The sequence below is a fragment of the Haemaphysalis longicornis genome, unplaced genomic scaffold (genome assembly GCF_048455015.1).
Source record: "Haemaphysalis longicornis isolate Haplotype H1 unplaced genomic scaffold, Haemaphysalis longicornis Haplotype H1 scaffold_6, whole genome shotgun sequence".
Lineage (NCBI taxonomy): Eukaryota > Metazoa > Arthropoda > Arachnida > Ixodida > Ixodidae > Haemaphysalis > Haemaphysalis longicornis.
Genome location: NW_027526407.1, coordinates 147,240,320 through 147,384,498, shown reverse-complemented (window position 1 = coordinate 147,384,498; position 144,179 = coordinate 147,240,320). Strand labels below are relative to the sequence as shown.

At 46.8% G+C, this 144,179-nt stretch overlaps 1 protein-coding gene across 1 annotated transcript; it reads left to right on the top strand.

The window, feature by feature from the left end:
* The first annotated feature begins 40,245 nt into the window (after window positions 1–40,245).
* Window positions 40,246–109,428, top strand: LOC144141978 (uncharacterized). Its single transcript, XM_077673408.1, has 5 exons — window positions 40,246–40,935; window positions 50,994–51,381; window positions 92,228–92,511; window positions 106,376–106,521; window positions 108,819–109,428. Exons 2-5 carry the CDS (start codon window positions 51,007–51,009, stop codon window positions 109,250–109,252), a joined length of 1,239 nt encoding a protein of 412 aa, XP_077529534.1. The 5' UTR covers window positions 40,246–40,935; window positions 50,994–51,006; the 3' UTR covers window positions 109,253–109,428.
* Window positions 109,429–144,179: the final 34,751 nt, after the last annotated feature.

Sequence of the window (144,179 nt, the reverse complement as noted above, 5' to 3'; positions counted from 1 at the left end):
CGACGGCAGCATCATGTGGCGAACCTTGTGGACTCACATCGGAGTGACGTTTAGAGCCCGTTTTCTGACTTGAGGCGTTGTTATGAGTGTTGGACAATGTGGCCCCACTAGAGTTCAAGGGGCGTCCAGTCTTTAGGCGGGTAAGTGTGGGAATCGTGGAGAACCGCTACCCGCGATCCTAAGCCGGCGCTCACTTCGGGGTGAGACGCGATGCGCTGAAACCGGTCCTGCACTCCACTGGTTTGTCGGGGACCACAGATGGCACCACGAGCTCGTGCGCTGCGTAGGCGCGCTGGCTGTGCGAACATGTGCGTGCGGAAGACAGAGAGAGAGAGTCGGATTGGGGGTCTCGTCTGGGTGACTTCGGCGGAACAGCACGGCGGCAGCGGACCATGTATCTCAGGTGGGAACTGCTGTTGTCGCGCGCCGTGAGTACCTGCTTGCCACTCTCGATCACGACCAGGATGGCGTGATTCGTGAACACCGCCGAGCTTCGTGGTCGCATGCTTTCGGAGTTCACATATTAACGGCTGTGCTTCGGCCAGGGGTGTTCCTCAGGGTTCCATTCTGGGTCCTCTACTTTTCTTGTTATTTATTAATGATTTGCCTAGTGTGCTTCAAAGCTCTAAATGTCTGTTATATGCTGATGATACTACTATATTTACGTCCAGCAGCAATCCGATCGCACTTCAAAATGCACTAAACACAGACCTTATCAGCATTCACCAGTGGTGCTTGAATAATCAACTGCAAATGAATGCTACAAAAACAACATTTATGGCATTTTATTCCCCACAGAAAACGGTTACCTTGCCTCTTTCGGTTGTAATAAATTATCACATAATACCTGCTTCTGATAGCACTCGGTTTCTAGGCGTCATCTTGGATAAACATATGAAGTTTCATGCTCATGCCCAGTATCTTCTTAAAAGGTTTCTTTCGGTATTCATGTCATTCTGAAAGCACGGCCATACTTTCCACAACATGTTATCCTGTCACTATACTATTCTTATATTCACAGCCATCTTTCGTATTGCTTATCAACTTGGGGAAACACGTACAACACACATCTAGATAATCTACTAGTCCTCCAAAACCAATCCATGGGGCTAATGACTTTCAGTTCCTACCTTTGTCGCTCCATCCCCCTAAACGTTGACTTAAACATACATCCCCTTAATAAATTATTTACTTTAAAGTTATCAGTCATCATGTTTCGCCTTCCTCATCACGACGTGCGCATAGAAAGTTTCCCCCCTGAATTTTTTAATCATAATAATAGAACTCGGTTCTCTGCGCGTGAGAATTTCCATCTACACAAAGCTAGCACAACCTACGGGAAAATGACTGCTAAATTTGCTGGTGTCTCCTTGTGGAACTCAATTCCTCCTGAAACTAAACAATCTTTCACGACCAGCTCATTTTGCCGACGAAACAAAAAATACCTAATTACTGAACTAACTAGACCATGTTAGATTTAGGTGTAATTAGGAAATTGAAATTGGTTCATACTTTTTTTTACTTTCTGCTTGTTTCCCACTGCTTTGTTGAACTGTACGTCATATAAGTAATAACAGTGTCGCTGCTCCTATAGTGTAATTGGAGATGTACACAACCTGTAAAGAAAACGTAGTTTTATATATGGTTTAGTCCTGCTCTTCTAATTATTGCAGACTTGTTCTTTATCTTCTTTAGGTTTTGAAAATTGAGTAAAGTGTTTTCGTTCCCTTTGTTCACGCTACACATTGTATTTAGAACTTTGTCATAACTCCCATTGTCTGCTGCATATTATGCATCATCTTATCCATAATGGGTTAGGAGGTCCCCGCGACAGTTCTTACTTTGGACCTCCACATGTACTCTGCTTATCTGTTCATTTATATGTATGCCTACCGTTCAATAAACTTCAAACTTCAACTTCACGGAAAAAGAAGTATTTCAGGAGGGCAATCTGTTGGGCTGGGACAGCGCGGCCAGGCGGCGCGTTAATGTCACTGTCTGGCTAGGAGGAAATGCTGCTTCCGGAGCAGCATAATAGATGTCGCGTCAAGTGCGTTGCCATAGTTTACATGTTCTTTTACGGACGCGACGCAGAAAATTCATATCTTCGAATATATTGCAAACATTGCCTCATTTCTTTCAGTAAAACAAAAAAAAAAACAGAAGTGCTAGAAGTGCTAAACTACCTTATTCAGCGCGGCAAGGCTAAACCACACGTGGTTCGCTCCGCGAAGAGCTCGCAGCAATTCACGATCCCAAACGTTCCCGATATTCGCCCAACATTTATCTACAATACCATAACCAAACATTTGCATTCGCGTATAGCTCAATGATATGAAAGCGTTTTGTTTAGGCCGATCATGGTATTGCATTTTCGTTTTGGTTATTGCCTTTTGATTTTGGTGGAAGTTTTTTGTTTTCAATTCACGGTCATTGCGTTTGATTTTAGCCATTTTTATTTCACAGAGGCCAGTATTCGTGTGCACCACTGTGTCTGGAGGCAAGGGGTTTTGCTTTTATTTAGGTTATGTCCTCATTTCTCGTTAAAGTGTCATAAATTTTAGTAGACAGTTTTGATGGGCCCATGACCTAGCCAGACGACGTACTATCCCGGCTTCATCAAGCACGTACCCCTACCAGGGAGCCCGGTCCGTGCGAAACTGTCTGATCGGTTACTGCGACATTACTGCCTGTTACCTTCTCTCCCGCCGGATCTACCCTCAGGCAGCTAATTAGCTCACGTTAGAGCAAGGTCACATCTGGCGCCAACTCCAGACGCGAGTGTTCCTCAATGCGGCCACTATGACCCATATCCACCTAAGCCTTTACCCAAGCTCGGCGTTCCCCTTACGTTGCGCCCATCTCAAACTGGCCCTCATCATGTGGGCATGCCCCCAGTGCCCTTTCCCCGAAATCACTTCTGAGGAGAGGTGGGAGACCTCGTTTCTCAGCCCCGACCCGGACGTACAGATACGCCTGGTAAAGAGGGCGGAAGAGGTCGCACAAAGGCACGGGCCCACGGTCACCATGAGCTCGCCTACATAACTCAAGGAGAAGACGTCCTGGAGGGGGAGGTTAGGCTGATTGATTGATTGGGGGGAGGGGTTAACCAGCCGACGCTACACAGGCGATGAGGCGCGCCGTAGTGGAGGCCTCCGTAGTAATTTTGATCACCTGGGAATCTTTACCCTGCACCTAAATCTTGAACACACGGGCGTTTTTACTTTTCGCCTCCATCAAAAAAGCGCCCGCCGCGGCCGGGAATCGAGCCGATGTTCTTTGGCTCAGCAGCACAACGCCTTAGCCACTGAGCAACCGCGGAGGGTTTTAGCCAAAGTTTCAAATTCCATTCATGGATTTGGAAATGAAGAGATCTGTAGTGAAGTTGAATCCCAAGATTGTGTTTTAGCATAGAAAAAAAACACCAGTAAAATATCTGAGTTAATACTAGGAATATCTTCAGCCGTATATTTCTGTAAAGAACGCAGAACGCAGAAATTATAAAAAAACACATAAAACAAACAAGTTTCCGCTGTCATAACGAAGCCAAATAATCGTAATACACATCAGACAAAAACCCGCAAGCACACGACGTGAAAGTTATGTTTTTGCAAGGACTGTATTGGCGGCCATGCATGGACACGTATTTTGTTTTGAAAAAAGATAGGGCTAAAATGTGTGACGCATGAGAAAGGCAGGCCCGCGCTGCACTCTGGCGTTTGCCCCTTCTTCATATTTTGTTTCTTTTTGTGCTTTTGTGTCCATTTCATACCTGCTTTGTATTCCGAAAAGCATTTTTTCTCACTAGCCCAACTCACACTAATGTTGGCACTGTCACTCATCCTGTTGTAGAGTACTGCTGTCGAAAAGTTAAGAGCCTCTCCCCTAACAGTTCCGTCTCGTGCATCACGCGTCGGATTACCCTTTTAGTTTCTAATCGGATAACACACAAAAATAAATTCCGCAGAAGAGCGGAAGAAACATCGTGTTTCTGCTTCATTACAGAATCTCATCAAAGAATATGCGATTAAAACTGAAGGGGTAATTGGACAGGTCAAGCAAGAGATGAACTTTTAGGGGCCTCTATATCCTTTCTCCTTGTAATCGCATCCCATCCTGTAAAAAGAATCTGCACAGAAGAACAAAACAGAACCTGTCAGCTGGAACTGAGACACTTATTAACTGCGACCGACACATCATAGACATTGAAAAGAGCTCTCTTGAAAAGCATTCCGCTAAACAGAAAGCTTCTGCAGTGACTCAGTGTTCAGTACTGCTTACTGAAAAGAAATTCTTCGCTTACTCCCTGTAGCCCGGTACTGCGAAGAAATTATTTCAGGTGATCGAACAATGATCGGGAGCCACTTGGCCGGTAAAATGACCCTGCAACGGGTGAAAAAAGTCTAACGTTGGTATTTAGGCATGTCCGCTCCTAATGCGTAGAGGCGACCTGCAGGTACACCGACTAATTTTAGCGGCTGAATGCACATCGCGGAGGCTAATTCAATACAGGGGCTTTAAGGTCCGAGACAGAAAAAGTAGAAAAGTTCAAGCGTAACGGACAACTCTCCGGGCTCTCTCAACTTCTACTTCCTAACAAACCTCCTCCAGTTTGACGAGCTACTTCCTACGCTTGGTGGGCGTTGTTAAATAACTACAAAAATCTTGTCTCTCAAACTCTGGACGTTTTCGTGCAGTAATGTTGGCTCTGTCATAAAAAGCAACACGGTACACATTAGCTTGATTTGCAGTTCAACTGTGCATGGCGCTCTCAGTAAAAAATAGGGCCACAAATCTATTTATCCAGTTCCTACTTATTTACTTGTAACCATTCCCTGCATTCATCTAATAATACATAGGCAAAGGTTTTTAAGCGCTCTCATATGCAATAAACGTTCTGTTATTAATAACAATCGCAAGGTGACCTCCTTCTAAACGATTAACTCGTCAGGTACAGAGACCCCAACCAGAGCCCGTGCTTTCAGTCGCACGATCCGTACTAGTCGATCTTCTGTAAGCAGTACGGACTGTGCTTCAAATATTTGACATTTCGAATATGAGTCCAATATTCTTCTGTTTGAACCATGTTGAATTCTGAAAATGCATATCAAGCAAGATCTCAATGTTCGGCTTCGTCTGAGTATTCTGGAAGAGTCGCACAAGTATACGTATTCTATGCGTGCATGCCTTCTTCTAAGAATACCCATGACTTATTCTAAAGCATAACGCGCTTCTTTTTTTCTGGGAAAATGCACCCCAAAGCGCATGCGTCTTGGAACCGAGTGGCAGCCGGAACGCTCTTGGCTGTCGTTATCGACGTCACGAAGCAACCATGAACCCACCTTTGCGGGAGCAATGCGCCGAAGACGGAGCGGCCTGCATCAGGGTCGAACTGGAACTGCCACAGGTGTTTATCTTTTCCCACCATGGAGGCACCCATACAGTCACACCCGATTATAACGAACCCGGAGAGAGCGAATGAGGGTATATATCGAACAAAGAAAGATCAGTTAATAAAATACACGCGAAACATATTCCTTATAACGAAGTTCATATCTGATATATCGAACTCGGCGCGCCTAGAATTGCCGCCAAAATGCATGGTCTCGGAGCGGCGATGGAGATGTTGAGCCTCGCATGGTGCGACGTGACTCCCGGCCCTTTCCGTAACGCTTTCCGACGCGCCTGACTGACGAATAAATCATCCCAGTCAGCGAGTGAGAAGTGCCGCTGTAATGGGATTATTGTCGTTCTAGAGGACTACTAGTCGAGAGAGCTACGCGTCAAATAACCCTCAGTAAGTATAAATGGTTGTTGTTCATTTCTAGTCGTAAGCGTAAGTATTTGAGAGAGAAAGAGGGCGCCGACCCCGTAAAAACTCAAAAGACGTTTCCGCTCCCGCACGGGAGCGTTGTTCACAATGAATTTCTTTGAGACGAAAACAGCCTTACGTAGGTCGCGATTAAGTGTGTTAGGCGTTGTCTGTATCATTAGAGATTCTAAATTTATTATATTAAACTTAGAATTTATTTTGTACTACTTGGTCGGCGCCCTCTTTCTCTCTCAAATGTACTCTGCCGACCAGACCGGCGTCCGTCAAACCCTTGACTTTAAGTGTAACTGTTGTCCCCTTTACCCGACGTGCTGTGGACATGCTGACAAAATCATGAAAGGGCGCTTCATTTACACTCAGTCGCAGCTGATCGCTTAATTTGGTGCCTCAAAGAAGCGATAACGGCTGAATCTAACGTATCCGCCACCCGCTGTTTGTGGCTAATGAATAGACGGTGGTTTATTGACCGGAGAGTTAATCGGGATCTTTCTTCGCTTGTTTGTTCTACTATTGGTGTATTCTTGTATGTCTTGACGCACTACACAGCGCTTTCTGTGAGCAAATGTTAATGTTATATATTGAGAGCGACAAACTTACAAAGCAGAATATCTTATTAGGCGGCACAGCAAAAAATATTCCTACTTAATTCATGATAACCTTACAGAAGACGGCCTCTTTTTTTAAAGAGATGCAGGCAGCCAGGTCGTTAAAACTGGAGCAGTGGGCTGTATTTTAGTGGAGTAATTATTGTAGCGAAAATTACCGTGTAGAATGTTTCCAGTGGATGTTATATACGGCGCACTGACATATCTAAATACCGCGGGTGTACATCACACGGCCACAACACTGCTCCCCTGCGATAACTGCTCATCACCTGCTTAACGACCGAGTGCGAACGAAGTCTGGCGCTCAGATGTAGCCAAGTACGCGTGTGCAATTGAAGGCTTACTATTTTTTGCCAGTGCCAACCATACGAGCGTGCCGAAGCGAACGAACAGCTTTAAAATACGTGCGAAGGTAATCAGTGTACAGGCGGGAACGTAATATTCCGGACCACTCGAGCACGCGAGCGCGTGGCAGAATAAGGCCCCTAAAATTGCTAAGGTAGCGCGAACCGCTCCCCTTTTCACCGCCGCTTTCCCCTTTTTCTTTTCCCTCACCCGCGAAGCCGCACGCCCTTGAACTATGCGGCAAACTGTTGCAACCAATGCGGCAAATCTATGCAACCAAACTTCTCTCCTTTCTGCGTCGCGTTTCCCGGTCGGAATAACGAAGCCTGTTGACATCCCTTACCCTATTCGCGCTGCCTAAGGCACAACACATCGGCACCACGAAGCGACATAAAGCGACAATGATGCGACATTTGTTCGGAACGAGCAGCTAATTCTTGCATTGCTATTCGCTGGCACCAACGATCAATCCGGCACAGAAGCTGCGCAGCCGAACCTAGCGCCGCACCGCCGGCGTTGCGCAATGTCCCAGCCAGCGATGCGACCCGGCCGCGGAGGCAGAATATTGATTGATTGATTGTAGGGTTTAACGCGCCGACGCAACGCAGGCGATGAGGCGCGCCGTAGTGGAGGGCTCCGGATTAATTTCGACCACCTGGGGATCTTTAACGTGCGCCGAAATCTCGTACACACGGGCGTTTTTGCTTTTCGCCTCCATCAGAAAAGCGGCCGCCGCGGCCGGGAATCGAACCCGCGACCCCGTGCTCAGCAGCGCAACGCCTTAGCCACTGAGCCACCGCGGCGGGTCGGAGGCAGAAGAAATAAACGGCAGAGCTTACCACGTCACTTTTCTGTTGGCCAATGACGGGCGGCGCTGGCCGGAGAAAAACAACAGCAAAACACGAGGGCGAAAGGCGGCGAGATCAGAGAATGGCGCTACCTTAGTAATTTTAGGGGTTTGGGCCCTATTCTCTACTGCACAAATTCCCCGGCAATTCGCCAGGTTTTTTTTTTTTTTGCGTATGCGCAACAAAAGCAAGCACGGACGTAATGCGCGTATGGCTCTGGCGACATGCATTGTAATTTGACGCTTCACTCGTAAATAGCATAACCAAGGTATCAAATATTGCCTATAAATGATATAGAAACCCTTGGCATATATTATAACAATTTAGACGGTAGCTGAGGTTGGCAAGGAAAGCACATTTCTGCAGGTCAAAATTGACCTCAACAGCACAACGCGATCGAGTAACGTTGATCCAAAAGCGAACGAAAGGGGGATGTTGAGCTCGTAGAGTTTTTTTAAAATGAACACTAGAGAGGAATCTGGCGCTAGCGACTATGCGGCTCACATCAAGGCCGGCTGTGTAGTCATGGACCGCCGTTACATCATGCGTTTGCCTTAGTTTCATCATTGGCTTGGATTGAAACGCTTTAGTGGCCGTATATTCGAAAACCGTGCCACAAGAAACGCCAAGAATGGTGCGTTATTTTGTAAGTGAAAAATAAAACAGGCTGTTTTAAACGTAAGCAAAAAGGACTTAAAGCGTACTTTTGCAGGAACGGCTGTGCGTACTATTCTGCAGGTCATGCTGGTAGAAAACCACAATGTCAATATTTTGGGGGAAACTAACTAGAGGCTCTTATTTTATTACTTCTACCATTGTTTTATATAATGTTTGAAGAGTTTCGAAACCATTTTGAGCGTGACTGTGAAATGCCGTATTCGTGGTGAACCCTTGCACCGAACGTCAGCTACAGTTTAACAAAACGTATTGCTGGGTGAGTCGGTTCATACTTGAAGAAAAAAGAAAACGTGGTGTTAAATAGTCGCGGATGAAAACAAGATAGTACAGATGCAGGCCCCTGTATCTGTCATATCTGGTCTTCGTCGGAGTACGTTTTGTTTTGTTTTTTTTTTCGTCAGCTACAACTTTCGCGGCGGCATATTACCTGATACTACCCGCTCAGTCATACCTCCTTCGACTGCGGCATGACCAACGTCACGTATGATGACGCACTGCCTGCCTTTTCACCGAGCACGGCTACCACAGAACAGGCAGGATTTCGGCAGGCGGGTAAAGCTGGCCCTCAAAAGTGTCTAAACATGAGTGACGCCATGATGCCACGCTGTTGTTGCCAGATCAGTAGTTAAAAATTTTTCACCGATCAGGCACAAATTTAGGGCACTACAGTAAAGCCTGCTTATATCGAACAGCACGATGATTGCAAAATAGTTCGATATAGCAAAAATTCGATATGGAAAGTGAAGCAAAAAAACTTATATGGGAGCAATCTTGCCGATGGATTCACGAGCTAAAGCTGAGCTCTTACCACCCTGCAGTTCACTATTGATACGACACATTCTCGGAAAGAAAACAATCTGCTTCTTGGAGCGCAGCGCGTTGCTGGTGACTGCTGGTTCCACGGTATCTAAACAGTCTACAAGCACAAAACCGCTGCCCTCTGGCACAGCAGTTTCGCCATAGCAGGGCCATGGCAGCGACGGCTTCGCTCGGGCTCGGAAGCGGTACAGAGTCCTCGGCGTCTTCGACAGAGCGGAGACAAGCATGAATAAAAGCGAATAACGGCGAACCCAGCGAACCAAGCAAGTGCGGGCAGCGAGTGGCGCGGACTTGAAGTTCGGCGACACCGCATCCCGCAGCGCCCAATGTGGGGCTCTCGGCTCCAACGGCATGAATGCGTTTATCTGCTCCACTCTGCCACGGCCGGTTTGGACGCGCCCGAGCTCGCGCGGGAGTCGCATGCGAAACCCGCGCCACCGCAGCGCGCCTATATATTGCGGCAAAGCGTGCCGCATGACACCGTAGAGCGGAAAATCCCGCGCGGGAGAATTCGATATATCCATTGTGAGCAAAATCGCGTTCGATATAAAAAGTTTTAAATGAACGTCATTTTTACCAGAATTATACAAGGATTCGATACAGGCAATATTTCGATATATCCGTGTTCTATATAAGCGGGTTTTACTGTAAACTAAACGTAGGAGTAAATTTACTACGTATTGAATGATTTTATAAGTTTTTCAATGCATTCTTGCTTCGTGAACAAAAATAAAAGAAATATTTAGCGAAAACAAATGGGTGCTGAGGCGCGAGATTTAGTTCTGGTATATTATGGGGAGCGTCAGTCATGTGGAAGTAATTTATAAAGCTTCCCACCAAGGTGTTGTCTACTGCGACAATTCGGCGCTTGCGGTAACTATCTCACCTACCCCCGTGCGCCCCTGCTGCAGCCCGAACACAGCCGACGATACGAATAAAGCCACCGCCGCCTATATTCACGGATACCGTTCCCTGCATGACTGGGAGTGGCTGCTGCCAATTTGAACTCGCCGTCAGCCCATCACGTCGTGTTACGCGAGACATTGCTCAGCACATGGCTGCGCAGATCGGTTCCCTTTGAGTGCATATGATTCGTAAATTAAAAACAAACGCTCGTCTGACAGATTTTGCGAAGTCTAGCGTAAAACAAGGTTCTTGTTGACGTGTGCTGCTATACTCTAACTAAAGGCTATTTTGTTTGAAAGAGAAATGAAACAAGCGCCAAATAATACTAACAATAATAATACTTTTATTTGCACAGTAATATGGCTGTTTAGAAGAGGACAAAACGAAGCACAGAGGTGCAAGTTTTCGATTGAATCATGCTCCTTCGATCACTGAAGCAGGCATTCCAAAAATTTTTAAGGATAAGATATACTGCACCCGTATGCACTCCTGTTGAGGATTTGCATGAAACATTACCGACGTTCGATGGATCAGCGAAGTTATATTTTTTTACATCTACTTGTACTTTCACTTTTATATGGCCCACGTAGAAATACCGGTACGGAGGAGGAGGGAAAGGAGTAAAATTCATTCATGCGATGGTAAATATGATCATCACGGCGCTTGAAGACGAAGAGCAAGAAGACTGCTCCTTTGCGCGAGCACGTGCTACTTCTACTTCTTCATTAAACGTTCTTTGTTTCATGCCGTCACTGGTCTCGCTCGTCTGAAAAAAATTGTGCCGTGACCAGGATTCTACCTCCACGCCCACAAAGGACGTGTATCTGCGACTGAGCAGCAGAGAGAGAAACGGCGGCAGAGCAGCGGACCGACGTGGATCGCGCGACGAGACCGGAGTGGCCTGCAGAGGCATCGGAACGGCTAACAAGTAAGGCGTCATCATAAACTGCAGAGAAATGAGCAAGGAAGTGATAACGAAGAAAAGGAAGGCGCTTCGCTGCCAGATCACGCAGCTTATCAACGCAGCCGAGCAGCAAGGTAATGAAGCAGCCAGCAGGGAACAGCTGTTCGCGACTCAGGCGCAGATCAAAGGGATAAGCGAAAGCCTCAAGAGTGCCAACGAGCAAATGGAGAAATATCTGACTGAAGAAACTGCCGATGCCGAATTTGAAAGAGTAATTGAGTATGACATGAAAATAACAGCAATCTTGTCTACTATCGAGTTCAGAACTAGAGAGCCTGTACAAATCGATTTGAACAGCAGCGCAAGGCAGGCGGTAGCACCAAGTACAGCGCGAGACGCAACGGAGCTAGTGAAACTACCGAAGCTGGAAATGATAAAGTTTGGCGGAAAAGCTTTGGAGTGGCACCGCTTCTGGGCTCAATATGAGTAAGCGGTTCACGTCAGACCTAATATGACCAAGGCACAAAAATTCGATTATTTGTTAGCATCTGTCCCCGGAAAAGCAGCGGCTGCCATAGAAGGGCTCCAGTATTCCGCAGAGGACAATTACGATGAAGCGATAAAAGTACTACAAGAAAAGTTCGGAAATCGAGAACAATCGGTGGAGCTGCACATTAGCTGCACAGTAAGCTGTTGAACTTAAGGAAAGTAAGTTCGGCACAAGAAACGGACCATCTCCGCAGGCTTGTGCAGAGAGTACAGATCAACACATTGGAAATGAAATCACTGAAGGTAGAACCCGAGAGTTACGCACCGATATTGTTGCCAGTGTTGAAAAAAGCGATTCAATCGGAGTTATCAGTCCAATTCAAGTCCAAAGAAGCCATAAGGAGCAGCTCAGCCACGGAAGTTAGAGCGCAAAACCACTCAACGGGAAAAGAGTACGCTGAAAAGTTGAACAGGCTGATGACATTTCTGCGGGAGCAGTTATGCTTTCGGAAACAAACACTGCGTGCACAGGAGAAGACAGCTGCGAAAGCCAGAGATAGAATCAGGCAGCCGCGCACAACTTCCAGCTTCTACAGTTCAGCGGATAGAATCTGTCTTTTGTGCGAGCAGAAAAACCATTCGACGGAGGACTGTCGTAAGAGCATTCCAATGACCGAAAAGACGGCCATTCTCACAGAGAATAGAGCATGCTTCAGGTGCACCCGACCAAATCACACTGCACGGATCTGTAGAGCACGCGTGAACTGCAAGCAATGCAAGGGACGACATGCTACGTCTGTATGTAGAACAGTGCGACAAGAAAAGACGGAGCAGGTTGAAGCACAGCAAGCGAAGGCAACGACGTCTACTCTGCACGCTACTGAAAATATACAGCATGGTTCTGTGCTTTTGCAGACGGCTGTGGCATGTATAGGTGGACACACGTCTGGCCGACATTGCCGTTTGCTGTTGGACAGCGGAAGTCAGCGATCATTCATTTAAACTGGATTGGCAAAAGAAATTGGCGCTAAAGTAATAAGACAGGAAAGGCTAACAATCGGTTCATTCGCAGGAGACGAGAAAATCAAGGACATCGACGTAGTTCAAGTGACTATAGCACCTCGAGACAAGCAAACAGAAACAGTAATCGAAGCTCTGCAGGTTGACGTGATTTCGCACAGTAAGCTTCCTTTTCCCAATCAGAACATCAAAGAAAAAATGGAACAACTGCAGCTACGAGTAGCGGACGACAGGACCAAGACGACAGCCACAGAGGCGATAGGACTGCTAGTTGGCTCCGATTATTATTGGGAGTTTCTTACTAGTAGAATACATCGACTTGAAAGTAAACTGATGACAGTCGAAACGATCTTAGGTTGGGTAGTGCAAGGTCCTTCGGAGAAAAGTAAAAGCAGAATAACGGAAACCCAATCAGTCATGGTTCCGAAAGTTGAAGCTGTGCAAACAGAACTTCAACAAGACCTACAGATATTCTGCAGCCTGGAATCAATTGGCACAACAAAGCGAAGTTGCAATAATACAGAAAGCGAAATAGTCGAAGAATCCTAGCGGAAGATAGCGCACCGAAATGATCGCTATCAAATCAAGTTGCCGTGGAAGGAGAGCGTTAATCTGGAAACCAGCAAGGAAAACGCCAAGAAAAGACTATTACAACAGACAAAAAGGTTAAAGACGGACGGCAACACAGGCGGATGGCAACAGCTACACGACGGACAAGCGAAAACACACAGAGTAGATGTTGACGAGGAATGAAGAAGTCGATGCCAACTCGTAAGACCTTGGTGGAAAAGATGGCATCAAGAGTACATAAAAGAAATAGGAGCGACTGTCAACAGGCCTGATGTCGTCGGTCCACTCTCAAGTTTCCCGCTTTTCGGACTTGCGCAAGCCGCAGGGGCCCCAAAGTTCGGTGACGGTAAAATCGCCTTGCTTAGTGCCGGCGACCCAGCACCAAATACCCTTACTGCGTACCTTTGCTGCGCACTTTATAAATACCTTTGCAATGGATGATGCAAAGAAGAAGATACGAAAAAAGTCGAAAAAAAAAAGTCTGCTAAAGGAGGCAAGAAATCTAAGAAAAGCAAGAATTCAAAGAAGAAAAGTAAGAAGTGAAAGAAAAAAAGAAAGAAGTCGAACAAAAGCAAGAAATCTAAGAAAAAGAAGTCTGGAAAGAAATCTAAAAAAGAAAATCGAAGAAATACAAGTCCAAAAAGGGCACATCTAAAAAACGCAAGAAGAAAAGTTAGAAAAGGAAGTTCGAGGAAAAAATTGAGGATGAGGAGCGTAGGCTGTCTTTGTCACCATCTTCAGCATCTGGCCCACAATCTGGTGCCGAAACAGTTCCCGAAAAAAAAAATTGCGCCCACCTCCCCGCGAGGGGAACCCTCTGTAGATGCGACGCATCGTGGGGTTCACTTGGTGTATCCGTTGGATTGATTCTGAAATCGCGTGAAACGTGTCGGGAACGCGTAGATTATTATGTTTTATGATTATCATTATTATCATTATGTTTTATTGGCCAATCTTGGTCATCTCTCTAAGTTGTATGCTTGGGGCTTCGCTATCGCAACGACCTTGACTCCATCATTGTTGCTGCAAATGGGAGCTTCTTTTCTTTTACTGCAAGTGTTAATCATTGCCCCATCATGCGTTGTATCAGTAGCTTCTTGACGTAGTTTGAATGAGTCAAGGATATAAAGCGCGTTCGTAGCACTTGATTCTGTGTCGGTTTTGTGGCGCAGTGGGAAGAGCACCATGTACCTCGCATTCCGCCCACAGGGTCGTGGCATCAAAACCGGGCGCCGCTAACTATTATTTTTTTATATAGTGTAGGGGGAGGGGTGTGGACGAGAGAGGGGCATCGGAGAGGAGAGGGGGTGAGCGGCGGAGAGCGCAGCTCGCGCGGCGAGGAGAATGCGGGAGGGGCGGACGACAACGACGCCGACGCTGCGTGGACAAGGCGAGTGAATGAGATGCAGTCGCATCTAAAAACAGGCTCCGTCTCCGTCCACAACCACAGCTATTACTGGAGCCAAACTAAACCACTGCCCGCAGGAAATGTGGTGCTAATTGAAGACCGGGGCCCAAACACGTTTTTGAAAATGTCCCGAATTGAGAAAACCTACCCTGGACGTGACGAAGTGAAAAGGGCTTGCCTCCTTCGGGTGGGAAAAGAGCTTCTCAGAAGATCGGCGCATCACAACTATCCGTTGGAAGGCGGCTTCAAAAGACCCGCCAAGACGAAGCGCGATTCAAGTTGGACTGGCGGGAGCTTATTAAATATCATCATCACGGCGCTTGAAGACGAAGACCAAGAAGACTGCTCCTTCGCGCGAGCGCGTGCTACTTCTACTTCTTGATTAAACGTTCTTTGTTCCATGTCACTGGTCTCGCTCGTCTGAACATGCGAGCCTTAGGTGCTGATGTCTGGGCACCAGCCTTGTTGGGGGTTAGCAAAAATATTCGGTCCTTCCCTGTGCGCCTTCGCTAATGAAAGGAAACGGCCGCTTCAACTCGCGCCCGGTTTTTCCTGAAATGCCTGCGGTTTTGGCCAGAAATCTGTCTGTTTATAATAACCACCTTCGAAGCCTCTTGCGTTATCGTACATACGCGCATTCTCAAGTCGGGATGGCGCTGTCGTGTATTTGTGCAAGGCGAGGCCGACCAAGGATATATGTCTCCCTGCACAAGTGAAGGAATTTGAGTGTACCTATAAATTAGTTATTGTGCCTTTTAAGTTGAATTCTCTTGGTTTATGTTGAAACAGCTCCCAAATATTAACCATAGAAGGTAAACCAAATTGCTTAGAATGGAACAATCATCATTCACTTGTGTCGAGTATTCAGACCTAAAATGCATTGCATGTAGGAGTCATTAAGATGGCCGACAATAAATTAAACTCTGGATTTTTTTATTTGCGACATTTACATCTGCGCGGATCGGTTCAGCCAGGACCACCTGGAGACGTTATTCAGCTGTATACGTCCCTTAGAAGAAAGGAATAATAAACCATTCGCCTCGCAGTCAGAGACGCGTATTTTTGCAGCCTGCGAAAATAACCATTCTGGCCGGAAGTGCCACCAAGAAGGACCCACGCATTATCTTGTCCTAGTTGGCGAGCCCCCAACGGGGGTTTCTGTCATGTGAACACGTTCAAGATAGAAGTTCAGAGTTCGTAAGGTCTTGGGGTCTTTTCGTTTACTCAGAGCTAGATGACCAACCTAGCGTGTCAAGCAAATACTTCACAGATACGCCGGAACTCCCGCATGAATATTTTCCAGAAATGGCGCCTGGTCAGTAGCAATGGCCCCTTGAGGGGATCCTTTAAAACTTTCGATGAACGCTTTCGCTCTTTCCTTCGCGTTTGGAAATACTCCGAAAGCTAGTTATCGCCAGGACGGAGCGGCACTTCATGCTTTGCTCGTCGCACCAGATATTAATTTCGTGTCTGCTTTGTATGTGTGGCTTTTTTAAAATTTGCTATCAGAACGCGTTAATTGCTGCAACCGAAGGAAAACCGGCCAACAGCCGTACATGGCCGTAGTGACGCAATTCAAGCCGTCTAAGAACGTCAAGGGTGGGAAATAGAGAAAAATCTTTTTAGCAAGTTTACAAGTTTTGTCAAGCAGTAATTTTTGGCTGAGGTACTTTGCAACGCCCTTATCTAAGTACTGGGTGTGTTGGGGACTACGTTCTTCAAGCATTTAAGATTTCAAAAAACGTTCGATACAGGGTGGCAGGGTCCCTTGAACGTCAGGCCAACCTCCAGGATATTACCACAACTACTCATGTTTCTGTGGTGTTGGACTGACTGCTGCCTAGTTGTAGAAAGAACGAACAATTATGGCGTCCTTTAGTTGCTTTTAACGCTAATTATTCTCGGAAATTTTCGAATCGCCAGCTACCTAACCATTATCTAGCAGGCCGTATATGGCGGCTACAAAAGAAATTCTCAAAGATCCCTCACTGGCCGCTGTTTTGCCCGCTGTGCGAAAGCTCTGTCGTGGTTTTAAAGGAAGTCGAATGGGCTCTCAAGAAGTTCTTCAAATGTGGTATCAACTATCCACTGTGCAAAGAAATGAATGATTTAAGTTTTTTTCTTCCCAAATGCATAAAAAAGTGTGTGAATGGCAAATGGCATAGCAAAGGGACAAAAAGGCTGTTATACACATGTTTACTTGTATTGTCTCCATGAAATAACAAAAAAAGCACAGCGTGGTAAGCAATCTTTATATCATTTTCATGTCAAAAAAATTTTCAAGAACATATGAATTCAGTTTTGAAACACGTTTACACATTCCTATGGGGCAGGGCTAACTGTCATATAAGCTTATAACTTTCCTTCTTATTGAACCGCTATGAGCGAAGGTGCCAATTTATTGTACTCACCCGAAATATCAGGAACAGAAAAAAAATAGTGGAGAAATCTTAGCAGCTTTAGAAACTTCTGCGTGTGAATTCGCACACCTTGCTGTGGTGGCTGACATTGCTGAAAGAAACTTAATAGATTGGGATTTACTCGGCCATGAATGAATTTGCCACTGACTTTTAACTGAACTTTGTCCAGAGATATTATCAAACGGCTTTTGTACAAAATTTCATTAACGAAAAAAAATAATTTGATGAAGACACACACCTTATTCACACTAAGAACCGTGAAAAACGTGAGCATGCGGGCATGTGGCAGAAACCTCGACTTTTCCTTAAAATGGCATGCAGCAGGATCGCTGGTGAGCATCAAAATGGTCGAAAAAGAACTCACTCATTTCATCAACAGTCTTACACGAAATGCCATTTAACGCTTTCCAATCGCAGCGCAGGTCAACAATGTTTGGACAAGGTCACGAATTTTTCAAAGGTACGCCTGCGTTGCGTCGGCGCGTTAAACCCCACAATCAATCAATTTTCCAAAGCAAGAACGAAGCCGATTATAGGGTCGTGACAGTAGTAATCAGCACTACTACGTTGTACTGGCTTTTATAGGCAGTGATTCATATCATTGTTCTGCCTGGCCTCGTTCTCAGGTATTAAGGCACTCTAGAATTCCAGTGTTGTGCTAGCTCGCAGTAGCAGCACGAAAAACAGGGTTAGTTAGAAAAATGCGCCTCAATCCACCCTGTGATTGTGGTCGCAAAGCCAAGCTGTAAACGACACCCACAACGACTACCCATGCGCCGTCACCTAAATTCACTCACGTAGCTCTACAAGTAGTGAACCCAGAGACAAGTGAGGTGCACTTAACCGCACCCTTTATTAATTCAAAGACATATTCTTGCATGCCACCTTCTTGCAATCAATGCATAATTCATGAACGGTGGTTGGTTGAGTTGTACTGGTGTATTACATCATGGGAAGCTTGTTTTATAAAATAAATTATACTCAAACCCGGTGTCAGACGATCTCACGTCTCCGTCTCTGCCGCCGCCGACGGAAGCGAAGAGAGTGAGTGAGTGAGTGAGTGAGTGAGTGAGTGAGTGAGTGAGTGAGTGAGTGAGTGAGTGAGTGAGTGAGTGAGTGAGTGAGTGAGTGAGTGAGTGAGTGAGTGAGTGAGTGAGTGAGTGAGTGAGTGAGTGAGTGAGTGAGTGAGTGAGTGAGTGAGTGAGTGAGTGAGTGAGTGAGTGAGTGAGTGAGTGAGTGAGTGAGTGAGTGAGTGAGTGAGTGAGTGAGTGAGTGAGTGAGTGAGTGAGTGAGTGAGTGAGTGAGTGAGTGAGTGAGTGAGTGAGTGAGTGAGTGAGTGAGTGAGTGAGTGAGTGAGTGAGTGAGTGAGTGAGTGAGTGAGTGAAATATTGAAGTAGAAAGTAGAAAATAAGTGGACTGGGGATGTTTTGAACTGATCTGGGAGTTCAGCAGCATACAACCCAGTTCGGGTTAAGGGAGATGGGGTGAAAGGGTGTAGGTAAGAACACACGCGGACAGAGGAAGAGGGAGAGAAAGAAAGAGATAAGGAGTGCGTAAGGCTGGTCGGCAGTCATTGGCTACAGCCGTTTGATCAGGTCGGTCTCCTCGAGGAAGCCCAGAACAAGCCGGAAGGCTGCCCGCCGGATGGAGGGGGGCCTGTCCGGAAAATAAGTTCCATCAGTGTGTGGCTGGGCAGCCCGATTCGCTGGAGTGCAGCCCGAAGCTCTGCTCTCGGGGCATCGTGCTGGCGGCCGGAGCAGAGCAGGTGAACGCAGTTCTTGGTCTCTCGGCAGCCAGCACATGTGGGCGACGACCGGCGGCCCTCTCGGTGCAAGGGGGCTGCCACGTTGCAGCATTGAAGCCGCATGCGGAGGAGTATGGAGCAGGCGTCCCTGCTGATGCTGTGCAGCTTGGCAGGTGATGACTCTGGGGTCCGGGTGCATCGTCTCTACCTCCCACGCCAGTGTGGGTTGGGCGGCGTCGAAGGGCCTCAGGTCGCGCGAGGCAGGGAACCCCTCCTGGCGAGCAGCACCTCTGCGCAGGTTGTGAGTTCCTCATTGCCGGTGATGCCGACATGAGATGGCAACCAGTGGAGCCGCAGTGCACGGCAGCGAGGCTCCACAAGGTGAAGCTTCCCCACCATCGACAACTCCACGTAGCCGCTGGAGCTCGATGGCTGGTCCGCCGCTCGCAGTCGCAAGAGAGCGGGCCGGAAGTCGGTGAGGATGACGGCCCCTTGAATCTGTTTGCCCCTCTCCAGGAGCAGGTCTAAAGCAAGGTGCAGCCTGACAAACTCTGCATGGGTGGAGAAAGCGTGGAAGGGCAGGCAGCACACCCGACTGGTGCCAATGCCAAGCTCCATGACCGTGGAGGGGGCTGCAGCTCTGCCCATGGACGTTTGCACGGAGCCTTCAATGCAGAGCTGCAGGAGGCCAGCCGTTTCGTCCTGCAGCAGGGTAGCAACCTTATGATGGATAACCTAGGTTGGTCTTGACCGCTTGCAACGAATCCCCGGGAGCGTGGTGCTGATGCAAAGATCTCGCCCGGTGAGAGGTACTGGTGTATCGAGTAGGAGACGCTTCAGAAGCTCAATGTGACTCTCGTAGGCGGACGCCAGCATGCCCATCTGCGGTAACGGCTGCGGCAATGCTGCAGAAGGGCTGCCCAATCCGGTGCTCTATAGAGCGGGTGGTTGTGGTGCCGCCCCGTCGTCAGGGCCCGTATCTGAATGGTCCAGGTGCCGGCCTCTGTGTAGGTAGCCGCAGCCGAGTACATGCTCGGGAGCCCAGGCAGAGGCGTATGGCCCGGCGCTGGTCCATCTCCAGCTCACTCCACCGCATTGGCTGCAGGTGTACCAGTGGCAGCGCATACAGGATGGCCGAGGACGCCATTTTATGAAACACTCGCAGGGCAACGGAGTGTGAGCAGCCCTGACCTCGTGCCAGCAGCCTCCGCACGCCCTTCTGCACTTCCACCATGCGCTGCTGGAGTGTCCTCACCGCTGGGATCCAGGTCAGCCGGCAGTCAATGAGGAGCCTCAGGTATTTGACCCTCAGGCACCACGCCAGCGGCTGCCGCTTAGGGTGAGGGGGGGGGTGGCAGAGAAGGGGTGTTGTCCTGCGTGCTGGGTGGTACGAGATCGGCGGCAGAAACGAAGGAGAAGTGAGATTCCTTGCGTTGGTGTGAGCGTCCATTAATTTTTCTAACTCCTAGCGCATGCGCAATACGCGCACACGGGCGCTACACCAGCCGTGGGCGGAGCACACAGTAGCGCAGCACGTCGCGTGACGCTATCACGTGGCATTAAGCGATAAAGCAGGGGGTAAACCCGCAGATGTGCTTAGTGAGTGCACTGCATCTCTTGCCCGTCTGAACTGAACAATGACACTACGGAAAGACCACAAGTACAAATAAGTCAGGCAGAGATAGAGCAAGAGATAGACAAACTAAGCGACGGAAAATCGCCTGGACCAGACGGATTGAACGCTGGTTTCTATAAAATGTTCAAAACCGAACTTTCGGGGCTGCTGCAAGTAGTCTTTGAAGGCAGTTTACAGAGAGGCTTTCTGCCACCGTCTTTTTATCGAGCGCACACAGTCATCATACCAAAGAGCAAAGAGCTAGAACAACTGATAAAAATGACGGGGTATCACCCCATAACATTATTTAACATTTATTATAAGGTGCTATGAAAGTCTTGGCAAAACGAGTGCACTCGGTAGTTCAAGAGTTGGTAGGCCCACATCGTACGCGGGGCATAAAAAGAAGAAGTAATTACACGAACATTCACAAAGCCCGGAGCGTTCTTGAGTGTTGCGATGCTGACGACCGGAATGTGGCAATGTTACAAATTGACATGCAAAAAGCGCTTGACAAAGTTAACCACAACTTTGTTTTTACTGTTTTCGAATACGTGAAATTGGGGTCCGTAATAGAAGAAGGAATAAGAGTAGCGTATAAGCATTGCACAACGAATCTCATAGTTAATAAACACTTATCCGAACGAATACAGGTTAAATCGTCAGTCAGACAGGGTTGTCCCATTTCCCCACTGTTGTTCGCGTTATACATAGAACTACTGTGGGCAAAAATTGTTTAGAGCGAGCAACTACGCGGATTCCGACTGGATGCATGTGAGGTGAAGGTTTTGTCGTACGCGGATGAAGTGGCCGTATTTTGTGCCGACCTGGAGAGTGGGTGTAATGTGCTATCGGTCACGACGGGATTTTCCCAAACCACAGGCAGCAATGTAAATATGCATAAATGCATAGGGACGTGGCATGGCGAATTGCAAAATACACCCGGCGTGTTCGAAGAAATCGAGTGGACACCAAAGCCCACAAAGTATCTGGGAGTACCGCTCGATAGGTGCCGCGAGAACACGCTTTATTGGCAAGGAAGAGCACGTGAAATAAAGGCGTAAGCGGAAGAGTGGATCAGCCGGCATGCATCAATCTTTGCCCGAGCGACGAGTTGTAGCACGTTTCTGATAGCAAAGTTATGGTATGTCATGCAAGCGCTTTATTGTACACGGGCCAACATCCAAACGTTTCATAAGTTGCTTGCCATTTTCATGTTGCAATCATGCTTTTAGCGAACGAAACGCAGCAACTTGTTTCGCAGGTTAAAAGGGGGCAGGCTAAGGTTATCGAACCTGTTTGTATTAAACAATTGGTGTCGATATATTTATATGTGCGCGACGAGACAGACCCATTTCTTCGAACGTACATACAGATCAGATTGGGTTCTGCAATGCCAAATTTTATAGCATCTACGACAGATATGAAGAGATACGCAGTGAGTGGGTTTTTTCGCGAGGTGGTAATTTTTCAGGTTTTTAAGCGAGCGATTTTCAATTGAATACATGTAAAACAATACGCGTAAACGGTTATCCTGTGATGTGGTAGAACTCCTGTGCTCGAGCCAGTGTATAGAATGAAATATCTCGGAGGTCACAAGCATGACGCGCTCAAACGCGTCATGAAAATGATCATACCCGCAGGAGTGAAAACATTCTTTTTTAAATTGCAGAGATTGTTTCTCCCTTGGGCCAAAGATTGTCGACAGTGTAAAGAGCCAGAAAGCATGGAACATGTTTTTGTCGATTGCTGCGACGCCGTCTTCTTCTGGGACGTCCTCCAAAGGTCTCTAAAAAAGGACCTCCCGCTGACACCGAAAGGCATACATTTTCCTAAAGTTGAATGTGATGAGGCTCCTTACGATGTATTCTTCCTCCTCCGCCTCCATGCTATATGGCGTAGCAGAATGGCTGTCAGAAACAGTGACGAGAATGCGAGGCCAGTGGATTCGTACTTTGCAGAAAATGTTAGCAAACTGAAGGAAGTGTACGCCAAACAAGTGCATTAAGCGTAATTAAAGCCCACAAATATTAACTACCAACTAAAAGTTCGGCAGCGTTGTTGGGCCAACCTACAGAGTTTTTGTGGTGTGTGAGAGCAAACCAGGTTCAGAAAGAAAATCTGAGAGTAAAAGTTGTGTACGACTGTTACTACACGCAGTTGTGAAAACAAGGACAAGGCCAAGCCGGAGTTACGGTTGGCCGCCTTATGCATTGTATGTTTTGTACCAGGTTTCGTTGTGGCTACCTTTTCTTGTCTGTATCGTGTGTGTTTATTAATAAATGACCGGCAATAAAGGAAAAGAAGGACTCGTTGTTCAATCGGAAGGTCAGCGGGCTCTCGCTTCGTTACTCTATTCCTTCCAGGTTCAATTCCTGGCAGTGCCAGGAAGTTCTTTTATTTGTTCGCGAGAGTTTTCTGATGACACCAATGGCCCCGAAAGAACCCTTGGGGGGTAGAGGTAGAAAGCTTCACTTTAAAAGATCAGCAGGAATTCACAGAGTTGTCGACTGCTGAGTAGTAATTCTTCGGGTGCTTGCCTTCATTGTTAGTTTTTTACAGCCAGATTTGGCAGTGAGTATCCGGGTGCGTTGGGTTATTTTTCCATTTTTCAGTTATCTTTTGTTTATTTCCGCCCATGATGAAAATGCATGCCGCTATACCAATTTTGTGCATTAACACGTCCTATTGTGCATTTTCCCGTCGATGCAAGGCGTAGGGCAGCGTTGGTCCGTTTTCACGATTATTTTATTCGTGCGTTCGTCGCTCCTTTCGGGACTTGTTATTTATGCCGTCATTTTGTGAAGGAGATATAAGGAATGCATATTTCTTTTTGCGCGAGAGTTCGGTGAGATTTTTATTTTTCTATTATTTGTACATTTTATCATCCAAAGTAACATTCTAGCATTAAATGTTGAAATGCTTTTTGGTTGAAAAAATTCTCTTCAACAATTATTTCCATTAAGGTTATTGTTACGAATAACTGTATTACTTTCCTAAATTATGCATTTTTCTGGAAATGCATAGCGTACACGGTTGACTCATTACCCCTGTTTTTTCATTCGCATTTCCAACATTTTTTTCCGGGTTTTTAGTCCATTCCCCAGACTTCATTCTAGTTAAATTTGGGGAGGTGTATAAAGTTCATATTTTAATATAGTCTGTTCATTTTTGTAAATTTGTTATTTTTTGCATTTCTTGTTTTTCCTAGTTAAGCCTTTCCAGTTAAGTTTGCAAAGTTTGGCCAATTGTGCGTTCTTTAGAAAATTCGGTGAGTTAAACTGTCCTGTCTCTGAAGGTATCCAGCAAAGAATGCTGCGCATGTGAACTCTCCCCTTCGTAGAAATGGCCACATAATTTCTGCTGATTAAGTGCCCTAAGTAGTGTAGTCCACCGCCGTATCGAACAAAGAGATTCCGTATTTTTTTTTCTGGGGGCCGTTTAAGCTTCATGGCGCTACTCTCAAGGACACTTACTACGAGCCGAAAGTGGTAGCTTAAATGAGAAGCGTACCGTTTGCTCGCAAACATGTTTTCTGAACGGGGTACAGGAGTGCTTGTTCTTCCACTTATGCGAATCTACTTGGCATTGTTTGGGAGGTTGACAAGGTAATGATTTAGTAGGGCCGCATTTCTCGAAGTCTAGCATGCGGCCTTTAATTATGCAAAAAAATACCAGTGGCTTAGCTCGGCTATGCCAGGATATACGTAGCGTGAGCTGCGGTTCAGCAATCCAGTCTAATCCAATCCAGTCCAGTCCAATTCACTACAATCAAATCCAGTCCAGTCATACCCAGTCGCTGCTCCTCGCGCATGCGCAACACGGCTCTCCAGGGGCCACGCGAAACGGCAATTAAGCGCATCCGGCGCCGCGTCAGATTTCGCTACTGTGCAACGGAGGTGCACAGCTGGGCACACGCCAGCGCCACTGCGTCTGCACCCGCTATGACGTCACTCCTCTGGAATGCGCAGATTGGCAAATGTTCAGACACAATTCTCTACACACCCGTACTCTAATTGTATTGGATTTCTAATCCAACCCAATACAATCCAATTTAATCCAATCCAATTCAAATCCAAATCTAATCTAATGATCCTCGCGCTTGCGCAGCACGGCGTTACGGGGTCAACGCAAAACTGCTCAACCTCGGCGAGTGTAGCTTACGCTACAAAACTGAGTACCGTACATTATACAGTAATTTCAGTTTTTAGGCCCCCAAATAATGCGAAGAACAACCTCAGAGCTATTAGAGACACTGAGCTTCATCTCTACTCGCAAATCCTAGCAGTTCATGAGAGAACCTTTTAAGAGCAGAGCTGTTTAAGCGGAACGTTATCCTTGCATCGCACCCAAAACCTCGCCCAGACGTCACCTTGCTCCTTGCGCGCAGCTGCGAATAGCTTCACGCTCTCGCTTCTCACGCTTAGGCATGGCTCCGTCGAGCCTCGACTGGACCTGTCAAGCCGAGACGTCGCCGCCCAAAACATGAATAAAGGCTCGTGGTCAGCGTCGTTGTCCAGGCTTTCGCGTAGGTTGCCCCACGTGAGGAGCTCGCAAAAAAATCTAAGGAAAATTAGTGAGCGCAAGTGAGGGTACGCTTCGTGAGCAGCGCCCGGCGACGGCCAGCTCGACCTTGGAGAACACTCAGCCCAGAGTTCGGGTGTCATCTCTTGCGTGCTGTTCTGCTTGCCAGTTCACGTACGTTCGCGCGTGAAGTGGGGAGCTCCGACGCTGAGTTTGCGCGATAGATACCGAGTTCGCGATGCCAGTTGCCGCGTGTTCTAGCGCGTACTAACACGGTCCACGTTGGGTAAAAAGTGAAAGCCTGCGGACTTTTTAAAGGGACACTGAAGTGAATTTGTCAAGCTCCCGTTTTTGCTTGCACTGCGTAGACTGGCTCAAATTAGCACACTTTTCATCGTTTATCCGGTTGACAAATCGGTAATTATTTTACAAAGCGCGAAAGAAGAAAAACTACCATGCGCGGTTTGCGGCGGCCGCACCAACTAAGGCTGTGACGTTGAGAGGAGGGGCGCCGTGATTGGACGATGCCCAAGGTTAGCAATCAAATAAGTTTCGGTTTCGGTTTCGGTTCTGTAAAACATAACCAATGGCTTTGTTGGATGGGCATTCTCAATATCTCAGTAATCATCGTACCGCGCTTCTGCCATGTTGTCGGCTGTAAAATGCACAAGATAAGCCTCCCAGGACGGCTTGTAGTCGTAGCATTCACTAGCCGAGACCTACGCAGTGCATGAACGCCCTCCGCGTACCCGCAGACGCCCAAATGTCATGCGCTTTTCCCCCATATTTGGAGCTTGCCTCCCTCATGCCTGTATCGTAAAAAGCGTGTTCGCACCAGGCCAAGGGTCTGTTCATTCTGGCCTGTGCCCACTGCGCACTGCCTGCAAGCAGTCGGTGCTTATGGCAACAGCACGCCAACGAGTACTCGCTAGCGCGCCAGTGACAGCCTGCGCGCGTTTTGTGAACTAGTTCGTGGAGCCATGAACGTTGCGGCCCCAAAAAAAGGTGAACTCAATATAGAAAACATCGGCGGAAAACAAAAAAGTTAACTTACAAAAAAAAAGCACGTACCCGCGGGGATTCGAACTCGTGACTTGCAAAACATTTGCCGTGAATTCCTAGAGCCTCAGACCGCTAGGCCACGGAGCGGGACGCCAATGCCTTGCTAATATAGGGTATATATTGTATAACCGGTTTACACTTTTATTTAGTTTTGGCATTTCAAGCCGCTTAGGTGACTATTTGTTGTACTGCGATCGTGCAGTAAGCGTCGCCCGAGTTTCCACAGTAGCTCACGTCTAGCAATTGCATTTCGTAGACGGAAAAGCGTTCGCAGATGCGTAGTCGTGCTGCTGACCGCTGTGCTTGTTCGCCCAGCGCAAAAACGTGCTTCCCGCGCCCTAGTTTTACGCTGTACGGTAAAAATATCAGTTGATTTTATTTGCGTAGTACCTATATTGACTTCGCTGACTCTTCTCCCGCCTTTAAGAGGCCTTATATTTTCCTACTGGCGTACCAGTCAGCGAAGCGTCGCATGTGCAGCGCTTGTGTGAAGCGACCTTGACTTGGAGCTAGATACAGTGTACAAACAAACCAAGTAAAGAAAGGCACATTCTTCCATTCACAAACGTGTCCTGGCTTCGTTTCAACTAAGCGAACGAATTGCGACCAAGCAATTGATTGCGACGACCCGCCGGCGGCCGGCGGACGAAACGCTGGGCCGACTGGCTCCACTGCTGGCTCTGTCGGCCGGGGAGCCGTGCAGTAGCGCAGCCGTGGCGCAGCCAATTGCCAGCTCATCCCCTCCTGACGTCACACCAAAACGCCACAGAAAATGGGCGAGCGTAAAGAGAGGAGGACAGCGTTTTCGAATTAGTTTTTCTACTAAATAAAATCGCGTAAACGCGCCTAGAGTGGTCGAAACATGGCCTGGGGACTCCGGACTACAATTTGCGCTAGTAATCCCGAAATGTTCACATATCACTTCAGTGTCCCTTTAAAACGATCCGGGCCTGCGTGTCATAGAGAACTTTCAACGGCAAGTTCGGAAATCCAGGTGAGGTGCAACAGCCGCGTCTCCGACGAAGGGAGAGGCGCCGCAAGTCCTTTTATTTCTTCAGCCTCGCACTAGCAGTGCAAGCTGCCGCAATTTTTTCATGAGGGTTCTGAAAAATGGACAACGCCAAATTTTGGCCATTAAAGTTCAGCCGGGAAATAGATTCTGGCAGGTTTAAACAAACGTTATGCTTTTTTTTGTTTTCCAGTATACAATTTTTAAATATTTTACTCTATGGATGACTGAACAGTGTACAGGTCGTTATACAAGTTCCCCACAATGATAAATTGCCATGTGGGAATAGCCGGAGAAGTCCTTCTCAGCAAAATAAGTGAGTGCCGCCAAATGGGATGCTTCAACACTCTGAACTAAAAGTACAGAAGCAGAATGGAAAATAGCAGTTTTGTTGTACTGTTTCATGAAACGTCTAACTTGGAGACCGTCACGGAAGAAAAGAGAACAAGTCCTTGGGAAAAATGAAATTTTTATACCCCGCTCATAACTTTGTGGAACTTGGCGGAATCTCGACACATGCGCACCGATTTCCGAAGCTTGAAGACACGGGGGTGCTTCCCTTCTCGCTCTCTTTTCCCTTCAGGTGACTCACTGCACCGTTATAAACTCTCAATAAATGGTGAATAAGGAGGAAACTTTGAGTGTTAGTATTTAAAACACTTGCTGCTCCTTGGGTGTTAACAGGATGCTTCCAATTCGTTGCTAGTTGCGGGATAATTGTCACTGATAATCTTCTACGGGTCTGTCGAGCACGAGGTAAAAAGGCATTCAACCCAAATGCGCACCGAGTGCATATAAGGCCTTCCTTTCAACATTGACTAGACTTGAATAAGCCGTACGCTCACACAATGCCCCGTCTGGCCCACGTGCCAAAAGAGAGATGGAACACCGGAATTACGTAAAGTATGTTCATGCTTAAAGAAACAAAATGGCATTTCCTGCAAACAGTACATCGCATCGATGAATTGTTAAGGCTGCGTTCAACCTATTCAGCCTCGCACTAGCAGAATTGTCCCTGAAAATCTTATACGGGTCTGTCGAGCACGAGATAAAAAGGCATTCAACCCAAATGTGCACCGAGTGCATATAAGGCCTTCCTTTCAACATTGACCAGACTTGAATAAGCCGTACGCTCACACAATGCCCCGTCTGGCGCACGTGCCAAAAGAGAGATGGAATTACGTAAAGTATGTTCATGCTGAAAGGAACAAAATGGCATTTCCTGCAAACAGTACATCGCATCAATGAATTGTTAAGGCTGCGTTCAACCTATTCGCAGCTATTGAGTGACGGGACAGCGTATAAACAAGACGGGAAGTTCTTTGTTTCTGTAAAACTAATCAGTGCTTTGTTTTCGCAGTTTTTTATCGTACGTCATTTGGGATGAATTGGGTCCAGGCGCTCCTGGCCACTTGCTGGTCTGTGCACAACGCGCTGCATCACGGACACAAGAAAATACTCATTTCTATGTGACCGTTCTGCTCGTTAAAACAATAGTGACACCTAGAAAAAGGGGGAAGGGGATGTTAACTTGCCCTCTCCATCTATCCCCTCTTATTTTGGCGAAAAGTTTTCAATTCGCTCTCTGCCTGTTTTCTGCGAACCTAATAGGACAGGAAGTAGGGAGTGAAGGCTTTTATTGTAATTGCTTTTTGCCTGCCTACGGCGCCACTCCGCCCGAAATTGAAGATCTAGCACTGTGATACTCAAATCTGTGGATATAAACGCTACATGATATAAAGTGTTCTGAGCCTTTCGTTCATTTGCAGGGTAACAACGCTAAGCTATCAATAAGGCTTCTAAAAGATGAAAATAACAAGACAGCCGCAAACTTTCAATCCAGGGCCTCAAATTTCGGAGTTTCTAGTTTACGCTATCCCTTCGATGCTTTGTTACTGCCTGCTTTAGGTCTGGCTTTTTCGCGCTTTTACCCACCGTCCTAGATCAGCAACTCGCCCATTAATCCCGCATACTTCTTTCTGCCCCTGCTCTAATTTCTGAGTCATAGGCTTAATGCAACGGCGCTAACCCCCGGTTATTAGTGAGGTCGTAGTAGAAGCCAGGAACCTGTATATATCACCTGGCACATCCCGTAGCCAGATTTGGTAACGCCCTCACGAACCCCTATCGCGCGAATCGCCATCGCGGAATATATTTCGCGTTCTACCAATTTCCTAATATATGTTCGCCCGAGTGCTATTTCGAAATAGTTTTTGCTGAGAAAAAGTACTCCTAGAAACGCAAATAAAAAACAAAGATTCCCCACACAGGTGCCTCTAAATTGGCGAGGAAGACTTTTTTTGAAATTACATACCTAACCGACTGAGAAGTCCAATGTGGGGACATTTATAACCAGTCCAGTTTCTCGTCTGCAAGGCTTGAAATATTGAGATAACATCTTTTCATGCTGTTTGATACTCGGTAATGGGGGATGCAAAAGATAAGTACAGCCATGAGGGAGTGAATCGAAACAAAATATTCGTTATGAATTATTTATGTGGGTGGATTTATATACCAAGCGCGTTTTTTCACGTATAGATACTCTGTTCAAATATCTCAAAACTTTTTTGCGCTGTTTTGCAAGCCAAACCACTGAATAGGAATACTTTGGACTTGGGTAAATACCTGTGTTTAGGGATTTCTCAGAAAACGTTCAGCCCGCTGATGTATTCAAGTTTTATATCCTCGAGAATTTGATCGAAACAAATGCCCTAATGCCACTATAAGGATTTTGTCCTAACAAAATGTTGAGGGTTATTTTTGAAGTTAAAACTCGCCCAAACTGGCCAATTGGTCAAATATGATATTACACTTGGGGAAACTGATGGATTTAAACCCCTGCAACTTTGTCAGCACATTCCTAAAATGGCGAACGAGCTCTTAAAGTGGATTTTTTACTACAGCTTGAAACGAGTGAAAACAAATCCACGACTGTCTGCTTCCTTTGTTGAATATATCGTCTAAGGACGAAGTTTTAGCTGTTTTTGCCACAAAAGTGCCGCAGGTCTCTCCCCCTGGAATCTCTCATGTTCATTTCTTCATTTCCCTCAACCGCGTGTAAGTCTAAACAGGCGGTTATCTCTAATATCCGATTGATCATTCGTTAAATTCACTATTCTTTGTCGTTCCTCTTTCTCATATCCATCATAATCCACCCCTGCACTTTCTAGAGCCACGTGGCGATTACAGGGCAGGGTCCTTCAATCCTAACATACGGGAAAGCTCTCTGCTTTTTCAGCGACCACACGCCTCCCTTTGTAACTCATGTTGTTTGCTGCAGTTAACTTCTTCGTTTTCCTTCGCATCAAGTCTCGTTGATTGTTTGTGAGGTTTAACGCACCTACGCTCCACAGGCGATGCGGCGCGCTGTAGTGTAGTGCGCCGGATTACTTTTTACCATCTGGAGATCCTTAACGTGCGCCGAAATCCTGAGCACACGGGCGTTTTCGCTTTTCCTCCCATCGGAGAAGCTGCCACCGCGGCCGGAAATCCAACCGCGTCCTTTGGCTCAGCAGTCCCTCCGATCTTGTGACTCACAATAGAAATTCAGGGGAGGCTGCTCAAAATAAATTTAAATTTCCCGCTTTCGCATAGGACAGCACAGAGAGTTTCTTGTAACTAAGTAAAGCTGTAAACTGGGCTAGATGGTAATTCATAGTGAACAAATTTCTTGTAACCACACGGGCACAGCACACGTTCCCTTCCCCTCTCCCACCCCGCACTTTCGGAGAGCTCACGCAGCCATGGCTAATCACCCTCCCCTCCCAATTTCGCGACACTCTCCTACTTTCGTTTCTTGCATCATTCGCTTTTTCTTTCACTTGCCATCGTTCCCTCGGTTACGCCGACAACGCGGCTCAGCCGAGAGACGGCCGCAGAGGGCTGCGCCCTAAAATCTTAATTTAAGCCACTCCAGCACACTCCGCTGTACGCGCCCACTTTGCAGCCTATATCTTAATTACCATTTCATAGGGCACACGCAGCCACAACAGTTTTAACAGCAGTTCAAACGGTGCCAAAGTTGAGGCGTCCTCGTTGCCTTATCAAACCCCACCATTCCATGAGTTCATTGGTCCGTGTTTCCGACTTGATTTACTCTATCGGAAATAATCATTAACACTGAGGAACGCGCGGCAAAGAGAAAGTAAAATAAAGGAAAACAAAAACGTTTCATACAGAGTGCTCGAAAAACAAAAACTTTTCAAAACCACACCACTTGCGGCCAAAGGTAATTATCTGCTTGCCGCAACTTTTACTGTGTAGGGCTCCTTTTTACATAGCTTCCATAGAAAAAAGGAGTGCTTTGACGTGTACATATTCGAATGAATAGGCTCGTTTAGAGACCTTTACTGAATGAGGAGAACTTGATGCTGGCCGCTTCCGTGAATACATGTAGACTTAGCGTAAGCGCTAAAAGGACAGACACGTGGGTGGCAGGACAAGAGCTACTAACAAGTGATTCAGTCCATTCACGTGAAATTACATATATAGGACACCAATCTGAAGCCCAGCTGCCCGCAGAATTCGACAACACCACTTATCAGGCTTCACGAGGACAGTCTCGACATGTGATTTCCGTTTTTCGGAAAAAGAAGTGATTCCTTTCGCAGTCCGCTTTTTTATACTAAATTATTTTACTCTGAAGCCTGCGTCCCTGGCTCATTCGACGTACCGAGTTTTCACTCCCATAACTGTCGCGAGCAACATCGACGCACACTTTTGCGGCCGTTGTGTTTAATGCAAAGACACTAGGTAGCTACGTCGGCAGAAACTCTGACACCTGTGACAAACCAAGTAATCCATGGATGGCACACAGATGGTTCCAAAAACGGCTCCCGAAACGGCAGCCTGCTTAAACGAAGAAAACCAGGTGAACCAGAAAACCAAGTGAACCAAGCTGGTTTTCACCAGGTGAACCAGGTGAAAACCAGGTTGGAATCACGCCACATTTCCCAGCAAAGCATCTATAAACAAACTGAAACAAAATCGGGGAAACTTGGTGCTCAGTGAGATTTCAAGCAGGTCCCTCCGGCGTGTGAGATGAGCCGGGTATCTCTTTCTTCCCCACCATCGAAGACTCCCGGTCACTAAAGGAGAACCTGACGAAAGGATTGTGTCCTTTTATTTAGAAAGCAGAGTTACGGACAAGTACTCAGTACTACAGTGAAATTGGAGTATGGTAATTACACAGGTGTGAATTACGCGACAAAAAACCTTTCCGTTAAAGCCTGTGTGTACGGCTAACAAGAGTGGGTGGCCAGGCATTTCTCTAGTACTCATCCAAAGAGCAGAAAAACCCCGCGCAAAAAGAAAAGGGTTTTCAATAAAACGAAGCATTTAGACTTTGCTGCTATCGCCAAGGGGCATGCCCAGGAGCAGTGTTTAAATAACAAAGCGTTACGGCTTACTACTAGTGGCGAATCACGCTTGAGGACCGGCGCAAGGTGCGATCTTTGAAGACTTGATGTTTCCAAAGTGTCGGCGGCGCACGTTCACGGCGGCCGCTGGCTGTCCTCAGCCGCGGTCGTCGGTGCTTTCTTCAGGAAGGGTCCCTGATCATAGGGCTCCCTGACAGTGTCCCCGACAGCGTCCCTGACAGTGGCTCCCACGGCTCAGACCAGCCGATGGGTCTGAGACCAGCCGATGGGTCTGAGCGCGCGTGTCGCACGCACGCACGCACGCACGCACACACACACACGCACGCACACAACACACACACACACACACACACACACACACACACACACACACACACACACGCACGCACGCACGCACGCACGCACGCACGCGCACACACACACACACACACACACACACACGCACGCACGCACGCACGCACACGCACGCACGCACACGCACACGCACACGCACACACACACGCACAAGCACGCACGCACGCAAGCACGCACGCACACGCGCACGCAGACGCACGCACGCACGCACGCATGCACACACACACGCACACACGCACACAAAAAAGAATAGTAATTTTCTCAAAAGGCTCAATTCCACCGCTATGCTTCTGTTATTACAACCGCTTTGCTTTCGAATGAATTTTGGCTTTCTGCCTTCATTCATTCGGAAAATTTCTTTCAATCATCAATGTAGCAGTCAACCGTGCCATCGCGCCAACACCTGTCATCACGGTGGAACGTGCCTCCCAGCACCTTCCAGCGTCACTTAAGTACCCTCGATTAAAGTTTATTATGCACATCAAGCTTTCCTATATGACCATCAACCTTGTCAGCACTGTATCTGTATGGTTGGTTGATTTCATTTGCAACAATGCCGTAAACTTAGCCGAACCAAGAATAAGCTAGGTGGGGCCGCCAGCTTAGCTGTTTGTCCAGTTTTCGCCCCACTAGGGCGAAGCTGCACTAATTTTCTTTGTCCCCAGTCTAGCGCGTTCTCTTATCTGTCCGCTATGGAAGGATAAACGCCACTCAATGAGGAGGTTGCGATTCTCCTCTATGTTCCACCCCCAAGTCGCAGGAAATGGGAAAGATGCGTATCTGAGCCACCCTCGAAATAAGCCTCACGTAAACGCCACAACTCGTCGGGCCAGCTTGGCAGGCCGTGTGGTGACACTAATCAACAGCACCCATAGCACAGCGTGTACTTCATGGGAAATGTGACATTGGTGCACACATATGTTACGCAGGAACGACCCGAGCCCAAGGGACATAGAACGCGAAGGGAAAAACATAAAGCTAGGCGTACTGAATCCGGTATGGCCGTTCGACTTACAAACTTGTGTAGAGACATGTAGTGAGGCGTCCGTGAGCAATTTAAGCATGCCAACTACAGAAGTGGAAATGAAGAGAGTAGCAAAGTTCTTTCCCATGGGACATGCCCCTTGATTGGTGACGCAAAATGGTATTTTAGCACTCACTACATTATGTGAAGTGCACTCGGGTCCCCGGTAATATTTGTCAAACTAATTTGGGGACATAAGCGAAACATTTTAAATTTCGGCAACATTAGGCATGGCAGAGTGACCAACACGCGGAATCCGTGTAAGGACGCTCTCTGTAATTGAATATGCGTGGAGAAATTTTGTGAATAAAGGGCAAGAAGGTTGGAAGCTTAATTGAAAAAAAAACTGACCACTAATCGTTCGCATGCAATTTTCAGCCGGCAGAACATGCTTCTGTGGATTGCGACATGTAACCATGCAAAGAAATTTGGTGCCAGCTATCATTGTCGTATTAATTGCTCTTTGAGAAGCCCCTGGCATCGTCACGTATATTGTTCAAACTAGCTTAGAGCTCGCTCGCGTGAGCGCAAGAAGGTTTGCCCTCTCTATTTTTTTTTTTGTCGGAGGGTAACGGTTGGGAGTTCGGAGGAGGCAACCAAACGCACGAATAACGTCAAGATTCCGTATGTAAAATGCTAACAGAACTTCTCCTACGTCTCCTAATTCTGTAAATCTTTCCTTGCATTGTCACTTTCGCTGAGAACTTGCGCATTTTATTCCCCGACAATGAACGCTGCTCCGCGATCATTTTGGACATATTGCACCAATTTTTGTTTAATTCTTTCTCGGAAACCATTCCTTTTATGTATTACAGTTGGCTTTGTTAATTTTGCTGCTGGGCTAGCGTAAAAAGTACTCCACTACGTCAGCACAGAGCAAGAAAAAGGAATATTTAGGTCACATCTTTCTTCAATCTATTTGTAACTCCTTACGTATGACGTTGCATAACTCCCCCAAACGCTGCCATAGAGCACGTTTGCTTCACAAGGGCTTCCGTGCCTTCCTGCCTTTTATTCGTGCTTTGTGAAGCCCTAGCAGGCACCTCAGTGCTGTGCCAAAAAATGAATGGCGTTCGGGACGGCATGGTAGTCCTAATATAATCATGTGCCCAGAAACCCTCCAATGAAACCTCTACTATGCAGTACAAAGCTGTAATCGAGTAGAGCCGTGAGGTCGTGCTTATAACTATGTCCGCAAGTTAGATTTAGAAAAATTACGGGTGCCCCGATAAATATTTTTCAGAGCACTGAAGTTCAACTACATGTTTTGAAAGAGAAAACCTGGTGACGCCTGGGACCAAATTAAAGCGAAGCTATAGCGCTCTCACTGATGGCGTCTGCAACGGGAAAACCCCTGGAGGAAAGCCAGCTTTTTTGACAACGATGATGAATGATCGTGGGAGGAATGAAAGAAAAAATTTCCCCGCATTTCCCCGAGGGGAAGAATGTGAAAGTGCGAATGCACGAGTTGAATTTGCGCGGTTCGGTAATGTTCGCGAAAGAGAGATCACGCACACACACACAACTACAAAGAAAGAAAGATGCATTTATTCACAGACACCTATTTGTGTTGTCGTTGTACTTGATTGCTAGAGCGGGTCTCAGCTTTGAAATTTCGTGTCACTACTCCTTTAAGCGGGTGCATTAGCCCTTCTCACGCCCGATTCCTGGCCAATCCCCCACGTGGGTATATGCCATGTCAGCGGCCAGGCAGCGCGCGCCCATCTCCCCCCGTTGCCAAGGAAGACGAGGAGATTCCTGGCCAATCCCCCACGTGGGTATGTGCCATCTCCCCCCGTTGCCAAGGAAGACGAGGAGCGCGCGCACCCGCAGCTGTTGCTATGTGGACGGACGGCGGTCAACGGAATTCAGGGTCGCTTATAAAGTGCATTCGCACTTAAAAAACGCTTCCCGTGTCCTTAATCCGTGTCCCGTGTCCCGTGTCCGTGTCCCGTGTCCCGAGCCTGGTTGCCGCGCGTTAGGAAGCCGGCGTCTGTCCGATGGCTCCATTTCGGCATAGTCGAAACTCAGTCCAAGCTCAGACCACAGCCGAAGAATCCGTCCCCAGAAAGCTTCACCTTCCAACATCGTCGTCGCTAGACGGAGGGTTGCACGATTTTTTTGCTGGTTTCTTTCTAGGATTTCGGTTTTTTCCCCTCGAACTACTTCATCGGCTTCATTTCGGGTACACCGTGTTCTTCTTTTTCTTCACTTTTGTTTCTTCGTTATAACCCGTCAATTACGTCAGTAAGCAGACTGGCGCACACCGCAGCTTTCGAAGAATTCTTAGTTAGAGTGGCTCACATTTCACCTGTTCTATTACCGTGCCATCCCGTTAAGATGTAAGGGGGCACGCACTATTCTACAACTGCTACAATTCCAATTCATAGTACTGATACCTTGTGAAACGGCCGCATTATCGCCTCAATGCTTCCGATTGCTGGCCTCTCAGCCGGTTGGTAGTTCCCAAGAAAAAAACGACAACGACAATGACTTTCATTCTACCGATGACAGAGTGCGGAGATAGCACAGTGGTCGCGCATTGGTTTGTTGCTATGGAGACCCTTGTTTAAGTCTCATCAGATTACTCAAATGTTTTTTTTTTATTTCCTCTTTATAGCGGCGACCATTTTCTCAACCGGACAAGAACGATGCCGACGGTTTTCGCAGATTACGATATTAAGGACTTTCGCCTGAAAAGAATGGCGGTGTCGCGTTTACACGCGTTGTGCTCTAAATACAGTGGCTTTAAAGACAACCGGACATCACTGTTGATTTAAAGCCGCGTTTAGACATATTTTGAGTGAAGGACATTAAATTACAGACCACTATACCTCTGTGTTTAAAAATGCTCGGCGACGAGTTCATCATCGCGAGCGATCCTCACGCATGTGGAGAAATTGCCTTAGCGTGCTGAATTTTGATGTATTTCTATGTTGCGCTTCTTCGCCCTTGTAAACAACTCGGCCACGGCGGCCCACATCCTGTGGGACTGCAGAAGACACCCGAGCGAGGCCAGTGCAGCAGAGACGTTCCCGCCGTACCTTGTCAGTGCGGCGGCGTGCAAAGACTACGTCATACAACACATGGCCGTCCAGCAAGTGTCGGACGCCCTCGAGCTTCAACGCCCGAAAGTGTCACCCCCACCCGGGGGTAGGCATGAGTAGGTGACGGAAGCCATGTGGCCGGCTGACACGACGTGAGGCCGCGTCGCGTTTGCAGGACAAATAAATATGTTTTCTCTCTCTTCTCTACTACCCCGTCAATGCCAACAGGGAGCGTCGCTGCTTAGGTGGCCACTTTAACTGAAAAATGAAATAACGTGTTTGCTGTACAGGTCGCGGTATTTAGGCACTTTTTATTTTCGCTTGCCATATGAAATGGCAAGATTTAACGTCCAATTTTTTTTTTTGTTTTGTATATACTGAAGGACGTCCGCGCGAGATAAAAAAGAATGTTTACCATGATTAAAGGCTAGAAGGCGTGGTTAAGCCATTCGCCTTCATAAGGTCACAATACGCCAGCGCCTTAAATTTTAAAAAAGCAGCAATTCAGTAGAAGACGTCACAGCTAAAATAAAGAGAAAGCATTGGAATTTGGCGGGGCATGTAATGCGGAGACATGAAAACAGGTTGGCCCTCTGGGTAACCGATTCGCTATGGATGGACGGTACTCGGACCCGTCAAGTAATCTATGGCGCGATAAAATAAAACTTTCGGCCACCGTCGCAATTGAGATGCGAAAAATGAAGAAACAGCAGAGCCGGTGGTCGTCAATACCGCTAACTTTGGTTTTGTTAGGTCTGCCCATCCTACCGGCATATCGGACACCGATGAGAACATCTCCACATCAGAGCTTACGTCATCACTAGGCGCAGCCAATCCCCGACGCGCGCCTCGGCACCCGAAGATATGTCCAGTTACACTTTCCACTGAGCCAAAGTCCAAAGCCACAACCCGCGCTGCCAACCGACAGGAAATGCTAAGCGCCCCGAATGCGGTTATAGGGCAGTCGGATAGGCACTGGTTTCGCAACGCAACGGGCCCAGCAGCGATTCAGGAAGTGGGAAACGTTTCTTTTTACCACGAAAGTTTGTAATTCCGGGATACACAAAGATTTCGGTGATATCATATTCGTCACGGAAATGAGGCCAGTTGTACAACAAAGAAAGCGGCCTGTAAAGGGTGCACCCCAGCACACAGGGCTTTTTGCGTGGACGCAACCTTTACTACTAAAGAGTACGTTATACTTAGGGCTGTTTGTTTTCGGGTTTAGTATTTTAATACGAAATTGTTTGATGCCGGGATACACCAATATTTCGCTGACGTCATATACGTATGACCCCAGTAAACCTTTGCCGAGGCGACCCGCCAGCAGGACATCGCTCTCCCGCACACCCACAAGACAGCCGCCAAACTGCAAATCATGCTCAGATACAGATTCCGCTGCACTCCAGATTCCACTTTCATGTTTTACCGATTCCTATGACAGATGAATCAACCACAGTTTTTTTGCGAGGCGCGCACTCCCCACATCTGCTCGTGGGCTCTTTGCTACCTCGCTGCTTTCCCTCACACTTTTAAGTGCGATGCACTTCTTAAGCGACCCTGAACCAGCGTCCACCGGCGATGTCCGCATAGCATACCCACGTGGGGGATTGGCCAGGAATCTCCTCGTCTTCCTTGGCAACGGGGGGAGATGGGCGCGCGCTGCCTGGCCGCTGACATGGCACATACCCACGTGGGGGATTGGCCAGGAATCGGGCGTGAGAAGGGCTAATGCACCCGCTTAAAGGAGTACTGACACGAAATTTCAAAGCTCAGATCCGCTCTAGCAATCAAGTACAACGACACCACAAATAGGTGTCTGTGAATAAATGCATCTTTCTTTCTTTGTAGTTGTGTGTGTGTGTGTGATCTCTCGCACTTTCACATTCGCACTTTCGCACTTTCGCACCCGATTCGCACTTTCACATTCTTCCCCTCGGGGAAATGCGGGGAATTTTTTTCTCCTAGCATTTTCCTCTTCCCCACCTTGCTTCTCCGAGTTTTCAGTGACACCAGTTACTCATGAAATTGTAGCTTTGAGAGCTTCGCTGTTAAAAAGTTATGTAGTGCTGAACAGAAATCCGCATCGCAGTATTTGAGTCGTTGGAAGCCTACGGTAGAGGCCTTCGTCCTGCACACCACGTAAGTAATTCGGTGGTGGTGCTAGCGGTGGTGTTGATGACTATGCTGTCCAACGTTAACTCCTCTTTGTCTGTCGATGCAACGTTGTGTAACTCAGATAAGAGACGCCTGTTATCCGGAAAACATTTTAAACTTCCGCTTCATAAAAGCACGTTATTTGCGCCATGCAGCCCTTCAGGTGGGCCACACGGGACCTTTGAACCTTGCTAACATTGAATTGCTCGGTTGCTACGGGTAGCGCAATCTTTGACGCTTCGCTAGAGGAAAGGTTCTAATATATGGTTGCCCTGTTATGTAGGTAATAATGAGCAATCAATCGTGCGGTCCTCGATAGTTAGCGCCCATGGAGCTGTCGGGCGTACGTTTCAGGAAAAGTGAGCGCTAAGATTGAGGTATTGCGGTCTGTGCACCTTTCATAAAGATGTGTCTTACAGAAGAGGTTTTTGCAGCCGGGGGGTACTTTAAAGGAGGGCGCGACTTCTGCAACTGCACAAAATATGCCCCGGAAAATATGATAAGCCTACCTGGCCCGGTACAGGAGCGCATGTTTAAGTGCATCGATCTAGGTATGGAGAAAATATTCCCTACTGGGAAAGTATTTTCACGAGAATGTGTTGGAGACGTTCCGCGTGATAGTTCACAGCAAATACACTGGCGCTCTCTTTCGTATCGCCCACCTACCCAAGCACAAGATAAGGCGGAATATCTTCGTAGCAGGTGGAAATCTATATCTGAATGTATTTCCAACCTCAGGATCACGAAGGCTTTGTTAGATGCTTTCCCGAATCTCGTCTTTAATAAAATTGCGTGAGTACCTTAAGAGAAAACTAATATACAGAATTTTTCTCGTTAATACGGGACATATATGCGTGTAATACCGGCTGGTGGTAAGTTCTGCCGGCAAGGGGAGCACTTGCGTTGCGCTGACCAGTTACATTTGAATATAACACGTTAGTGTAACTTCTTATTGCATGCCCTACTTTTAGTTCTTGAAGACGCCGCGGCGTTGTGCCGGATTGTAGGAGCTCGAACACCGGCATTTTACACTATAGAATAGAACGTATAGTGTTTGCTTTAAGACGAATCGTTTACGAAATATTTTACCCGGACTTTTTTACAACCCTATTTTGGCGTAGTCAAACTCAGAATTATTGTATAGTAGGAAAAATAATGCTTTCACCCCTAATCTCACAACCTTAAAATATTGCCGTGTTTGTTAAAAAAACAACGCTTTTTAAAAACGCCAAACAATTATTTGAGAGGCGACACAAATGCAACATATCTGCGGTTTCTGTCTTTAAAAAACGATGGCATCACCCCAAATGACCCCCAAAATAAATCAGCATACATTTTATTTGTCATTTCTCGTTCAAACCACCGCGCGTTTTTCGTCTTCGTTGTCGTGCGTTGTCACTCCGCAAGATGGCGTTGGCACTGTGCGCTCTGCTTCCCCTCAGTTCAACGGAGGCGTTCTGATCAGTCCCGAGTTTCACATCCCACGTGGTGCTACTTCAGCTCAGTCGGAAAGCGAAGACCACGCGCTTCAGTCGAGTGCGCGCGAAGGATGCGCAGAAAAAAAAGGAAGTGTGTTCTTCGGCGTTCAAAGCAGCATTTATCTCCCGTCACATGGTGCTCTGTCGTACGAAACGAGATGGATATGCCTTTGTTCCGCCGTGTGTTGCACAGTGTGCATATTTGTGAACAATAAGTGCCAAAACATCTTCTGCTTCAATATTAAGCCAGATTCGTGTAACATTCAAGTGCGATTTAGGCCGCACATCGGAGAACACCGACACTAAGTCGCCTATAAGAAACCGCTCACTAAAAACCCGATCAAGTTAAAAAGTCATGGAAGCTCGGATCGTGGCTTTCCCTCTCAACCACCACGGACCGCTGGAGAAGTGTTGTTGTGCACCCAAGTTAATATGAGCAAGCAAATCGCTTTACGCGATAAAAAAGTTTCAGGAAGTGTTACATTTCCTATGCGGTTTTTACTGTGGAGCGCGTCAACAATTGTTTAGTGCGACGAAGTCCGTTTCAACAGTACTTACATTCGAAAAACACACCCGATGAAATTTCGGGGAAGTGATCAACAGAAGTGGACTTTGGAAGCTGCCTTAAGAGAGGAATTGTGACGTTCGTTGGTGCCGGCTGTGAACTTCAAGTGAGCACACTCGGATAAGCTTTCAAGGTAAGCAGCCTTATCTACTTCTGAGGAAGTAGAGTGCATATGGGAAAATTGCGCGATCAAATCAAAATTGTCTAAGCTGACATGCTGTTCGGCCCTGGCTTCTGGTTGTATGAAGAAGTGTGCTTACCTTGTTACAACGTGTACCCGTAGTGCGCATTTATCGCGTCGTTTTGCTTGCACGGGGCGGACGGTTTAACAAAAGTGGAGCGGGTGAGCAATAAAATGATAAAAGCGTACAAAACCAGCAATACATTCCTTGTTATACCAGCACTGAGAAAGTGAACATAGTAATTACTCCGTACACTCTAGCTCCGAAAAAAATATTACGCTCTCAAGGTATTTTTTTTCATATTGGAGAATAAAATAAATCAGAAATTCACTTAAAATTGTTTAAATTTAAAAAAAAGCTTTCACTTGAACCGAATCGGACTACATTGTATTTAGTTACTTAACCCGAGGAATTCATAATGTGATACTTAGACAAGTCTTTTAGACTGGGGATGCATAACTGAGCGTGAGGCGCCAATACCAGCTCCAGCGAATAAAACGTTCACTCAGTCATACCCATCTATAGAATGTATCCTGCAATTTTTTTTATCGAACTTCTATGCTTCGCCAGAAATTAAGCAGTACAAATATTTTGTGGGCTGGGTGCAAACGCTAGAGCGCTGAAAAACACAAAGACCAACGTTCGCAGTGTTCAAAATGCAAGACTCAGTTCATGGGTTGGTTTCTCGGTGAAAGGAATTGCTGAAGTCAGGCCACAAGGGGCGAACGAGGCGAAGATGCGCTGTAGCCGTTATTACATGCGTAGTTGAAGGCTGTGAAGCACTTTATTCCGTGTCATAATTCTCAGCGGATAAGGGACACCACTTACCCGAGCATCATTGCATTTTGCCTGCAAAAAGAAGGCCACGGAAACGTCAGCACAAGAACACATCGGCTACAACTGTGCAACTAGGCAAGGTTGATATGCCAACAATGTTATCAAGGTACGCCTACGTTGTTCCTATGATCTAAGGCTTTGCAAATGTTAAAATATTCTAATAAAAATGTAAAATAAAAAATTGTATAAATCATACCGGTTGCTACAATGTTTTTTTTCTTTTGTAAATGGCTGTGGGTACTTTCCTTTTTTTTCTACAAGATTATTAGAGCACTTGTAGCTCTTACGGACATGCGTCACGTTTTATAGGCAACCTGCAAAAACACACCAAGAACCATTATACCATAAAAAATTGCAAGAAAGAGCAGTGAAATTATTGGATGACTGTAGGAACGCTTCTTCAGCGAGAACATGTGGGCGTTTTTGAGGAACTCAATAATATACCAGTGCAGCAACCCTCTTTCCGTATGCCGCAGCTCAGTGAGGTTGCCTGCATAGTTCCGTACAGCGCACCGTGAATAAATTGCGGAGAAACCAGGGAAGCGTCGCGGGTTTTTGTCAACGGCGCGCAATTTTATTCCTAAAATACCGTCAAATCAAAGTGAAATTTTCATTCTCTTGCACAATGGCTGTCTCGTTGTTGCGCGCTTGGAGGAGTTGCGAGAAATATTTAAGTGCACTTTCAACTGCCTAGCTGTAGGATACATTTCGTTTGTAATATCTAAAATTCGAATAATTTATATGACGCAATCGAGAACAATATTTAAGACGTGCGGAGAACACTTGCCAAATATATGTTTTGTAGGCGACGTACCAACTGCCCCCTACCGAGTACATCGCGTATGGTTGAAAGTTTTCGTTGTTCCTACACAAGTGTCCCCGACAGCGATTCATTAGGAAACCCTTTCTACTTAGACGGAAGATTTTTACTCATAGCGCACACCTATCATGCTCCCGTGGCCTTCATATCAGTTGATATATGTACCAAAAAATTAGCAAGTTCAGACCAACGGAATGATAGAAGCTGATAACGTGTTGGTGGGATGGTTAATTGATTATAACTACTAACTACTCGGACATTGCAATGATTTAAGGTACTAGAACACAAGCGCAAAAAATAGACAAGGGACGCATACTGGAAGGTCTTCAAGTGTGAGGGTTCCGTTGCTTTCTTCCCGTTGTTCGCGACAAAAGCCTTAGACCTCTGTGTTGAAAGCACGCATCTTGTGCGGCGCTGTGAATTGTGAGGCACAGAAAAATTGGGGAGGCAACGCATTACCGCCGGAAGTATGTGAAGTATGTATCACTCCTGGGTCGGCCACCAAGAGGTGGCTGGCAGTACTGTAACTTTGTCAGTATTTGAACGTTGAGTCGTTCGGTGAGTCCATTTGTTTGCGGATGATATGCTGTCGCAAATTTGTGCTGAGTAGAGCAGGAGCACAGAAGGTCATCAACAAATTTGGAGAACTAGTATCGGCCACGATCGGTGAGCAATTAACGGGGAGCTCCGTGGTGCAGAATGGCGTTGGCTAGGAGATAATCGGCAACATCGGTCGCGCAACATGCAGGCAGAGCACGGGTGATTGCAAAACGTGTTGCATAGTCCGTCGTGACGGCCATGCACTTGTTTCCGGACTTGGATAGAGCAAAAGGTCCCAGTAAGTCGAAACCTACACGGAAAAATGGCTCAAGGGGAATTTCGATAGGTTGAAGCTGACCGACGGGGAGCGGGGTCGGTGTTTTCTGCCGTTGGCAAAGGTCGCAGGCGGTCACGCATCGTCGCACGGATATGTATAGGCGGGGCCAAAAGAAGCGACGCCGCACTCGGTCGTACGTGCGGGTTATTCCGAGATGGCAAGCCGTTGGAACATCGTGAAGCTGGTACAAGATGGCAGCACGCAAGTGTTAAGGTATAACAAGGAGCAATTGGGGACCATAGGCGGGGAGTTTGCGACGATAGAGGGTGCCGTCACGAATTTCATAAGCACGTAGTGAAGGGTCAGGTGTTGTGCATTCGAGACCTTCGTAGATTACCCGTATTGATGTGTCACTGTGCTGTTCTTCAGCAATGTTCAGGAGGCCGAAAATGGCAAAAAGGCAGGTACCTGAACTTGCTCCGCTCAGGTCTGGATGGTCCACAGGATTGCGTGACAGGTTGTCGTAGTAGTTGGTCCTTTGTAATGGCGCTGAGGGGTATTGCCCACCGCCATGACCCGTGAGAGTATTAAATAAATAAACAAATAAATAAATAAATAAATAAATAAAAACGCAGAGTTGGCCCTCAGTTCCATACCCGGAGCACCGAAATAGAGGCACCTTCTGTAAAAAACGTAACCTCTCTCTTTCTTTTGAGCTCCTACGCAATAGTAGGTATCGCCTCAGAAAATTTCAATACTGTGTGTCCGGCAGTATGCGGAGGGTGTTCACGTCACATCTTCCCATTTTGACTGGTGTGGTCTAATTCCAAGAATCTCACTCGCTCTTGTGTTGTTTGTTAGGATGAAAGCAGTAAATTATTTCTGGGCGTAGTTTACAGGAACACCAATTTGATACAGAACCAGGCTTAATAAATATTGAGGAAACGCAAAAGGACGTTTTTACTGCATATACAGATTAGTCTCAGTAGGTTTGGCCGTAGAAAACTCCCTATAAGAATTGTCAGAACTTCTTATCAGATACTTCTGTAAGCCAAAACCAGTTCCTTGTAACAGCAAATCTATCGGGTAATAAAAGAATTCTGAAACAAACGTTTAGCACTTTTCACTTGCTTTACGGGCCACTATTGCAACATAGAAGGATTGAGCCGTAATGAACTCCAGTGTATGATAGGAACACCCCTTCGATAATTGAAGTAGCTGGCTCTGCGGTTTGGCCCAGTATGCCTATCATATCTCGGGTAGTTCTACTTCATTACACATTAAAATCTCGATACAACGAATTGCCAGGGACCTATAAAAACAGTTCGTTATTTTAAAAAATCGTTTCGTGAAAAAATAAAAAATTCGCGGTAAGAATTGTGAATGTAAAACAAGCATCCACCTACAAACATCCATTTACCTACCTTTACACGTGCACAACCGCGTTAGCCTCTAACGCGGGTGTGGATGCACGTTTATTTGAAGAAATCGGTGATCTTTGCCGGACGTGTGCCACTCAACTGCTGCAAGACGAACTCTTCGAAGCTGTCCACGTTCTTGTGCACTGCCCCGGTGGCATTGGTGCACCTGCTAAGAAAAGTGCGCATTTTTGGTACGCACTGCAAAACATCGGCGTTAGACACGGCTTCTTCGCCTTCGCTTGCGGACCCTGTCTCAGCGTCATCGTCGTCGCTCACGGCGTCCTCGTCGCTGGTTCCGTCATCGCGACGAACGGTGTTGACGATGTCTTCAGCCGTCAGTTCAGCAGACGTGCATGCTTCATCGTCGCACTACACGTAATCTTCAGAGGTTAGTGCAGCGTCCACGGCGAGCTTCTCTGCGACTTCATCCCATGCATCGCATCCTTCACTGTCTGGCGCAATGTGTTCGGCTTCAGATGGCGTCTCAAGTGGGCCGGTCTTTCTCCAGCAGTTACCTATGGTGGTGGCTGTCACGCTGCACCAGGCCCCGGTAATCATTTACGAGGCCTGTCGCACATTGATCGCGGTCGCGACCTCGTGCGTTCGTCGTTCACACCAACACGAGAAATTTCGCACACTCAAAATTCGTTATTGTGAAGTGTTGTTCTATTTGAGGATGAAAAAATTCTATACGTTATTCTTAAGTAATACGTGTTCTGAAATTCATAGTAGTGAAATAATTCTACATAGAAATAAATGGAGATTTGGTAGGGGATTTTCAGTCTTCGTAATGTGGAAAAATTGGTAATCTGAGATTCGCATTAACCGGATTTGACGGTAAGTTTAACTGCAAAGGTGCCGATTCCCCTTTTAGAGCCTTATTTGGTAGATATTCTTGAACATGTTCTTGTATATTTATACGGATAGCATCGCTCAGCAAAACCCAATGCAAAATATTGACGGGTCAAGTAAATACTGAGTAACCTGACAAGACATCCATTTCGCACACACTTCAAGGTTCGTCCCATAGCTGTTGGTTAGGGTGAACCCTGAAACAGAATTTTACACTTTTCTATACGCTACCAACGTCTGCCAAAATCAGCTTAATATCTAACGGTGCCGTGAGATATTCAGGAATTTACGGAAAGACAATTTAGCCCCTGTTACTATGTTGTGTGTGCAAAGTCCTTAAAGTCCTCCGCCCTTATTGAGCTCCTCCGCAATGATGGCAATAAATTTCCTGAACTCGATGGCTCTACGTCTTACAGTTTCCGCTGGACGTTTGTGAATTTGTCCGTGTGTCAGCGGCCAACTTGTTTTTATAGATATATATTCACAAATTCTTGGTGTCAAGCAGTTCTTAGTTTGCAGAAATTTGCCTACTATACTGGTAAAATATTCCGAAGAAACAAAACTTTACTTTCTCAACAAGCGCTAAAAGCGTCACCTTTATGCCAAGCAACAAAATTCTTGAAAAGGTCAGTGAGTGAGTGAGTGTGAGAGGGAAAGAGGTTCCCAGGCTGCACCACATATGTATCGCAGGGAAAGAAAAGGATGCGGAGGGGGTAGAAGTATGGGTTGAGGTAGTGGTAGAAAGGTGGCTGGGGCAGGAAAAGGATGGGTAATGGGGAAGATAAGAAAGATCTACCATCAGCGACCACCGTATACGAATGCAATTATCGTCGTTAAGTTGTCTTGATAATCCAAATTACATGAAAGAAGTTCGCGTATGGGTTGGGGTGCATTCGCCAAGAACGCTCATGCATTATTCTGCAGGCTACTAATATAACTTAAACGGGCCCTGAATAGGGTTAAGCTGGCTATAAAGCCCGGAGATTTCGGTCTTTCTTCGCGCCTCAAAGCGCTGTGGATACTACGAGCTGAGCAGCTGGGAGCAAAACAACCGAGAGACATTTATCAAGGCGCTTGCGCTCCGAGGTACGCGACGGCATGTGCTAGCGACGGCTCGTCAGTTCTAGCATATGGGAAAGAAGAGTTTGAAGGCCAGGTAGAGGGGCCGCAAACACAACATGCTCGCTCATGACAGTTATTGCAGATTTCCACCTACGACTAGCGGCCCACAAGCGTTTCTTTCATGAGGCTCCGCAAGGGTGAACGGGTGCCTCCGATGAGGGGTCGGGCAGAAAGGGATTAGTTCCGCTGCAGTTAAAGGGGCCATGAAGACAAAATACAAGTTTATTTTATTCGAAAGATTTCGTTTTCTACAGTGCCCCCAGCGCTTGTCCGGAAGCCAACGATGCTCTATTCACTGCAAAGTTAATCAATTTAAGCTACAATTTTGATTCTTGCGCCAAATATTGTGCTTGAACGACGTTTGTAATTAAATCATAAGAACAGGTCTTTCAGCGAAACTTGCTGTGGGGCGGAGAATTGCTTACTGTTAGTACACCTAGATGGCGCTACCACACCGCGACAAGCTGTTTTCTGCCTTTGGTTTGTTTGTGACCGTATTTAAACCTGGCTTGTCATCTTTCAAGGAGAGAATAATTGTTTCGTGAAACTCGGTGATCTCTAGACAAATATGTTCATGTAAGACACCGTCGCTTGCGTCTATCGGCCAGAGTCGTCTGAGACAACCCCAAAGCCCCGCAGTGCCGTGCATCTGAACGAAGCATAGTGCGCGCAATACCAAGAGCAGCACGCATCGCTACTTCTATGTTTAGATGTGCGTTTGTAACTTCCACTGTTTTTCCCACCATGCTTACTGATATAAAAAGAATGTGCCAATAATTTAAGCACAATAGCACCTTCGGCAACCTTGTAAGTTCTGCCTCATTTGCGTTTGCTTTTAACGGCCTCCACCAACCGCAGAACTGGCTGTTATGACATTGTAGGTTCTGTTGCGGGAAATGAGCTAGTGGGTCGCACGGCCGTTCCCTTTTTTCCTAATTATACAGTTTAATTTAGCGAAGTTTACCTTAGAAGTGGTGTCAGCATGATTCTAAGAAGACAATCTTTTGAATGACCTAAACTTGAATTTTTTCTTCATGGCCCCTTTAATCGGTCACGGCTTTATGAAGCCGCGGTGACGACGATGGCCAGATCAATCTTTCACCGCACTATAATCACCTTTCACGCATTTGTGAATTGATTTCCAGCAATACTCCGAAGGTTGCAGGGGCGACGTGTTTTACCTCCTGCGGTGTGTCCTGATTCGTGCGTCCTCCTTGTCCGCCGGGCAGGCAGAGGCTTGCCGTGATCGCGCGTAGCATTTATGCCTCCAGAAGACGTTTCCTGCCTTTCAGCGTTATTCATATCTCATACTCTATGCGCTGCATCAACTAACTGAGCTGAGCTCGCGTGACAGAGGGCGACGATCGACATTCGTCCTTACAAAGGTACGGTGTGCCGGAGTGTCGCTATCGTAGACGCCGCCGGAACCGCCGAGACCACGAGCGGCTTCCCTCATAGCCGGAAATGCTTATTTTGGGCAGCACTTGTGGAAGCCGCCACTACCGCCGCTGTACTTTTCAGTGTAGGCTGCGTCATAGAGTCTACGTCACAACCAAAAAGCTACTGGGTGAATCCATATAAGTGCGAACAAAAAGTGCCTGGTCGACCCGTTGAATTTGCTTGAAATGTTTTACGCCTTTTCCTGAATATTTTAATGTCCAGATGCATCATTATTTTCCACGACGCACTGTAGTGATAGCGACGTCCCTCTGATTCGTATAAATTATATCTGTGTTGTATAAAAGGCAAATGATCCCTTTACCGATACATTAAATGGGAAATATAACAGAAACAAATGGCATTTTTATTTTCCACGTTGGCACTAACAACCACTGTGCGCCGAATTTATTCTGCATAGATGGGGAGGGGACGGAGGACTACAAAACTTTTTTTCAGCCCCATAGTTAAAAAAGGCTCTTTTTCAATTTTTGTGAAACTTTTCCCAGACGTTGACCGCTAAATTTACTTTGGGTATAAGTAAGTAAGAAACCTTGCATCATATTGCTACTGGAGTACGTACAACGCGAAAATGGAGCCCTGTTCGCCATGCTTCTCGCGGGGGTACAGACAGAAAACAGTGATATAGCTTCGTTCTTAAGATTTGCATATATCTAACTTTTTCTACAAACGACCAAAGATCACAGCTGATGTGAAATTACACAGAATATGGTGGGAAAATGGCAGTGTCAAAGTTAACGTCTGGGGCCATGAGCAATCGTCATCCTATCAAAATTGGATACTCGCGTGTAGTACGCAATTACCCGTCTCGCTACTTTCTTGCCATATGGACATATACAGTTTCCTTAAAGGGTGCACTCACGACGTTCTGAATATCGATCACGTGCACCGGCTGCTGCTCACCTAAATTTTTCGCCACATGTGCCAGGGCGCAATTCCGGGGAACTCATGCACTGGTCATCATGATTCTTTTTTTTTTTGCCACATTAGATGAATACGTCATTTTCCCACACGCATGGAAAGTGTGAGCGCCTAATGTCTTAGGCAACAGTTGCCATGTTTTCAGCCGTATAAGTTCCATTTCTTGAGATCTTCCCTTGGTTGTATATTTAGCCTGGTGTTCATGGGCGTCGGCGGGATTTTTTCTTGTGGGGGGCAAACCGACTTTTTCGCGAAGACGGAGGGAGTGGGCGTGGGGGAGTGTGCAAGTGCTGCGGTGGCTTGGGGGTAACAGGAGGGGCAAGTGCTCCTCTTCAACCCCCTGCCGACGCCAATGCTGGTGTTTAAAGATGCCTATAACTACGTTGCATGCAATCCTCGAAAATGCAATTCAGAGCTATTGCAAATTCTAAGAAATGATAAAGAGTCAAGGGCCTTTTCTACAAAATCGCGTAACTTCCACTTGAAAACTAAATTCACCGTTAACCCTCTCCCCCCAGCCCTACCTTATAATGAATAGGCCGACTTTTACACTTCCCTTAATGGCGTGATTAAAATGAATGCACTGTTAAATTCACTTGCATCTATACTTGAGGTCCTTGTATTTTCCGCGTATGCAACATAAACGTGATATTGGCACAGTAGGCGCAGGTACATTAAACGCTGATGATGATACCACCGGGGAATAAGTCGTATTCTTTCCCGAATATCTATTGCGCCTGCGTCGGATTAATGGTCTGGGTTTGAAGTGAAATATTCTTTGTTAAAGTAAGTATGCATACTGTCAACAGCTGGTCGCTGGATGTGAATGTGTGGCAGTGGCAAGAATATTGTTCCCACAACTGAAACTCAGCACAGCATGCCGCTTTCATGTAGCAAGTGCACATTAAATGCTTGAATTTTGTACTCTCCTGTTATTCCTAATGGTATATCCCGCTGGGCAGTCAAAAACAGGTTCCTTAAAACACTCCATGTGGTCAATTTAGGCTCTGATTGTTACGATTCGAAGCACCGCGCTTTCGCAAAGTGTCAGCTTGCATGAACAAAGCGATGTGGTTTCTTGCTGTCATCACTTAGTATTTCTGGGTGTATAGATGACAGTTACGGGTACAAAGCTTGGCGACCTAAGAAAATGCCTTATTTTGTCTTCGTGAATTCTTTCTTCCAGTGCAGTTTTACTTCACTACAGTACATAATCTTTGCTGATACCTTGGGGAGCTCACTGATGCTTCGCCCGGGTGCATTTTCATCACTAAGCTAACGTTTCCTGCCGATAAGACATGTAAATGCCACATGAATTCCAGTTCCACCAAGTGAATACAATAACAGAAAAACACTAAATCAGTAGAAACTCATTTTTGCCTGAAGGCAGAGTTACCCATGGAGGGAAACTAGGCAGGTAGAAAAAGGTTTACACTCGGCATCTTGTTTGACCGCAGGAAATAAGATGTAGTGCTTAATACCTACTACACTTGTTTGTGCGTGTGGCTTCTCACCGACTCTTCAAGCTTAAAATATTTGACAACGTATATTGCTAGAAAATGTATTTTATTACAGAATCTGGTCAACAAAAAGCCCTACTCAAAAAGTTGGGTTTTCTTCTACTACATTATTGTTTACTTATGCATTGCTTCCTATTGCGTGACGTAATACTATTTGACCGTGCACCTGCATTGCTATAAGGTACTATTGACACCCCAGTTAATGCCTAAATAACATCCGAACTTATTTCTTTATTTGCAGATAAAGCTGAAGCATGGAACCAGTCAACGAAAGCGCATTTAACCACCTCAGGAGACTAAATTTCACCAACTTCAATAAGAGTCGACATCACTTCCCTGATCCCAACGGCATCCATCTCGGAAACTACGAGAGCAAAGTCTCACCGAGTGACATGGAGGCAACACCACTGTACTCACAAGCCCTCCTGGTGCTGGACTCGCTCAACGCTTGGTACATGCCCTTTGTGATCTACTTAGGTCTCGTGGGCAACTTGCTGTCCCTGGCGACGTTTGTGTCCACGCATCTGAGGACGAGGGCTGCCAGCTTCTACATGGCTTCGCTGGCTGCTTCGGACGCTGGGTTTCTCTTTGTACTTTCTTTTGTGTGGCTTCAAGAAAGAGGTGCAAACGTAAGTGCTGTTCCACTTCTCTTCTTCGTTACGTAGGAGAGTGAGAGTCGCAGAAGATTCAGTACGTTCGGAAATATTCCCGCTAAAATATTTTAGGTAGATCGGTCAGTAGACTGGATTTGATTTATACGAGTAAATGGGCCACCGAGCTCTAAATGCACACGCATTTCCCTAGACCAAAAATTTACGTAGAACGGTCAATACACAGTTTGAATTAAGAAGTTACCCTCCTACGCCACGAAGTATGCAGCGCCACCATTCCCGATACAAAAACATTGGCCGCGTATCTGCTCCTTTCGTTGCAAATGTCGACGAAAGACGATAGTCGACTGGCGCCCCTGCCAGGTATATGCTTCCTTTCTCTTTCCCGCGCGCATATCATGCTGTTCCTCTTTCGTCTCGCTCCTCCCAAGATAAAATGCTAGTGGTTTGCTCAAGTCAACGTAAATTCACCGCGTTACACTGCTCCAAGTCGGGTGCCTCGATGCCAGCGCTGCCGTACGGCGGAGACGCGCGTTACTCGAGGCACCCTGCTACAACGTTTATAAAACCACGTTGCCCTACTCCGTGAGCGTTTCAAGCGTAACGTGGAACCTATCAAGTGGAATGTTTCGTTGCTGTTGTGGTTTATTTTTTAAAATGCCGCCAGGTAGCGTGGGCAACAGCAGCGACTGTTTTCTGCAGTTGATGTAGTATTTTACTTGCTATCGCAAAAAGCAAGCATCCATATTTTTAGAGTACAGGAACACTGCAAATATCACTCATGTATTTATTTGCTGCCTTATATTTGTGCTGTGTCTGTTTCTTGTTCAACAATGTTGACAAGTATGAACATTAACACCGGACGTCGATGTTCAGATTTGGCTGTGGGTATATAAGTCTATATTGCGCAGATTCAGTTTTCCCTTGGCCGGGTGGATGAATCGAGTCACATATAGAGAGACAAACAGACAGAGACAGACCAAAATTTCTGCGTTTAAGTAGTGCAAGAAAGACCATCGTTTAAAAACACCGACAAGTGTGCTGTTTCAAGAGGTGCTGATGCAGCGATGAAAGAATAAGGTGGCAGTATGTTCTTGAGCGTGCTTGTAAAGGGACCATGACACCACCTTTTGGCCATCAAATGTGCGGCACAACTCGAGTAAATAGCGTAATACAAAACCGTACAGGGGACATAACCGACGCTCCTCTTTCGATGACTCCATCTGCCGTGAGGAGAAATAGCAGCCTCTTGAGTAAACGCAGCGGCTTTGAGGTCGTTTGTCTCAAAAACACTCCTGGACAAGCCCGCCCGTGCATTTTGTGGTCCTCTTTTTTGGGAACTATACAGTAAAGCTTACTACAACATGTCGCAGATGTGATATTTCGTGAGTCCCTTTTCATGATTACAAAACCCGCAGCCCGTCAACGCGGCGAATCCCGAATAACGAATTATTTCGGCAAATTTACGCTAACAAGCGCATAGCCCGCTTGATCTTGCCTTACTTCTCAATTATCGAAGGCTGAGTATGCGTTGTCGCATTTAGCATTTCGTCGGTCGTTTTCAATCGCTGAAATCGGCGCATTCAAAACCTTACGAAATGTGTGCGGGAAGGGGAATGTGTGCAGGCTAGGCCGCGCTGTAACGCGGGTAAAAGGAGCTCCTCTGATCACGGCACAATGCAGGGCATGTGAAGTTTTCGAGATGTAACTTAGAGATCTAGAGCACATGGGAATTTATTTCTTCAGCGGCGCATACACGGATTAATAGCACTGCGCTACGGCGGAGTGGACGGATCTGTGCCATGTTTTGCACCAATGAGAAAAAAGTCGGAAAAAGCTTAGAGGACGAGCGATAACTCGTTTAATATTGAAAACGCGGTGTATCTTCATCTTGGGTTCCAGAAAATAGAGCAAAGGAGACAAGCAACTAGAGCGAATATTATCTCCTCCACCTGTCTCGCACCCTCTGAAACGCCGCTTTGATGCACTGACAAAAATTTGGCTGAAGATTACGATACTCCGTAGTGCAAAATTTGTGCGCAGTGTTAACTGCAGTCTTCTGGGTGGCAGCGTATACCTGCTGCGTTTCACGAATTGATCGCCGCATCACCGACCGCACGAAGGTGGGCGATGTACTCTGGCGTTGTCTCGTAGCGCGGCGCTGCGAAGAACCACGTCTCGCGCCTTTCACCACACTTTCGTCCTCCGTTTTACAGCGAAGCTGTTAGCCTCTCGTCGGCCGGAAAATTTCGTGTCGTAAACAAACAACGAAGGCAGGCCTCAGCATTTGTCGCCCACGACGCAGAGCGCATGCGTCCGGCTAACCAGGCGTGCACACAGAGCTCGGTGTTCGTGTAAAGAAAGAAAACCACAAAAGAAGCATCGAAACCGCATGGTGGATGGTAGAGTTCCGGTGAACAACGAGAATTTGTTCAACCCCCCCGTGTTCGGCTAAAGATTAGATTTGCAGCTGCTTTCGAAAGCGGAGGGGGTTGGGGACATTTGAGTGTTAGTGCATCCGTCAGGCCAGGCAGGACCCTGCATTTGCCGCCAGCGACAAGTCCCCCGAAACAACGGGAAATATTCACGCCTTCCCCTATATGCGCGTTGCACCAGACAGGGGTCACTGTGAGCGCAGCACTTTTCCTACTAAAGTTGCCTGTAGCATACGCTAAGGCATCGATAATGGAGTGGCGATTTCTCGACCAGTTATCACCCACTTCCTGCAGAATGCCGTGACAACGATCGATAGCGTTGACACTGAGACACGGTGCAAAAAAAGGGCCCATCTCCCCGCGAGGGGGACTCGAGTAAATGCGTCGCATAGGGGGTGGGTGTATTGCGTTAACGTTTAGTGTTTGGGGAGTTGATGGTAGTGAAAGCGTTGTATCAGCAGCTTCTTGACGTAGTTTGAATGAGTCAAGGATATAAGGCGCGTTCGTAGCCTTTCATTCTGTGTCGGTTTTGTGGCGCAGTGGGAAGAGCACCATGTACCTCGCGTTCCGCCCACAGGTAGTGAATGCGTTGTATCAGCAGCTTCTTGACGTAGTTTGAATGAGTCAAGGATATAAGGCGCGTTCGTAGCCTTCCATTCTGTGTCGGCTTTGTAGCGCAGTGGGTAGAGCACCATGTACCTTGCGTTCCGCCCGCAGGGTCGAGGGATCGAAACCAGGTGCCGGTAAGTATTATTTTTTTATATAGTGTAGGGGGAGGGGTGCGGACCTGTTGTTGAGAGCGAGGAGGGTAGCGTGATGCGGGAGAGGAGGAGTGCGGGAGAGGGCGCACCTGGAACGGCTGTTGCGGACGCCGAGACACGTCAACGCCGACAACGCCGGGTGACATCGTGAGTTAAAGAAATGCTCTGCATTTAAAAAAGACGGCCGTAATGAATGCACCGGATCATCCCTGCCATTTGTATCATCTGCAAGCTGAATCGTCGGCTACAATATCAACAGCTAACGTATTTTTGTCTGTGCCACTTAAACTTTTCGTTCTTCTGAGACTTGTTATCATGACGTTACTTTAGATGCTTTCTTTGTGTGGGCGCCAGTGATTGACTCGTGATAATCCCAGCTGTTAGTGTCTAGGACAGGGCGCCGACACTTACGTAATATGAATGCTACGAACCGAGCCGGTGATATGCGTGGCATCTTTCCTACAGGAAATGACCCCCCGAACCACCAGTATATAGAAAACGGGCATATAAGCACGTGAAGTGGTTTACAACAGCAGCGCTGGACATCCGCATTCGCAGGATGACAGCGGGATGGCGTCCATTTTTCCTGCTCACTCTATCTTCGGTGGCTTCTTCGTTGTATCCGTTATCTCGTAACGCGCCGTACCTCCGTTTTAAATGCAGAGCATTTCTTAGCCTCGCCTCATCCTGCGTCGGACGGCGTCCACAGCTCCGCGTCCGCAGCAGGTGCGCCTCTCCTCCTTCCCTCCTCTCTCTCGACAGCAGCTGGCGCGCGCATGCGTCGTAGTCAGCCCGTTCGCTCCGTCGCGGTCTCGGCGTAACAGGTGCGTGATAGCAGCGCGGTGGGGCGTGGAAGGGCGCGCGCTGCTTGCGCATGCGCGCTCTCCCCCCCGTACTGCTCTCCCTCTACTGCGCGCGCTGCCGTCACGGCGAATACTGTGCAATCAACCTCTTTGGCAACGTCTACGCCAATTGTACCTCCCACGCCGCTGCGACAATTGCCGAAAGCGGCGTCGACACCACTCTCTACACCAAGACCTACAAAGTCGGCCACGGGGTTACCGTCCTCGGGATCTACCTGGCGCCCAACGTCCCCCGAACGACGGTTACCGAGTGCGTCGATCGTGCGGTCGACAGCGTGTACGAGCGCTTGGGAAGAGAGAAGTCCGAGTCGTCCGTTCCCCTCGTGCTCGTCGGAGACTTTAACGTCGACCTGCGCAAGGACGACTGGTTGATCGAGTACATGACCACCAACCACGGACTCCACTGCGTCTCAAACAACAACAGCAAGCAACCCACCACCATCCACGGCAGTTGCATCGACCTCGTCTTCGCGAGTTGTACCAACGCACAAACGCTGCTCAAAGACCACTTGACGGTCCACTTCAGCGAACATAAAGCAGTCCTTCTCTCCGTACAATATAACGACGGAACCGACCAATAATAATAATAAATGACGCATTCAGCCCTATATACACTCTCGTCTCGCTCTCCTCTCGCTACCCCAAAACAACACCAACGCAACTACGACCCAACTACCCACCCTAACGCGACTTTACTCTCCTCTCTCTACCCCAAACCAGCACCAGCGCAACTACGACCCAACTACCCACCCTAACGCGACTTCACGCGGCGTTAACGACCCCCAATGCTCTGCATTTACTCGTGTTCCCCTCGCGGGAAGGCGCGGAAATTTTTTTCCGCTCCCTCTATCTCATCTGTCTTTGGTGTCCCCTTCTTTAGCTCAGTTAGGACAAGTGACGACGGCGCCGTGCAACCACGGAGGCTCACTGATTCCACGAGAGGACGAGCATGCGTGTACACGCGCATTTTAAGTGCAGAGCACTTTGGGGGCTCGTCTTGTTGTCGTAACTCGCTCACTGGACCCAAGTAGAGCCACACGGCGTTCCGTCGTCGCGGCTGTGGTCGCGGCGAAACCTGGAGAGGCTTTGAAAGCCAAGCGGTTTATATATAGGGTGATCAAAGTTAGGTAGACAGGTTTTTTTTTTTAAAATAGGCCCTTAAATTTACGCGAAGACCACTTCTACAGTGAGGTTTGGCGCCCAGGGGGACACCTAATTAGGAGGTATATATTGATGTAGGTCCTTAATTAACTAAAATTTATTAATTAACCTTTAAGTGGCTGCAGTAACCAGGCATGTTTGTATTGGAAAGTTAGACGCAATCGTGTTTCTACGCAGTTTCAAATGACAGAATTCTTCTAGCGCACCCGTATTTTTCGTTCGCATGGTTACGCAAGCTCGAAGTTAAGACAAGCGCATAGCTCCTCCCTTTTGTTCTGTGTTTCGATAGCGGTTCCGAGTAGTGCAGATTGCGATAACGCCAGCCAAGAATGAGTGGGTGCCAGTTATCACTTTTTAGATGCGACTGCATCTCATTCACTCGCCTTGTCCCTCCATATGGCGTTGTTGTTGTCCGTCCACACCCCTCCCCCATTCTCCTCGCCGCGTGAGCTGCGCTCTCCGCCACTCACCTCCTCTCCTCTCCGATAGCGAACACTCTTCCGCGAGGGGAATTGGATTGGATTCGTTGGGTTGGCTTGGCTTGGATTGGATTCGATTGAATTGGATTGAATTCGATTTGGATTGGATTGGATTAAAGTGGATTGTGTTAGATTGTGTTGCGTAATAGCCGCGCCACGTTGCGTCATAGCCGCGGTCGTTCCAGCACCGGCGTTCCGATTTCCATCGATCCGTTGAATGGAGCCTAACAATTCAGCTATCGGCCGCGCAACCGTAACAAGCACCGATCACTGTGATAACAGGAATGCTAGCACCACTGAAGACAAGGCTGCGAAGCGGCGTGAACGTGATGCTGAACGCAAACGACTGAAGCGAGCAGCCGATTCCGAACTTCGTAAACGTGATACCGAACGCAAACGGTTGAAGCGAGCAAGATGCGTCGCATCTCCACAGGGTTCCCCTCGCGGGAAGGTGGGGTAATTTTATTCCTGTGCCTCCACCCCTTTGTCGAACTGAACACCGTACACAGCAGGCACGTCACAGAAGGAAGGAGCTTTGCGCCGGTGCCGACTGTCTTGCATGCGTAATCATGCGAACGGCAATTAATCTTCGCCGTTTTATATATCGTACTGCGGATGCACTAGAAGAATTCTGCCAATTGAAACTGCGTAGAAACATGATTGCGTCTAACTTGCCATTACAAACATGCCTGGTAACTGCAGCCACTAAAAAGTTAATTAATCAATTTTAGTTAATTAAGCCACCTACATCAATAATTACCGCCTAATTAGGGGTCCCCCTGGGCGCATAACTTCACTGTATAGGTCTTTTTCGCGGAAATCTAAGCGCCTATTTTTGAAAAAACCTGCCGACTTAACTTTGATCACCCTGTATACGTAAGCGTTCGAAACTCGTGAAGCGCTGGCGCTTGTCCCACATCTCCTCATTATTTAGCGCAAAGAAAACTGTAGGTACATTTGAGGCCAAATACAGGTAATTAACCGTAAGCGCCCACGGTCATTTTGTGAGGAACGATCGTTGGTTTGGTTCTTTTTTTTTTTTTTGAGCGGAAAAGAGTGGCAGTGCAACGCCAGCACTTACGGGAGGAAAAGCAAGCACAGAACTCCCGCTGGCGCAGTGTGAGGCAGGGGGCGCGCGAGCACTGTGAAGACTGGAAATTTGAATTGCATAGGGTGATAACAGTGAGCGGATAACGGCGCTACAGCCCGTTATGGCGAATCACTGCTCTGCGGTTCCGACAGCTTTCACACTGAGTGGAATAGTTTGAATTTGTTTTCATGGCGGCGGTGCTTTGAGCGTCTTCTGATGTTCGCTGCCCCTTCCGCGGCACATCGTCGAAACCGTTTTTTGGCAGAGCCGTTTGCCAGAATGCCAGAATCATTATTTTGCCTGTGTGCTCTTCTCCGCGCATTTCCCCCATTCCCTGGTATTTAAACAAGGGAAAGATTTTGCATCATTCAAATCGTTCCCATTTCTTCGCCCTCGACATACGAAGTTCCATCGATCATCGCTTGCGCGTGGCAGCCTGAAGGAAAACAAGCGGGTCGGCTCTGTATCTTAGGCGCACTTTTGCAAACAGGGCTGTGCGGATGACACGTTGATTGCCTGCCACATTACGGCATGCCTTGGCGATGGCCACAGCCCTTAATCAGCACTCATCGACCGCAGAAGCGGTGGTCTGGAAATATCTGTTTTTTTTAAGGGGGGTGGGGGCTGCGAGAAAGGTGAAGTCCACTGTGTTGTAAGTCCAGTGACAGTCCTTGCCCTTGCATCTCCTCTTGTTTAGCGTGTTTTCACTGGTTTTCCCCTAAACATGTGAGGAAAATATTGAAACTGACAACTTCTCTCCGCTTGAGAGGCTAGTTTTACATGGTCGCAGGCGATGTAGTCATCAGTTTTGCTCGCCGGCAATCGAGGGCAAGTTTTGCAGCATCTCAATCTCTATCGTTAGTGTGGGGAAGAGAAAATGTTGTCTCCCATACCTGCACTTTGGGACCACACTTAATTTTAAACCTTTTAAATTTGCGAAAATGAAGTTACTCATGAGGCACGATGGTAACACCAGAATGGCAGTCCATGCGAACGGGAACCTTATCATGTAGCTGAAGTATTCTTGATCAATCAGCGGTGTGGGAAAGTGTGGCGTAAGCGTACACCCTATTTGCACTATTCTAATGCAACCTCGGTTGTAACAAGCAGGTAAGTTTTCTTCGGAAAAGTCGAGAAAAGGAGTATATTTTGACGGCGGTTGTACTGCACAGATGTAAAACCGCGCATCCACTTACCTGGCCGAAGGCATTTTGTGTTGCTTTTTCTTAATTTTTTATGAGTTATGAACTAGTCAGAGAATAGCTTAACACAGCAGTAGGTTTTAGTTTAACGTGAGTACTTCTCGCGAAAAAAAAATGCAAAGGTGGCACTTGTGACGCGTGATTTACGGCGGCTGCACCTTTTGCCAAATGTTGGGCTTTCCGGAAAAAAAGGGTTGATAGTTCTTACTAAACTTTGTTTAAACAAAATCTACACCATAAAAAGAAACTGGTTAAGACAATTTTTAGTTCTGCCGTGAAAAAACAAATTCGAAAAAAAATGTGACAGTGGTCCAGACGCTGGATTTCCGCTTATTTTAGAACCTCTATCTCCGTATCTGCCGTTGTGACCAACTTTTAAGTGACAGGTAATTTCGACCAAATATTTGTAAACATATCTGTAAAATATCGCTTGTCAAGGGAACATATAAATATAGGCACAAAAAATATTGAGGGCTGTGTTTTTTTTCTTTAAATGCGTAAATTTAAAAACCAAAATACAAATTGGCCGCGTATCTGCTCCTGTCGTTGCAAATGTCGACAAAAGATGACAGTCTTCATTGACTTTTCCCAAGTAAATGCCTCCCTTAACTTTCCCGCTCACCTCTCATATTGTTCGTTTTGCGTCGCGCTCCTCCCAAGGTAAAGGTTTGCTTAAATCATTTTAAATTTACCGCGTTCCCCTGCTCTAGGCAAGCTGTCTCGATGCCAACGCTGCCGTACGGCGGCGACGCGCGTGAATCGAGGCGCCCTACTTCAATTTTGATAGAATCACGTTGCCCTACTCCACATGCGTTCCAAGCAGAAAGTGGAACCTATCTAGTGGAACCTTTCGTAACTGTTGCAGCTCGATTTCTTAAAGTGGCGCCAGAAGCTACAGTGGCGCGGGCGACAGCAGGCGACGGCGGAGTTATTTTTTTTTGCTGTTGATGAAGCATTCAATATCGCAAAAATTAAGCACGGATAATTTTTTATAAAGAACACTGCAAATATCACTTCCGTATTAATTTGTTGTCTATTATTTGCGTAATGTCTTGTTCTTCTTTAACAATGTTGACATGTATGAACATTACACCGAACTAAGACGGGTAGGTTTAGCTGTGACTATATAAGACTATATATGAAGGTGCTTTCTGATTGCGGGTACCTTTTCGTTTGTTTCGACCGTACTATCAATGGCATTTCCACGTATCAGCTGGCGCGGTGCGTATTCCAGACTCAGCCACGTTTTCGCATTTGCCTCTCTCAGTCGTAGCTTCCGGGTGGGAGCGGTGACGTATTTCCGCGGACAATTGATGAGTACGGGTGATAACGGACATCTAGCAGGCATGGCAAAATCGAAAAAATGAGCCTAATAATGCTATCGTGTTAATAAGCGCAGTGTGCGGAGGGAAAATTGTATACTACTACCTTTTATTGATGGGCACCAGCTAGTTCATCAGCTTGCGCGCAGGGGTGTGAGCGACGTGAACACCGTAAGGGCGCAAAACACGAGCCAAAGATTTCCTCGCACCAGGCACATACGGGATGGCTGCTCGGGCTGGACAAGGAGGACCAACGGGCTCTGAAGGGCGTGATGACCTTCGTAGAGCAGAATTCACGAGTGCTTGGGGTAGCCGCAATGGCCGAGTTCTCGGCGCACTTGGTGTAGATTAGCAGCCCCATCTTCTAACCGTGAGCAGAAGGTTTTGGCACGGTGGTTGAGGGAAGCCACGACAGAGCGTTTGTGACAGGCCGGGTGAATGGAATCAAAAAGAGGTGGGTTCCTTGTCTGCAAACTTTGAACCTAAGGCAATCCCCCAGAGTTTCAACCAGCACGTCCAAGAGAGGTAGACGGCTTGCAGCCTCCTCCTCGACAGGGAATCGCATGGCTCTTTCCATGGCGGTAAAATGTTCTGCAAAGGCACCTAATCTGTCCCATTGAATACTGCAAAAGGAATCACCTAAGTACCGCAGAAATACCTTGGGACGTGGTTCGAACGAAAGGTCAGGGCTCGAGCTTATAGTGCTTCCATGGTGAGGTTGGCGGTTGTTACCGAAATGAACGCACCCATGGCTGTTTGTAGAATGCCCCCCCTCCCCCCCGGCGCTCCCCCCGAAAAAAGAAATACGTGTTCTTCAGGCAAAACTGCAGCAGCTTCAAGAGATCGAATGCTTCGCGAACGAGTGTTTACGTCCGAGCAAACCACTTCGACAGTTCACAACCTATCTTCGTGCAGTCCAACGCCGGCATATGTCGCTCTGGTTGAGCTCGGGTTTAACTTCAACACGGGCCCTGCGCCGGACGCCAAAAAACTCATCTTTGCGGTCAAACAGGCTATTTTAGAGGTGGAGAGCCACCGCTAACATGGGACTCCAACTCGCGGAGTCGACAGTCTTCCCAAGCTGCCATGGAATCCTTCGACCCCGTTTTTGTCGAGGTACGTAATGCGATCAAAAGCCTGCGTAGCAACGGTGAAATCGTAGCAATCCCCCCTGACAAAGGAAATGCCACCGTCATCTTATATAGCAACGACTACGTTGAGAAAATGACCGAACTTCTGACAGATGACAGTACGTACCTTGCGCTAAAACAGGACCCCACTCTAAAAATCAATAGAAATTCGCAATCGCTCCTGGCTGACGTATTTAGGTGGTCCCCAAACAGCTAAAGTCGTTGTACGTTAAGCTCCTCTGTCACAATGGCCCGGGACCTGCTTTATGTGGTCTCGCGAAGATCCACAAAGCAAACGTCGCGATGCACCGATAGTAGACTTCACACGTTGGCCCTTATACCCCCTGTCTGGCTATTTGCACAAAGTTGTTGCACCACTCATTGGAAAGGGATCTTCTTTCATACGCGACTCCTTCGATGTTATTCAAAAGGTGCGTGACGTAACGGTGGAGGAAGTCAAAATTATGGTGTCCTAAGATGTGAAGTCGCTGTTCACAAGCATTCCCGTTGACTTGGCGGTGCAGGTCTGTCGGACTGCTCGAAGATGACGACGGACTGGGTGAATGAACCCTTATCAAAGCATCCGACCTTTTGAATCTGCTGCAGTTTTGACTGCAGAGCACGTATTTCATTTTCGGGGAGGCGGAGGGGGGGGGGTGGCAATCTACAAGCAGGCCGAAGGCACAGCCATGGGTGCATCCATTTCGGTAACAACCGCCAACCTAACCATGGAAGCACCAGAAACTTGAGCATTGGCGTCGTTTGAACCACGTCCCAAGGTATTCCTCCTGTACGTGGATGATTACTTTTGCATTATTGAAACGGACACATTAGGTGCCTTTACAGAACATTTGAACGGCATGGAAGGAGCCATCCAATTCCCTGCCGGGAAGGAGGCGCTGGCCGTCTATCTTTCTTGGACATGCTGGTTGAGCGTCGTGGGTGTTGCCTTGGGTTCAAAGTTTACAGAAAAGAAACCCACACAGGGCAGTACCTCCATTCTAATTCTGTTCACCCGGCCTCTAACAAATGCTCTATCATGGCTTCCCTCACCCAACTCTCCAAAAATGTTCTTCTCAGGGCCACGAGATGGGGCTACGGATTTACGCCAAGTGCGCCGAGAACTCGGCTATTGTCACTACCCCAAACACTTCGTGAATTCAGTTCTACGATGGTCATCACGCCCTTCACAACCAGTTGGTCGTCCTTTCCGAGCCCTAGCAGCCATCCCGTATGTGCCTGGTGTGAGCGAATCTTTGGCTCGTGTTTAGCGCTCCTACGATGTGCACGTCGCTCACGTCCCTGCGCGCACGCTGAGGCACGAGCTGGTGGCCGTCAATGACAGGATCAACAAAGAGAAGTTCCCTAGGGTAGTATACAAATTTCCCTGCGCAGACTGAGATTATTGCTACATTGGTGGGAGCGGCAATTTTGAAAGACAATTCCGCGAGCACAAGAACGACGTGAGAAACAAGAAGATAGCTTCGAACGTGTTTGCGGAACAATTGAAGCCATGACACATAAGATAGACTAGGAAGCAGCATCAGTCATCACCAAAGAGAAGAAATGGCTGTCACGCCGATATCTCGAGTTCCTCATTTTACAGACGACAGAAAAAACCCTGAACCACAATGCAGGGAATCTCCCTCCGACGTATGCAAGATGCCTGGGGCGATTACTTCGGCACACCTAAAAGCTTCGTGCTTCGGGCTTATTTGCTCAGTGAGCAAGGCTTCCGTACAGAAGCCGAAACGTCTCTTTGTTTAGGCTTTTAATAAACCTTTGTTCGGTGACCACAAGTTTTTAACTAAAAATAAATACGTGCGTTATTCTGAAATATGGGCTATATTGAAATTCGCCGTTCTGAAATATTGTTGTATTGAAAATATCCGCAAGCTAGCGGGAATTTTAAAAATTTTCCACAAATTTGAGAAATTCGTCAATTTAGGGTTTTTCTAACGAGATTTGACTCTATGGACGAAATATCGTGGCGTTCATTTTTGCGTTACAAACTTTGTGTTTACTTTTCGTTGAAGGCAGCGAAAGGTTCCAGTTTTCTGATTGGCTCGTTTTTTACGGGGCGTGGTTCCGTCGCGTTGACGGAAGAGAATCGTAGAGGTCGGGCTTTCGTCACCAGCGGAAACTTTTCGAGGAGACATCGCCCGAAGAAGCGTCGACCCTGACGAAAGACTGGGATGTGACGGCGACCAAACGTGGAGAAAAAATCACGCCATCTCTACAAAGTGAATGATGATGAGAGGGGCGAAGCTAAAATGCTTATTGGTGAAACCGTAAAACATTGTTATCGGTCGTCTTGACGGCGCGCACAATCTGAATGAGTGAAGCACCATCTGAATGAGCGTTCGTAGCCACGCTCGCGTCTCGATTTGTAGCGCAGTGGGAATTGCGCCACGTACTTTCCGTCAATGCCAGAGAGTCGTGGGATCGAAACCGGGCGCCGCCACGTCAAGACCACCACTCCTCGCTCGCAAAGCTTGAGACTTCCCACCGCTCCGCTGACAAGACCGTCGACGACGTCGATGTTTGTGGTGATTATGTAGAGCTTGTTTGGGACGATGAGAATCTCCATGGGTAAGTTGGCGAATTCGGTGTGTGACATTTTAGCCACCTTGGCCATCGCCTTCTGCAGAGCGTCTTGTGTCGCGTACCCCCGGTACGTGTCTTGAGCTCGCAGGCGACGAACGACAACCTCTTCTTCGTCCTCTCCTCCTTGTTGGGTAGAAACTAACGCGTTGAACGTTTTGACCTCTTCGGCCAATCTTTGCTTGGCCAATCCCTAGGGGGACTCTGCCACAATCATCATCGTGGTGCCGTGTACAGCAGCAACGAGGGACGGGACAGGGCCCGAGAAAGTGGAGCTTCGCCCCTAAAATGGCTGTGTGAATGATACCTAAGATTGAACATATCAGGAATGTCCGCGGCTGTCTGATACGATTCAATAATAAATTGTTGCCTCGTTGAAGGTAGTGAAATCAATCTAATGGTACATTTGGTGGGGAAAAACAGTTTCATCCAGACTTTTAGTGAAGGTGGTATGACTGGGAGCTGCTCTGCCCCAAGGGAGGTATCTTGTAGCTTTGCTCTTATAGAACTCAACTTTATATTTCAAAACTTACTTGGCATTTCTTGACGCACGCAGCATTAACATGGACTGAAGGGATATCGTTGATTCACGGATCTGTGGAAATACACATTCGACCCGATTTATATCATCGATATTTACTCAACTACCCGAAGATAATATTGCTTCTCTGTTCGTGACGTCCACTGAGTCCCCATCGTATGTATCTCGCGTGGATATTTGTCATACGACACGACGCATCCGCTGCCGCATAAAACAAAGAAGTGTAGGCACCTACGCAATGACGCATGGCCGCTCCTTATAATAATGTTGTCTCTTGCTTTCACAATCGTACCCTAGGTGATTTCTCGGTTACGAAAGATAATGCCATCCGGCGTGTCATTAAAAGACGTGCGGGTCATTGCACTTCTGGCGTTGGGCACTGCGCAACAGTAAGACTCGTCATTGCTAAACTTGTGAGGAACGAATAAGTGCATTCAAGTATAATGACACGGCTATGTTATCTTCGGGTGATCTTTTGATATGAGAAATGTGATTGAACGAAGTGAACAGAGAAATCGCAAAAAGGGTTTGGAATTGCCACATCAGAGCTGTCTCCAGGTTGAATGGGCGTTTTTTTTTGTGTCTTAATCTATACCAGAGGGCGGCACCCTGCGGCCCGTGGGGAGCATGTGACCCACAGGGTAATATTGTTTGGCACCCAGCTTGTCGTCAGGGCCCCCTACCCCCTATCACTTTCTATCTGAAGGCCGACACACCAGTTTTGACCTGAAGAAGAAAGAATGGATCGCTTAAAGGTTTGCTTCCGTTATCTCTGACCTTCACGTTTAGCCACATTATTGTGAAATATTATTGTCCATACGCTGGATTTTTTCTCTTTGCCTGAAAAGCGCCCCCTCCCCCCCCCCTCCCTCACCCGATTTGGCGTCCGGCACTCCGCCGTGTCGGCTTCATCCAACTCTACCCTGCACCTCAAAAGGTTTCCGGCACGTGTTTCATACTATTCAAGTCTTGATAGGGCAATGATGATAAAATCATGAAGCATCACAGCAAGCCGGCCTAGTTGGAAACGATTCATGGTTGGACTTGCGCAACACAAACGGGGACGAGGAAGGAACGACAAGGACGAGCGCACTCTAACAACTGGTTTAATTTCTGGGAAGAAAGACATATATAACCCACAGACCTGCGTACAACATCTCAGTAAAAACTTTACAGCGCACACACATCACATAGGTAGATCGGCGTCTACAAAAAAGGCGACAGCAGCGTCAATTCCTTATCTAACAAGGCCACAGAAGGGTGGCTAATGCACTTGTCTTTGTGCTGTGAGATTAAAAACGATTCCACAATCTCTCTTGAATTTTGTTTAGGATGCGAAAACAACACCAAGTTTCCTCTAAGATAGGTGCACAATCACTTCTTTTACATTCTTTACAATGCGTGGCCAAGTGTGTGTTAGGCCTTCCGTTTAAACTTGAAGCATGTTCTCTTAATCTTATATTCAGGCACCTTCCGGTTTGTCCAACATACACGTGCCCACATAGCAAGGGTATCCTATAAACCACGCATTTTACACATTCAACAAATCGAAGCTTGTGTTTGACATTGCATACATGGTTGTATTTTTCTTTTTCTTCATATTTCTGTTTTACCTTTGAACACACACTTCCTATTTTGTTTTTTGCCGAGAAAACCACTTTCACATCATAGTTCTCTGCCACCTTTTTTAGACCGTTATTCCGTATGTACATGGCCTTTCGCACCGTCTAAAAAAAGGTGGCAGAGAACTATGATGTGAAAGTGGTTTTCTCGGCAAAAAACAAAATAGAAAGTGTGTGTTCAAGGGTAAAACAGAAATATGAAGGAAAAGAAAAATACAACCATGTATGCAATGTCAAACACAAGCTTCGATTTGTTGAATGTGTAAAATGCGTGGTTTATAGGATACCCTTGCTATGTGGGCACGTGTATGTTGGACAAACTGGAAGGTGCCTGAATATAAGATTAAGAGAACATGCTTCAAGTTTAAAAGGAAGGCCTTACACACACTTGGCCACGCATTGTAAACAATGTAAAAGAAGTGATTGTGCACCTATTTTACAGGAAACTTCGGTGTTGTTTTCGCATCCTAAACAAAATTCAAGAGAGATTGTGGAAGCGTTTTTAATCTCACAGCTTAAAGACAAGTGCATCAGCCACACTTCTGTGGCCTTGTTAGATAAGGAATTGACGCTGCTGTCGCCTTTTTTGTAGACGCCGATCTACTTATGTGATGTGTGTGCGCTGTAAAGTTTTTACTGAGATGTTGTACGCAGGTCTGTGGGGTATATATGTCTTTCTTCCAAGACATTAAACCAGTTGTTAGAGTGCGCTCGTCCTAGTCGTTCCTTCCTCGTCCCCGTTTGTTTTGCGCAAGTCCAATCATGGATAAAATCATGTCTTCAGACCTGGATTTAGCTCATTTATGATGCGATTCTACTTTAAACATGAACTTTCCGAAAGAGGCGGTTCGCCAGTGTCTTGAACAAATAACAAAATGCTCTGGTAGTCGAGTCGTTTTGACGATACAGTGTGGAATAGGCCAATGTTACCTTAAAGGTGAATGCCATGAGGCAAGAACATGTGCGAGAAAGGTGCCTTATATATAAAACAGGCGCGACATACAACAAAAGGTTACCTGCCGTACGAGAAAAAAAGACCATCAAGAACGCTTCACCATAGCGCCAAATTTCAACGGAGTTATTGCGTTATTTTTGCGGCGAAAGTATCTGTTTCTAGTGCGCGGAACCTCAGCCCCAAATTAGGGCACGTTCTTTGGCATTACGTCAACCAAAGCTGTTTCCCCTTTGTTGGATGGTTCATGTTGACTTTAAAATTCAGTGAAAGAGCAACAAGTAGCAAATCAAGCTAATTTGGCTTGCTGGTAGCAGGTGGCGGGCTAAAATATTGTGTACTTTAAAAGGCGCCTATGTTTAAGCTGTTCATTTAGCAATGTGTCCTTAATTATGCTGCACCAACCAGACTCATCTTCGTGTCCCATTTTTTTGAGGCAGTCAAGCAACGGTAGAAAAAACGGTCGCCTTATTTTCTTATTTTATTCGCGCTCTCCGCCTAAATCCCTAGTAATCCCTGATCCGTAATTAAATGCCTAATCCATAATATTCCCCAGTATTGCCTAATTAAAATCCGCTCAGGGGCACTTGCCGTTTTTGTTAAGGTATCGCGGGCTCGGTGCATAAAAATGTTTCACAAAGTGTGCCTTCCCGTGACATTTTGTCTAAGCATTACGCTTAATTAAAGCGTAAAATATTCTGCGCTAATTACTGCCTTTTTACTAGAAGCGTCCCAGTTTTCGAAAAACCGCCAGTTGGGTGCAGTACGGATAAAGAAATATTTTATAATACCCGTGCAGTCTTTTACGGACAACTGAAAGCTGAAATTCTGATATAACGAAACACACAGGATGCTTGAATGAGAGTAGCCTGAACTTTGGAGACACGCGGGAGTTTAAGAAGTCTTGACGATATTAGCTGAAATGTTCATTATACGTCTAACGTCAGGAGATTTCTATTATATATACAACGAGAAGTACAACATGGTGGCGTCAGCGATCACCGACGTCCACTGAAAATTTGAAGATAGCGGCGTTCGAACGCCAGGTTGCAGTTGTACAGTGAAATTTGGCAGACGACCAACCTACAAAATACAATAACAAACAACGCACCTACGCCAACAGACGTTGCACGCATAGGCAGTGCACTACACTCCTACTTCCGGCTTCAGTTTTAGTATCCGACACTTTCTCATTACCTCTCAACGTTACGAAGCCTTTCGGGGGGGGGGGGGGGGGGGGAAGAGAGAGAGAGAGAATAGACGAATGCACAAAAAATTACAGCAGTTTCAGTCAGCGTGAAACCTGTCGAAGAGCAGAGCAGTGATTCGCCAAAGGGCCTTTGGTGGCCTCTCTTGACTAGTTTCAGTGTCAGCCTGGCTTTGATACCGAAAGAAGTAGAGAGGGTGCCGCGTCCCCTGCAAAGCCAATAAAGAGGCACTAGAAGATTTTTCCGTTACTTGGGGTACTTAATACAACAATTCGTGATTTTACCCTTAGTTTGTATTATCGTATACTTGTTCGCGGCCTAGCAATGGCAGCATCAGTGACAACGGCGCAGCCCAGAGATAACCCCAACACTTCATGTACGAGTAGCATACGTGGCACAATGGGTTAGACATCAGTGTCGTAACGCTAGGGACCCGGGTTTGATCCCAACCAAGAGAAGCGGTTATCCTTTCGAAGTATCTGTTTTGGTGCCGGACGCCCCGATCCCGCACGAGCTACGACGACAAGACGGGCGCGAAAAGATATTTGAACTTAAAAGTTTCTTGGTTTGAACTGTGAACGAAGATGCCGCCATCAAAGCTCGCGTGCGTTTCTTTAGTATACCAGATATAGAAGTCCCTCCCGATACACGAGAACAAACGAAATGCAATCGTGGCTGGCGAAAAGGTTATTTCGTGCGTTTATCAATTGTTAGCTTTCAGTTAATATCCGCTCTTGCGTGAGAAGCTGGTGTTATAAATTCTGCTAATAGCCACTTCCATCTTTGGGCTGGCCATATGTTTTTCGTTCTACTCAGTATTGCGAAGTTTTAGGTGCATTGAGTATTTCTATTACGGCTTGTTCTATTTTACTGCGGTAAGTCGATCCTAAATACCAGCCTACGAGTTCCGTTTGTGTTTCACCGCTGGACAGGATAATCCAGGAAAGGGAACCACGGGAGTTTGAGTTGCGTGTTATCTCCAGAAGTTCCTAAAAAACTACGCAGTGGAACGCCCGAACCATGCTGTCAGTTTCGAACGGCAGTCACTTTGAAACTTTAGTCCTCAAGATTGTGAAACGGGAGCACTCGCAGGGTTCGTGCGTGAGAGACTTAACAGGGGAAACAGCTCCGTTCCGTGGCAAGGCGCGCATGATTCTGCTGATTAACATCAGACGCCTGTCCACCGCGAATGCCACAGTGTCCCCCAGGTACGTGACGATGTTTTGTCGAAATGTCGGGCAATGTATTAGTAAGAATTGGGAAGTCAAGAGCAGTTGTTTTGAGTGTATTTATCCATATACACAATGCTTCAAATCAAATGAACGGTCCAAGCAGGCTGGTTAAGAACACTTAATACTATAATACAAATGCAAGCAACTTCAATGCACAATCGTAGTCAGATACATGCAACCAATAGTTGTTTTAGTAGCAGGATGTTGAAGGTATTTGAAAGAAGAAAGCGTAACGATTACAAACTGCTGACAGTCGCTAAAAATAACTCAACGCACATGGGTGGTAAAACAGAGAAAAAGGTTGAAATTTACACAAGACCGCAAAAGCGGAAGAAATGTTCTTCTTGGTGGTGAAAGCGCTCACACAACAGGGACGACAGTAGAAATACACAGCCGAAACGGCACTAACTCGAGTTAGCGCTACGTCGTCTCTGTGTTTCCACTTTCGTGCCTGTTGTGAGCGATTCCACCACCAAGATGAACAGTTACCAACTAGCGCAATTTTCCGTTATACCGGGATAAATGTAATGCCAGCGTCTCGTTCCGCCATTTTCCGTTTTCCCTAGTGGCGTTCGCCTGATATACCCGGAAGCCAGCGTGACAATTGCGGCCCTTTCATCAGATGTCCCGGCCTGCGTACACTGCACTAGCCTGTCCGAAAAAAACTTTGCCTCGGTCCATAAGGATTTTTGTCGGCCCCTGTCGTCTGATGATAGCTTACCGCTTGGCCTTCTGTTCCTTTTTGGAAAGGAAGGTAATGGCTGCAAAGTGTTGAACGTCACTGCTTGCTTCTGCAGATCCTTTGCTCTCCAGCAATCAAACGCTTAGGGCCAATAATGTAGCGAGCACTTAGTTCTCTTTGCGCAAGGGCTTCCGTTTTTTTTTTTTTTCGATCTCGTGAACAAGCGTATTCCCATCGCTGCTCTGCAGGAAGTCCACAAAGTGTGTGTGCGGTGAAGTTCAAAAAGAGGTATTGACACGATGTCCGAGAATTTGTCTTGGCCGGTTGGTATTGTGTGCAGAGGGCGGAGAGCATTGGTTTCTTATTTTCTCAAGGGTATTTGAGGTTCTGGCAACCTTTGAAGTTTCCTCGAACCAAATTTTTTTCACTGCCTCATGTGTAAGTTTTTCAAGCTTGCTTTTTTTGCTAACTGTCAGCGAATTGCTTTATTTTCTTTCTTCGGAGAAGACACACATTTAAAAGCATTGCTATAAAAAAAAGCGTGTCAAATTGTGTCCTTCACAGCCTCTTTTTTATGCAATGAATGAAATCGTAGATCTCGCCCACCTAAACTATCTCTCTTTTTTTCCAGACGATTTATTATACCTCGATTTAACTAAACATTGATTATACCAACGTGATGTATAGAAATGTCTGCCTAGGCTACACGGGACATTCGCGCAGAAGTGAACGCGTAGTAAAAAGGCTTCTCAGACATTCAGACGAATTGCTTACTAAAGCGTAATCCTTTTCACTGCGCTGTTTTCTTCTTCGAATAGAAGGCGTGCCAGCATTCGCGTTCCCGTTAGGGCGCATTTTGTTATTTCTTCTTTCTTTTGTTTCCCTTTTTTATGTGTTTCTTAATCGAGTGAGGCTGCTCTGTTAATGGACATCTGGGATTTCCTTGGTTAATTTTTGTTTTTACCTATCGCCGAATGGCATTTCTATGCTGCGCAAGCGCGAGGAGGATTGGATTTGGATTGGATTGTATTGCATTGCATTTGAATTAGATTGGATTGGATTGGATTGGATTGGATTGCATTGGATTGGATTAAGGTGGATGGTATTCCAAACCAATTAGAGTACGGGTGTGTAGAAAATTGGGTCTCCACAATCACCGGTCTGCGCATCCCCGAGGAGTTCGTCATAGCCGCGGCAGACGCACAAGTGCCGGCGCGCGGCCAGCTGTGCGCCTCTGTTGTGCAGCAGCCAAGTCTGACGCTGCGCAGCAGCCGCTTGATAGCCGTTTCGCGTGGCTCCTAGAGAGCCGTGCTGCGCGTGCGCGAGGAGAAATGACTGGACTGGACCGGATTGGATCGGATTGGATTGGAAATCGTTTTAGCAGCAGTAAGCATGATAATCAGCTAATCCAAGACAACGAGGAAAGAATAACCAGCTGTACCTTAGCTCACGCTACGTATATCGTGGCCTAACCGAGCTAAGCCACTGCTAATTTTTTTTCTTGAAGATCGGGCAAAGTGATAAGGTATTACAATATCCCCCTTATAAAGTGATTTTTCTAAAGTATCCTACACCTCAAAAGTCCTTCGGCATTAAAAAGCTGGCACATGTACGACTTCGGCATAGTCGCTGACTGCAGGTCCGAGCTGCGTATTGTAGCGCACACGTGCATAAACGGCTCCAATTCCTAAACTTTCATTTTTCTATTTAAACATCTTCTTGGGCTGGCCACTCCTGGGGTGCAGCGCCTGCCTTCCTTCTCTGAAAACCATGTTCCAACTTTTAGTGGTGCCTTCCGGGGGTCCGAAAGAAAAAAAACTTTTTCAGGACCGCCAAATATCCAACATATACAAACGAGAATGCACTTTGTTTCTCCTGTACTTTCGTTTTTAATGATACATAGTATTAAAGATCTCAAACTTGGAGGCCGAAAAACCACCGTATGTCTTCTTTCATTTTGAACGGTTTGGTTTGCACGCGCAACGTAGAACCACGAAGCAATAAAGCTCTTCTAATATCGAATCAAAAATTTATCGAGCATTTTCACAAAACTTGAGGGCAACGATCCAAGGAAAAGTCGATCCAATTCAATGCACCCCACAATTTTTTATGATCATTGCCTGCGAAACGCAATATTGAGCTACTAATATCGGCATTGAGCAACTGAAACGGGCACTGTTTCATTTCCGACCGCGAAAAAGTAATTTGACGTGCATTTTGTACAAAAGGGCCACATAATGCCGATTAACAGAATTATTCGCTTATACGGAGCGCGTGGCACGCACAGACTGTATTTTGCTAGCCCCATACGAAACTGGCATATCGCTTGCACTGTATCTAAGTGGCAGTCAAGTCTGATCAAAAGCTCATCCAAAAGTATACCACAAAGTGAATTAAAGCATTCAGCAAGGAACGATCAGAAGTCTATGGATTGAACTTGGGAACACCGTCGAAACGAAAATATTTTCCAACACCGACGTCGTCAAATTTGTCGTCACCGCATGGGGCGTGTCCGAAACTCTGGGATACCTCTCATAGACGGAAACAACATAAAATGTGGCCTCGTCATTCTCCACCAGTTTCAGTATTGGGGACTGGTGCACACAGATGCTCACAACGAACACGCATGCTCGGATGTGTTCACGTCGCAAGGCTGCGAGTAATATAATGATGATGATGATGATGTCCTCAAATATTTTGGCACGTACCCACAAGGGGGGATTGGCCAGGGCTAAACAGGTTAAAAACGTGGGGATTTCAAAATACTTATTTCCGGAAAGAGCCTGTAAAAGGAAACTTAAGAATGAAACCCGAATTACTCATTAATCAGCACCGGTTAGCAATTCAAACGACCTGAGGCAGAAAGAAAGTTTTGAATGCAATTATATATATCCCTTCTTGCAAACCCAAGCTTTGATGCGCAAATAGATGATATAAGTGTTATCGATAAAGTCAACCCCAACCGCTCAATTTGCTCCTTAAAAAACAGTTGTCTAGCTGTTGAGAAACGGCGACAGTCGAGAAAAAAAAATTCCCCCGCATTTCCCCGAAGGGGAGTATGAGGAAGTGCGAAGCACGGGGTGATGCTATGAGGGGGAGTTTGTTGAAGTTTGGTGGCATTTTGCTCGTTAGTTACATTAACACCCCCTCGTGATCACGTTCGGCTTAACACGCCTCGTTTGTCCCTCTGCGGAAATCTTGGTGAATTAACGTGTATGTTCGAGAGGAGGAGCGCACCGCACCGCAGCTGCGAAGCGCCGACCGGAGTGAAGGGACAGGAGGCGCAGTCACGTGAGAGAATGCAGAACTAGCGGGTTTGTAGTATTACGTGTACACCACGCAGTTATCAAGCCGCTATAACGCCGCTGAGTCGCCAACGCACGCCGATGACGACGTAGTTTGAATGCGTTAAAGATATAAGGCGCGTTACTAACACTGATATCAACGTCGCGTCCGTGGCTTAGTCGGTAGAGCGTAGCGCTGCGGCCGCAAAGTCCGCAGATCGAAACCTGGCGCCGGATGCTGTTTTTTTTTATATAGTGTAGTGGCCTGGCTGGCGCGCCGAGAGAGGGTGTTGCGAGCTGGAGAGTAGTAAAGGGGCTTTAGGAGAGTAGGCGAGGGGGGAGAGGAGGCGCTATGCGAGCGCGACGATTCAGGCTCGCTTAAGAAGTGCATTCGCACTTATTCCTGGCCAATCTCCCAAGTGGGTATGTGCCATGTCAGCGGCCAGGCAGCGCGCGCCCATCTCCCCCCGTTGCTAAGGAAGACGAAAAGCGCGCGCACCCGCAGCTGTTGCTATGCGGACGGCGGAAGGTTCGGGGTCGCTTATAAAGTGCATTCGCACTTAAAAATGTTCGATTGTTTCGGGGACCTGGCACCACACACATAGTTCTGTAGGTGAAAGTTCTGATCTGAACAGATAGAAATTAAGCCTTGGAACCCTGCAGTGCAGCTCGGTGAAGGTCATTTCGCATTGCCGAGAGCCACAAAAATGAACCTTCCACCCGAACTTTAAATGTTGGAACTCTTCAAATGATAAAAGCGAATCGGAACGGGTGGCGTCTAAATGCCAATATCGTCTTAGTCTCGCAGATGCAAATAGAGCCAGATTAGGAATTCCGAATTGAGTGGGAGCTGTGACGGCGATATTAGCTAAATGGTCCGCTTGCTCGTTGCCCCTGATGTCCGTATGGCCAGGGACCCAAGACAAGCGTACCTCCTTCACGTGCCTGGGAACAAAAATTAATAGTGTATAGGACGATTAAAACGGAAGGATAATGATTTTGATGCGGTTGCCGGAATTTCGCAAAGGACAACCTGCTGATAGACGCGATCGAAACAGTTCGCCAATGGCGCAGAAATCCCCGGTGAGGCGGAGGTCATGTGTGCAGCTTAGTGAAACGTTCCATGATCTCTGCTGATGGTTAGTAGGCCATGATTTCGCGTCCTGCAACTCGTGTTTACTTTCGGAGGCCTGACATACGTTCAGTCGGCTAATACGTGGGGTAGTCAGGCAGGGGAATGACCTTCGCTTGTGCGTTTTTTTTCTCTGTGGTTATCACCTTTTTACCACTCTTTTATGTAAAGGCTCCGGGCCAGGAAAGTGAATAAATAAATAAATAAAAATAAATAAATGCATAAATTATTTAATAATTATTAAATTATAATTAATTAATTAATAAACATTATTAACATAAGAATGGCGACTTGGGAGGGTGGTGTCGAAAAATTTGGGACAACTTTACATTTTCAGTTTTGCAACAGACGTTTTGCAACGGACACTATAAAAGGACATTTACATCATCTGTACACCATTCGGTTCTTGCAATTTGAAGATGTTAATCGGGTGCCATATGACGATTTTGTTTTCCTTGTGTTGCATAGCTTGTGGAACTGCCGCATGACTGATCGGCATGCGGAACCCCCTAGGCCGACCAAGTGCATTTTTCGGGAACAGGCGGCGTTGGCGCGGAGCGCTTATGCTGCGCAGAGTGATCCACCGGAGTGGCTGCCTCTGTTGGTTACGTGCGTTTGCTTGCCTTGTTTTTGAAATTGTGCCAATGTTAGTTACACTCACGTCCTTACCTTTTGCTGTCTGTTAGAGTTTTTGGTCGCGTGTTAATTTTCTTGTCTGAATTTTTCAAAAAATTTTATGCATTGAAAAAGAAAGACTTCAAAATGTGGTGCAGTGGCAAATACACGCTTCACATTCTAAAGGCCGAGGTTTGATTCCCACAAGTGCCATACTTATTTTTAGTTTTTCTCTTTTAATGTTCGCGAAACCTTAGTAACTACTCTTGAGGGTGACTTTATTGACCTTTAGTCTTTATTTTCTGTTCGGCATGACATGCAATAGTAATACTCTCACAGTGATCTCGTCAGAGTATTCGTGCTTCGTGCTTCGTTCGAACAGACTATTCGTGACAGAATATTCGTGCTTCGTTGGAACAGAAAATCTAGAGCAAACTTGTAGTTTGCAATTATAAAAAAAACAGCGCCACAATTTTCTTAGCACCGAATACGTCATATACATGTTAACGCTTACCTATATGCGCATAGTTTCGTACAAATATTATTATATGAAACGCTATGACAATGCCTGCTTTTGTTCTCTGCGACGTCACATTTGCTGCGTCTTAGGAGCACCGACAAGTGCCCAAGTTGGTATGAAGACATGGTGACTAAAAGCGCAGAAATACGCGGGACAAGGAGGAGAACTACTCAGGACAAACTGCACAGGACAAGCGTCCTGAGCAGTTTTTCTCTTTGTCCCGTGTTTTTCTGCACTTTTAGTCCGCATTTGCTGAGTATTCGCCTAATAAACTCGTTTTCATGCAGCGAGGTGCTCGTCTGAGCTCGGCCGTTAACCATACGTGAAACAGATATATTTGGCGAAGTACTGCGCTGCCGGTTCATATTTTAGCCCAGAGGACTACTCGCTTTACGCCGGGTTTTTAACATTATGCGCTCTCTTCAAACCACGAGGTGCATTATCTTCCATGCAACGGCTCCGCGTCGGAGAAAATCTTTTAGCAGAAGACCCGAGAGGTTTTGCCGGCCGCCGCATGGGGGCGCCGCCATCGCAAGAAGAAAGGAAATTCATCTAGACATTCGCCGTAGTAATAATATAATGCATTTATTTATGTAACTTTATATTTCCTTGTGTATACTTTATATAACTTTATATTTGATTATTTGTTTATTTGTTTTTATATTATCCATGCAGAATCTCAAGTTACCACTTACCAAGCCGCTTGGCAGCTCGTCTGGAGCACTCTGTGTTCTGGTTCACCTGACTTCCACGAGTGCACTTATTTGGTGAGGCCTCCTTCAATCGGGCCATAATGATGTCTCCATTCATCCGGCCCCCTTTTGTCCCGATGCTGTCTCTACCAATCCCTGCAACTAAATGTTGTCTGGGGAGATGGAAAAGGCAGGTGCGGGCCCAGGAGCGGGTGGAAGAGGAGCGAGCACGAGAGGAAAAGGGGAGAAACATAACGGGGAATACGCTGGTGAGGAGATCACACGGGGAATATTGGGGGACGAGGAAATGCAGGGACGGTAGAGGGCTGGCGAAATTAGAAAGAAAACATGGGGGAGGGAAGTAATGCGGTGAAGGAGAAGGCAAGAGGATTAAAGAGGTAGGAGACATTGCATTAGACAGATAAAGTGCAGGAAGTGCGGGTGGGGGAGGATTGAAGGGTTGGGGACAAAAACGAAAGGAGAGGTACGATTGAGTCAGGCGTGATAAAAAATGATGATGATAGAGGAGGAATGAAGTTAAGCAGAGATCAATTGGTGGGGGGGGGGTGCGTGGAAAGGTTGTGTTAGGGAAGAGTAGAAGGTCCTACCCTGCCATTGGAGATAAAACGACAGCCTTTTGAAGTTTTACCGAACCAAGCAGATACCCAGCCATCTTTTTTTGTGTTCCCAGGCAAAGCGAGTAAATGGCAATGAGTGAAACTGTGAGATTATTTAAACGCTATGAAGGCGCCTGAGCTAAGCGTAGTACAAAAACCAGTTTTCCTTATTTATTTGTACTGTATGTACGCGTCGGCACATTTTATAAATAGGGTTTATTGTGTCGTGCAACAAACACAAAATAGAAAGAAAAGAATGCATTAGTCAACAAAAAGATACACCTGTTGACACATATCACAGCACAAAAACATAGATAAAGTTAAAGCAAGGAACACAGGTGATAGAACAGTGAACTAAAACAGTTTAAACCTATTTGGCTCAAAAACGATGAAAGCTTCAAAGGAACAAAAGAACTACGAAGCGCTTTGCCCGTGAATGTAAATGGGTAACGCAACCTCGAAAAGGGTAGATGCGTTTGAAATGGCAAACTGGCGGGATGTTGGTTGAGTGACTTGTTAATAGGACAAGGACAGGTAACGGGAAATTTTCTGCTTAATCAAAAACTAGTTATGCCTTTTGGCCTGGAGAAGCTTGCGAGTGTCCTGTGTACTTCTTCTTCGTCCGGATCTCTTTTCCGCTAGTAAAATTGTCTGTTGAAATTTTTTAGTGTTCGACTGACCTAATACAATTGAAATCAACATTAAGGGCTACTTGGCATTATTTATAATTGGTTTTATCAAAGGTTGGCGCCTTCCGGAGTCAATGTACTCTGTGTGCAGTGATCAGTAATCCCAAATTTCGCACATTATTTGAGTCTTACTGGCCTTGGGAGAACGCTGTAGCCAAACAAAGTCCGCACCACCGTCGTTACAAATGGACTTAAAATACCACATTGGAGGTGCCAGCCCCTGCCCCGGCGGGCAATAATTGATTATGAACGCCAAAGGGCACTGTGCGAACAGCGAGCCTAAACAAATAATAACTCTATGGACGGGGATATACATTTTGCAATTTCAGGGTACACACCCATGTTTGTGACGTCGTGGGGCTACAAACGTAACACAATAACAACGCGAAAACAAAATTTCCCTTTGAATAAAATTTCTTTTCCTTTCTTTTTCATCCTTTCCTTTTCATTTGTGTGCAGCGATATGGTCTTATCGAGGCCCGCAAGTAATAAAGTCGAGAAATAGCTGTCGAGCAAACAAGTAGAACGTACACCATCTGTTTTTCCTTTTCTACACCCAATCCTCGTTTTTTTTTGCGCAATCTTCCTGTGCACCCGACGCGCTTTTTAATCATATCCTTACATCCCTCCGAGGTTATCACTGTACAGAAGTGCAAGTTTTTTGTTTCATATTTTCGCCTTGTGTCAGCATAAGCGAAATTAGGTGTCGTTAGACTGCGCCAGAACGAAAATGGCAAACACTGAACATCACAAATTACTTCGAAGCTGCCCTGTTTGCAATGTCCGCTACCATGGCAAGTGTCCGACAGCTTCAACGACTCAACCAAGGTTCGTATCGATGAAAAAAATAAGGGTATAAAGAGGCTATGAGGCAGCAATTACCTTTCCGGGTACTGAACTGTTAGGTCGACTCAGGGGACTCAGTGAAAGATAAACATTCGAGAAATTAGTTCGGCCTGTTTTTATTGGGTGCAATAAGTGCCAAGAATAACTGAACAGAACGTATGCCTGTTTGATTTAACGCGAGCTACCCATGCTTAATGACTTTCCCGATGAGTGGCTATGTTACAATAAAGCTGACATGTCAATTTAAAACGAGAAGTGTCTGAGAACGCACAATCAGCGGAATTTTTTTTATCCGAAAGTAGTAGCGAGATATTGCACGAAGAAAGTCCCGCGAAGGATATCGGTGCTGACACGTACCTTGAGTGTCTCTAAGGAAACACAGTTCTTGTTACTTCATAGAACCATGTCTTCTCCCGACTATAACCAACTCCTTAGATTGAAGAAATCTTCAAAGAACACATCAGACGTTCAGGTCCGCTCTGCTACACAGTCAAACATTCTGCACTTGTTGTGCGGCTCTGGTAATTAGGAAAGGGGGCAGCGGCTTAAGTGAAGTAGACCGCACGGTTTATATCCAGTAGCGCGTGCTTTTTAATAACTAGGAAGTGCTCCTCTCCTGTTTTTTGAAGAAGATAGCTGTATATGAACCTTCCAAATGCTGTCTGTCTGTCCGTCTGTCCGTCTGTCTCTAACTTGACGATGCCAGAAATACAGTCGAGTCCACTTATAACGATACCGTTTATAACAATATATTGGATATAACGATGAACAGATTTGGCACCGTCAACTTTTGTAATCTTTCTGTGGTAAAATAAACCGCTTATTGCAATGCTCCAGTGCCACGATATCGGATATAGCGATTGAATCCGGTTATATAGTGCACCAAGACTGCAACAGTGACGACTCTAATGACGCGGTTGCGCAGCCTACTCAGGTAGTGTCTTCGTAAGAGGCCCAATGCGTGACACAGTCCCTCAGGGACTTTGTTTCCGCCGAAGACATTTACCTCAGCTAGGTGAGCACCTATAGATGCTTGGTGCTTCACCTTGGAAAAGATTTGCGCTAGCTTCACACTCAGCAAACAAAGGTGACCGACTGTGGCTTCTTTTCGCAAATTAATAGTACGACCTTGCTGGCATGCGAATAAAATGTTTTGAGCTCTGTTCCGTCTTTTTATTTCGCAGCCCGCTTATAACAATTATCGGTTATAACGATGGGATTTCCTTGGCACTTTGATATTGTTATAAGTGGACTAGACTGTATCACTGTTTAGCCGCCTCACTAGGCTGCTATCCACTGCGAACAGGTGGGTAACGGATTGGTGACGGGAATTGGAGTGTAGCATTGAAAGGAACGAGGCAAATGGGGATACATAGATTGAAGGAAGCACAGGTGGGTAAGAGAGAGACGTCGCTTAAAACTCCATCGGGATTCAGATGTGAAGCGGAGGAGTAAAAAGGAAATGGTAAGGTGGACGGTGAGCAGAAGCATTGAATCGAGGGAATTTAGGACCAAGGATGAGGGAAAGACGGAGAGAAAGAGGGACGAGCTGTGATGAGATAAATGGCAACAGCGCAAGCGGAATCTGAGACAAGGTGTCGACGGAGGAAGCGAAAAACAAAGAAAAACAAGAGAGCAATGGGAAGACAGCAAGGCAGATGTGAAAAAGACTGAGGGAAGGGTAGTGAGAGAGAAACGGGAAAGATTAGGACAATGGTGCTATATAAGGAGGCCCGGATGTTGGACGTATGGTAGAGGTGGGGCTAAAGGAAACACATCAGGATGAGGGTAAGGGGTAAGTGAAGACCGGAAAGAAGTGTATTGAATTGAGGGGAGGGCAGGACAAAAGAGGGGAAGCGTGCAGGAGAGGACGGGAAGCGAGAGAAATATAGAAGAGGAGGTATGCGCTCCAGAGTGGGCTGGTGAATGGTGGACGTGATAGAAACGAGGGAAGCCTCAGGGAAGAGAGGGCGGTTGTAGGGTGCGATTGTAACCACATTAATAGAGGGAGAAGGGAGGGTATGGAAGACCAGGACGGGTGAAGGGTATCGGATGATGCGGATAAGGTTTTTGTTCAGTTAGAAGCTGTAATAGGAGAAGGAAGACGCAGGAAAGGTGCATACGGTGCAAGGGATTCGGAGAGTGTAAATGGCAGGAGAGGTGTAAGGTGTTACTTGGTCGGAACGGCGGAAGCGCTATCGTGCGAAGACTTTTGCAACCAGGCTTGGAGATACGCCGCGAGTGAGTGTGCAAGGTTTTTCTTTATAAAGGAGAAAAATTTATGTACTAGAAATATCTGTCCACAAAAAAGTAAAACATTGTACTTTTGTTTTGCGATTTCTGCACTTACTCCTTACTTTTTGTACCCTGGTCTTGTGTCAGACGTTCTTTTCTTTCATCTACCTCAGAAAGTCTCCCGTCCGGATATTTCTTCTTATTCGGACATTTTTACTTATATATTTTGTGTTGTTTTGCCGGAACTTTGACGAGACCAGATATCTGAGAACTTAAGAAGGCAGATTTACGTTATCAACATATATTCACTTCGGAAGTGAACAATTTTGAGTTTCGTGGAAAACCTTTATTGGGGGGCAAATTTTATTTCGGGACAAAAATAGGTGTATATAAAGTCTGAAAGGGCCAAAAAAGCTACGGAAAGAGGGACATTTGAATTCGACTCAGCTGAGCAAACTAAGAAGAAATTGGCGATAACGGTAGCTTGCGCAGTCGTTAAACTTAGCATGCTTTCAGTACAAGACGACGCCAAGCTCAAGCCTTTTTTTTCTTCGTTGTGGGTCTTGTCGTCTAGCATTTCTCACATTCCCAGACACTGACTTTGCTACAGGAAATGGAACGCTCAGCCAATTTCCGTTTGGAAGGCTTTTAGATTGGGGATTGAGTTTTCTGTCCGAAACAAAGAACTTAATCTTGCTTTAGGAAAACCATTTGAATCGCATTGGCGCTGATACTCACTTTAGTAGCCTAAGAGGACAATAATCGTGCTGGGTCAGAAGGAACGGACTTTGTTCGAGTAGGAATCTGATCGTAAGATTGCAACAATTTCACATGGGTTTCACGCTTGGAGTCTTCACGAAAGCCCACGGACAATCTTATAATGCCTCAAGAGGATCACAAGGGAACCTGCTGAGTAACAACCCTGCCGGCATCAAGTATAACTGTTGCAGTTACGAAGACCACCAGTAGTGTGGACGACGTAGTATTGCTTGAAACTAAGACAACAAAAATCAAGACAAATATTCGTTTCTGTTGCTAGCTTCCTATTGTATATGTTACATTTTATGTGTATCGGTGCGTTGAAGTTGTCATAGTAATAGAAATTAGTGGAATTTCTCGAAGGGACATGAGGAACGCACACATTTTTTGAGGTCTCGGCAAGCCAATGAAACATTTCTTGTACATTCTCCCAGTCGCAATACTCCTCCTCTTTCGCTTTCTCCAATAAGCTCCCGCACGAGTGTTCAAAAAATGTAGCCTGATTTGCCACGTTATTGCCATTTTTTAAAGCAGCAGTGAAAAACAGAGGATGTAAAAGGACTGAACTTTGTCAGGAAGTAAACAACTAATTTCTTGCCCCCTCAACCGCCTCCAATGTCATCCACCCACTCATGTGGACCAATGCAAAGTGAACAGAGTTTTGCTTCAATACATAAATAACTGTCAGGAAGCTCAAGGTGTTACAAAATGAATAAGACTCTCCAAACCGAATTTTAAAAATATAACTCGCAAAATAATGCATCCGCTCTTATTAGGCGCAACGTATCCCTGCTTGATGATGCAATACTTTCATTCATGATCAGTCATTGAGGGTATTACAGAACCCCTTGCTTGAAGTCGGCAAGTATCTCTTGGGACCTGGCGGCGGCCTAAGCTTGATTGATGATCGTCCGTTGAACTTCTACGTGCCAGCTGATCATCAGAGCCTCAGAAACGTCTAGTTGGGTGGAACCGGCGTTGTATCTGTGGGCATGTCTATTACAAAAGTCGGCAAATTCTAACATAGGTGCGCTCTTATTTTATTTACAAATACGGCTGTCTCACAGTTCGAGACATTGCAGGAGAGGGTCCATAACAGTAAATACACAGTAAACTAACAGAACACATGGTTTGGTAGTTCATTCAAAAAACTATTAGTAGGCAACTTCCGGAGAGAAACATCCAGATTATTCCACAATTCAACTGTGAAAGGCAAAAATAAAAAAACTTAAAACAATCTAGAAATGGCATGAAGGGCGTGATGTTAATGGGGTTTGACCTGCGAGTGTTTGCACCGGAGTTTGCAAAGGAAATGGGCATGTCAATGGTGATTATCTTGTTCACGATTTTATGTAAAGTGCCGATACGCTCACAAGTACGTCTGTGTCCCAGTGATTTGAGTGATAGACGTATAGCGTGTGACGAAGGCGAAAAATTCTGATCATAACGGTGATATATGAATCTTATTGCTTTTTTTTTGAACACCTTCTAGTTGTAGTTGTCGCATGCGCAGTGAGGTGACCAGACAACGGAGGCGTATTCAAGTACAGGCCGTATCAGGGATTTGTATGCTGTTAGTTTGCATTCGTGAGTTGCATCTTTTAACGTTCGCTTGAAGAAGCCCAATTTCCGAAGCGCTTTCGAGCAGAATAGGTTTATATGTTTATGCCATTTTAAGTTCGTTGAGAGTGTTACGCCAAGGTACTTGAATTCGTTAACATGCTTCCAGTTCTGACCATAGGAAAAACTTAGGGGTTCCTTCTTGTTTGTGAATGTCATGCTTACCGTTTTGTTAAAGTTTAGTGCCATTTGCCACGTTGAGCTCCAGGTGCAAAAAGAAGAAAAAGCATTATTTAACTGTATTTGGTCACGGGAGGTACTAATACAAGAATAGAGGACGCAGTCGTCGGCGTACAGACGAAGTTTGACTGGTGTGTTTTTTGTTATTTCAACAACATCGTTCAGATAAATTAGGAAACGTAGTGGCCCAAGGACCGAGCCCTGCGGTACACCCGATGTGACAGGGAGGGATGACGAATGCGAATTGTTAAACGCGACAAACTGCTACCTTAAATTTAGGTAATCTGATAGCCAAGATAACAAGCGAAAGCCGTGAGTGCCACGCAGAAAGGCTTTTAATTTGAGAAGTTTTTTGTGGCAAACAGTATCAAAAGCTTTCGAGTAGTCAATAAAAATGGCGTCCACTTGGCTGCGATCATTTAAAGTCGAAGCGATGTCAAGCGTAAACCCCAGCAACTGCGTGACTGCTGAAAATCCTGCACGAAAGCCATGCTGATTTTGGGAGAGCAGGTTGTTTTCAGTTAAATATGTGACTACATGTTTGTGAATAATGTGCTCTAGAATTTTACAGCATGTGCAGATTAACGAAATAAGTCGATAGTTCGGAATGAATTTTTTGTCCCCAGATTTAAACACCGGAACAACTTTCGCATTTTTCCAAATCTGCGGTACAATTCCTGTTTCAAGGGATCTCTGAAAAATGACTGTTAGATACCTAGCATTCCATTCAGCGTAACGTTTTAAAAATGTGTTTGGGATGTTATCAGCGCCAGCACTCTTATTTGTGTTGATGTTCAGTAGTAGATTAACAACTCCAGCGTAACTAATCTGTAGTTCCGGGAAGGCAGGCAATGTACTGTCAAGACCGAAAGTGGGACTGGTACCATCATCTATACTAAACACTGATTTGAAATAACCATTGAAGGCTTCAGAGATAGTTAAGGAATCCGAAGAGGGCTGGTCGTTCACAATATGTAAGGAAGACGTCGGGCCTGCAGGATTAAGAGTTTTCCAGAATTTAGATTGGTCGTTTTTTATAAAGGTTGTTAGCGAAGTTTCATAGTAGAATTTGCGGGTAGCATTCATTTTTTCTCTTAGCTCTGTTTTAAGAGAGTTCAGTATATGCTGGTTATTTGGAAGAGTTTTACGATGCCTTCGAAGTCGCTTTATTCGCCGAGTAAGCTGAATAATTTCTCTGTTTAGCCAAGGATGCCGAGGGTTTCGTTTTAGGCACTTCTGTGGGACATGTGTGTATGTAGTGTTCAACAATCTTATAAAACTGCTCAACTAACAAGTCCACATGACATTGGTTGCTATTTAACAAGAAATCATCAAAAGATGCTGCTAGAACTGCGAGAATTGAATTGTCGTCCGCGTGGGTAAAATCTACAACCGTTTTGTACGTCGAAATTTTAGGTTCACAGGCAACATTCAAGCTAAGAATGACTGCCTTGTGGTCAGATACACCGTCCACTGCTTCACATTCAAATCCATTCTGCTGTACAGCCTCGTTTCAAGAATACAAGGTCTAAAATGGCATTTTCCCGTGTAGGAACATCGACTACTTGGGTAAGGTCAAAGGACAAAACAAGATCAATTAAAGCTTCACTGAGTGCCCTATCGCGACCAGTGGGTAAGAGTGAATTCCAGTCAACATGCGGTACATTAAAATCAACACATAAAATCAGTTTAAATTTGTGAAGCCTGTTTTTCAAAATATATTCACGAATATCAGGAAAAACAACGTGATCAGCACCAGGAGGCCGGTAGATTACAGCTAATACGGTTATTTTCCCCCCAACGCTGATTTTGCACCATACGGATTCTGACTCGGGAAGGTCGGGTAACGGATAGTACTTCAAACTATTCTTTTAGAAGACCACCGCGGCTGTCCGCTCTGTCTTTACGTAGAACCGAGTAACCAGGGGGTAGAAATTCAACCTCGGAAATAGTATTATTTAACCATGTCTCAGTGACACAGATTAGAGATGGGGCGTATGTTTGGATGAGCCAATTAGAATCTACATTCTTATTCACCTAACTGCGAGCATTTACGTTCAGAAGCATAATTTACGCTGGATTCCGGAAAGTCTTCATTGCTACGGGGAACACGAGTGCCAGACGCTTCAACAACTGACTTGGTGACGTCGTCCCCGACGTAGCGAACACTGTCAATAACTAACTGATCGTACTGTAGGCGTACTTTTTCGGCTACGTTTCTTAAGTCAGCAGAGTGTTGCCATAGTTCCTTGCGGATTTGTCGAACCCTGACAGATAAATCTTCGTTGATGAAGATATCCGTTCCTTTTAATTTGCTAGCCTTGCTTAAGATGTCGGTTTTGGTTCGAAAATCGAGTAGCTTTATAATAACTGGCCTTGGATTTTCGCTTCTGCCTGTTGCGAGGTGATGACACCGTTCGATGTTGTGACATTGAATGTTAAGCTTCGTTGATATAAGCTCCACGACCGACGGTAGTAGCTGCTCGGGTTTCTCATCACGTGGTTCGAGCAATCTATGTATGACAAGGTTATTTCGCCGTGATCGATTTTCCAAGTCGTCGTTTTTGCGATCAAGTGTGTGCGCTGCTTTAGTTAGATCGTTCATTTTAATCTCTGATTCCGGTACACGTTTCACAACGTCGTCATTATCAGTGAGACTAGACTCCAACTTTGTTAGACGGGCTTCGAACGCTGCATCCCTTGTGGTGAGGGCTAATATATCTTCGTAATGCGTGTTTGCCCAGCAAGCATTTCTAATAACATCAGTTCAGTTTTGGATGCAGGGCCGGGACTGCTCCCGACATCACCAGACAAAAGTAACAAAAATCTTAAGGAAAGTTTTACACTAGTGACAACACTCAAAAGCCATGCGCAGGTAGGGTCCGGCAGAAGCAGCAAAAAGCGGTTGTCACTTCTATGGCATTTATACCGGTAGGGATTTCCTACCTGCAAAATCAAGCAGAAGACACTGTAGCTCCTGCACATCATGCCGCTGCCGGACCCACTGAAGGGGAGCGTCGACGACGATGCTTTTATGTCCGTTTGCCTCCAGGTAGGTGTCGCTACCGTCCCACGCCGTGTGCAATTTGGCCAGCTGATCATGGACCAGCCGACGGGCGAGCACCACGTGGCAGCGGGCACGTCCCAGAGAGTCGATGATTTGGCGCATGTGCTGTTATTGAGGGGTTCGTCATGCTGTTTGGTGGGCGCGTTGCAAGCGTGGCTTTCGGAAGGGACATGCAAGTTGAGATAGTTGCTTCCCGGACTGGCGGAAATCTGCAAAATGAAGCAGAAGACACTGTAGCGCCTGCACATCATGCCGCTGCCGGACCCACTTAACCCAAGTCACGTCATAAATCCTTCCTCAATTTATGATTCGTCGGATTTGTAACAGTAAAGTAAATTCCTCATCAGTGCTATAGTGGGGCTGTGCATGGCTGCGTCCTCGTCATTCTTTCGTCTCGGTGTGCAACAAATATGGAGCGCCGTCTGTATGGTGGCAAAGCAAACCAGTGAGGCAGGTTCAAATACCTGTCGTAGCAATAATAAACGTAAGGAACCAGCCAATAGTATACAAAGCCGCCTTCCACAAGGAGGCGAGGCAAACCTGTGAGGGGCGTGGTTACACCCGGCGTACCAAGGTGGAAAAACGGAAAACCCCCGTTTTTTATGACGTTGCCTGATCGCGTCAATCATTCAGTCCGCTGCATTGGAGAAAGAGAGAGTGACTTGACTCGCAGAAAGTGCAACCGTGCACTTTAAATAAGGGAGAACAGAGAGGGGAGGAAGCAGGGCGAATTACGAGGCCGGAACTGAACAAACACTATCGTCTTTCGGCGTTTGATGCATCGAACCACGAAGATACACAATATACACAGCCAAGCATTTGCTTTGCCTTTTAGGAAAACAAGCAAACAGACAACCCCCAAACTTATGCAATAAAATTTACGGGGTGAGAATGTTTCAGCAAGGAAAGTGAAGGGTAAAGAACCTTAAGTCCAGGATTCGGGGCGGATCACTGTAATGAGGTACAAATGTAAACAGGAGAAAACCGGTGTAAAGTACCGTCTGTACACATTCAGTGGGCGCGCAAGTTTTTGTCTACGGGAAATACTGCTCTCTAATCGCAGAAAAAGCTTTAGAGACGGGATTAATTTCTCAAGAAAAAAAATGTTAGATAAGCAGTTTTCGGGCCGGTGTCCTGGCAAAAAAAGAATTTAGCAGCACCACAGCGGGACCCACCAGAGCGAAATCACCGGCCGCCCTTACATGATGATACGATCAATTTAATAATACCTGGAAAGCTGGTCAAGAGGGAACCTAAAAGCGAGTGATAACCCCATGTTATGAGGTATCAATATTGGGTACCTGGACCCGTAGTCTAGACGACGTCAAAAGGCTTTAAGACAAAGAGAGTCAATGTCAGCGCAAGGTTTATTTTTTTACTTCTGGTCTTTGTACGTAAGCTATCTATCGCATATTGCCTCAAGAGTGTTGAAAAGTCAAGCTAGGTCGTTACTAAAGATGTTTAAAGGGGTTTAAAATGATATTGGCTTATCACTGTTAGCAAGTATGGTGGACCTCGGACATCAATGGGTGTTTTGAAAACAAAGACAATGAAGCCAGCGACAGGATTCATTCTTTTTATTTCTGTTTCGTTTTATACATGTGTGAGCTGTTCCAGGTGTCCCGGAACCTGAAATATAAAAACAAGAAATATTGTCGAAGAAACAAGTGTAATGCAGTACATTGCAACGCAATACCTGCGCCTCAATTCTTCCCCTTTCAGCACACCCTTTTTAACCAAGTGTCTCTTGTTTTTCACCTGTTTCTGGCAGCGTGCCGTCGTAATTGTTCCACGGAATGACAATGTTTCAAGCTCGGTGTTTTTAGCTAGAAACATAGAACCAATTTACTTCAGAATTCAGGAACTGCCGAACTGTGTACTGATGGGCTTGTTTGTCCAGGTTAGCTTCAAAAACAGCGCGGAAGACGGGACAATATGCAACAAACAGAATACAGTCTCAGGAACTCCAGTTACAGGCAATGAACAAGTTGTTCGGTCGAGTAGAAAAAAGGATTACGAAATTTACTGGGAGAAGCGAATACCGACAAAGCTCAAGTTCCACACATGCAAACAACCCGCGGACGACAAAGAACGTCCTCGCTTTCTTTGTCGACCTCCGATCCGTCCAGTGACACGGGTGACACCGCCTTCTTTGTCGTTTGCTGGTTTAACCGCAAGCCCCGCGTAAGATCCTCACCGGCGACAAGAGAACTTGCCCCGGGCTAGCTAAGGAACACCAGCGGCCGGCTGAGATGCCGGCATATAGTAGGCCTTGAGGCAAAACACAAGAACAATGTCCGGCGAAGTCAACGCGCGGGATGGCGAGGCCGTAAGACGAGCGTGTTGCTGAGGCACGGAGTGGTAGGGCGCCGTGTAACCTGGCATCAACTTTGCTTAAATACCCACGCGATCGGGGGCGTCCACAGCAGGACAAAGGAGCCGAAAGAATAGAACATCGCGTGGTTGCTGTTGCCTTAACGATCCTTCTTGGAATCACACAGGCGCGTGCGAGCAACACTGCGGCCCAGCGCAGACCACGCGACCGCGATGTGGACGTACCCTGCCAGTGAAGTAGCTGTAGCAGGTCGAATAGTGTGCGCTGGACAGCGGATTCGTGGTCAATAAAAGAATAAATGAAAAATATCCTAGTGGGATTGTGTAGGGAAAAATTGTGAGGGACAGTTACAGAGAGGAAATGGTGGTTGGTCGGTTAATATGAAGAAACAGCGGCCTTAACAGTACGGCCAAAATTGCCCTACAGTCCACACCACCGCGAGACACTTTCATGCCATAAGGCGATTCTCCGGAGGACAAGGGACTGCTGTCGTTAGCAAACCCTCTATCGTTACCGCTTGAATGCTTCGCCATAGCAGCGCCCATGTAATACAAGACTATGGTCTAGCTTCTCTCGCATTAGAAAGTCTGAACTAACACTCTTAAGGACATATCCAATATTTATCAACGGCGGTGCAATTTTTCAATACCTCACTGTGATTTATAGAAATGATAGTCGGCACTGAAACAATAGTTGTGTGAATAAGGTGCTTTTAGTGCACATGCCTTGTAAACGGAAGGTCTTGAAGTGTGAAGAAAATGCCTTTTGAATCCTTGATATTCTTCCCTATGGTTTAAGAGCCTGGCACAAGATTTACAGGCAAATAAAAGCAGGGTGCTCTTCAGCCCCATATCAATTATTTGCGGCCCTACTGCATGCCGACACGCATGCATTCTGTGATAATGTAAAGGCGTGTGATTCAATACATTCGAGCAGTTTATAACATCCTCCAGAATTCCTCCTGCCAAAGCCCAAAATCCCCCACAGAGAGAATGCTTGACTTTTTTGTTCTTTCATATCAGATATCTGCCTTTCCCAGTTTTCTGGCGTTGGCAGCTGGGTTGCCTTGTCTGTTTGAAAGATTGCTTGGTACACAAACCAACACACCGCATAATGGTGCCCTTAAGGTAGCTCCGACTCTTCAGGCTTCGCACCGGTTTTTGCGAAGCAGGTGATGTGGTCTCCCAGAATGGTAACAACACAAAGTATGCATTGCAAGCGAACCATCTTAATGTCTGCTTTAGGTATGCTATGGAATTGGACGATTTCTTTGCGATAAAAATTTTGCATTCGTAACTTCTGGTGCGGGGAACCACCAACATTCAACCGAACGGAAAGAAAGAGCAGTGACACCAACCCCTAGTAAACCGGAAGACGCCTTCAAGAGGCCCTTATCTGACGTCGTAAGAGCGATTTTTGCAGCACCTCAAAATGTTTTTCGGGCTCATTATTATAAAAGCAACATAAAGGGCGTTAGTGGTGTTTCTTCTTTACCACAGAAAAAAGTTTACAAGAATCACGCCTAGATGAACTTCAAAATCCCAGGTTAATAGAGGTGAAATATTGCAACGCAATGAAGAAGCTCCTTCAAGTTACCCCGGCGAGGCCCTGAAAGTGAGGAGCTCGCGCTCAGGGGCTTTAGCAACACATTGCGAAAGAAAGAAACAAAGTGGACCGTAGATCAAAAGTCCAACCCGTAAATCCGCCCCCCGCCAGGACCGATTCAACAAACGCACTCTGGCCGTGTTCCTGCAGGCGAGATCCCGTGAATTGCGGGAAGATCCTCATCTGCATCGGCTCGCTGTTCTGTTTATTAAAGACGATAGTCTTTCTTAGGCTACTTAAACCCAGAAATTTTGGTCTGTCTGTATGTCTGTCTCTCTGCCTGTCTGTTCGTCTGTCTGTCTGTGACTCGATTCAGCCACCCGGCCAAAGCAAAACAATGCCTGCGCAATAGTCTTCTATAGTCACAGCTAAATCTACCCGTCTATGTCCGGTGTAATGTTCATACTTGTCAACATTGTTGAAGAAGAACAAGACATTACCAAATATGAGACAACAAATCAATACAGAAGTGATATTTGCAGTGTACCTTTATAAAAAAATCAAACATGCTTGACTTTTGCGAAATTAAATACTTCATCAACTGCAGAAAAAGAATTCACTCCGCCGTCGCCTGCTGTCACCCGCGCCACTATAGCTTCCGGCGCCATTTTAAGAAACAACCGGCAACAGTTACGCAAGGTTCCCCTAGATAGGTTCCACGCTCTGCTTGCAACGTACGTGGAGTAGGGAAACGCGGTTCTATAAACGTTGAAGTAGGGCGCCTCGATTAACGCGCGTCTTCGCCGTACGGCAGCGTTGACATCGAGACACCCAGTTTTGAGCAGTGGAACGCGGGAAATTTAAAATGATTTAAGCTAACCTTTGGCGTCTTTACCTTGGGAGGAGCGCGACGCAAGAGGAACAACATGAGAGGTGAGCGGGAAAGCGAAGGAGGCATTTACTTCGCAAAAGCCGATACAGACTATCGTCTTTTAACGGCATTCGCAACGAAAGGAGCAGATACGCGGCCAATTTTTTGCCTCGCCGTTTCTTGTCACTGAATGGTGCTTTGCCTTTCTTGCCTGCGTTGGAAACCTCTTCACGGGTCCTACATAGAGCATCCTACATAGTGCATTCCTGCAGGGCACATATATAGAACCGCTAGCATTACCTCAATCACAAAGTCCTAAATATGGACGATGGTAGTTTCAGCAAATGAACCCGTAACACAAAGACGCCTCGCTTACCTTTTGTAAGCAGCGCTAGAAAGTGTCGGGTTACCTGCAATTTATCACCGATTTTCCTCTTTACGTACTTTAAGTGTCATTATAAGCGCTCTAAGATGGCGCTAAACTGGGCGTGGCAGGTATTCCGGGCAAGTTATCTTTGGAATAAACATACATTGGGACTTATCTTCGCTCTTTTTTTCAAACACGTACTGCAGGTGTACCAGCCTGGTCTGTGCCAGCTGCTGGTCTTCCTGTCGTCAGCGTTCGGCTGCTGGTCGGTGTGGCTGACGGTTAGTTACACAGCAGAGCGCCTGGTGGCTGTGCGTCGCCCGCTCTGGCGGATGCAGCAGGGGTGCTCCGCCTGCCTGCGCCCGCGCACCGTTGTCATGGCAACAGCCCTCTTCAGCTTCTGCTTCAGCTCACCTCTGCTCTTCTTCGTGCGACTCTACCGAGAAACCAGCAACTTCTCAGAGTGTATTCTAGACCCTGAGTACGGAACGTGAGTAGGCGGCATAACGATGCCCCTCCATATTTTAAGAAACTCTAAGACGATTTATTGTGGCAGTTGTTCCGGATAGTGGCATTTACTTCGGATAGCTTGCGACGCATGCTTGACACACCTTGTTTATGACAAATAAATATTAGTGCTGCTTCGGTGAGTTAGTTTCAGGAAGCCACTTGATAAACAATTTGAACTTGTCAAATGCATATAGCGTTTCGTGGTGTGTGTATAAAAATGCGGAGTTTATTATGCAGGCAGCGATATTTCTTCATTCGATATGCAGAATAATAAACGAGTACGAAATCAGACTGTCGTAGAAAAACGTTAATAGAGATTAGATAATATGAGATTTAGTTTATTGCGAACTCCGCGTATTGCCTTCACAAATGAAAACTTGCAGATGGACAAACGAAAGTTTGAATTCATGCGAAAAAATTGTTCAGCATTTTAGGTTTACACACGTTTGAACTAAGATGTATAAGACGTTAGGCAATACAAATGTAAGTTGTGATTTACGCCAAAGATGCTTCACACGTCAAAGTAATGCGCTCACATTTCAAGAATCGCAAATGCGAAAGTTGTTTGCACGTATGTCGTTAGATCCAGCGAGTGGTGAATCGAAAACTTGTGGTGAGTGGGTATCGAATGGGGGTGGATCGAAAAGTGGATCGAAAGGGCTCAATGCTTTTCAAGGACTTTGCGACCAAGCTTCTTCTAGGACTCAATCTTTGAGCTTTCGCTGGCACCATAACTTAGCGCCGATCATGGCAACCAATGAAGTAATGATTCGGAAATGTGACCAGCATAATGTTACTATGGCGAATTCTTTAAATTTGGTTTCGTTAACGCGTGAGGCATAGAAAATTAAATCCTTGTGAGGCACCCGGAATCGCACAGATAATGTAAGCGCACCGGGAGAGGAAAACCGCGCACGTGAAATACTGGTCACTTTGCGTGTTGAAAACTAACACGAGGCTCCTGTTGATAACCAGCGACCGGAACTAACTCCGGCGGCTGCTTTCCAGGGTTCCGAACCCCTGCTCCTGACAGTCGTATTACGACTACGTAATGCCTACTCCTACACCTACATATGCGTACGGCAGAGGGTGGTATTACGGTTGAAGGTTTCCGCTGAGAGTCTTGCTTCAGAGTGGTACGTAGACCATGCGACTCAAGCCGTTTCCAACGATGCCGTGCCCAGTTCCATCCGCCTTGCGTCTCGGCCCAAGCTCTTTCGCTACAGATGGTAAAATTCCGATCCTGACAGGCCCGCCACTTTTTCTCCAACAGTTGCAACCGCTTGGTCTTCGCTGCTTCTTCTTCCTCGAAGCATAGAATTTGCTGCTACTCCCCTTCACGGGTATTCTATCACATTATCCCTGCTTAGGAAGGTAGTTTAGGAACAACTATTCTACAGTCCAAAGGAAGAGTCTCAAACAGTTCACCGTTCCAAAAATGCTTCACCACACCAAAAACGCAGTTACAACGAAAAAAAGGTACGTAAAAGGAAAACCAGATGGATGAAAATATACAGTAAGTTCCTACAGTGGGAGCGCGTTCGATGGTATAAACCCTGAAAATATATCCTTACGATTGTAAGTTACAGTGCAACACTCTGCCGACATGCTTGGTCGAGTGCAGGCACCATGAAAGCTAGTGATTCCTAGTGCGTTTCGAATTTGTATATCAGAAACTGAAGCCCACAAAAACGCTTAACAATTGTGCTGAACAGGTAAAAAGCTAACTTGTTTGGCAAGAGCTTCGGTTACAAGTTGCACAGAATTGCACGGCCCAGAAGAGAGTCGCCAAGGTTGGAGCCCGCAGCGCCTGTTCTTGGTGGGGAAAAATGATTGAGTTGGGCCCACTGTTCGGAAAATTAGAGCCGACGAAAGCTTTTGCTTCAGGTTGTGAAACGCCGCTCCTGGTACTCACTCCACGCGAAACTATTCCTCTTTTTTGTCTCGGTCAGGTCAATAAGGGGCTCGTTGATGGAAGCATAATTTTATGGAAGCGACTCTCTGGCCCCTCCAATCATCGCTGACTTCGGCATGGTGACTGCCCCAGCAGAGCTTATAATAGCGTCCTCGACGGCTGCCTTCTTCAGTAGGCAAGAACACAGCAGCGCTAGCGTGATGCTCAACCGCTTTCTGCTTTTTGCGCAGGTGGGTTACTTGAACAATGCGAAATGCATTCGCTCCGATAATCGTTTTCTGCTGCTGTTTTCTTGCCCACACGATTGCACATGTTCTCATGATTGTGTGAATTTGTGCTGTGTCGTAATTTACTGCGTCAGGAGCCTTCTTTTGTGTGGCGATGTTGAACTTAACCCTGGGCCAAATAAGCCACACAAGGGAAAAGATGTTCCGACCTCTGATACTCGTTTGCGAAACATTTCTACGGCTGAGGAAACCGTGGCCCCAGAAGCCAATGCTGTTGACCTGTCGGCCGTTCCTCCAATGCTTGCGGAATTAATTAAGGGCAGAAACGCATATCGCAGGAAATAACAGAAATCAAGAACTTTAATCAAATGATCAACTCCCGGTTTGACGCCCTAGAGGCACGCGTCTCCGCACAGGACTCGGTTCCTGCCGCCCTTCCATCTGCCACGCTCAACGGCAATGTGGAAAGTGAGCTTCATCAACTAAAAATCAAAATCGACCAACTCTCTTTTAGCAATGATGAGTTAGAAAATCGTTCCCGCCGTAATAACTTGCTGTTGCACGGCTATCCTGAGGCGCCTGATGAAACCCACGACATTCTGCTGTCTAACATTTCCGCGTGGTTCGGGACAGAGCTTGAAATCGATCGTCCGAGTATTGAAAGGTGCCACAGGATTGGCCGGAAGCATGCTGATCCCCCGCGCCCGGTTATAATAAAACTTTTTGACTACCGCGAAAAAACAAACGTCCTCAAAAATGCCCACAAGCTTAAACATTCTGACTTTCGCATTTCAGAAGACTTTTCTAAACGCATACGTTACATCCGGAAAAAAATATGGGAGGCAGCTAAGCCCTTCCGCGATAATGGCTCGATGGTTCACTTAAGCTCCGACCACGCGTTTATTGATAAAGTTCGGTACAACTGGGACGATAATATTAACACGCTCCTCAGGGTTCCTTCTCGCCCTCTAAAAGCCGCATCCAACGCTGCTACTGTAACCCCCTGACGCCCAAGTAACATACAAGAGCCATTGCGCGTCCTTAATGTTAATGCCCGAAGCTTAGTTAACAAATTCCCAAATTTTCTTTCACTGGTCACCACCCATTCACTCCATATTATTGGCGTGACTGAATCATGGTTACACACCCGCCGCGGTGGCTCAGTGGCTAAGGCGTTGCGCTGCTGAGCACGAGGTCGCGGGTTCGATTCCCGGCCGCGGCGGCCGCTTTTCTGATGGAGGTGAAAAGCAAAAACGCCCGTGTGTACGAGATTTCGGCGCACGTTAAAGATCCCCAGGTGGTCAAAATTAATCCGGAGCCCTCCACTACGGCGCGCCTCATCGCCTGCGTTGCGTCGGCGCGTTAAACCTTACAATCAATCAATCAATCGAATCATGGTTACACGATAAAGTTTACGACAGCGAGGTAACACCACCAGGTTTCACTGTTCTTAGAACTGATCGGCGACATGGGAGAGGGGGAGGTGTTGCGTTATTTTTGCGGTCTGACCTTCAATTTTCAGTACTCCCCAGCCCTCCTGACACCGAATCCGTTTGGTGCAAGGTCTTTTTTGAGAACTTTTGCATTACCTTTGGTGTTATCTATCGTCCGCCGTCATCGAACGTAGCTCAGTTACTCGCCTTAACTTCGTTTATGCACGAGCCTATCTTGTCTTCAAGCTTGATCTGTCTCGGCGATTTCAACGCTCCCGTTATTCTGTGGCCTTCTTTATCTCTCACCGGTTATGACGTGGAAATAAGCAAAGTTCTTTTAGATTTGTCATTATCCTTTGGTTTGAAACAAATCGTCGAAGCCAACACTAGAAGTGCCGCAGTTTTGGATTTAGTATTTGTTAGTCCCCATCTATTAGATAATGGCTATGAATGCGAGGTTACTGATGGCATTTCACATCACATGGCTGTTCTTGTTTCCATACCCGTTCCGGTTCGCAACAATTGCTTTGTTTGCTCTACATTTCCTGATTTTTGACGCGCCGACGATTCCTCCATTATCGATTATTTAAGCGATTCTTTTGACGATTTCGAACAACTTAGTTTATCGACTGATGCGAATTTATTCGTGGCTTCTTTCGAAAATATTGTTGCAACCTGTCTACAGCGCATTGTGCCCCTTAAAACAAAAAAGAAAAATCCTCGCCTCCCTTGGATCTCGCGTGATATACTTCACCTGTCGCGTCGTGTTGCGAGGTTAAGGCGTGCAAAACGAAAAGGTGATCCCCTTAAAAACACCGAATTTAACGAAGCTAAAGAAGAGCTCCGCCTTAAAATGAATTCATCTGAAGATTTTTACTTTAAGGTTACATTACAAGGTTTACTGAAAACTAACGCTAGGAAATTTTGGAGTTCAATTATACCCTCTTCAGCCTCTACTAATACTATCGTAGTTAACAATGTCCCGTCTAGTGACCCTATAAATATCGCCACTGCCTTCAATGAGTACTTCCAGTCAGTATTCATAACAGACAACTTCGAAATACCCAATTTCCCACACGAGTCGTATTACTCAATTGGGGATATTACCGTGTCTGTCGAGGGGGTTCTAAATTTATTTTGCACCTGGACAATAAGAAATCCTGTGGTCCTGATGGAATTAACAATGCTTTTCTGGTTAGATATTGCGTCTGTACGAGCCAGTACTTAACTGTAATTTTTAATAAATCTTTATCTACTGCGACTGTCCCGTTAGTATAGAAATTGGCTAAAATATTTCCCATGTTTAAATCCGGCAACAAGCAGTCATCATTGAACTATCGTCCGATTTCATTACGTCTCAATCATGTAAACTTCTCGCACATATAATGATCAGTCATATTATGGAGTTTCTTTAATGCAATAACATTTTGTGTAACGTCCAGCATGGTTTTCGTCGCGGCTTTAGTACAATAACAGCTTGTTGAGTTTTCCCATGACATTGCCCAAGCTCTTGACAAAGGAAATCGAATTGACACAATTTTTATAGACTTATCTAAGGCTTTCGACACCGTTACCCATTCAAACCTTCTTCATAAACTTCGCGTTATACTTAACTCGGCCTTAGTTGATTGAATTGCTAGCTTTTTACAAGATCGCGCCCCGTATGTTTCGTTTAACTCCGCAAATTCGTTGGTAGTACATGTGTCATCCGGAGTTCCCCAGGGTTCAGTCCTGGGGCCACTTTTGTTCCTATTGTATATAAATGATCTGCCTCATTATATATCCGCAAACATCCGCCTCTATGCTGACGATTGCGTGTTGTACAATGTAATTAACACGAATGATGATCATATTTTGCTAAAAGATTCTTTTGCTCAATTTTAAAGGTGGTGCCACACGTGGCAAATGAAGATTAACTTCACAAAAACAGTCACTTTATCTTTCAGTACACGCAGTTCCGTTTCTTTGTTTAATTGTTCTTTCAACGGCTCTTCCCTGCAGCGGGTGAACGAATATAAGTACCTGGGCGTCATCTTTACACCTACCTTGTCTTGGTCAAGGCACATTGATTATACAAGCAACAAAGCTCTAAAAAAGTTAGGCTACCTAAACCGCACATTGCGGGACGCTCCACTCGAAACGAAATTGCTAACATATAAAACACTTATCCGACCCATCTTAGAATACGCCTGTACCATCTGGAGCCCTTATAAAGTATCTGAAATTAAAACACTTGAATCTGTTCAGAAAAAATGCATTCGCCGCCGTTCGATTGGAGCTTTTCGCCGTCATCCCACCTTGCTACACTAGAATTACAACCCCTGTCCGAGCACCGTGAACGCGAATGTCTTAAACGTTTACATATTCTTACGAATACTTCGCGCTACTCACAACAGAACAGGTATTTGTCGCCCGATAAACTTAAATCTACCAGAAATAGCCACAAACTCAACCTTGCAACTTTTTCTCCACGAACTAATCTATTTAGGTACAGCTTCTACCCGTGAACAATTGAAAAATGGAACCTACTACCAGGTGAAATTAGGTCATTGCCTTTGGAAAAATTTTTGCAGAATTTATATTGATTGTGTTATGTCAGTTTTGCATAATTTCAATGTCTTGCTGTACTCATTATCTATTATGTGTAAACTTTATGAATAAGTGAATTTAAATGTATTGTGTTTTTATATGTGTTATTCTGTGCAGAAAAGTGTTTTGCATTCTAGGTACCAACCCACTCCGGCGATAGCCCAATTGGGCTGCAGTATGTATAAATAAGTAAATAAATAAATAATTTTCAAGGAGCCTCTGGTCATACCCCGTCAGGTCTAGAAAGTACTGTGTGCCCTTCTTGGTTACCGGTCTTTTCAACTCAATGATCTTCTCTAAGGTCCGTAGACGAGGTACCATCAAGCCACTCATGCCATCGCCTAGGGAAGTAATATTTATCTCCATGATGTCGCATTTGTCTTGCTTTCACACAGCAACGCGACGAGAAGGTTTCTGAATTTCAGGGGCATGTCGTGGGGTTATTACAACCGGGCCCATCTGAGAGCACTCCCATGACCTGACGAAGCGTTTGATAACACCGCGCTGATCAGGCTAGTAAAACTCGTCTAGGATTCGGTAGGCCGTTCTCCGCATGCGCTGATGTCCGGATGTCCAGTGTGCCTTGGTAACGTGAAGTATTGCTTCTCGCATTAATTTGGTGCGACAACCTGTTCGAATCTTCTTCCCGTTGGTAAAAGAAAGGGAAGATATAGGACACCGCTGGTTTTGACGAAAACGTGGCTGTGCCCTTTCCCCGATGAGATTTTAGATGCGACGGCATCTCATTCACTCGCCTTGTCCCTCCATACGGCGTTGTTGTCCGTCCACAACCCTCCACCATTCTCCTCGCCGCGCGAGCTGCGCTCTCCGCCGCTCACCCCCTCTCCTCTCCGATAGCGAACACTCTCTCGCGAGGGGCATTGGATTGGATTGGATTGAATTGGCTTGGCTTGGCTTGGCTTGGATTGGATGGGATTTGGATTGGATTGGATTGGATTGGGTTGGATTTGGATTGGATTGGAATAAAGTGGATTGTGGTGGATTGTGTTTCGTCATAGCCGCGCCACGTTGCGTCATAGCCGCGGCAGGGGGTTCACGGCACGTTTCACGCGATGGGAGAATCAACCTAACGGAAACAACAACGGAACCCCCTATGCGTCGCATCTACACAGGGGTTCCCGCGAGGGGAGGTGGGAGTAATTTTTTTTTAATATTTCGAAAACTGTTCGTTAGGGTAGGATTGTTTTGCTGCTCTTGAGATAGCTGTTCTCTTTCAGAGTGTGTGGTCGGAATTGCAAACGTTTTCAAGGGTACAATATTCGATGGAGACGCCTTTGCAACAGCCGACAGCGCAACTTTATTGCTCGAATGGCCAGTTGCAAATATGAATTGCCTGCGACAATCCTGTAAGTTTGGTCATGCGGAGCGAACCTCGCGCAAAGTCGTAGACGTGGGCCGGACTGGCAGTCCGGCCAAACATTCATTACAATCATACAGACTTCTAAAAGCCCCTGGTGAACCGCAGTTGTGCTTGTGAAGAAAAAATCACCTAAGGATTGCTATACTCCCCAATGCTAACTTTGTGCGCTCAGAGAACTGCAGTCTTCTCAGTCACGGTGCATATCTGCTTCGTATCAGAAAGTGATCGCTTGATCAGCAAACGTACTAGTGGGCCCGCTACTCTGCGTTTATCTCCCAGAGCTTCGCTGCCGCCCAGCAGGTTGTTCCAAATCATGTTTGAACCTCCCGCGGAAATAACACGTGGCTGGGATGAGCCACAAAGGCAGGAGCGTCCCGTGAACGTGTGAGGTGGAGGGCGCTCCTTAATGCCGACGCATGACGAATGTGTGAGGGGAAAGCAGTGAGACACAGTGAGTCGCGGGATGCGCTGAGAGATTACGTATGGCTTAGCAGCATGTGGTGCCCTCCACCTACAAGCCGCTGCTCCTCCGTTTTCTTTCTGTCGCGTTGCCTCGTTCACTCTCTCGGTTACGTGGATGCCGCCACCGCCGCGAAATCCCTCTACCGGGCGCCAAACTGCTGCACGCTAAAAAAGACGGCCCCCTGAGGTTTTATAGCGACTAGCTGCGACTGAACATAATCACCAGAGAGGACGTGCAACCCCTCCTACGAATCGACGACGCTCTGGGCCATCTAAGTTACTCGATGTACTTCTCTTCAATGTAAATGAAAACGAAATACTGTTAAATTGAACTGATTGATTGTAGGGTTTAACGCGCCGACGCAACACAGGCGATGAGGCGCGCCGTAGTGGAGGGCTCCGGATTAATTTTGACCACCTGGGGATCTTTATCGTGCGTCGAAATCTCGTACACACGGGCGTTTTTGCTTTTAGCCTCCAACAGAATAGCGGCCGCCGCGGCCGGGAATCGAACCCGCGACCTCGTGCTCAGCAGTGCAACGCCTTAGCCACTCAGCCACGGCGGCGGGTGTAAATTGAACTGGACAAGGTAAACCGAGAGAAGGCTGCGTTTGTAACCTGGGACGACCTTTGTAAGGTGATGCCGTTTGGGGTGTGGACGGCAGTGCCGGCACCAGCAAGGTTTGAAGTAATCATGGACACTATATGCTTGGTAGCCTGAAGCGGCAGACCTTCCTTGCTTACCTCGACGAAGTTATGATATTGGTTAAGGATGTCGACCAACACTTTGCAACACTGAAGTCTATGCTCGAGGATATTACGTTGTGGTCAACACTGAAGTTCCAAAAGTGCCACTTCTGGTATGAGCAACTGAAGTTTTTGTGACAGTTGTCAACGCCAAGGGCTTCCTTCCTGAACCCGCAATAACTTCAGCCATAACGTCTGGCCAACGCCCAAGGACAAGACAGGTATGCGGAAATACATAGGACATTGCGGGTACTGCACGCGCTTCGTCGCAAACGGCAGCCACCCCTACCGAGACTCGCTGAAACCGTCACGCACTTAATACGAGACACCGTTACGTGCTGTTGGATCGATGCGCAGCAAGAGGCGTTTTGCGAGCTTCAAAACTGCCCCCGGCGACTCCCTGTGCTTGTGCATTTTGCCGGTTCTGCCAAGACCGAAATCCACGCATATGCAAGTGACGTTCCCTTGAGAGCTTTACTCGTCCAAATGCAGTACGGCTGCGAAAAAGTAATCGCCTACGCCACACGCGGTTTGTCAAAAGCAGAGGGAAGCTATTCGCCCTATGTAAACGGGTACCTTGCCTTAATATCGGCCGCTTTTAAGTTTTGCTCTTACGTCTACACATCGCCTCTACATTTACGATGCCAAACGCATCAGCCCGGACCGGCCAACCAAGTCCTCTCCTTCTACTCCGGCCACTGTCCCCCAATCGGTAGCCTTCCCAGCGCTTCAGTCATGTGACAAGTTGAGCTTGGGGCGATGCGTGGTGGAGAGCGGCAACGTTGGCGAAACACGCTCCTCCGTGGCTCGGAGATTTCTAGTGCTGGCGCGAGCGCCATTACTTTGACAATCTCAAACATCGGTTGCCCTTGCAACCAAGCACAAGCCGCTCTCGAATTCAGTTACGGTTGCGTGATCCGGGTTCAGCTCGGGGCCCCACCTTGCGAAATGTGGGCACTGCAGGCATTCCAGTCACTCCCATTGGGAAGCGCGTGATGCGTTTGGCATTGAAAATATACAGGAGGGGATGGTCTACGGCATGCCGTTTTAAGAATTAGCAGACCACTCCGCGCTGTGTTGGTTGGCACACTTCCTTGACCCCTCTAACCATCTTCGGCAGCTGAGCTTGCGGAAGCAGTAATTCGACTTTAGAATCGTCTGCAAATCCGGCAGAAAACATTTGGATGCTGAATGGTTATCGCGTGCTCCTGTGGACCCACTGCCAAGAGAATCAGATGAATGTCGCGTTTTTTGTCACCATGATGGATAGAGACCTATCATCCCTGCGGCGTGCAGACACCGAGCTACATGTCATGATCGGCCCCCAGGCTGTCAAGCGAAACATACCTGCATTCTGACGTAAAAACGCGGCCCTCGTCAGAAAAAAAAATGTGGTTGCGGCTCAGCTCAGCTAACCTTGGATATGCAAAGCAACAGCTTGGCTTAGTCTGGTCCAGTCTTGGTTTCGCCTGGTTAACCTTTGATTACCTGTATTGCCGACCACGTCCCAATGCCGTTCGGTGCCGTGCAATGCTCACAGATGGACGCATGGCGAACGCGGCGTTCATTCACTGCGAACGCGGCGTCCCTCTTTGCCGGGCGCGAGACCGGTCACCTAACCCGAGACGATCAGCGGCGCATGAATGAGAGGCTGCGGGGGTGGTCGGCTGCTGATCGGCCGCCGCGGCGGCGGTGCCGACGCCCGATCGAGCGCCTTAGAACGACTCAAAACCTGGCCTTGTGCGCATCAGCGACATCGGGCCCGGTGAATGACGCGATACGCTTTGAGGGGGGTGTTGCCGGGTGTGTGGCTCGGGTCATAAGGTTAACTTGCACATCCTCCGCGAAACCGCTTGACGAAAGTAGTAAAGCTTTGCATTAAAACTTCGATCCAGTCACGAGAACAACGTGTCTTCTTGTCATCCCTGGAGACTGCCGTGACGATATTTTTGAAGCCTGTTGCGATGACTCGCCTTCCTGAAGTGTGGGCGCAGCTTGTACACTTAAAAAAAATCAAAACATCCCCCTCGCGAGGGGCACGATCAAATGCAGAGCATTTCCGCGGGGGGCGTGCCTGCCAGTCTTATGGATTACGTATTGGTTGTTGTTGTTGTAATTGTTGTCTTCCAGCGTAGACATTGTCGATGAAGTCGATGGTGAAACGTGAAACGTGCCGTGAACCCCCTGCCGCGGCTATTACGCAACGTGGAGAGGCTACGACGCAACGTGGCGCGGCTATGACGCAACACAATCCAACACAATCCACTTTAATCTAACCCAATCCAAATCCAATCCAAGCAAAGCCAAGCCAAGCCAAGCCAAGCCAAGCCAAGCCAAGCCAAGCCAAGCCAATCCAATCCAATCCAATCGAATCCAATCCAATGCCCTTCGCGAGAGAGTGTTATAGCGCCGAAATCGCGCCACCACATGAACGCGAACCGAACGCGGCGAGAGAGGGTGTTGCGAGCGGAGAGAAGGCGAGGAGGACGCGGGGGAGAGGGCGCACCTGTGGCCGACGGTTGAATGAGTCAAGGATATAAGGCGCGTGCGTAACCTTCCATTCTGTGTCGGCTCCGTGGAGCAGTCGGTGAAGTGCCGTGTACCTTGCGTTCCGCCCGCAGAGTCGTGGGATCGAAACCTGGCGCAGGAAGGCATTATTTCTTTATATAGTGTAGGTTGCGGTCTACGTAGTGATGCGGACTACGGACGCCAACGCGGGTGACATCGCGAGTCACTAAAATGCTCTGCATTTAAAATCTAAGCAAATAACTATTGACCACGTCTAACAACCCACGTTACTCATTACGTCGTCTGCTGTCATGCTATCCATTGACGAGAAACCGTGCTGTCGAAACCGCCTGGATTTGTGCAGCCAATCGCCGTACCATCAAAGCCCTTTCAACAGATTCAAATGGACCTTCTCGGCCCGTTCCCTACATTTTCCAGCAGGCCACAAGTGGATTGCCGTAACCACAGGCTACATGAAGCGCTTTACGGAAACAACTGCTCTTCCCGAGGGATATACACAGGAAGTAGCCAAATTTTCCATACACCAATTTGTGGTGTGATTTCGAGCCCCTGAAATCCTAATCAAAGACCACGTGAGGCCTTTCACTGCAGAGCTCATTCAAGCAGTCAAAGATGCCGCAACATGGATCACCGAGGAACCACGGCGTACCACCACCAAACTAACGGACTAAGCGAATGCCTGAATAAGGCGTTTGCGGATATAATATGTACAGTCATGGGAGAACGCAACGTGGTCACAAAAATGTAAACCATAATACAGAAATAGCGCGAATTTTTTCAATGCAAGTCTAACTGACGTGCGCCTTAATTACCACAACAAAGCTGCAAAATATGGTTTTCCAATATACCAATAGTGCACCATTATTGGACCTGCAGGAACAGTAATTGCGTGTTTTGGTTCATATTTTTGTGTTCGCATTTAATTTGTCCATGACTGTACGTCAACGTGCAACATAAAACATGAGATGCAGTTCTTCCGTATGCCACGTTTGCGTACAACACAGCAATTCAGATGAACTGGTTAGATGTTGTGTATGACACCCGACTACGATGCTATATGCCATGGTTCCGCACGTAGCAGGCGACGACCTAAACAGCCACGTCGATGGGTACCTGCAGCACGTGGGGTAGGCGCACACATTTCCAAAGTTCTTACAACGAACCAGCAGCTCGTCAACGCCGGACGCCGCACCTTTCCACGCCGAGACTCCGAGAATGAGCCATGTGATCTTGTCCGCGTTTGGGCCCCAGTTCGACAGCGCGGCCGCAGCGAAAAGCTTCTGGGACGGCATTTCGGGTCATGCGTAAGTCAACGACGTGTGGGGCAACTCCTCTTCGAGGTTACCCCCGAGTGCGACTCCGGCACATCACTGCGACGCCCGCGACCCGAAGTCGCCCGCGTGATTTGCCTCAACCTTTACTACTTCATATTACAAAATTTTATTCTAGGACTATTGTTTCATTTTAGCATCGGGTTGATGCACTCTTAGATGGGCGGTAATTTGAGGAACAATGAGTTCTGTTTGGTTTTCAGTGTCTAGCCCCGCCCGCCCGTGTTATTGTTTGAATCAAAACACATGTTTCCTGCATAACATCTTATTTGATGGGTACAGTGTATCGCCCTATCGTCAGTACAGAAGGTTGTTTTGCTTTGATCGCCAGTGTACTCAATAGCATTCGATGGTCCCGGGAGGAAGAACGCGTGAATATAAATGCTTTCCGGGCAAACCCCTGGGAATTGATTCGCCCGCACCCGTTTGTGCATGTCGTTTGTGTAACTGCTCTGCCGCCCCGTATGTATTTTTCGAGTTTTCACTGAAGCAGAAGCTTGAGCGAGTAGACTTTATTCTTTGGAGACATCTGCGTCGTCCTTTTCCAATTAACGTTTTTTCTTTAAGAGCTCGGCTATTTCCTAGGCTACGTGATAATATCTGGCATCACGAGACTCGATCTAAGGCTTAAAAAGAATGCCGAGTGTTTGAGCTGTTTCATAAAGAGTGTCATTGCACAGCTGCGTTTCTAATCCACTGCCTAGAAGCGCATTCTGCTCAAATTTTTTGCAGTATGAATATTATTTAGGTTCCTCAAAAAACTAAACGAATTCTACCGTTATCCATCACAAAGAACATGTATTTGCCTACCTAAGCGACCTCTATTGCCGTGCGAGAAAGTAGCTAGGGTGAGTGCTATAACAAATTCCCCTTTCTCTGTTTATGATAGTAGTTTTTTCGCATTTTGAGTTTTTTTCAAAGTGTTAACAAATAAAACCTAGTCTGGTAAATTTTCATCCTTTATATATGTGCGACGTTTAGAGAGAGGGAGAATTTCATGTTCTTGATAAGGGCAAACTATCTTGTCCTCATGAAAGTCCTTTTATTTATATTGCTTTTATCTTCGTATCACAACCTCAGGGGCAAAGAGAAATAGCGCTTTGTTAAATGAACGTTATAGCAAGTTTTCCCTCCAGGTAATTTCAAGGGAACACAGGCTATCTACTCTGTATTTTGACATTTCTCATCGACACTAATGACACCGAATTTAATTGTTTTCTGCCATCGCAGTGTCCTGCATTACATCAACATCCTGGACACCGTGCTGACGCTGATCGTGCCTCTTCTGCTGATCACCACCATGAACGCCATGATTTCCCGCTCGGTTTACCTCTACTACCACCGGCACAACCGCGAGAATGGGGCAAAAGTATTTGGTGAGAAATTTGGAAATTACACTACGTCTGCAAGTAGGAAGAGAAAAAGAGCGATAGAGAGAAGTTTATTTCATTCCTGATATGGGTTCCGAAAGGTACACCTTTGGGCCCTCAGCTGCCAGTAAAAATTCCGTGCATATTAGCGATGGCTTCGCAAATCCCAACTGCTGCTGTGCTAATAAGCTGAGCTGAATAGTCTTCGAATGCCGTGTAAAGCTAACAATACATCATTTAGGTGTACTGATATCTGAGTTGCTATATTTGTCTTAACTTTTTTTTATTTGCGCTGGCCACACGGGTGGAATCCGTGCAGCACGTGTTCACTTTTTTACTTACCTACTTCTGCACTGGTCTGCGCCAACACTGGAGTCACCTGCACCAGGCCAGGTGAAAATGCAGTCTTTGGATATTGAGTGCTGTTTTGACAAAGTGTACGAGCTTTCACACTTTTGTAGAGAGTTACATCTGGAAGTGCACATTTGAAAGTTTTTGCGAAATACAAGTGAACCGCAGCACTTCGCAGGTAATGTTGAAGAATTGGTGAAAAAAGTACGCGCCCGCCGTCTATGTATAAATCATGAGCAGTAAAAAAGCCGCTTGCGTTATGAATTCTGATCGTAACGCGCGTGGCACTCCGTTTGTGCGCCCACACTCTGATACAAAATGCCATGGGCAACGCAGGAAAAAAAATAGTCGTCGTCCCGCCCTGCGAAAGTAGATGGCCATTGTAGCTGCTGTAAGCCTTTACAAATGATGGTGGGGAGGTTATGAAATGTTTCTCGGCGTCTCGGGGGGTTTGTCGCTTGCGCTCGGCTTGTCTGGAGGCAACTTCTGGGTCCTACCTAACTCATGCGCTCGGTGTCTTGGGCAAGAACTGCTCTATGGTGTGACGCCAGTACTGCCTAGCCTTTAAAACATTATTTGCAAACATAATCTTCACCAGGAGCCCATGGCAGGGGGGAGGTTCCCATTTTTCACAGGCGTCTTATCGTCCATAATGCGATTTCGATGTTTCAATGTGAACACCTCCTTCAGAACTCTGTCTGGTTGGGTCGAAATTGAGGAAGAGGCATAGAAAAGAGGCTTGAAAAGAGGAAAAACGATCTCAACGTTTCGGGGCCAACTCAGCTCCTTCATCAGGGATTACTGCGTTCGGCCACAAGCAGCAGTTTTATAAGGCGGGTTCTTTTTCAGTTTTTTTTTTCACTCGCATCTTGCCCATGCGCGTCGGACGCCATGGGCGCAAATAGCCGGAAAAGGTCCTAGGGATCTGTTCAGCTCTCCCTGAGTTTGCATGTGCCAGGACTCTAGGGGCACTCTTTGTGAGCGTTTTGTTTCGGTACCAATCCCCTACTTGCCGTCGATGTCAATCCTCTGGTGGTCACATCTCTCAGAGTGCTTGGCAAATGCACTGAATGTGAGACTTCTTATCGTTGTTTTTGTGCGGTTGGAAGCAGTCTGTGAAATTCTGGGTCTCGCCGGCGTAACTAGCCGCGCATTGTGCAGAAGCAATTTTGTAGACTAAAACTTGGGCTTTTTCTCTTGGGCTGTTAAACAGCTCATGCCAAGATGAGCTTTTTAAGGTTTTAGCTGTGCCGTATAGCGTCGTATAGAAATACTGAGGAAAAACCAAGCGCACGTGACCGTTTGCCTCGTGTGGAGCGCCCGGCATCGGCAAGGCTTGCGCGTGGGATTGCGCTACGTGAGGGCCTCACAAAAAATACCAAAAAGATACCGAGCGCAAATGAGCGTGCGCCTCGTGAGCAGCGCTGGGCGTCGGCCAACTCCACCTTCGAGAACACTCCCCCAGCGCTCGTGATGTGATCTCTCGCATGCTCTTCTACTCGCCAGTTCACTTGCGTTCGCGCCTGAAGGTGGAGCACAGATGCCGTGTTCGTGAAGCAGGTCGCGCAGGTTCTAGTGCGTGCTAACGCGGTACCCTTTGCGGAAGATGTGAAAGGCTGCGGACAAAAAGATCCGGGCATACTGCCAGTCATGGAAAACGTTTAGCGGCAAGTTAGGAAATTCATGTGAGGTGAAACAGCGAGCTGTCCAAGGAATGAGGAGGGGCCGCCAGTTTTGCTGCTTTTCCAACCTTGCACCACTAGTGCAAGCCTCGCCATTTTTTTGCACGGCATTCGGCCGCAGAATTTCTAATGGCGGTGGGGTTTGCCCACAACTAGCCGTGTAATGATCGCGCGCCAACAAAGTACGCTGAGATGTTCTTGGGTCATCATGCGCTAGGTGGTTTTTGTAGCTCGGGGTGTGCTTGTACCTCCCGTTTCAATTCCCCGCAGGGGACACCATGTCGGCGAAACGAGGCCCTGGCGGCAGCGAAGCTGAAGAAAACACAACGGCTGTGAGCGGTGGAGTGCTGTCCCAAGCAGCGCAGATAAGCGTCACAAGAATGCTGCTGGTAGTTTCAACGGCGTTCGTGCTGCTCAACTTGCCAAGCTATGTGATGCGCATCTACGTGTTCGTGCTCTCTTTTAGAGATTCCGAGGAGGCTACGGGCTCACTGCCGTACATCTTGCAGCGCTATTTCATGCTTCTCTACTACACGAGCTTTGCCACTAACTTTATATTGTACAATGCCAGTTCTCAGATATTTCGCATTGCTTTGAAAGGATACGTTAGAAGCAAGTGCGAGTTTCTAGGAGGAGCATTCGCGCGGTTCTCCTTCCGCTCACGTTCCACTAGTTCAAGTTGTAGAAAGGAGATAATGGTTTAGGAGGCTCACATGTGGTTCCTCTACGAATGAATACTGCTGCGCATACTACGTTTCAGTGCTCTGTACATCGATCAGCTGAAAAAAGCGTTCATACCACGCATACGGTATGGCTCCGAGTTATTTTGCTGTAGTAGTGTGTTAAGAATAGACTGCGAGAAGAGTAAAGAATAACTGAATTTCATATTCACTTCACTGCTATCGCAGAGAATGTGCATGGCTCAAATAACACTCATCCTCTTTTTCTTCTTCTTCTTATTCGTCTTCTTCTTCTTCTCCTTCTTCTCCTCCTCCACCTCCTTCTCCTCCTCCTTCTCCTTCTCCTCCTTCTTCTGCTTCTTCTTCTTCTCCTCCTCCACCTCCTCCTTCTTCTTCTTCTTCTTCTTCTTCGTCGTCTTCTTCATCTCGTCCTCCACTCCTCTCGAACTCTCCATTTCGTAAAAGAAATTATTGGTTTTCGTGCAGTCAATTAGTCGCGACGCAGGGTGTTTTCTACTAAGAAACGAGGAACTGGAATTCGGCAGAAGCAAACACATAACCTAGAAATCCACCCATGCTTTCAACTCGTGCTTCAATACTGTTCCTCCTTGTACGGGTCCATAAAATATGAACAAAGTGATGTGTCTTTTCAATCAGAATACAACACCTGGCTGCAGCTTGCACCTAAGAGCAGTTGCACAACAGTTCTTCACAGGTGGAATGTGCATTTTTTCCAGAACGCGGACGGTGGATCAGCAGAATACACCGCACGTTCTACTCGCTGTTTCATGTTAATAATTTCACGATGCTGTGCGCTAGACGGCAGAGTTGTGCAGAAGAAATGCGCCGTTTGTATTACAGTGTCAGAGCTTTCCAAAAGTGCACGCGTATTGAACTTTTCTACAGGGGAGAGCATGAGGCGCTACTGCGTCTTTGCACTGACTAAGCACATGTGCATGAACGCTGAACACTCAATTTTGTATATGCTTAGGAATGCACTAAGCAGACACTTAATGATAGTGTCCTCTGTCGCGTTGCAGCGTTGAACAGCAACCCGAGAATCTGGAGGGGGGAGAGATACATTTCAGTACCTGCTCCAACCTCGCATCCGATCGCCTCCAATGGGCGAGGATCATAGTGCAGTAAGAATGGAAAAGAAATAACCCCACAGTCTTGATGCCAGACCACACCGCCCATGCCACATCGGGCATGCGACGGCTTACCTAACAGTCGCAGTGAATTAGTGGCTAAGGTATTAAGCTGCTGAACCCAAGGTCGCGGGTTTAATTCAGGCCGCTGTTGCTGCTCTTCACATGGAGATCAAATTCGAAAACGCTTTGGTGTCGAGGTTTCCGGGCACATGAAAGATCCCAGGTTGTCAAAATCATGCCGGCGCCCTCATTTACGCCGCGCTAAACCGTACCATCAACCAATCCATCAATCGAAGCCTCACCAGCGGGCAACGTAGTCGACGTGCGTATGTGCCCCCCCCCCCCCCCAACCCCTCCTTCGGCTGTGGCGAATAAGTGCAACTATGAGGAGAAGAACGCGACACCCACTTCAAACAGCTGCAGTGGTGTATCGGATGGAGAGGAAGCTACCGCACGGTTATTTTTCATAACCCACAAAATAAGCAACCGCGCTTTTCCAAAAGTATTCTGGTGCCATACTAATGTGTGAGATTGGGCGCTTTAGGGACCGGGCAGTTGGACGGGTGGCGCCACCACTCGGCGCTCCCTTCGTTAGTGGAATGAGCCGGGGCATTGGACTACGCAGCCTCCCGTTGATTTTTCCGCGTTTGCTTCGGTGCTTTAAATGTTTTGGGGGGGTTGTGTGCGGATATGTGTGGCGAAACAAAGTCTTGACAGATGTGTTGGGTTCTTAGATGCAATAACGGCTGCGTAAACTTGTCGGACGCTTCTAAAGTTGGGTATCGGCTACAATGGCATGAGCGCTTTTTGCAGCTGTCTACGCTTGGCTCCACCCGTTCTGAGTACAAATAAAACTACTAATATTAGTATTCATTTCTTCTTAAATTGCACTAACGGCTACATAAACTTATCTGACGCTTCTAAGTTTGCGAACGGGCTACACTGACAAGCGGTTTTTGCAGCGCTCTGCGCATGGCTCCGCGTGATCTGAGTAGGAATAAAACTATTAGGAATATTAGCATTCATTTCTGCCACTTTAAATTATCTGTACTGGTTTCAATGCCCACGGTTTATACGCCAGCCTTAGCGCTGGGATACTTCCATACGTGTGCTTTGAGGACAAAGGCAATTGCGTACGAGATGGATTACCGTGTAGCCGTAGAAATGCTGCGGTAGTTTGCACTTTCTTTCTGTAACCGTGAGCTTTGTGCCTTCGGTTTTTGTGAGCGACACTGTGACAGCATGGGAGCCTGAAAGCCGAAGTGGAAATCCCACGTTTGTGGTGGCCATTTTATCAAGAGCCAAATTTATTCACCCACCCAACAGCCCAAGCTACAAACCATCCCTCCTCTCCTTCCCATTTTACCACCTGCGTGGAATAAAGGCTGGCACCGATATTTAAAACATGTGACAGTGTTAACGTCAGACAGTGTTTTTTAATGCTTAAGTATAATTTACAGAGTACATAAAAAATTGTGTAATGCCTTGTGAAGACACCAAAAACGCGGGATTAGTTGCCTCAGATATGCGTGCAACAGCCCGAGTCCTCCAGCACAGACGCATTTCCGACACGCTGGAAAAATTTAGATTAAATTTGGAGAGGGCTGCATGGAAGTTCAAAATTAAACAGCAAAATCATCTATCCCTCCGTCTAATGATTAGGATGGTTGAACGCAAAGCCTTCTCCGTGCGAAATCGAATGGGAAGGTCAAGTCAAGGACGCTGCGATCAAAAGACCAAACTGCGTGCTGGTCAAATTCGAAGCTCAACTAGTAAAAGTTTAAATCCAGAAGGCAACCAAGGAAATCCACGCGAGAAAGCTCTGCAACATATCATCGTCGTTAGACGGAGGAGTGCATGCTTTTTCAAGCTTAGGTGGCAGCTTGTAAACCGACCGCCGCATTCAGTTGTGAAACTGAGTACAGGTTTCGGGCACCCTCTTGTCTCGCGTCCTTCAACCACGCAGGAATTGGTTTTTGAAAAACCATTAACTAACTAGCCAGCAACCATTGCAATTCTTGTAAAGCAATGCTTCTCCACGACGAACAATGACGTTCTACTATCATGCGATATTTATTAAGTAAACGATCCCCGATGACTGTAGTAAGATCATTACTATGAAATTAAACGCGTTTCAGACGTGGTTAATGAAGTTACGGAAGCGTAGTCCATCACGATTTCTGTTTTGAGGTAAATCTTAGATGGCATCCCCCAAATTTGTCTTTCGCTTGTTTACGACGCCATTTAGTCACCAACTGCCAAAAGCCAGCGCCGCAGCATTCTTGGATCGGTTGCACACACCGGCTTTGTGGGAGCATTTAGCTGAAATATACTCCTTGATACGCGAAAGTGCAAGCAGGCGTGAAAAAATTGCATGAAGGAACTGACTTTCACTTCCAGCTTGACTTCCATCTTGGCGCATTGAGCGTCGTCTGCTATTTGTTAATACTGAGTATGGGCGTACATCCCACACATGGCAAGCCTCCTAAAGGTCACATCCATGCTCAAGCTTTACCGATTTGAGAAAGTTCTTTGTGTTTATGTACGATTTACAAGGCGCACCGCAGAAAAACGACAGAAAGCCATGCACAATAACGCTGCGCTGACAGCCACCGGCATTCCATTGACGAGCGGTTCACCACTGGTGGCGCTGTTCGCTGAAGCGACGGTGGTGCCATACAACGGCCGCCCGGTCCCTATAACGCGGAATGTTGAAGAAAGCCAAAAGAGAGAGCCCCGTATCGCGTCATTCGGCGTGGTAGGGGAGAGATCGGGTGAGGATGTTAGTTAACAGCATACAAGTAGTTAGCAGCACAGCTCTTCAATACCCCTGTCAAACGGCAGAACTAACGACATTTAGAGCAAACGTAATTTGCTATAAACGTCATTACTTCGGCGCTACGCGAGCATACCAAATGACATTCGAGGGAAATGGCATTTAGCAGCTGAAATGATGTTGGGAATCTCATTCAGCGGCCAAATCAGTAGCCTCTACAGCGGTGGCGCGTCATTAGGCAAGTTCAGTAATAAGCCGAAGAACTGTTTCTAACAAACTGTCACTAAACTTATATTCTCCCCTTGTCAACAATAACCGCGCTGCCCTGATACGGATTTTTTGCGGACGTGGCTCTGCGGGTAATGTGTACCTTTACCACCAAAAATGGTGATCATCTTCTGTCTAACCCAAAAAATGTTCGGTTTTAAAAACTAATATACCATGTGAAAGCATTCGAGACACACTTCAACTAAAATGTTGCAATTTATCGAGCTTGCCAATTGTGACCGTAAGCACTATCAAATGACATCTGTTTCGCCTAGTAGACCCGCATGGCCAAACAGAATGTCATTAACAGCTGACGTCACTCACTTTCAATGGCATTACATTTGCCCTGTGGCAGGGGTATAAGCCGTAGCTTGGTCCGTGGGCGTTAGCAAAAAAAAATACTGAGAAGATACTCCCCGGAACGAGGCACCCGGCACGGGCTTCACGCAATGGTTTTATAAAAAAATCCGTTCCCGCGTGAGCATGCGCCTCGTGAGGAGCGCCCCGCGTCGTCCAGGCTTGCGCGTAGGCTTACGCCTTGTGAAGACATTCCGCCTTCGTCGTCGTCGTCTTCGGCGCGGCGGACGCGTGCCGCGACGGTCGATACAGGACTCCCCTCACCCCTACCCACCCCTTCCGTAGGGCCAGAGGCCATCGTGTCGCCCACGAGACGCTTCTGGTCGGCTGAGTTTTGGAATTCCGGGGTGGGGTCGTTGAGACGGGGAAGCCCTGGCTGAGGCGGAGGGACGGGACGCAAGCAGGCTTGACTCGGTCGGCGGAGGCGTCGTCTTGGGGCGCTATAAATTTCGACGCTGACAGTCTTGGGTTGCCGCTGGCCGTTGGAGGAACGCGCGTATACTTGCTCTTTCTGCTCCTTTTTTTCCTGGGATCCACTGTCAGTGTGGAGAAAGTGAAGTCAACCCCGCCTTTTGCTGTCTCGCAAGCCTTGCACCGGTAGTGCAAGCTGCTCGAGTTTTTGGGAAGTGAGGTGGTTGCCTCAGCCAGGTTGCGATCCATCACTCGTGTTATTGCTTCATGCACAGAGTCCGGTACAGTGCTCACCGTTTTTTTTGTATGTGATGTACAGTATGTGCGCGTGGTGTTCAAGTTCTTGCTACAAGAATTGTACAAAGTGTAAGTATACATTCTTCAAGATTTCGACCTTGGTTTAAGTGTCGTCCTCATTGTTTTGTTACAACAAACCGCACCACAGGCTGCACAAATAGAAAACGTGTCAACAAACATCACAATTATGTAATTTTATGAACTATTTGTATAGTGTGGCAGGACCTCCGCGACTCAGTTACCGACAGTTTGGAAAGTAGAGGTGGACGCAGCTGTGAAAAGAGCGAAAGCGGCTGTTATTAGAAGCTTGAATGCGCTGAGAAGGGGTTAACCCTTCAACCCGAGCGCGCCGATTGTCAGAGGAAAGCCAGGATTGTCCCTAAAGCTGCATGTGATGCACTACTTCGGGCAACTCGCCGTCAAAAAAGAGCTACAGGAAATACAAATGACAGTTTGAGGGCTAAACGGAGATGCATGGTACGTGTTCCTGCACACTGGTAACTCCTGCCTTCGTGAAAGCTACTGAGGAGAAAGGGTAAATATCATCGTGCGGGCTTCGGCGGAAGAGTGCCTATAGAGCAGTAAAGACCCCTCCGTCGGCAAACGTTGCAATTTGTACTGTCGCATCGGAGCAGTGGACGATATGGTGATCCGCCGACTGCCTTCGGTGAGATTTCCATGTCATTTCGCAGTGCGGGGTCACTTAATTCCAGATATGGGTTTTGCCGCTTTGATCTGATGGTCAGCTGCGACGGCTAATCACAGCCGATGAAGCAGAAAATGGGCCTGGGTACCACGTTGCTGCTCCGGCGGCCTGTGTTTGTGGCCACGGCTCTGACCTTTCTAGAAGTAGGGAGATCGGAGCACAAGGAAAGAGTGCCCGCTGCAATGTTCTGTGGTGTTTCACGAGCCTGATAATGAGGAAAATAGCGCGAGTTTGTGTAACGACGGAAATTGGACGCCGGTGATTCTTTCAAAGACATCGCAGGCGTACGAAAAAAGGGGAAGCGGAACGCTTTGATGTCGAAGATAGGGGAGGTTTATAGAGACAACCATGATTAGCGCTGATGTGTGTTTAGAGAAGGGACGACGGGAAAGGGTGTGACGTGATTGCATACAGTGTTTTTGGAAGTGGAAGGTTTCTATTGAGCGAGGTTCTAGTCTGGCCACAGAGCGTGTTCCATTGCTTAGAGGAGTGGTGCTTGTACACGGTCGGTGAGCGAGCACAGCTTTGTTTTTATTTATTTTGAGTAACGATAGAAAGCATTTCAAGCTATATAGTCGGTTTAGATTCAAAAAGAGTGAATCTCGCCTTGATGTTTTCGATCGCATGAAAACGATTATCCTCATTATTGTTGTCTGAGCACTGCAAGAGATCACTGCGTAGGTAAAGCGAACGTCAAAGGGAACAAAAAAGTGTGGTTGATTCCTCTGCCATAGGAATAGGTAAAACACAAAGGTGAAATGTGCAGCAAAACCTGCAGCTGAGCATGATTTGCGGATCCGCAGCTGTCTTGTGAGTGTGCGTGTCGAGCGACGTCCTGCTGGCGGGTTGCTTCTGGGAAGGTGTACAGACCTCATTTCCATGACGAATATGAGTTCAGTGAAATCTTGTTGTATCTCTGCATAATACACGTTTGTGTTAAAATGTAAAACCCGGAAACGAACAACCCTAAATATATCGTACTGTTTAGTACTAAAGGTTGCTTGCCCGCAAGAACACCCTTTGTGCCGCGGTGCACACTTCACAGGCCGCTTGATTCTTTGTAATGGCGTCACTTCCTTGACGGACATGACTTAAGTGAAATCTTCTTGAATACCGGAATAAAACCCTTTCGTGTTAAAAATTATCCAATATTTCGACAAAACGTTCCACATCATTACTGCACCGTAATTTTTGGACGACACTTTGACTCATTCAACGCTCTAGTTCTACTGAATACTGCGCCACTGGCAAGACACCATTTTTTATTTCTTTACTTCTATCTACACTTGTTTCTTGGAACGTCACGAAAGACGATTGAGTAGTTACTAGGGAGTGAAGAAAAATGTTGAAGAAAAAAGCTCGTGATTGTGTTCTTCAGGAGCTCATTCTTGGTGATTAAATGCCCATTAGTAAAAAAAAACCAGCGTTCAAGTCCCGACCATACGCACCAACTGGAAATTGTAGAGGCTCACTCAATTTTTCACATTAAGGTGCATCAGTGCGTGACGTCTGACTGTTCTTTTTCACGTTATCACCGTGTCAAAGCGAAACTCTTTTGAGCTGCTGAAACTCAATGGGAATCGAAAAATCCTCACCATTTCTGCAAAGCGTGCTGGTTGTGAAACATCGAAAAACACTAAAAACGCTTATATAGTCATGTTTGAACATAAATTCATCTGGTAAATATCCCCTAGCTAGTTTTACCATTTCTCAATTGACGCCTTGCAGCTAAAATGAAGGAGAAGCGTATAGCCGTTTCCAATTAGGCACCGCCAACCGACACATCGCGGTATCCACGGGCATGTTTTAAGCTATATCAACGTACTTGTGTCATACAATATAATCGCTCAGAATTGTTTATTCTCGTAATGTGGTTCCGTATGTGTTTCCGTAGGAGTGGGTCCGCTACTGCGTAACAATTGTCCCAACCGCAGTTGGAATCCCATTCGCACTATTTTTTTATCTTTCGGTGGCTTTTCACACTTTAAGATTAATACTTTTCATCACTCATATAGTCTATTTGCAACGCCTTTATGCATTATAAATTAGGTTTATGGTAGTTAGGTCACCTATTTAGGTCAATTTCAGCTTATGTTTGAGCGTTTTTGTTTTGGCCTTTTTTAGTCAGTTTCAGCTGTTTTAGTCGAATATTTTTAAACATCGTGTTTGTTTCCCCGGTGTGTGCACTTCGGATCACGTGTTTTTTTTTGCGATTTCGCCTCCTTGAGGTTGGTTTCGCCTATCTACGTAGGTCAGCCAAGGGCTGGCTCAGCCAGCGGGGGGGGGGAGGGCGGTGGGGGGGGGGGTAAGTATTTACCTACGTTATTTTTTTATTTCCATTGTTTCATCCACTTTAAGTCTGTTTTGGATGTTCTTTATTTCAGCTTGAGTGGCTTTGTTTGCTTGTGGTGGGTATCTGGGGAGATATAAACTCCGTACCAAGCTCTGATGATGACTGGCGTGTTGACTTCGAAACGCATATGCACCCATGGTGGCCAGCGTACTAGTGTGTGACGCCCCGATAAAATGATAGCGTCACGCTACACACTAGTTAGGTCCACACGGAGTCGAGGGAAAAAAGGCAACGCAAGTTTGGCTATAGAAACGATTAAATTATCAATGAAGTTGGGCACACCCGATGAGATGATGCGACTCGTAGGATTGGGCGGCTGGCGCTGGACCTCAGAGATGGGGCCTCTCGCTCTGTAGCCGAGGTGCTCGGGGTGCGCTTGCTGTCTTCGACCGGGAAGGTCGGTACTCTCATTCCGGGGAGTGGTGATATCCACGCACGCTGCAGAGCCTGGAAGGGGGGCACTCAAAGTGCGGCTGCGGGCTCGCTGGTCTGTATGGAGGAGTACTACGAATGCTCGTCGTCTCGATCTCGATCTTTCGGATGTCTCCAACAGTGTCTCCGACGACGGCTCGTGGCGAGAGTGCGATGGAGGGGCGTGCGGCGTTGTGTGCGGGCCTTCTTATGCCATTCCCTCCGCCGGTGCGTGGTGCGAACGGAGAAGTGGGTGCTGGGTCAGAGAACTGACGGCAGGCCGGTCGTTGCGTGCTCCGCACGCATAGGCGGCGCCTCCACCTGGTGCTCGGGGGAACAGCATGGTGGTGTCTCCCAAGGGCGGTCATGGTCGAACGCAGAGCGAGACGCGCGTCGGCTCTTCTGAGTTTCGGTGCACACTGTTGGCTGCCGGTGGCAATGTCCGAACGTCACAGGTGTCTACTGCAGTTTCTTTAAAATCACAAACTCTTTTGTGAACTCGCGTGATTCTAAAATGGTAGAGGCGTCATAATTGGCAGTGACGGCTGCGACAAAAACTTTCGCGATGGCTTTGAAGGGGCATGGTGCTCGAGATATCTGATATTCCGCTCAGTACTACGTCTGTATCAAGTTTGTTGAAAATGCAAACTATTCAACAAAGTTGTACAGTTTGAAATCATCGCCACGGCCGTTTTGTGCGGACCGTTCGGAACCACTCAAATGGAGGTATTTGAATAAACTAAGGTCAGGTGGCTGGGTACCACAGTTTGATTATCGGGAAGATCAAGCAAGCCAGGGAAGTGGCAGAGGCAGCTTATTTAGAGTACTCCCCGACCATGGTCGTGATCCAGACCTTCGCTTGGCCTGCTCCTAACCTTGAGGTGCACGTTACCGCCTCCCACTGCTCAAAGGCAGCTGTATAAAGAAAATGAAGATGACCTGTTCTGGACAGTCCAAAATTATTTGGTTTAGGGCAGCTCGTTTAAAAGAGGCCAGATGTGACAGACTAAGGTAAGTGTGAGTGACGTACTTTTGAAGTGCTGTAGAAAGCATACGTGTGTGGAGCTGACACATCAAGATATGTCGGCGTTGAGGAGCAGGGCTATTTTCGCGGTGCTGAGGATTCTTTCGTTGCGGTAACTGGTCGTGAGATTAATAAAGCTAATGGGGCAGTCCGGGGAACTGGAGGGTGACCCTGGCGATTGGGGCTGCCTAGAGGCCACGTTTGGGATGATAACTCCTGAGGAACTCGTGTCGGCTGCCTCACTGACGGTGCGGCCAGCGTGTGCACGAGTGGATGGAAGAGTAGCCGAATGGGTTGGCTGCCGGGTTGACAAGGTGTCAGTGGGCGTACGAGAAAACCTACAAGCACAGACATTGTGTATGCTAAATTCAGAGTGCTGAGGTAAATTCTAAGAAGTCTCTGTAGGGCGTCTATGCTCCAGAATAACCAACGAAAGTGGCGTAGCGGGAACACTTGACGAATGATTTGGCTGAGAGTTCAATTTGCCTGAAGAAGGGCATATGTACAGGAACAGGAAGCAATGCCAAACCACATTCACGCATCGCGTGTTGTCCCTGCGCACATGGAATTCTTAAAGTCAAATCATATCTTGTTTGCCATTCGCCGATTATTTCAAGTTTATTTTTCCAACATTACAGTGTTGGGGGTCCACCAGGCGAAAAAGCGGTCAGTAACCGCTTGAAGGGTGCCTGGCAGCCCGTAAACACAGCAGCGGTCTGGCAAAGGTAAAAAGCATACACATGCTAATATATACGTGAAATTAACAGATATATGCAGATGCATAAGTGTACATGCAATAACAATGCATAAGTGCGCATACTCGTAGATAATATTAATCATGACGTGCATTAAGTAACAATAGAAAAAAATGCATAGACACAATAAACACAATTCTGAAATATAACAGAACCAGCTATACCTTATCCAAGGCATGCGACACTTCACTGTGCGAAAGAAAAAGAAACCAGTACAAACAATAAAAGCCTATACAAGTGCACAAAAGTTAGTCCAATAACTATCTGGCCACAAAATATTTTCGCAGATTCGTCTTCGCACACTTTGTGTAGTCGATACCATCTTTTTGAAATTTGTTAAGTATCGAGGGCAATGAATATTGCAAGGACTGTAGAAAATACCCGGTGCGCCGAAGGGGAACGAGCCACCTGTCACCGCTGCGTGTGCGAGAGTCGCTTGCTTGAGGAGTAATGCTTGAAATTGTTGTAATGAAGTTTCGGAACTTGTCATTAGAAAATGATACAAATTAAGTTGACGAAAATCACAGTAACTCTTCGCGCTAACTATTTCATGTCGGGAAAACAGCGGTGCACTAGGATCTCTGAAAGGGACATTTGAAATAAATCGAAGTGCTCTCTATTGCAGGCGTAATATTAAGTCTAGGTTATGCATCCTAGTTGTTCCCCACACTAGGTGGCAGTAGTTAATGTGGGTAGCAAATAGGGCATGGTAAATTTTTAGCTTAATGTGTTCTGGGATAAAATGGCGACATCGCGATATCGCACCAGCGGCGGATGACAGGGATCTAGCTAGCATTTCAACGTGCGATGTCCATGTGAGATCGGCAGAAAAGGTGATACCTAGTATTTTATGTTTGTCAACTATTTCAACAGGCGTTCCCCCTAATGTTAATATACTTTCCACCTTTGCTGCTTTGTTCTTAGATTTAAATAAAACTGCCTTGGTTTTACCCGCGTTAATTTTAAGTCCATTGGTGTTTGACCATTCAAAAACTTCAGTAAGTGCTTTTTGAGCTTTTAACATGATTTCCTCTATATTACTGCCCGAAACAAAAAGACTGGTGTCGTCTGCATACAACAGGAAGGTAGCATCACAAGGAATGTTAACGATGTCATTGACATATGCATTGAAAAGTAAGGGCCCTAGAATGCTTCCTTGGGGTACACCACAGGAGACTGTTTTGAAAGAAGAATAAAAATCGCCTATCGCCACGCGTTGCTGTCGATCAGAAAGATAGGACGTAAAAAGGGAACTTGACACGCCGCGTATTCCGTAGTCATACAACTTATTTGGTAATATTTTATGATTTAGATAGTCAAAGGCTTTGCTAAAATCGATAAATATACCTAACGTCATTTCGTTTTTTTCTGTGTTGGCGATTATAAGCTCCTTCTGGGTTAATAGCGCCGTCTCTGTAGATTTGCCTTTCTGAAAGCCATGTTGGCATTCCGAGGGTGTGTTATATCTACACAAAAAGCTGTTTACACGTGAGTAAATTATTTTTTCTAATCCTTTTGAGAAAACCGGAAGTATGGATACTGGTCTGTAGTTATTAGGTTCATTAGCATTGCCACTTTTGAAAAAGAGAGACACTTTCGCCTTCTTCATAGCACGTGCGAAACAACCGGAACACAGAACGAGATTAAATACATGTACAAGGCACGCTTTTTTACACTTAGTTACTTAATTTCGTCATTCTAGTGATTGTGGCGCAGGCGACCTACGGGGCCTTCTTACATTGTTCGCCTTTACTTGCGCACATTGCAGAGCTATAAGTACGACAAGCATTATTCGCTTCTGAAATCTGCAGCCCAGAGAGTCATATAGCTTACATGTCTGTGGAACTGTATAGCACGGTGGCACAATCTCATAAACTTCAAAGTGCGAACAACGCGCACCGTAAATCTGTATAAAAAACACTGCGGAGAACAATAATAACTCAGAAATATGCATAATTAAAAACACCGTTGACAAGGGGTTTAGCTGGATTTTATACATATTGAACTGCAACTTAGTAAAGAAATAAATCGGCAAAATAATCCAACATAACGCGATATTTATTGTAAGTATAGCGACAAGCAGCAACTCTGTTCAAAATATGGCGGTTTGAATGCGTACAAATTCGCCATAAAGTTGTAGTTGCTTAAACGCCTGATAGCGGCTGCTTCAGAAAAAAAAACGTTTGGGTTCTTTTGCAACGTAATGATATTTTTATTACCTACCAAAGAAGCCGCTTCGCTCGTTTTTCTGGTACAGTTATTGCCAGCTTCGACTGCAATCAGGTAAAAAAATGTTTCTATATTTCTTCATTGGTTAAGTACTGTATCTTTTATTAAAAACGCATCCGAGAAGCTTGGTGGTGTGGCTGTAGTTTATTGCTAGCCTGCGTACTATTCACCGAAGCAAATGTCTCATGCAAACAAAAAAAACCGCTTGATCGAGAAGGCTTGAGTTGGGTGCCCTCGCCAAGCCGTGTAGCTTGCTCCGTCAGTGATTACCTTCATTATGCTGTCTATAAAGGAGACATTTTCGCTCAGGCCCTGCCAGAGTTTTTCACTTGTCAAGGTGATTGAGGACACCAATCACTAGGTACCCGTTATTTGATATTTTCATTTCATCGTATTGCCCTAAAAGTCATTGACGGGAGATTTATTAAGTGGTGAGGTTGCAAAAAATTGGCACAACTTGCACTAGTGGTGCGAGGCTGGATAAATAGCAGAGCTGGCAGCCCTTCTGCCTTCTTCGGAGTCCCGGCTGTTGAACTTCACACAGATTTCCGAACTTGCCGCTGAAAGTTCGCTATCACTGCAGAAGAAGAAAAAGTTGGGCTAGTTGGGTTTGTTTCCACCAAGATGTTCTCTAGGACTGACAGGCCCGGATCGTTTCGGAAGCGGGCTTTCATATGTCCCCCAAACTGGACCGCATTAGCACGCACTAGAACCTGCGGCGAAGTACAAAGCCAATACCTGCGCTACTACCCAAACGAAATCGTGTGCGGCCAATAAAGGCCGGTTTTCTAACGCGACAGACCGACGTTCTGGAAGGGTTTTTTCCTTCCCAATTGGCTGCTCATGTAATTTGTTCCCCGCACCCCTCAGGGCCTTGGGCTGCCCGAGTAGTTATATTGCCGGCTTTCGGCGTATACGTTCCGGGTTCGATTCCCGAGACCACCCTTATGAGATTTTTTTCTTGTAGCCTCGGGGTTTTTCGGTGCGACAGACGGACAAACCTCGGCCTATATAGCTCGGCCGCTAATAAATGTATACCAAGCGCCTTGAGTTAGCTTGCAAGACGGTCAGCGCTACTCTCCATAAATCTTGATGGATACACCAATGTTGGAATTGGTAAGAAAAGTTTTTCCAGTCTTTTGCTTCACGAATCAAAAAATGAGGCAGCAAAGGTAACCATATAGAAACATCAACAGGCACTTTTCTGGCACCTCCCTATACATTCTCCTCTTGCGGGAACGTCGAAGGGCACGTTTCTGGTAAGTTGCACCTACTTATGCAATCTCATCGTGCGGGAACGTCGACGCGCACCTTTGTTGTTGTTGGCACCTACCTATACAATCTCATCAATTCAGAACGTCGACGGGCACCACCCTCCTAATTGTGGCTTACCTATACACTCTCATTTTGCAGGAGCGTCGGCTGGCACATACGTGATAGTTGGTACCTAACTATACAATCTCATCGTGCACAAACGTCTACCTGCACATTTGTAGTAGTTGGTCCCAAACTAGACAATATAATCTTGCGGGAACGTCGATGGGCACCTTACTGGTAGTTGGCACCTTCCTATACAATCTCGTCGTGCCAAAACGTCTTCGGGTAACTTTATGGTAGTTGGCCCCTAACTATACAATATAATCTTGCTGGAACGTCGATGGGCACCTTTCTGGTAGCTGGCACATACCTATACAATCTAATCAATTCAGAACGTCGACAGGCACCCTCCTCATAATTGGCGCCTACCTATACACTTTCATTTTGCAGGAGCATCGGCTTGCACATTCGTAGTAGTTGCACCTTCCTATAGAATCTTATCCTGCCAAAACGTCTACGGGCACATTTGTGGTAGTTGGTCCCTAACTAGACAATATAATCTTGCGGGAGCGTCGGCTGGCACATTCGTGGTAGCTAGCACCTACCTATACAATCTCATCGTGACAAAATGTCTACGGGCATCTTTGTGGTAGTTGGATCCTAACTATACTATATAATCTTGCGGGAACGTCGATGGGCCCCTTTCTGGTAGTTGGCACCTACCTGTACACTCTCATGGAGCGGGAACGTCGACGGGCCCCTTCCTGTAGTTAGAACCTACAATACAATCTCTTTGTGACGATCATTGATGGGCACCTGCCTGGAAGTTGGCGCCTATTTCGACAATCTCAGCCGTGGACGCTCGTGGCGGGTGCAAGATATGGATAGTAAAGCTCCCAACAGGTCCCAGTAAACAGATGTCTTTTCACCCTTACTAATGTAGAGCAAGAAAGCTATCATGCGAAGCATGTTTTAAAGTGGTGCGGCGATTCTCTGGCTTTTTGCTGTTATTTTTTGTGGCCTTGGGGCAGCAGCACTGTATAGAAAAGGTGTCTTGAACTTCTATTTCACTTCCTGTGCTTGTCTTACTTAGACGTTTTCACCACGCTGTGTCACTCTGGCGGCCGTGTACCTGCATCTCATCCCACTTTCCTTCTTTATGGACAGTAGGTGTCACTACAGTTCAAACAAAGTTAAAAAAAAAACGTGGCGCAAACTAGACGGGACAAGAGAGACAAGAAACACAGATACAGGCGCCAACTTCCAACTGTTTATTCACCAGAAACCACACGTATTTATATACGATATATCAACAACAAGAATAACAAAACCATGTATAATCAAAATGACAAATGTAAAAGGGCCAAAAACACGCAAGATCAAGTGCCGAGAATGCATACATGATAACTGCAAACGTGCGCAGGAGTGCAAAAACCGGGCGTGCGCACATAGTCCAAGCACAAACCCAGCAGCAAAGAGGGGAGAGCAGCGTTACATGCCAATCTACACGTTGTCTTTTAAGAAAGACACCTCTTTATCACTTAACGCCAGTGATGGCGTGCTGACGCACTTTTCACCAGCTCTTTTTATAAATACCGCCTCGATGATCTCCCTTTCGGTCTTGTTTTTTGCTCGCCTTAAAAAGGTCGTCTCATTCAGTAATGGCTCACACCCACAGCGCTTGCAATGGTCTGCTAGGTGCCCACCCATGTTGCTGCTGACGGCCAACCGGTGCTCTCTCGCACGTTCATTAAAGCAACGTCCCGTTTGTCCAATGTATACCCTTTCGCACTTCAAGGGGATACTGTAGACGACGTTTTTTACACACTGGGTGTAGCGTGTGTCGTGCTTCTTCGGGCATGTTTCCGGTGGCTTCTTAGTCATCATGGGGCAAACCTTGGCCAACTTGCACGGGGCGGAACACACAATTCGCACATTATACCTTGCGGCAACCTTTTTTACATTGTGCGAGAGCCGGTGAATGTAGGGTATAACGTGCGTTCTCATTTTTTCTTTCTGCTCCTGCAGTTTTTTCCCGTGCTTTAGCTTCTGCAGGGTGCTTTCACAGACACTTGTAATGACCGTGGGAGGATATCGAGCGGCTTCCAAGCGGCTAATCTGATTGCGAAAACCTGCAAACAGATTGTGCTCGCAAGATTTCGTTAAGGCCGAATTAATGCATGTGGTAGCTATTCCCCTCTTTATCAGTTTGGAATGAGCGCTGTCATACGGAAGAAGGCTTTTCTTAGTTCTAGGGTTGTACATCCAGCACGTGTGGTCTTTTGCGAAACTAAGCTTAAGGTCCAAAAATTGAATGGAATTCCCTTGCGGTAACTCCCAGGTGTAGTCTAGTCCGCCTGATTCCGACAGAAAGGTATTAGTCACTTCAGCCACAGCAGAGTCAAGGTTAGAATGAGTTAAATTTAAAAGCACAAGGTAATCGTCTACGCATCTAAAAATTCTAACGACGTCAGAGTTGGTGAATTTTGCGTTAATGCGCTTGTCAATGAAAGCAAGATATATGTCACATAGAACGGGTGCTACAGAAGAACCAATACAAATGCCATCTTTTTGGACATAAAAAGAATCATTAAAAGAAATGATGGTGGATTTCAGGTAAACATCTAAAAGCTCTAAAAACTGTTCTGTACTTATGCCAGCGTTATTCTGGAAGTCAAGTTCACCCGACTCTTCTATGGTATGACGGACAGCCTTGAACAAGCCTTGTTGGGGCACTGAATAAAATAGATCTCGCACATCAATCGAAAACCCAGTAGTAGCAGATGCCAGATCGCCTTCCACTAGAGCTTGCACCAGTTCAGTCGAGCTTCGCACCAAGAAAGGGTCGTGCAGAGCAAGCTTGCTGAGGCTTCGCTGAAGATAAGTACTGACTTCGTTTAGCCAGGACCCTCTTTCAGAAACAATCACCCTAAGCGGGCACCCTGTCTTATGCGTCTTCCCTGTAAAGTATGCTTCAAGGCTACACTTCTTTGACTTGGTAACGGCCTTTCGGAGATGTTCCAAATTTCCGTTTTTTAGTAAACGTAGCACCACAGCCATCTGCTTCTTAGGTAAGACGACGGAGGGTTTGAAGTTTTTCTGTATGGCATCTTGGGCCTTCGCATCAAACATTCCTTGCGGCATTACAACAAAGCCCCCTTCTTTGTCAGCTTCAACAATGGCTAGCCCTTCTTTTTGCAAGCATGTTACAATCTTCCTAAAAGGAGGTCTTTTCTGTGGCTTGTCACTTACAGTGCGTATGAGACAGTCGACTCCGTCACCAATGGCTCGTTCCCGGTCTTGCTCACTCACACGGCTGGCTACACCTCGGACCATGGCTACAAGTTGTGTCCTTCTTGATGCAGGTTGGAAGCTGAACTTCGGGCCGTTTTCCAAAATCTGCAGAACATCACTCGGAACGGAAGCGCCTCCGATGAAGGTTACAGATGACGTTCGGGCGGCCGCGCTGCGTCTTGGTGGCAGCCCGACATTGCTTTCATTGACAAGCGCATTAACGCAAAATTCACCAACTCTGACGTCGTTAGAATTTTTAGATACGTAGACGATTACCTTGTGCTTTTAAATTTAACTCATTCTAACCTTGACTCTGCTGTGGCTGAAGTGACTAATACCTTTCTGTCGGAATCAGGCGGACTAGACTACACCTGGGAGTTACCGCAAGGGAATTCCATTCAATTTTTGGACCTTAAGCTTAGTTTCGCAAAAGACCACACGTGCTGGATGTACAACCCTAGAACTAAGAAAAGCCTTCTTCCGTATGACAGCGCTCATTCCAAACTGATAAAGAGGGGAATAGCTACCACATGCATTAATTCGGCCTTAACGAAATCTTGCGAGCACAATCTGTTTGCAGGTTTTCGCAATCAGATTAGCCGCTTGGAAGCCGCTCGATATCCTCCCACGGTCATTACAAGTGTCTGTGAAAGCACCCTGCAGAAGCTAAAGCACGGGAAAAAACTGCAGGAGCAGAAAGAAAAAATGAGAACGCACGTTATACCCTACATTCACCGGCTCTCGCACAATGTAAAAAAGGTTGCCGCAAGGTATAATGTGCGAATTGTGTGTTCCGCCCCGTGCAAGTTGGCCAAGGTTTGCCCCATGATGACTAAGAAGCCACCGGAAACATGCCCGAAGAAGCACGACACACGCTACACCCAGTGTGTAAAAAACGTCGTCTACAGTATCCCCTTGAAGTGCGAAAGGGTATACATTGGACAAACGGGACGTTGCTTTAATGAACGTGCGAGAGAGCACCGGTTGGCCGTCAGCAGCAACATGGGTGGGCACCTAGCAGACCATTGCAAGCGCTGTGGGTGTGAGCCATTACTGAATGAGACGACCTTTTTAAGGCGAGCAAAAAACAAGACCGAAAGGGAGATCATCGAGGCGGTATTTATAAAAAGAGCTGATGAAAAGTGCTTCAGCACGCCATCACTGGCGTTAAGTGATAAAGAGGTGTCTTTCTTAAAAGACAACGTGTAGATTGGCATGTAACGCTGCTCTCCCCTCTTTGCTGCTGGGTTTGTGCTTGGACTATGTGCGCACGCCCGGTTTTTGCACTCCTGCGCACGTTTGCAGTTATCATGTATGCATTCTCGGCACTTGATCTTGCGTGTTTTTGGCCCTTTTACATTTGTCATTTTGATTATGCATGGTTTTGTTATTCTTGTTGTTGATATATCGTATATAAATACGTGTGGTTACTGGTGAATAAACAGTTGGAAGTTGGCGCCTGTATCTGTGTTTCTTGTCTCTCTTGTCCCGTCTAGTTTGCGCCACGTTTTTTTTTTTTAACTTTTTTTTAACTTTGTTTGAACTATGTACCAACTAGCTCAGCAACAAGTTTTGTTATGTCACTACAGGTTTTCGGAACTACAGCCTTGACTGGCGCTCAACCGATCTTCGATGACCGTCTGCCGGGTAGGATGGTGGTGTTCCTGTGAACGTGAGGTGCCGCAGTGTCAAAAGTTTTGATAGAAGGTTATTCTCTCGGCACTTCAAGCACTTCGGCACATCATGCAAACAGCACCCTATACACTTTTTAGGCCTTGACTCGGCACCTATATTAAGCGACCATTTATTCTACTTATACTATCAACTCTACAGGTTTTTGGCATGCTGCCGAAGTGAGTAAGTAAAGCTCCACCCACTGACCAATTAAATAGGCGCAGATATTTTTTAACGGCGGCGCCCGCTTCATCGCAATCGCAAATAAAATGCACGCCGTAGGGCAATCTTTCGCACATAAAATGCACGTGAATGCAGAGCTACGATGGCCCTCTGTTGAGTAACGAAGCCGTGAGGCTGCCGTAAAGCAGTTTTGTGTATAGAATTTGCACTGACATGTGCTCCATACGCCGCACAATATTAGCACTGCTCTTAATTAAGGTTGATATTCGTGGTATAGTATTCATGCAAATGCATTTTTTATTTTGATGCATAGTAAAGCTGAAGGTGATTTAGTACGAGGCAGGCGAGACAAGGTAGCCGATTGCTCAGTTTTCTTCAATGACCTTGCATGTGAGAAAATTGCGCGTCTACTGTTTTCACACACTTTTCATTTAAATAAATGTTGGATGATTTTGGAGAAGCTGATTTATAGCTCAATATTTTCCTCTTACACTGCCAAAACTCACTTAGTTTACTCACGACGGCGTAATTTGGCCAGGCATTCCGCATTTTAGGAAATAAAGAAAATGTGGTAGTTTGGACAGAATCACCTTTCGTGACAAACATCAACAAAAAGTGAGGGCTCCACCATTTTAACCAAATAAATGATCGTTAGAGCTAACATGTATTCATTTTTGAGCAAATCAGCTACCGGGCTGCCAAAGAGACTGACATATATGCACAGAAAAAGGCAAGTAATGCAGACTCTTGTTGGACGTACAATTGCGACAAAACAGGTCAGAGCAGTGCATATTGCCCACTGGCCTCAGCTGGATGGAGACAAAACCGGTTTCATAACGCAGTTAATCACCCGCGTTATGAAACCGAACGCTTTGGACGCCCAATCCTTATGTTCGTAACTGGAGACAGCATGTGTACAGAATCCATATACTGTGTTTACAACTACGTTGGCGATATATTTTAGGGTGGAGGATGGAAGTGTTTAAACGACGAGTCGTCACCTTTGTCAAGTACCGGTTCAAGCTCTCCCTCTCTGCTCACAAGGCGAGAACTACGGGAGGTTTCTCTGTTGCTCCGTGCCCGTGTTCAACCCAGCCGACCACAAAATGTGTTTCATTCTGTTTTTATCTCAGCCTTTACTTTTCCAACTAGATCATGCGCCGTCCCGAAGTGCGCTGACCAGAACACGCCAGCTAATGCTTCCAAAAATTTTACCCATCCACCCCACTTATAAAACGTTGATGTGTCGTTCCGACGTTGTAGAAGTAAATATTCAGCGGAGCGGTTGCCAAACCGAGAACCATGAAGAAGAGGTGCAATGCTCTGTTTTTTTTTCAGTAATGGCAGGGGCATCGGGTTTGTTAAGAAGAGTACCCATAAACACCATATTTGCCGTGTAGGTAGTCACTTGCGCTCATTGCAGCATGCAAGTAGAAAGCTTCACAAAACAAAAGCCCCGAACGAGTGTTTCTTGGGCTTCGAAATGTCACCAATAAAGTCTCCAAGGATAACGACTGATGTGATTTCTTATCTCAGCCGTGAAAAGCTGTTATAAATTCTGGTAATAATGCGTGTTCTAGAATACGAAGAGGGGTTAGGTTGTAAAGGTTTGTCAGGTGGTGAAAAAGTTTTATTGAGCTAGAACGGAGTTTTTTTAGCCATTCCTCTCTTGCGGGGGGCGGCCTCAGTCAAGGAGGCTCTGGGCCCGTGCAGCGAGTTGCGCCATTGGATATCAGCTCTTGCTGATCACCCAGGTTGCCGCTAGCCAGCTGGCCCTCCAACGGCTCAGGGGTTAGGTTGGGAGGGAGTAGAGTTGGGGTTAGGTGGCACTCCCACAACATGTGGTATAGGGTGCATGGGGTTGGGCAGTGTTTGCATTGTGGAGAGTACTGTACATGATGAATAGCATGAAGGCGTCTGCCATGGGGAAAGGTGTTGGTTTGCAGCCGCCGTAAGAGGCACTCGTCCGTTTTGGGAAGGCCCGGAAGTGGTGGAGAGAAGTGCTGGTGTTGTCGGAGGAAATGAGCTAGGATGTCAGCGTAGCGGAGGGGTATGGGCGGAGAAGAAGAGCCACGTGACCCGGTGTCCACACGATGCGAATATCAGGAATTGGCGTCGATCGTTGGGAAAGAATGCGGAGGGCAATGGCCGAGATTCGTCCAGTTTGGTAGTGGCGGCAAGCGGTCTGGGAGTCTGTCAGGATTGTCACATGCTCTAGATCGGAGTGGAAGGCCAAGGCGATTGCAATTTCTTCTGCTGTCGTTTTGTTGTTGGTAGGGGTGGTAGCTGAATTGACAACACGTCCCATGGAGTCGACGACGGCCGACGTGTGGGCTGAGTGAGAGGAGGATAGAGAGGCATCCACGTATCAGGTGTCGTGCCGAGATCTGTACTTGACGTAGAGGTGAGCAGCCCGCGCCGTGCGCCGGCCTTGATTATACGTTGGGTGCATACACCGAGGTATAGGGGAGACAGTGATGTGACGGCGGATAGCTGGTGGAATGCGGTGAAGACTGTTCCGGGGGGGGGGGGGGTGGGGAGCGGCCAATTTTGAACTCTATATGCATAGCGTAGTCTCCGTATTTTGTCTGTGGCTCCAGCACCACTTAGCATCGTAACGAGTGTTACATTCAGAACACTCCTTGTCTACATCAATCATTATGCTCTAGGCCGTGACCTACTGACTCAAATTAACCCTCTCACACAAGACCTTCCAGTGTACTCAACAGTAATTCGAACTCGAGACCATTGCATATAAATTTGAGAAGGGCACTTTTCATTGATGCGGTGAATGAAGCCGAACACAAATAATGTCCCATTCACAACTTTCACACATAAAATATTGTGAGCCTTGCCAATATGTGAAGAGACTGGACCAGTGCAGTTGAGGTGACACACCATTTCGAACAAAGGCATAATTTCTGTCGATGTCTTGATCGCTGGCCATCGTGACGAAAGGTAAGCACACAAACGTATTGTGGTGTCTGTCTTGTTGTATATGAAGATTTGTGGAGGGTTATGGCTTCTCTGACAAGGCGGGCGATACAATACGCGCCGTACGTGTTCATGTGCCCGCCACCAACCAGAGAATCGATACGGGTTATTTAAGTACCACTAAGGACTAGGGAAACAATAAAAAACTGGGAACGCAACGTATTGAAACGACGACAAAAGAGGACATTCCGAGCACTGTCATGGCTGACGCCGGTCGCGCAAAAGTAAACCTCTGAGAAAACTTTTCTCATTAAATTGAGCCCAAGCGAATGCATGTGGGTATGCAAACAAACAAACGCGCACAGACGTTCATGTGGCGCAGTAAAAGTCCCTGCACTTCAGAGACAGGTGCAGCCCTATTCTTGCTTACTCGTATAAAAAAAAACCGCAATCCTAGCCATGAACAGCTAGGCTACAAAATAACACTTTCTTTTGTATTACATTCGGCGATGGGGACATTCCTAAAATCAATCACGAAAACGTTTGGGAGTTCTATGAACCTCTTAGGTCAGTTCAGAAACGAAAACGCATGTACTTGGGCGAAAGCGCAAAGAAAGCTGGGTTTCCTCACAACACAACTCTGCAACCCTTTTCCCGCAGCAAGGTAAACCACCCAAAGGCACTGATCAGAAAATACATAGAATACGTGAATATTATTTGGAGAGTACAATAAAATGTCTCGGTTTTTACATTGACCATGTGAAAGATGTGACAATATGATGGGCATTTATCACTGTACCCCAAGTATGACAGTATTACTGCCCAGTAATAAGAGCTGAACTTCACATCTTTCTCAACGAGGAATCAACTGAACATTTGCGTTATTAAGATTTGTTATTACCCAAATAAAAATATTTATAAGGAATGGTTGATTCCAATTTTTAGTGGCGAAGCAACTCAGGGGTCAGGCTGTCGACATCTCGTGTCGGCGTATTCTCATGTGGTCACGGTACTAGAACACTGGCACACTCCTTTTCCTACGCTTCGAGATAGAACGTAACGCGTACTGGAAGAACACACCCGGGCACACGTTTTAAAACACCTCGTGGTAGAACGTTTCATCTCTATGGGCAAAAAGACATACTAAAGAACACACCAGGACACTCGTTTTTTGTTCGTGTTTGCTTCCTTGCTTGCTTGCTAGCTTGCTCCCCAGGTTTCCCGTTAATAAAGAATGCTAATTTTTTCTCATGCCACAAGTAACCCAAAATGGATAGTACCGTACCCGAAAGTCACAACTTTATTGATATTTCTTTTCACTTTTTTGTGCATATAAACTACACCTTTTGTATAAATTGCCTCGTTTGGACGGAAACTGTAAAATGTAGAATATGCTTTTGAAAAGAACAAGAATAGTAGTGTTTCAACAAGAGTGCTCAATATGTAGAAACGTCTAAACAGTGCTTACCAATAATATGAATAAAACTTTGTTGGTCAGACGAGTTTTGCAGTCGGGTTGGGTAAAAGGGAAACAGGAAAGGTGAGTTGGATGGCAATCACGTTTGCCAAGTCAAATCTGACTTGCGCATTAACTCCCAGAAAGAAATAATCGGTCTTGTTGTTTTCAGGTAAATGTGTGAAGTTGTCCATTCCCGCATTGATGCAAGACCGGGAAAATTGGGCTCGGGACAACCGCACAAATGCCTCAGCATTGAACAGGCAGCGCTATTGCATGTGTAGCACGTCCTAGTCGCTGAGTGAAGCCCTTCTTAGTTTGCACTATGTATTTTGCAGGAACAATCTGGTCTTTTTCCCGCAGAGTAGCAAGTCGGCGAAGTCATGTTGTCAAACATCTCTGCGATTCCCTCTTCATTAACGAGTCTTTCTCGCTGTATGGGGAGAGGCGGGCATTCTTATAAAGGCGTCATGTGCTGGCCTCTTGCCCAATAATAATAACCGAGAAAAACGGGCGCTGAAGGTGACGCGACCGCAGACTACCCCCGCACTTCAAAAAGCGTTGCCACGTGATGCGGAAGTATCAATCTACAAACAATAACTGGCGCTTATCTCACTGAGGGTGGTAAAGATTGAGCAGGTTCTCTGCTGAACAAAGATGAGTATCCTCCGGACACCTTCCAACTACTCTTTGTAGGAAACCCGTCGTTGGCACAAGCGACCAAAAATCATGGTCTTCTCTGGATCGAGGTCTTCGAGGTCTCTCGAATCGAAGTCTTCATGAGGAGCCTGCCAGGATCCCCATGAAAACCATCTATTCTTCACAGACTGGTATGCCCCACAGCAGAACAACGTTTTTCTGACAAATATACCCCCAGCGCGCCGTACATTCCTCACAAAAGAAAAAATTGTCTCCCCTAAGCAGCTACAAAAAACTTTTTCCTCAAATTTAGTAGGCTTCCCCTGTGTTACCTGGAATATATACAGCCACTTGGTTTCACTATGACAAGCATTCGATCTTACATCATATTATTGAGGCTTCGCAGCAAAATAAGAGTGTAGAAGCTACACGAAACGTCAGTTTAGAGCTTGGTGAGCGAACGTTGGTATCTGTGACCCTGGGCGGAAACTTTTGATAGTAGAAGGGGTCGAGGCGGCTGCGAGCTCTACTGGGGTGCTGGATTGAGGGCGGAACTTATAGCTCGTTCATCTAATTTTGGTAAACCGTTTGGTTCCCTTCGCCTCCTCTTTTTTGGCATTCGTTGTGAACATCGTGTTTTAGACATTCTTATAGCACGTAAAATTTATTTGCTTATTTATTTTAATTTCCATTCATGCATTTATGTACTCGAATCATGCTTTATGTTACATATCTCCTGTAGCACTCCTGATTGAACCGAAAAACTCTGCCGTATATTCAAATAAAGTTTTCATTTTTCGGAATTACAAGAAACAAAACTAATACAGTAAGCTTTCGCCAGTACACTTTTGCGAGATTGTGGGGCCGTGCTTTAATAATAGCACTGCGAAGTACATAGGCATTTATTGGGCAAAGAGAAAGTCCACCAGGACGCATAGATAGATAGATAGATAGAAACTTTATTGTTCATGAGATGGTGGGGCGAATCAGCCGCCTCAGTCCAGGCAGCCGCTGAGGGCCCTGATGATGTGGGCTACCAGTTCCCGTTGCTGTTGGAGACTCGCCGCAACAGCGAGCCACTCTCCGGTGTAATAGTGTGGTTGGGTAGGGTTGTAGGGGCACTCCCACAGAATGTGGTCCTGGGTATGGGGAATAAGGCAGTGGGGACAGAGTGGCACAGGGGTGTCTAGCGTGTGTTGGAACAGATGGAGCCGAGTGGGTGTGTGCAGTGTATATGTTTTCGCCTGCCGAATTACTACTTGCTCGCGACGGCTAAGCCCGGAATGGACAGTAGGGAACGTGCGGCGTACGCTTAGAATGTCTGCTAAGGTGGGGAGCGGAGGGGGAGGACAAGGATTTGTGTCGCGAGCGTCGACAGGGGCCCGGAGGAGAGCTTCGCGGGCAAGCTGATGAGCGCGTTCGTTCCCTGCAACGCCTGCGTGACCAGGGATCGAGTGCAGGTGAAAAGGCCCTTTAACGTTGTTGAAGAGGGGAAGGCAAGACCGTGAGCCAGGTGGTAGCATGCTGAATTCGAATCGGTGTAGATATTGGTCGTGCAGACGGGGGATGTGTTGTCAGCAGCGGCAAAAGCGACAGCGAGAAGTTCGGCTTCTTCTGAGGAGGTGGAGCGTCGAGTGATGGAGTAGTGAGTACCCCTGAAGTGATGAAGGCGACCGCACCGAGGTTATCTTCAAATGCCGCATCTGTGAATACGTGGCGGCTGTCGGTATCACGGTTTACTTTCTTGGCGTAGTATGCGGCACGAATAAGACGGCGTTTGGGATTGCGTTCCTTGTCCATGTGGCGGGAGTTTGACAGGCCCAGGGTGTCACCGGAACGCCAGCAACAATGTGAATTCTGGGTCTTGAACGAAACAAAAAGCTACGAATAAACTTTATCTTAGTAGACGCAGCTACTCTGGTTTCCGCATTGTTTTCTTGATCCAGACAGAAATGGAGTCAGTATAAACCCGTGAGCTCACAGCCCTGTATTTTGCTTATTGGTCGTGCCTGAAGTCATCCGCTAGCCATTTACAATACGTCGGCATCAATGAAGGAGTCGCGTCCTGCTGTTTATTTCCGGAGTGGACCTGCCTCTTCTCACCTGTGATGGTAGAGATGTGACAACTTCAATTTGCGCTTTGCAGGTACTTCCAGCTGCTCCCTGGATTTCTGAACATTCAGCATCTCTTAAGTAACCAACGTACGGCGCCTTGATGCGCGAGCATCCACCGCAGATTTCGAAGCCGGTGGTTCCGCAGTGGGCAATATCCTCAGCGCTCAACGCGGAACACGTCCAGAATACCGGCTATAATTGTTTTCTACATGGAAGGGAACGTGTGACACCAGCTATTCTAAAGCACAAACTGACAAAACACAGGCTGTGGCCCCGTCAAAGTAGGAGCTACCACAGATGCTTTCGCCGCACTCACGGCTCCTTGTGTGTACTTGCATACCACTGTTTATAAAAATCTTCGCTTCCGAACCTTCCTTCCGTGTTGACAGCAGACAGCCATCAGGCTTCATCTAACCACTGTCTCTCTAGTTCATTTCTACAAGTTGTAGATGACTGCCTAGAGACCTGAGGACAATATTGTTTCGGGACCAAAAGGCATCCGATATAATATCGTAACATCTTTTCTGCCTTAGTAGCACTTGAAAGATCAGTGGCATCACCGAAATTCCCTTCCCCGCCGATTCTTACGTAACCGTGCTCTATTCCTGCGCCTCTGATGATAATATACTGCGCCGCACTATGTGCGAACATGACTAGTCGTGCACTCTAAATACTGCCGCTGCTGCACCAGTATTGCCGCCGAAATGGAACCCTGCACTCCACGCCGCATACTGTGCTAGGGAGCACATCTTACAGTCATCGCACCCATGATGCTACTAACCCCGCTGCGGCAATGATCCACCGAAAGCCCATTCTGCTGTTCCCGCGGTATAGTGTCTTACTGCCTCTGCTGAATTCTCTTGTTGCTACCAGCCAAAATAGTGTCGGCTAAGACGCGCTCACAGTGCAGCGAGAAACGAAACCCCATCCGCAAATGCTTTCCGCGCCTTCCCCCGCAGGAACTAAAACCAGAACCTCGAAGGCGATCAGGGGCTCGTGCTGCGCACCAGCACGCCCGGCAAGCAAGAAATCCCGCCAGCAGTTGGGAAACCACGCGCCCCTGCTAGCTTCCAACCTCGGAATAACATATAAATGTCGCCTAATGCATCTCATGAAAGATGTGCGTTGAAAGCGGTGCTCTCTTCGCTCACAAGTTACTTCCCTCAAAACAGAGTATACGCTCAATAAATTAAGCGATTTTGTTCTCAAGGATCTTGTACAATGAGTCCTCAAAGAGCACCTATTGCTGCGAAAGCCCAACGGCAAAAGTAGAAAGCATCCATCGCATCTGTGGGTTTCGCGCTCGCTGAGCAGACACACAGCTCAAGGAGCAGGCGCACGGGCTGGAATGCACAATCGCAGAGATTGTTTTAAGACAGAGCACCCGCGACTACATCAAATTCTCTTTATGAACCGAGAATCATGGAAAAGAACCGTAGAGACGCTCCGCCATGCAAAGTAGTGGTCGTGAACTAGTGAACTTTGTAAACTGACCATCTGAACGTATGAGCAGCATGCATCTGTCCTTTAACCTTTATGTTCCAGGCTCCCAGCACGCTACGAAACCGTCGAACTCTGGCGGTGGAGTTGTAGAAGTTATAACCGTAAACGCAAAAGCTTCAAAGCTGTAAACCACCACCACACTCCATTTTATCTTCCCAAGAGAACCAGAGACCAATGACGAACTCCTTGGAACTCCAATTCCCAGACAGCTTATATACTACCAGGCTAATACGCTGAACCACCTGTCCAAAGAAGGCGCACTTGTCTAGCGTACTACAACAGCACGGCTCGAAGACCCTATTCATACGCAATCCCGATGATTCTCCTGTTTACGTATTTCATATACAGCATACCCAAAGCACGCATTCACAACTTCGATAAATTATTTCACATAGCATCACAAAGTGCACTAGGTGAAGAAAAAAGACAAAAAAATGTATGTGCTGCCTAATGTTAACGCCACTACATCAGCTCAAGCTCCTGCGTCCATCGATGTTTAGGCTACAAATAAACACCTCCGCCAGTATCCCGTCTACAAGTGGCTACCAGAACCAGTTAAGGAAAACTTCAATAAAAATTAGCTGCCCCAGATTTTGCGTCAACGTGTGGTATACATACCTCTAAAGCTACTTGTGTCCTAATTGTAAACTCCACACGCGCGCAGTATCTTTATTAAAAGCGATTGAAAACATGTCACGCCTACGCAGCACCTAGCGGAGTGTCACCATAACTTCCGCCACGGCGGCGAACTTTCTGATGTGACTCCCGCGCCACCGTCGTTTCTCCTCGCTACAGGAGTACGGATTCCTGGGAAATTTGGTGTCGCATTGCACTAAACTTCCTAGCGCATGCGGACGAGGACATAAAAGAGAAGAGAGAGACGACGAAGCGCTCCGTGGTGCGCGTCTCTGTTCTCTTTTCTTGTCCTCGTCCGCATGCACTAGGAATTTTTCCTGTCAGTAGCCCGTTCACACGCGGCCTGACGCGAGTGCGCAGCGTAATTCGAGCCTCTTGCATGAATAATTGCTTTCACGCGTTTATGAAATACGAGGAGCTGCAGAAGCTCTGGGTTTCGGAGACGACAAGAGAAAATTTGAATAGTGCCGGGGATGCTCGACAAGAAGTGATACGCTGTCGGCGAGCGAGTGCGGCAGTTGCACAGCGGCTGATTTCGTGGTTGCGGCCGCCGCAGCAGGCTCGGGTCGACTTTACGAGCACGCGAGCCGCGATTACGCCGTACGCGAGACGATAAGCTGTTGGCGCGGCTGGTCGGTGCGTCGGCGCGCACACGAATGGCCGCTGTGTTGCGCACTGCAAGATCGTGGTCTAGCGGCTCCACCAACGGCCGAAGCGAGACGACGATACGGTGTTGTCGCGGCTGGTCTGGGCATGAACGGGTAGCGTATTCCCCAACCATATCTCGTAGGGGCCCAGGCCGACCACACCCCCTTCAAACAGCGACGTCAAGGCGTGACGTCACTTTCTCTTCGAGCGCGACTTCATGCGACGTACATTTTTTAAATGCAGAGCATTTCAGTAACTCACGATGTCACCCGCGTTGACGTCCGTAGTCTGTATCGCTCCCCCTACACTATATAAAATGGCGCCGTTGCTAGGCACGCTAGCTAGCTCCGTTGCTAGGCTTCGGACGGACGGACGGCGGTGGACGCGTGATTCAGGGTCGCTTAAGAAGAGCATTTGCACTTAAAAAATAATACTTACCGGCGCCAGGTTTCGATCCCACGACTCTGCTGGCGGAACGCAAGGTCCATGGCGCTCTACCCACTGCGCCACAAAGCCGACACAGAATGGAAGGTTATGAACGCGCCTCATATCCTTGACTCATTCAACCGTCGGCCACAGGTGTGCCCTCTCCCCCGCGTCCTCCTCGTCTTCTCTCCGCTCGCAACACCCTCTTTCGCCGCGTTCGGTTCGGGCGCACAACAGGTGGGGACGTGCGCAAAACCCTCTCTCGCCGCGTTGGGTTCGCTCTGAGCAACAGTCGGTTCGCGAGCAAGAACAGGTGGGGCGCTCGCATCGCGCTCTCTTGCCGCGTTCGGTTCGCGCTTAAACCACATATGTCGTTCGTGCGCGCTCCGTTCGATAACATCTGTGGCGTGATCGTGACGTCAACATCACCCGTTCGTGTGGTGGCGCGATTTCGGCGCTATAACACTCTCTCGCGAGGGACATGGGATTGGATTCGATTGGATTGGCTTGGATTGGCTTGGCTTGGATTGGATTGGTTTGGATTTGGATTGGATTGGATTAAAGTGGATTCTGTTGGATTGTGTTGCGTCATAGGCGCGCCACGTCGCGTCATAGCCGCTCCACGTTGCGACATAGCCGCGCAGGGGGTTCACGCGACGTTTCACGTTTCACCATCGACTTCATCGACAATGTCTACGCTGGAAGACAACAATTACAACAGCAACCAATACGTAATCCATACGACTTGCAGGCGCGCCCCCCACGGAAATGCTCTGCATTTGATCGTGCCCCTCGCGAGGGGGATGTTTAAGAGCAACGTAAAACAAGATTCAGTTTATGCAGATGGCCTCGGCACAATGCTGTCGCTGTATTCTCATGCTACAGCTTCAACTACCGAATGTGGTGACCACAAATTAAATCGCGAGTCGTCCGCTGTCGTTTAATCACCACAGTGTACAAACGTCCTGCTTCTCTGACAAGGGCCCGGTAGGTTTGCTTGGTCACACCTTTCCTTGGACGCAGGAGCCAGCGACAACCTTACACGCATTATTACGGAGTGTGCAGTAGAAGTCGGGGGCACTATGGCTAGACAGGATACTGGCAAACTTTCACAGGAGACGAAAGATCTAATCAGGAAACGGCAAACCATGAGAATCTCCACCGCAGCTGACAGAATAGAACTAGCGGAGCTCTCCAAGCTAATCCATAGGCGTAAGACAGCTGATATACGGAAGTATAATATGGAGAGGATCGAATACGCTGTAAAGAACGGAGATAGCCTGAAAGCAGTGAAGAGACGTGTTGGCGTGGGCAAAATCAGATGTATGCACTTAAGGATAAGCAAGGCAATGTCATCACAAATAGGGATAAAATAGTCACAGTGGCCGAGGAGTTCTATAGGGATCTGTACAGTAGCCAGGACATACAGGATAATGCCGAACGAGACAGTAGTTCACAGGAGATAGACATCCCACCAGTAACGACCGAAGAAGTAAGGAAGGCTTTGAAAGAAATGAAAGGGGGCAAAGCACCCGGTGAGGATCAGATAACAGCAGACCTCTTGAAGGATGGCGGAAAATTGTCCTTGAAAAACTGGCAAACCTGTATACGCAATACCTAATGACCGCAATGGTACCGGAATCTTGGAAGAACGCGAACATCATCCTAATTCATAAGAAAGGCGACATGAAGGACTTGAAAAATTACAGGCCGATCAGCTTACTGTCAGTCGTCTACAAGTTATTTACCAAGGTAATCGCTAACCGAATTTCTGCAACCTTAGATTTCAGTCAACCTAAAGAACAAGCAGGGTTCCGTAAAGGTTATTCAACAATGGACCATATTCACACGATCAATCAGGTGATAGAGAAGTGCGCTGAGTATACTGAACCCCTATATATAGCCTTCATAGATTATGAGAAAGCATTTGACTCGGTCGAAACCCTAGCAGTCATTCAGGCATTACGGAACCAGGGGGTAGATGAGCATTATGTAAGAATACTAGAGGATATCTATAATGGGTCTACAGCTACGATCATCCTCCATAGGGAGAGCAGTAAAATACCTATAAGAAAGGGTGTCAGACAAGGAGACACAATCTCTCCAATGCTATTCACAGCATGTTTACAAGAAGTATTCAGAACGTTGGATTGGGAACAGGTGGGAGTAAGGGTTAATGGAGAATACCTCAGTAACCTCAGATTTGCTGATGACGTTGCCTTGCTAAGTCACTCGGGGGACGAATTGCAAAGCATGCTTTCCGCACTGGGCGAACAGAGTAGAACCGTGGGACTGAAAATTAATATGCAGAAAACTAAAGTAATGATCAATAACCTCGGGACAGCACAGCGGTTTGACATAGGTGGCGAGGCAGTGGAAGTGGTAAGCGAATATATCTACTTAGGCCAAGTTGTGACCCCAGATCCAAACCATGAGGCAGAGATAATTAGAAGGATCAGAATGGGGTGGGGTGCTTATGGCAGACATTCTCAGATAATGAATAGCAGCCTACCATTGTCGCTGAAGAAGAAAGTGTATGACAGCTGCATCTTACAAGTACTCACCTACGGGGCAGAAACTTGGAGGCTCACTAAGAGGGTTCAACTTAAATTGAGAACGACTCAGCGGGCAATGGAGCGGAAAATGATAGGTGTAACATTAAGGGACAGGAAGAGAGCGGAGTGGGTCAGGGAGCAAACTGGTGTTAAAGACATATTAGTAGAAATTAAGAAGAAGAAATGGACGTGGGAAGGACATGTAATGCGAAGGCAAGATAACCGCTGGTCATTAAGGGTAACAGAGTGGATCCCTAGAGAAGGCAAGCGTTGCAGGGGGCGGCAGAAAGTTAGATGGGCAGATGAGATAAAGAAGTTTGCGGGGATAAATTGGTCACAGTTGGCACAGGACCGAGGCAATTGGAGAATAATTGGAGAGGCCTTTGCCCTGCAGTGGGCGTAGATAGGCTGGTGATGATGATGATGATGATGACCTTTCAGTAACCGTGCTAGTAACGTCTGGATTGGGGGGGGGGAGGAGGTTCATGCAAGGGGGAACTTTTTTTTTTCTCGTTTTGGGCGGCGGCCGATGGCTTCGCTCCGTGCGCGAATCTCGGGCTGCGGTGCTGGGAAGCTGATGCACATTTAGTAGAAGTTAAAGGCCCAACCACATGCAGCGTACGTTCGGCGTTCCCTCGCGTGGCGACGCGAGCTGACGCGCGAGTAACGCGAATGTCTACGCTCGCAAAGCTCGCCAGATATCGGCGTCGACGCAGCGCGAGAAAGCAGCGGGAAGCGGGCCATCTGGCGCCATCTGGCGTACACGAATGCAACCGGTGAAACTTCTCGATCACGATTGAAGCGTGCCGTGTAGCAACGGGACCCAATAGTGCGTCGAGCGTGTTAGAAAACTCGACCGCGATTCACTTCAATCGCGATTGAAAGTGCCCGTGTGTGCGCATTGCCGCCGAACGACGCTCGCTCAACGCGCGATGTCGCGTCCATTTGACTAGGACTTTAACCTTTTCGTACCTATACCTTCCGGAAAGCACTCTCGTTAAAGTATAGATAACACTTTGTTTTGGTCTTTTGTGGCCACGCTGCTTCGCGGCGGTCGATGCTTTCGCTCCGTACGCGAGCATGACGTACGCGCTGAGAAGCTGAAGCACGAAGTATAGGCTCCGGACAGCGCCCAGAGGGCGACACGGAGCCCGCAACACCCAGCGCCCCTTCGGTAGTATGCGCAACACTGGGTCGGTCCCCACAAGCCGGTACGCTGCTGGCTCGGGGGCGCTCTTCTTTTTGCAGCGCGGATTAAGCATATTAGTCGCCCCTTTTGGGCTTAAAACGAAGTAAGAGATTGTAAAGTAATCCTGCCACATAGTCCATGTGAATGGAGAAAGATTTATTCGGTTGAACTTGCGTATGAGAAGGCATATAAAGGCCGCATAGGCGTGATGCCCAGAAGAGAAACGCTTGTACAGCCTGCCTGCGGGGCAAACCTTTCTCAAGTCAGCATGTTTCGCTTCAAAAGAAAACGTAATTTTTATTTTTCAGTCCACAAAAGAGGAGGCTTTGTCTGCAAATATATCAGACGTTGCGCGATGTTTCCGCGCGGGGTATTCCATCCATGTGAGTGCACTTGCATGCGACTGCAGAACTAACTGGACCACATGGGAGTTACATATAGGTCTTTGATCCGAATGTGATGCTCCATACATGTAACAGTATGAAATTCGCGTTTGTTGGGGTAGAACGAAAGTGCGGACGTTAATAAGTGCCCGCTTCGCCGAGAAACTTTTGGGCTTCCAGTTGTAGCCCAGTACGTTAGTTGCATATATGTAAACACACCCCCCAAAAAGAAACTGATCACGAGAAGGCTATCACAAGAAATTCCTTTGGGCAGGGATGGGATGGGCGAGGGGTAAGCAGAACATCTAATAGGCGTATCGGAATAAATTACGGACTATTCATATTCGTTTTTTTTTTCTCTCCACGCCAACGGGTTCGGCAGGAGACCTCCGTTAGGAAGGAATAGTAGCGCTTTTATTACCATCAACACTTTTGCAACAAAACTTACGGGAGAAAAAATTTAGTTCCCTGAGTACAGCCCTCACTGGTCCGGAGTGACCGCAATCACAAAGGATGGGATAAATAAAGTTTGTCCACCTCCTCCTCCCTGAACGCGAAAATGTTTTTGCTGTGTACATATTGTTCCAACGTTGATTGCGGCACGTCTTAGCTCTATTTTTGTTTGCTTTTGAGTGGCTTAGGCAACAATTTCATTGTTTCTTTTGCAAGAAGAGGCGGTGATTTTATGCTATATGCTCGCGAAACATTTGGGAACATTAACGCCTATATGTGTCCGCGCCCTATATGTGGTTATATGCATTTAATTAGGCGGTATAAGCACGTGCAATATTAGATGAAGCAGAGTAGAACCGCTGGGTGATAAAGCTACAATGCTATAGCTGTGCTTGGGGGCCCTCTTTGTTACCAAATTCAGAGCGCAATTATGTGTATTGACCGCCTGCTAACCAGCCTACTATCAAGCTGATCGTACACCACGGCAGCATGTAATCCGCTCGCTTAATGTGGGCCTTTCAAGATTCAATAACCATGCTCGGTATCTGCAAAAAAAATAAAATTAAACAGAGAAGAAGAATCCGCGGGAGAATGCAAAGCCTTGAAGAACACATGCTTCCCAGTTGTGCTATAGCACAACCAGTTGTGCACAACCAGTTATTCTATAGCACAACCAGTTGTGCACAACCACTTGTGCTAGCACAACATAGCACAACCAGTTGTGCTATAGCCGTAGGCTATAGCCTACGGCTCGGCAGCGAGGCGACAGCATTTTATCAGTGCCCCGTTTTATTTGGAGGCTTCCCCCG

What these genes read in the sequence shown, in the direction of transcription:
- LOC144141978 (XM_077673408.1), top strand. Translation starts at nt 51,007, where the DNA reads ATGGAACCAGTCAACGAAAGCGCATTTAACCACCTCAGGAGACTAAAT. An exon ending in TTCAAGAAAGAGGTGCAAAC is followed by an intron (nt 51,382 to 92,227) that starts GTAAGTGCTGTT and finishes CACGTACTGCAG; the next exon opens with GTGTACCAGCCTGGTCTGTG. An exon ending in CTAGACCCTGAGTACGGAAC is followed by an intron (nt 92,512 to 106,375) that starts GTGAGTAGGCGG and finishes CTGCCATCGCAG; the next exon opens with TGTCCTGCATTACATCAACA.